Raw genomic sequence first — 144,179 nt, 5'->3', positions numbered from 1 at the left:
CATTTATGGGCAATACTATTAACCATACCTGTTCCAGTGCCCACTATACCAAATAGCAGTTACCTGTATTTAGTAGTTACTCCAGCAGCCGATTTTTTGCACCTGTGCACTTTAAATTTGCACTGATTTTTTGCACTATGGTCACATATATCTATGTTTTCGGCATTCTATGCTGGTACAAATAGAGTCACATTAACATTTATCAGTCCGTTATTTAATGATATATATGTATTTATTTATTTATTTATTTATATCATGTTAGCATTGTAAGATTTTGGACTATGTTTTGTATGCTGCTGTGTCTCCTTTGTGTGCCCCATTTTTTGGTTTCTTTCTTCCCCCCTACCAATTTATGTAGTATTATCTTTACAATAAATTCTATCTATTGATTATATGGGCATTAGTTCGGTTTTTTGTTCTCAGTTTTTTCTTTTGGTTTAGATTTTGAACGTACCTTAATGTCACCAGCAGACGTTCCTCGGGTGGAATCGCTCTACGGAGCTGGGTGTCCTGTCGCCGTATGGCTCCTTGGACACGAGACAGCAAATCCCGGAACGATTCTTGCGACATTCTCGTGTACTCCTGGAATTTCTCCGGGCTGGCATTCAGCTCGGCATAGAGCGTGTGATAGGCTCCACGCCTCTCACGCACTTCAATAATGGGGTGCCTCCAAAAACGCCTACGTTGTCTCCTTCTCCATCTTTCGCGGTTTCGGTCTTGCTCCCAAGCAAAAGCACAGGCCAGAAACATCTTGAAGCTGAAATTCAGGTTGAAATAAAAGCTCTCCATGCAAAGATCCATCATGACACAGGATACAGTAGCAAGCTGTTAAAATTTAAGTAGCCGTAGGGTATATATATAGAGAGCCCATCATATACGCCCTCTGTAGTCCCATTGGTGGTGTCTGGTTATCTTGTTTTTGCTATTGTGAAATTTCTCTTCTTGCGCAAAAAAAATGCAAACGCATGAAAAAAAGCATGTAAACGCGGTCAAACGCTGCGTTTTTTTAAACGCATGTGTTAACGCATGCGTCTAAAAAACGCTGCATTTGTACACGTTTACATGCGTTTTTTCATGAGTTTGCAGATGCGTTTAAAACGCTGCAGATCAAAACGCAAGTGTGAAACCAGCCTTACTATGCTTTGCTTATATAACAATATCTTATTCCGCAGCGCTTTATATACACTATCATCACTGTCAATGGGGCTCACAATTGAAATTCCCTATCAGTATGACTTTGGAGTATGGGAGGAAACCGGAGCACCCAGAGGAAACCCACGTAAACATGGGGAGAACATACAAACCCCTTGCAGATGTTGTCCATGATGGGATTTGAACCCAGGACCCCAGGACTAAAACAGTTGAGACTCTTTAGTTTAAAGACTCAGTGCATCATTAATCATTTAAAGATTAATTTTAGATTCTATAATGGATCTAGAATCGCAAAATTGCGATGTGAGGTGATCACGATGGCTTCAGAACAACACCAAACATGATAACAGATGATCCAGAGAAAACAGACAGACTATCATTCTAACCTCCCCCATATTTACTTATCCATGGGGCCCATGACTTTAGGAATATAGGATGGAAATGCATTACCCAACTGGAGAGTTCCTCTAATCTATAGATCAAACGGACTTTATCAATCCATTCCTCAATAGTTGGCGGAGTGGATTGCTTTCAGTGAACTGCTATCAGGTGTTTAGCTGCTCCAACTAACAAAGGAAGTAGGTCATGTTTACTTGTTTTATAGTTAGCAGACGGACAGGATATATATAAAAATGTATTGAGCACTCATCCTACAACTTTATTGGAAATTCTTGCTCTTTTCTTTACTCTTCAAAGCTTCTCTTGATACCTTTTCTCTTATAAAAGGGCTGCAATCTTCTCTGTGAAGCATCCAGCAGTGTTCTCCCATCATGTTCACATTCCATTTACCTTAGTATCTTCATTCCATCTCCTTGATATCCTGACTAGTGTTGAGCGATACCATCCGATACTTGAAAGTATCGGTATCGGAAAGTATCGGCCGATACCGGCAAAGTATCGGATCTAATCCGATACCGATACCCGATACCAATACAAGTCAATGGGACTCAAGTATTGGACGGTATCCCTGATGGTTCCCAGGGTCTGAAGGAGAGGAAACTCTCCTTCAGGTCCTGGGATCCATATTAATGTGTAAAATAAAGAATTAAAATAAAAAATATTGCTATACTCACCTCTCCGACGCAGCCTGGACCTCACCGAGGGAACCGGCAGCGTTCTTTGCTTAAAATGCCCGCGTTTACTTCCTTCCGTGACGTCACGGCTTGTGATTGGTCGCGTGCCGCCCATGTGGCCGCGACGCGACCAATCACAGCAAGCCGTGACGTAATTTTCAGGTCCTGAATGCCTAATTCTAGGCATTCAGGATTTTAAAATTATGTTCCGGCTTGGTGATTGGTCGCGTCGCGGTCACATGGGCGACGCGACCAATCACAAGCCGTGACGTCACGGGAGGCAGGAAACGCGCGCATTTTAAAATTACGTCACGGCTTGTGATTGGTTGCGTGCCACCCATGTGACCGCGACGCGACCAATCACAGCAAGCCGTGACGTAATTTCAGGTCCTGAATGCAGAATTAGGCATACAGGACCTGAAATTACGTCACGGCTTGCTGTGATTGGTCGCGTCGCGGTCACATGGGCGGCACGCAACCAATCACAAGCCGTGACATAATTTTAAAATGCGCGCGTTTCCTGCCTCCCGTGACATCACGGCTTGTGATTGGTTGCGTCGCCCATGTGACCGCGACGCGACCAATCACCAAGCCGGAACGTAATTTTAAAATCCTGAATGCCTAGAATTAGGCATTCAGGACCTGAAAATTACGTCACGGCTTGCTGTGATTGGTCGCGTCGCGGCCACATGGGCGGCACGCGACCAATCACAAGCCGTGACGTCACGGGAATCAGGAAACGTGCGCATTTTAAGCACAGAACGCTGCCGGTTCCCTCGGTGAGGTCCAGGCTGCGTCGGAGAGGTGAGTATAGCAATATTTTTTATTTTAATTCTTTATATTACACATTAATGTTGTTTCGATACCGATACCCGATACCACAAAAGTATCGGATCTCGGTATCGGAATTCCGATACCCGCAAGTATCGGCCGATACCCGATACTTGCGGTATCGGAATGCTCAACACTAATGCTGACAAAATCTTTGTCCAAGCGCCTCGCTAACAGCACCAGTGTATTCAAGAACGTAGTCCAAATGGGAATGTAAAAAATCGAACTTCAAATTTGTTAGACAACCCAAGGCTTTAAAACGTTTCAGCATGTTCTTCCGTGAGGAACTTTGGATCTTTGTTATTAACTAGAAGTTTCTTCACGATTTCTTTAAAAGAATCACAAGCCCTTTTTTCAACAGCTTTCATTTGTGTTTCGAACATGTCTTCCTTCATGAGTTTCCGAATATCCGGACCCATAAAAATGCCTTCCTTTCAGTAGCGTAGCTACCGAAGGGGCAGAGGGGGCTGTAGCCCACCCGGAGCTACGCTACTGCAACTGTATCAGCATGCACAGCATGCCTGTACAGTTATGTTCTGTGGCAGAGCAGGGAGACTCGATCTCCCTGCATTGCCCCTCTGCCTGAGCAGGAGAGGGCCCCGGTGCCAGCAGTGGCCCCCTGCCCGTCATCGCAAGTTCAACTGTATTGTCTGGATGCTGGTACAGTTAACTGCAATATACTGTATTAAGAAATGGGTTATGTAAACTTTTTGATCAGGGTCATTTGGATGTTTTGGGTTGTCATTATGATTTAAAAAGAGAAAACACAGTAGTTTGGCAATAAATGACTTCACCTAACCACTAACCTTGAGTGGAGAAAAATTTTGGTGTTATCATTCATATTCTCTGAAAAAAAGGCCAAGAAAGTAAAAATTCTGCCAGGGTATGTAAACTTTTGAGCACGACATTTCATTTTTTGTATTGAAGAACTGAAATAAATTAACTTTTTGATGATATTCTAATTTAGTGATTAGCACTTGTATGTGTGGAGATAAAAGGGAACAACATTTCAGGAAAAGAACATCTTGCCAACCATTAAGCATGGAAGTGGATCAATCATGCTTTGGGGTTGTGTTGCAGCCAATGACATGAGGAACATTTCATGGGTAGAGGAAAGAATAGATTTAATGAAATTTCCACAAATTCTTGATGCAAACATAACACCATCTCTAAAAAAAAAACCAAAAGTTGAAAAGAGGATGGCTTCTACAAATGGATAATGATCCTAAACATATGTTAAAATCCACAATAGACTTCCTCAAAAGGCGCAAACTGAAGATTTTGCAAAAGCCCTCACAGTGCCCTGATCTGAACATCATTGAAAATCAGTGGCTATATCTCAAAGTACCAGTGCATGCAAGACAGCCCAAGAATCTCACAGAACTGGAAACATTTTCCAAGAAAGAATGGATAAAAATCCCTCAAACAAGAATTGAAAGACTCTTGGCTGGCTACAAAAAGTGTTTACAAGCCATGATACTTTCAAAAGGGAGTGCTATTAGGTAATAGCCATGCAGGGCGCTCAAACTTTTGCATTGGCACATTTTCCATTTTGTAATTTTTAATATGTAAAACATAAAAATTTATATACACTGCTCAAAAAATAAAGGGAACACTTAAACAACAGAATCTAACTCCAAGTAAATCAAACTTCTGTGAAATCAAACTGTCCACTTAGGAAGCAACACTGATTGACAATCAATTTCAGATGCTGTTGTGCAAATGGAATAGACAACAGATGGAAATTATGGGCAATTATCAAGACACACTCAATAAAGAAGTGCTTCTGCAGGTGGGGACCACAGACCACATCACAGTACCAATGCTTTCTGGCTGATGTTTTGATCACGTTTGAATGTTGGCTGTGCTTTGACACTCGTGGTAGCATAAGACGGACTCTACAACCCACACAAGTGGCTCAAGTAGTGCAGCTCATCCAGGATGGCACATCAATGCGAGCTGTGGCAAGAAGGTTTGCTGTGTCTGTCAGCGTAATGTCCAGAGGCTGGAGGCGCTGCCAGGAGACAGGCCAGAACACCAGGAGACGTGGAGGGGGGCCATAGGAGTGCAACAAACCAGCAGCAGGACCACTACCTCTGCCTTTGTGCAAGGAGGAACAGGAGGAGCACTGCCAGAGCCTTACAAAATGACCTCCAGCAGGCCACAATTGTGAATGTGTCTGCACAAATGGTTAGAAACCGACTCCATGAGGATGGTCTGAGTGCCCGATGTCCACAGATGTGTGTTGTGCTCACAGCCCAACACTGTGCAGGACGCTTGGCATTTGCCACAGAACACCAGATTTGGCAAATTCGCCACTGGCGCCCTGTGCTCTTCACAGATGAAAACAGGTTCACACTGAGCACATGTGACAGACGTGACAGAGTCTGTAGATGCCGTGGAGAGCGATCTGCTGCCTGCAACATCCTTCAGCATGACCGGTTTGGCAGGGGGTCAGTAATGGTGTGGAGTGGCATTTCTTTGGAGGGCCGCACAGCCCTCCATGTGCTCGCCAGAGGTAGCCTGACTGCCATTAGGTACCGAGATGAGATCCTCAGACCCCTTGTGAGACCATATGCTGGTGCGGTTGGCCCTGAGTTTCTCCTAATGCAGGACAATGCCAGAACTCATGTGGCTGGAGTGTGTCAGCAGTTCCTGCAAGATGAAGGCATTGAAGCTATGGACTGGCCCGCCCGTTCCCCAGACCTGAATCCGATTGAGCACATCTGGGACATCATATCAAGCTCCATCCACCAACATCACGTTGCACCACAGACTGTCCAGGAGTTGGGGGATGCTTTAGTCCAGGTCTGGGAGGAGATCCCTCAGGAGACCATCCGCTGCCTCATCAGCATGCCCAGGCGTTGTACAGTAGGGAGGTCATACAGGCACGTGGAGGCCACACACAATACTCCTTGTCATGAGGCATTTCCACTGAAGTTGGATCAGCCTGTAATTTGATTTTCCACTTTGATTTTGAGTATCATTCCAAATCCAGACCTCCATGGGATATTCATTTTGATTGACATTGATAATTGTTATGTTTTATTGTTCTGAACACATTCCACTGTGCAATGAATAAAAATTTGCAACTGGAATATTTCATTCGGAGATATCTAGGATGTGGTATTTTAGTGTTCAGTTTATTTTTTTCCCCTAAAAGGCAAAGGAAATGTGTCATCTTTAACTTTAGGCCTTTTGGAGATCATTTCATCTTCAACTTTCTTAACAGTTCATAATAACAATAATTTTGACCAAGGGTGCCCAGATTTTTACATGCTATTGTATAGTAGCGCTTTTTTACAGTACAGTAATACATCATCTTCTGTACTGTCCTTTACTTGGGTCAGGATGAACTGATTCTTTGGACATCAGATGAAAGCAGTTATATTTATTTTTCAGAATACCGAATGCACTGTTCAGGACCCTGAAAATGCTCCTGTCCTAAAGAAAGAAAGTGATTTACAGCTCCCAGTATCTCTGTCTGACTGAGTTGATTTATCCATATGAGTCTTTTTTATTATTTTTGGAGACATTTTGAGGCTTAGGAACAAAATACTAGTTTTCCACAGAGTTATGGTCTCTGGTCACTATATGATATTTTCAGCTTACAATGAATGTTCCTCGAAATAATGTAAGTTATCAGTGTGGTATGAGCACAGGTGAGACTGTTAGTGGCTAGTGTTGAGCGATACCTTCCGATATTTGAAAGTATCGGATCGGATCGGCCGATATCCCAAAAATATCGGATATCGCCGATACCTATACCCGATACCAATACAAGTCAATGGGACACAAATATCGGAACGTAATAGGGAGCGATCCTGGATGGTTCCCAGGGTGTGAAGGAGAGGAAACTCCTTCAGGCCCTGGGATCCATATTCATGTAAAAAATAAAGAATAAAAATAAAAAATATGGATATACGCACCCTCGGACGGCCCCTGGCTGTCACCGCTGCAAGCGTCTGCCTCCATTCCTAAGAATGCAGAGTGAAGGACCTTCGATGACATCGCGGTCACGTGAGCGGTCACATGAGCGGTCACGCGACCAATCACAAGACCGCGACGTCATCGCAGGTCCTACACTCACTGCATTCTTAGGAACGGAGGCTGCCGGTTGCACCGTTGAGAGCCAGGGGCCGTCGGTGGGTGAGTATATCCATATTTTTTTTTTTATTGTTTATTTTTTACATGAATATGGATCCGGATTCCGATTTCCGATAACGCAAAAATATCGGAACTCGGTATCGGAATTCCGATACAGCGAATATCGGCCGATATCCGATATTTGCAGTATCGGAATGCTCAACACTATTAGTGGCCCATACTCAGTAACAAATATGGTGAGAAGGAATTTAATTTAATCTTTTAGTAAATGCATCATGTAGACAATCTCTGCATAATTAGCAAAATTCCTACTTTTATGTTATGTACAGTGATTTGATAAAGTATTCATTCCCTGTGAACTTTTCCACGTTTTTTTCACATTCACCCACAAACAAATGTTTTTTGTTGGGATTTTATCTAATATACCAATTCAAGGTAAGTATTTGTCCACCCGTATCCAGCTAACTTGTGGAAAAACACTACATAGGATAAAGTAGAGGAGGTTTTTTGGGCCTTGCAGTGCCATTTACGGCTGTCTGCACGGTCTCCGTGTGACTGCAGCTCTCTCTGTTGTCAGTTCAGCCCCCCAAAAATAAATAAATAATAGAGTTCACCAAACACACCACTTTACATTTGTGTAGGCCACATTAGCTCATATTAAAGTCTAGTCCACACTTTAGAAAATTAGTGTTTCCTATACCTGTTAGGACTCGGAGCTGTTCAGGAATAAGCACACAAAGCCGTTAGTACTTTTCTGCTTATCTTTATCAGTCAACCAAGATGAAGAAGGCAGGGAGTAAGGCACGTGGGCGTGGGCGCGGAGCAGGGAGAGGACGTGTGGTTTCTGTGCCTGCTGCGGGCACCGGTGACTCCTCAGCACCCAGTTTCACCAGGGAACAGTCCTTCATGCGCAGCTTTGTCGCAGAGCGCCGTACACCGCTGCTGCGTGAAGACCAAATTGAAGCCGTTGTCGGATTGATGGCAGCTAACGCATCGACTTCAATTAGTGCCACATCCTCTCAGACACAGAGCACTGGAGAGCAGCCATCTGTCTCTTCACCACCTGCCAAATTGGCCAGGCAGACAGAGAGCCCAGGACAGGAGCCTTCTCTACTTCTGTTCTCTGAATCTCTTGGCTTGGAAACAGGGGGCCAGCCAAGCAGCATTGGAGAAATGGAAGAAGAGGCAGGGTGCAGTGATGCCCAACAGCTTTTTCTCTCTAAGTCTGAAGAGACGGGTGGGCCAGTGCCTCCGGTCACCACATCGCAGGCCGCATCCGCTGATGATGACACTCAGGTGCCACTTTCTGGTGCGTGCTCTGCAGCTGAGACTACCCAGGAGGAGCAGTTGGTGGCAGAGGGTAGTGTAGATGATGAGGTCCTTGACCCATCGTGGCGTAAGGGACAGGAAGGTGGTGGGAGCAGCTCCGAGGAAGATATTCCTAGAACGGGCCAAAGAGGTAGAGGGAGGGGGAAGACTGCGCAGCCTGTAGCCTCCACTTTGGCACCCGTTAGGAGCATGTCTGTTCCAAAAGCCAAAAAGGGCGCTCCCAAGACTTGCAGTGTCTGGCCCTTTTTTGACACAGTTGCAGATGACATTTGCTATGTCAAATGCAAGGTGTGTCATCACAAAGTCAAAAGAGGTCGAAATGTCAGCAACCTCAATACCTCCAACATGTGGAAACATGTGCGCAACAGGCACGCGGCGGAGTTAGAAAAACACACCGAAGAGCTAGGCCAACCAACAGCGGCAACTACCACCTCTTCAGCTCGTGTTGCCTCTTCCTCCAGCTCACACGCAGCTGGTTCGGCTTCCTCCCAGGATCGCCGTGGAAGAACCTCTGGCCCTGTTGTCCAGAGACCCACTGTAATTCCACCCGCAGCACCACTTTCCCAGTCATCCACACACTCCCAGCCCAGTCTACAGCCATCGGTAGTACAGGCATGGGAGAAAAGGCGGCTTTTCTCGTCAAACCACCCACGAGCACAGGCTCTGACTGCAGGCATTGCCAAACTTCTGTCACTGGAAATGCTGTCATTCAGGCTGGTGGAGACTGACAGCTTCCGTGACTTGATGTCATTGGCAGTCCCACAGTACAATGTGCCCAGCCGCTTTTACTTCAGCAGGCAAGCTGTCCCTGCCCTGCACAAGCATGTGGAGGGACACATAAAACACGCGCTACTGAACGCCGTCAGTATCAAGGTCCACCTCACCACCGATGCGTGGACCAGTCAACATGGACAGGGGCGATACCTTTCCCTCACTGCCCATTGGGTTAATGTCGTTGAGCCGGGTACAGATCGTACGAGTGGCGCAGGACGTGTCCTGCCCACTCCAAGGATTGCAGGAATCCATTCTGTACGCATTGACTCCTCCTCTTACACCAGTTCCTCAGAATCATCGCTGCAGGAGCCGTCACAGTCCACCTCCACATGGACCCGTGATGAACGTTTACCTGTTACGACCGACATGAGCACAGCCGTGGCCAAACGTCAACAGGCCGTCTTGAAATTAATTTCTATGGGGGAATCGAAGCCACACAGCGCAGGAGCTCTGGAATGCCATCAAGCAGGAGAGCGATGTGTGGTTTGTGCCAGCGAATCTCCAGCCAGGCATGGTAGTGTTTGATAATGGCCGAAATCTGGTGGCAGCTCTGGGCCTCGGCAACCTCACTCACATCCCATGTCTGGCACATGTGCTCAATTTGGTCGTGCAGAGTTTTTTGAGGGACTATCCAGATCTTGAAGCACTGCTGCACTAGGTCCGCCTAGAGTGTGCTCACTTGCGGCGTTCCAGCACGGCAAAAGCGCGCATTGCGGCTCTGCAGCGCCGACACCGCCTGCCGGAACATCGCATCATAAGTGACCTACCTACCAGGTGGAATTCCACGTTACATATGTTGGAGTGGTTGTGTGAGCAGCAGCAAGCTGTAATGGAGTACCAGCTGCATCAGGCGCAAAGAAGTCGCACTCCGCGCCGTTCAGACTTCACAACCACAGAGTGGGCCACTATGAAGGACGTCTGCCAGGTTTTGCGTCCCTTCGATTATTCCACGCGGATGGCAAGTGCAGATGATGCACTAGTCAGCATGACTGTCCCCCTTATCTGCCTGCTTGAAAAATCACTGCAAGCGCTAAGGGATGATGTTGTGGAAGAGGTGGAGGATGAGGATTCACCATTTCCATCATCTTCTGGACAGTCAGCGCCACGTGGTTCCTCACAAACGCGTAGGCAGGGGACACTTTGTGAGGAGGAGGAGGAGGAGTCAATGGAGGAGGAAGACATCCGTCCAGAGGAGGGAGTTACACAATTGTCCAGTACTCAGTGTGTACAGCGAGGGTGGGGTGATGACGAGCGGGCAGAGATCACGCCTCCAGCAGGGGACAGCATTTCTTGGGCAGTTGGCAGTCTGCAGCACATGGTGGATTACATGCTGCAGTGCCTGAGAAACGACCGCCGCATCGCCCACATTCTCAACATGTCTGATTATTGGGTGTTCACCCTCCTCGATCCTCGCTACCGGGACAACGTAGAAAGCCTCATCACACCGTTGAACCGGGAGCGAAAAATGCGGGAGTACCAAGACACACTGGTGAATTCCATCATCTTCTCTATTCCAACTGAGAGAAGTGCTGCTAGTGCATTACAAAGCAGCTCAGTGCATCCAGGCAGTGGAGGAGGCTCTGCACAAAGAGGGAGCAGAAGCAGTGCCTCTGCCCAAGGCAAGACCAGTATGGCCCAACTGTGGCACAGTTTTGTGTGCCCGCCACAAAAGTCTACACCATAACAGACGGCTTGAGTCAGCAGGAGGCAACGGTTCCGTCAGATGGTGACAGACTACATGTCTTGCCCTCTTGCTGTACTCCCAGACGGCTCTTCCCCTTTCAAGTTTTGGGTCTCAAAGCTGGATACATGGCCAGAGCTAAGCCAGTATGCATTGGAGGTGCTGGCTTGCCCTGCGGCTAGTGTATTATCGGAACGCGTCTTTAGTGCTGCAGGTGGTGTACTAACTGACCGTCGCATGCGACTATCCTCCGATAACGTTGACCGGCTTACTTTCCTGAAAATGAACAAGGCCTGGATCTCGCAGGAATTTGCCACTCCTCTTCCTGATTAAATAATTAGGTGACTGTCTACAGTATCCAGGTCTTCTGTTGTGTTCATCTTTCTACCACCTGAACTTTAATTCCTGGGCTCCAACACCGCCAGTGGAGGCTCAGAAGTGCCGTCTGCACAGTCAAAACATACCACCCAGTGTTATTGGGTTTCAGTAACGTCAGCTGATCCCCAGCTGTGTAGCCGGCAATGTGTCCTGCGACCGCCACGCTGACACAACAACTGAAATGTAAGGGAACCTGTCACCCCCCCCCCCCAAGGCGTTTGTTACTGAAAGAGCCACCTTGTGCAGCAGTAATGCTGCACAAGGAAAAGGTAGCTATTTTTGTTTAGCTCCTTGCACACGCAGAACTTAACACTTATAAAATGTGTCCACTGATACCGTAAAACCGTCCCGGAGGTGGGACTTTCCTTCATAATATGACGCAGCACAGCTGTCATTCCTACCCCCTTGGCGCCGTGCCCCGGCTCCTCAGCGTTGTTTGATTCCGTCCCGGAGCCTGCGCTGTTATGTTATCCCTTGGCCAGGCACACTTAGCGCTGCCCCTCTTCTGACATCATTTGGTGTCAGGCTGACTGCGCCTGTGCGGCCGCGCTGGCCGAGAGCCCGCCTCGCAGTGTCTTCTGATTTAATCCCACTGGGGGCCTGAGATCCATGGACATGCGCAGTGCATATCTGAACCTCCGCCTCACACTCATCTCCCTACGCCTTCTTCAGACTGTGCGCCGTCAGCTGATCCCTAATAGCATGCCACGGCCGTGACGCCGCACAGTCTAAAGAAGCCGTAGGGAGGGGAGTGAGAGGCGAGGATATGCACTGCGCATGGCCACGGATCCCAGGCCCGCGGTGGGATTACATTAGACGACACTGCGAGGTGGGCTCTTGGCCAGCGCGGCCGCACAGGCGCAGCCAACCTGACACCAAATGATGTCAGAAGATGGGCAGCGCTAAGTGTGCCTGGCCAAGGGATAACATAACAGCGCAGGCTCCGGGACGGAATCAAACAACGCTGAGGAGCCGGGGCATGGCGCCAAGGGGGTAGGAATGACAGCTGTGCTGCGTCATATTACGAAGGAAAGTCCCACCTCTGGGACGGTCTCACGGTATCAGGGGACACATTTTATAAGTGTTTAGTTCTGTGTTTGCAAGGAGCATAATGAAAAGAGCCACCTTTTCCTTTTGCATCCTTTGTGCTGCACAAGCTGGCTCTTTCAGCTACAAACGCCTTGGGGGGGGGGTTAAAGGTTCCCTTTTGACTTTCTCCAATCAGGCTTCGGCCTACACTGTGTTCCTCTGCTCCTCCTGCTGTCCCTGGGCTCCAACACCGCTAGTTGTTGCCTGGTAGTGCTGTCCGCAGAGTCAACAGTCGCTCCTCTGTTATTGGGGTTCAGTAACGTCAGCTGTTCCCCAGCTGTGTGTGCTGCAATCCCTCCTCTCTCCTCCACCTCCTCCTCCTCCTTCTGTCCCTGGGCTCCAACACCGCTAGTTGTTGTCCGGAAGTGCTGTCCGCACAGTCAACAGTCGCTCCTCTGTTATTGGGGTTCAGTAACATCAGCTGTTCCCCTGCTGTGTGTGTGGCAATCCCTCCTCTCTCCTCCACCTCCTCCTTCTGTCCCTGGGCTCCAACACCGCTAGTTGTTGTCCAGAAGTGCTGTCCGCACAGTCAACAGTCGCTCCTCTGTTATTGGGGTTCAGTAACGTCAGCTGTTCCCCAGCTGTGTGTGTGGCAATCCCTCCTCTCTCCTCCACCTCCTCCTCCTCCTCCTTCTGTCCCTGGGCTCCAACACCGCTAGTTGTTGTCCGGAAGTGCTGTCTGCACAGTCCACAGTCGCTCCTCTGTTATTGGGGTTCAGTAACGTCAGCTGTTCCCCAGCTGTGTGTGTGGCAATCCCTCCTCTCTCCTCCACCTCCTCCTCCTCCTTCTGTCCCTGGGCTCCAACACCGCTAGTTGTTGTCCGGAAGTGCTGTCCGCACAGTCAACAGTCGCTCCTCTGTTATTGGGGTTCAGTAACGTCAGCTGTTCCCCAGCTGTGTGTGTGGCAATCCCTCCTCTCTCCTCCACCTCCTCCTCCTCCTTCTGTCCCTGGGCTCCAACACCGCTAGTTGTTGCCTGGTAGTGCTGTCCGCACAGTCAACAGTCGCTCTTCTGTTATTGGGGTTCAGTAACGTCAGCTGTTCCCCAGCTGTGTGTGTGGCAATCCCTCCTATCTCCTCCACCTCCTCCTCATTCTGCTGTCCCTGGGCTCCAACACCGCTAGTTGTTGCCTGGTAGTGCTGTACGCACAGTCAACAGTCGCTCCTCTGTTATTGGGGTTCAGTAACGTCAGCTGTTCCCCAGCTGTGTGTGTGGCAATCCATCCTCTCTCCTCCACCTCCTCCTCCTCCTTCTGTCCCTGGGCTCCAACACCACTAGTTGTTGTCCGGAAGTGCTGTCCGCACAGTCCACAGTCGCTCCTCTGTTATTGGGGTTCAGTAACGTCAGCTGTTCCCCAGCTGTGTGTGTGGCAATCCCTCCTATCTCCTCCACCTCCTCCTCATTCTGCTGTCCCTGGGCTCCAACACCGCTAGTTGTTGCCTGGTAGTGCTGTCCGCACAGTCAACAGTCGCTCCTCTGTTATTTGGGTTCAGTAACGTCAGCTGTTCCCCAGCTGTGTGTGTGGCAATCCCTCCTCTCTCCTCCACCTCCTCCTCCTCCTTCTGTCCCTGGGCTCCAACACCGCTAGTTGTTGCCTGGTAGTGCTGTACGCACAGTCAACAGTTGCTCCTCTGTTATTGGGGATCAGTAACGTCAGCTGTTCCCCAGCTGTGTGTGTGGCAATCCCTCCTATCTCCTCCACCTCCTCCTCCTGCTGTCCCTGGGCTCCAACACCGCTAGTTGCCATCCAGAAGTGCTGTCCGCACAGTCCCAACAGTCCCTCCTCTGTTATTGGGGTTCAGTAACGTCAGCTGTTCCCCAGCTGTGTGTGTGGCAATCCCTCCTATCTCCTCCACCTCCTCCTCCTGCTGTCCCTGGGCTACAACACCGCTAGTAGTTGTCCAGAAGTGCTGTCCGCACAGAGCCAAACACCTCGCCAATGTGTTAGTGGGGTTCAGTAATGCCTGCTGTTCCCCTGCTGTGTATACGGCAAAGTGTCATGTGACCGCCACGCAGGCACAGCAACTTAAATTTAAGGGAACCTGTCCCCCCCCCCCCAAGGCGTTTGTTACTCAAAGAGCCACCTTGTTCAGCAGTAATAATGATGCAAAAGGAAAAAGTGGCTCTTTTTGTGGTGCTCCTTGCACACGCTGAACTTGACACTTATGAAATGTGTCCCCTCACACCGTTAAACCGTCCGGTCGGAGGGACTTTCCTTTGTCATGTGACACAGCACAGCTGTCATTCTTACCCCCTTGGCGCCGTGCGCCGCCTCCTCAGTGTTGTTTGAATCTGTCCCGGAGCCTGCGCTGTTATGTTAGCCCTTGTCCATGCACACATTTTGCGCTGCCTATCTTCTGACATCATTTGGTGTCAGGCTGGCTGCGCCTGTGCGGCCGCGCTGGACGAGATCCCGCCTCGTAGTGTCTTCTGATTTAATCCCACTGCGGGCCTGTGATCCATGGACATGCGCAGTGCATATCTTAACCTCCGCCTCTCTCTCATCTCCCTCAGCCTTCTTCAGACGTCGTCAGCTGATCCCTAATAGCATGCCACGGCCATGACGCCGCACAGTCTGAAGAAGCTGGAAGGAGGGGAGTGAGAGGCAAGGATATGCACTGCGCATGCCCATGGATCACAGGTCCGCAGAGTGATTACATTAGATGACACAGCGAGGCGGGATCTTGGCCAGCGCAGCCGCACAGGCGCAGCCAGCCTGACACCAAATGATGTCAGAAGATGGGCAGCGCAAAATGTGTGCATGGACAAGGGCTAACATAACAGCGCAGGCTCCGGGACAGATTCAAACAACGCTGAGGAGGCAGCGCACGGCGCCAAGGGGGTAAAAATGACAGCTGTGCTGCGTCACATGACAAAGGAAAGTCCCTCCGACAGGACAGTTTAACGGTGTGAGGGGACACATTTCATAAGTGTCAAGTTCAGCGTTTGCAAGGACCATAATTAAAAGAGCTAAGTTTACCTTTTCCAGCATTAGTGCTGGACAATATGGCTCTTTCAGCTACAAACCCCTGGGGGGGGGGGGGGGGTTAAAGGTCCCCTTTCAACTTGCTCCAGTGCAGGCTTCAGCCTACACTATGCTCCCCCTGCTGACCCTGGGCTCTAACACCGCCAGTTGGCGCCCAGATGTGCCTCGCTGCACAGAGAAAAACACCAGCCAATGTGTCAGTGAGGTTCAGCAACACCAGCTGTACCCCTGCTGTGTAGCCGGCAACGTGTCCTGCAACAGCCACGCAGACACAACAGACCTAAAGCTGCCGCCAGTGCAGGCTTCGGCCTACACTCCGCTCCCTCTACTCCTCCTGCTGACCCTGGGCTCTAACACCGCCAGTTGGGGCCCAGAAGTGCTGGCTGCACAGAGCCAAACACCTCGCCAATGTGTCAGTGGGGTTCAGCACCGCCAGCTGTTCCCCTGCTGTGTAGCCGGCATCAGGTCCTGCAACAGCCACGCAGACACAAGAACTGAAATTGAAGGGAACTTGTCCCCCCTCCCCCAGGCGTTTGTATGTTTCACCGCCACCTTGTACATCAGTAATGCTGCATGTGTGCAAGGTGGCTCAGAAACTTATTCCCCTTGCACACGTGGAACTGAACACGTCTACAATGTGTCCTCTGTGACCATTAAACCGTCCCTGAGGTGTGACTTTCCTTTGTAATGAGACGCTGCAACCCCCTTGGTAGCGCTGCCCGTCTTCTGGCATCATTGTTTGGCTGGCTGCGCCTCTTGGTCATTGGTTCAATTAGGCTTCGGCCTACACTCTGCTCCCTCTCCTCCTGCTGACCCTGGGCTCTAACACCGCCAGTTGGGGCCCGGTACTGCTAGCTGCACAGAGAAAAACACCAGCCAATGTGTCAGTGGGGTTCAGCACCGCCAGCTGTTCCCCTGCTGTGTAGCCGGCATCATGTCCTGCAAAAGCCACGCAGACACAAGAACTGAAATTGAAGGGAACCTGTCCCCCCTCCCCCAGGTGTTTGTATGTTTTACAGCCACCTTGTACAGCAGTAATGCTGCATGTGTGCAAGGTGGCTCATAAACTTATTCTCCTTGCACACGTGGAACGGAACACGTCTACAATGTGTCCCCTGAGACCATTAAAACGTCCCTGAGGTGTGACTTTCCTTTGTAATGACACGCAACAACCCCCTTGGTAGCGCAGCCCTTCTTCTGACATCATTGTTTGGCTGGCTGCGCCTCTGCGGCCGCCCTGCCCGACACAACGCCCCTCGGTGTCTTATTTATTTTGACTGCGAGGGTGTGATTGACGGGCATGAGCAGTGCATATCTTCGCCAGGCTGTCACTCAGCTCCTTCCGCCTTCTTCAGACTGTGCGGCTTCATGGTCGTGGCATGCGATAAGGGATCAGCTGACGCCGCACAGTCTGTAGCAGGTGTAAGGACACGAGCGAGAGGCGAACATATGTACTGCGCCAGGCCATGAATCCCAGCCTCGCAGTGTGAAACACTGTAAAGACACTGCGGGGCTGGGATTCATGGGCATCACGAACCGCACCAGCCGACATGAAATGATGTCAGAAGACGGGCAGCGCATGGCCAAGGGATAACGCAACAACGCAGACTCCTGTACATCAAAATGCGATGCTCAGGAGGCCGCACCAAGCACCAAGGTGGTATTTTTGCCAGCTGTGCTGCGTCTCATTACGAAGGGAACTCCCGCCTCCAAGACAGATTGACTGTATAAGGGCCAAAATGTTGTACGTGTTTCATTCAGCTTGTGCAAGGAACAAAATTAAAAGAGCAACCTTTGACTTGTGCAGCACTACTGCTGCATAAGACGTGGCTCTTCTAGTTTGTAACACCTGAGGGGGGGGGTTAAAGGTTACCTTTAAAATTGGTTCAATTAGGCTTCGGCCTACACTCTGCTCCCCCTGCAGATCCTGGGCTCTAACACCGCCAGTTGGTGCCCCGAAGTGCTGGCTGCACAGAGAAATACACACGCCAATGTGTCAGTGGGGTTCAGCACCGCCAGCTGTTCCCCTGCTGTGTAGCCGGCAACGTGTTCTGCAACAGCCACGCAGACACAAAGCTGCCGCCAGTGCAGGCTTCGGCCTACACTCTGCTCCCTCTCCCCCTGCAGATCCTGGGCTCTAACACCGCCAGTTGGTGCCCCGAAGTGCTAGCTGCACAGAGAAAAACACCCGCCAATGTGTCAGTGGGGTTCAGCACCACCAGCTGTTCCCCTGCTGTGTAGCCGGCATCGTGTCCTGCAAAAGCCACGCAGACACAAGAACTGAAATTGAAGGGAACCTGTCCCCCCTCCCCCAGGTGTTTGTATGTTTTACAGCCACCTTGTACAGCAGTAATGCTGCATGTGTGCAAGGTGGCTCATAAACTTATTCTCCTTGCACACGTGGAACGGAACACGTCTACAATGTGTCCCCTGAGACCATTAAAACGTCCCTGAGGTGTGACTTTCCTTTGTAATGACACGCAACAACCCCCTTGGTAGCGCAGCCCTTCTTCTGACATCATTGTTTGGCTGGCTGCGCCTCTGCGGCCGCCCTGCCCGACACAACGACCCTCGGTGTCTTATTTATTTTTACTGCGAGGGTGTGATTGACGGGCATGAGCAGTGCATATCTTCGCCAGGCTGTCACTCAGCTCCTTCCGCCTTCTTCAGACTGTGCGGCTTCATGGTCGTGGCATGCGATAAGGGATCAGCTGACGCCGCACAGTCTGTAGCAGGTGTAAGGACACGAGCGAGAGGCGAACATATGTACTGCGCCAGGCCATGAATCCCAGCCCCGCAGTGTGAAACACTGTAAAGACACTGCGGGGCTGGGATTCATGGGCATCACGAACCGCACCAGCCGACATGAAATGATGTCAGAAGACGGGCAGCGCATGGCCAAGGGATAACGCAACAACGCAGACTCCTGTACATCAAAATGCGATGCTCAGGAGGCCGCACCAAGCACCAAGGTGGTATTTTTGCCAGCTGTGCTGCGTCTTATTACGAAGGGAACTCCCGCCTCCAAGACAGATTGACTGTATAAGGGCCAAAATGTTGTACGTGTTTCATTCAGCTTGTGCAAGGAACAAAATTAAAAGAGCAACCTTTGACTTGTGCAGCACTACTGCTGCATAAGACGTGGCTCTTCTAGTTTGTAACACCTGAGGGGGGGGTTAAAGGTTACCTTTAAAATTGGTTCAATTAGGCTTCGGCCTACACTCTGCTCCCCCTGCAGATCCTGGGCTCTAACACCGCCAGTTGGTGCCCCGAAGTGCTGGCTGCACAGAGAAAAACACCCGCCAATGTGTCAGTGGGGTTCAGCACCGCCAGCTGTTCCCCTGCTGTGTAGCCGGCAACGTGTCCTGCAACAGCCACGCAGACACAACAGACCTACAAATGCCTCCAGTGCAGGCTTCGGCCTACACTCTGCTCCCCCTGCTGACCCTTTGCTCCAACACCGCTAGTTGGGGCTCTAGGAAGACAAGCTTGAATAGGTCCCCATCCTGGTTCCAGCACCGTCAGCTGGTTCCGGGCAGAGCCTTTGGCTTAGGTGCCTCCTTCTGGGTATCCGAGTTCCACCAATGTCAGGTGGTCCTTGGTAGTGCTTTCAGGCACGGGTACCTCCTGCTTAGTAACCGGGTTCCAGTAACGTCAGCTGGTCCTCGGTAGTTCCATTGGCTTTTGGACCTTCGGCTACCCATCCGGGTTCCAGTACCGTCAGCTGGTTCTCGGCAGTGTCTTTTGCTCTTGTACCTTCTGCTCCCCATCCTGGTTCCAGTACCGTCAGCTGGTTCCGGGCAGAGCCTTTGGCTTAGGTGCCTCCCTCTGGGTATCTGAGTTCCACCAACGTCAGGTGGTCCTTGGTAGTGCTTTCAGCACGGGTACCTCCTGCTTAGTAACCGGGTTCCAGTAACGTCAGCTGGTCCTCGGTAGTTCCATTGGCTCTTGGACCTTCGGCTACCCATCCGGGTTCCAGTACCGTCAGCTGGTTCTCGGCAGTGTCTTTTGCTCTTGTACCTTCTGCTCCCCATCCTGGTTCCAGTACCGTCAGCTGGTTCCGGGCAGAGCCTTTGGCTTAGGTGCCTCCCTCTGGGTATCCGAGTTCCACCAACGTCAGGTGGTCCTTGATAGTGATTTCAGGCACGGGTACCTCCTGCTTAGTAACCGGGTTCCAGTAACGTCAGCTGGTCCTCGGTAGTTCCATTGGCTCTTGGACCTTCGGGTAGCCATCCGAGTTCCAGTTCCATCAGCTGTTTCTCGGCATTTTCTCAACCTTCTTGTACCTTCTGCTACATTTCCAAGTTCAAGACCCTAAAGACAACGACCCGGAAGACCACCCCTAAGATGACGACGATACCAGAGACGACAACCACTGAGATGACGACGACACTGGAGACGATGACCCTGAAGACCACCCCGATGACGACGACCCCGGAGACGATGACCCTGGAGACGACGACGACCTGGAAGACCGAGAAGCAGAAGAACAAGAGGCTGCAGAACAAAGAGCAGAAGAACATTAAGCATGAGACTAAATATCAGAGCAAAAGATATTATCTAAATTATAAGCAGAAGAAGACTAAGCAGTGTATGGGGGTGAGTCCGTTCCTCCTCGTGGTGCCCCTGGATAAAGCCTGATGCTGCAGGCCAAACTGAACGTGGACAAATGTAACTGTTTTGTGACAGGCAGAACGGAAGGTGTAATCTTCAAACTTTTATAGATAACAACTACGGGAATGCCTGTCACAAATAAGAATATGATGAAGAAGTTGAATATGAAGAAGATAATAGTAAAATAAAAAGAATATGAACAATGTAACAAAAAAAATAATAGGTAGAAGATGAAGAAGAAGATGAATAAGGTGAAGAAGTTGATGTCAAAGAAGCTGATGATGAGGATAATGAAGAAGAAAGTGTGGGAGAAGTAAAAAAGAAGGTGAAGGGCGTGGAAGTAGTGAAAAAAATTAACATAGTCAAAATCTTTCTAACGCCGAACGTCATAAAAAAACAAAACAAAATCCTGCTATTCTATTAGATTGGGCTAAACCTCTGTGCCTTTAATGTCTCCGCCACCTCCCCCAATACATCCTACATTATTCTTAGTTGTTTTCCTTCATGTAGAATGAACCTACAAGTTAAGAAAGGGTTTATTTTAATTCCGATATTTTCGTCCCATTGACTTGCATTGGGATCGGGTATCGGTATCGGATTAGATCCGATACTTTGACGGTATCGGCCGATACTTTCCGATACCGATACTTTCCGATATCGGAAGGTATCGCTCAACACTAATAATTTGTTTTTTAATGTTGTATGTCAGCCATCTTCGATTTGTTCCATCTTTGCGCAAAAAGACTTTTTGGAAATTAGGATCTTGGGTATCTTGTTTTTGGTGATTTTTTGAAAAATATAGACAATTGGGCTGATGAAGGGCGTGCAAAATAGTTGATGCTTTCTCTATAGGTGGTTTTCACACTGAAAGAACCACTAACCGATGGTGAATACTCAATACGTGGTGGAACAGATTGAGAAGTTGAAGCCACGGGTACAATACTGCAAAACTATGTGACTGGCTCCGACACAGTATGCGATGAACACGGATCTCCAGGTGCAACAGTAGTTAATGTAACAAGTTCAGGTTCAGTATCACTTGAAGGAGGATCAAATGTAGGTACCAATTCAGATGTTATTTCGGCTTCTGTCACTGTCAGAGGAATATTAGCTGTTGTAGGTGTTGTGGTTTGAACAGTTGTGCGGTAGAACAAGTCTGATAACTTTGCACATTTTGCTGCATCAACTGCCAGACTTATTAAGAAAATTATTTTGTGTAACCTAAGTTGTACCTCTACAAAACAAAGTCTACGCAATTTTTTTGTTAGGTTATTTTGCAGAATGATGCCGCTTAATAATAACTCATTGAAGAATATTTGATGTATTTAAACATTGATGCGGTGTCCATTTGGAAATCATGGAACCAATTGTATAAGAATCCTCGCCTTAACATTTAGTGCAGTGCTTTTATCTATCCTGGAGCTTTTCTGCTGTTTGGCCCATCGTAATTTAGTGTACACATGTATTATCTACAGTAAAAAAAAATGCAATGACTTTAATTGAGGCCCCCTTCACCACCACCACAAATTAACGACAGGTCATTACTACTAAAATGGATAAGGTACAGTTCATTATACATTCACTGCAAGCATTACAGCTGTCATTGTTAAAGTAATTTGGCCAACTTAACGGGAAGGTGCCATAAAAAAAATTTTTTTCCAGCGATTGAAAAAATGTAAAGAATTAATGTTTAAATTTTCTTAAACAATATTATCATTTGTTTATAAATTAGTAAACTATGACAAATAATTTTAAAAGGTTTGGCTTTTCCACTTTTAAACACTAGGGGGAGCAGCTAATGAAATTTGACAAAAACCTAGTGTACAACTAGCTCACAGCACTGCAGTAATTATGGGCGGAGTCTGCTGACCTGTGTGATGTCTCCTCTCCTTCCCTTCTGGGTGTTTGCTAAGGGATAAGAGAGGATGATATTCAGGAACACAGTGAGCAGCCATTTTGTTGGTGACTGCAGAGTAAGGCTGCCGTCACACTGTCAGTATTTGGTCAGTATTTTACATCAGTATCTGTAAGCAAAAACCAGGAGTGGAACAAATAGAGGAAAAGTATAATAGAAACATATGCACCACTTCTGCATTTATCATCCACTCCTGGTTTTGGCTTACAAATACTGAGGTAAAATACTGACCAAATACTGAATGTGTGACGGCAGCCTTGTACTGACAAGTAGACAGTCACCGAGGATGGCAGGCAGCAAGGATTCTGAGAGATATGTGGTGGAGGGAGCAGGGTGACAGCAGCACAGAGTATTTCAGAAAAGCAGTGTGCAGGTCTATTGGTGCGCGGAGCAGCCAGGGATTGTACATAGAGCGCTGTCTTTTATACACATGGACGGACCGACTCCTCAGAAATCCAGGAAACATTTCTGCTGATTGATGGCCTTTTCTGATCCAGACATTGCATGCTAATATCCCATTCCCCTCCTCAGATCCTGTCCTGGAGATGTGTGAAAGCGAGGCGACAGGCGCAGTCGGGTGACGCTGGGGGAAAATGTAGCCATATAGTAGTGTTAAACATGAGACCCCTCTCTTCAGCTGCCTCACCAGCCTTCCCCTGACTGCACCTAACTGGAGGTCATGCTGCCCCCTCTATAACACCAGACCCGTGTGCAGCTGCTCAGCCAGGACCACCCTAGATTGGGTTCCGTTTCTGAAGATAATACTGCCATAGTGTTCTCACATAATACCGCCATATAGATCACACATAATACTGTCCTATAGTTCTCACATAATACCATCATATAGAACGCAAATAACGATGCCATAGTGTTCTCACATAATTCCGACATATAGATCTCACATAATACCGCCATATAGAGCACACATAATACCGCCATATACTTCACACATAATACCGCCATATACTTCACACATAATACCGCCATATACTTCACACATAATACCGCCATATATTTCACACATATTACCGCCTTATACTTCACACATAATACCCCATATACTTCACACATAATACCGCCATATACTTCTCACATAATGACGCCATATAGATCTCACATAATACCGCCAGTGTTCTCACATAATATCGCCATATAGAGCACACATAATACCGCCATATTGATCACACATAACGGGGGAGAGGAGTGCATAGGAGAGGATTAGATACACAGCTCAGTCAGTATCATACAGGATAGGATTAGATACACAGCTCAGCAGTCAGTATCACAAAGGATAGCATTAGATACACAGCTCAGCAGTCAATATCACACAGGGGAGGATTAGATACACGTCTCAGCACACAGTATCACACAGGACAGGATTAGATACACATCTCAGCACAGTATCACACAGGGTAGGATTAGATATATGGCTCAGCAGACACTATCACACAGGAGAGGATTAGATACACGGCTCAGCAGACAGTATCACACAGGACAGGATTAGATACATGGCTCAGCAGACAGTATCACACAGGTAGGATTAGATACATGGCTCAGCATACAGGATCACACAGGAGAGGATTAGATACACGTCTCAGTACACAGTATCACACAGGACAGGATTAGATGCATGGCTCAGCAGACAGTATCACACAGGAGAGGAGTAGATACACAGTCAGCACAGTAACACACGGGAGGAGATACACTGCTCAGAGTCAGCATCACAAAGGATAGGATTAGATTGCCTCTCCCCCTCCCCACTGAGACTTACTTCACTGCTCCGCTGCTGAGTCCTTTCTCCCTCCTGTCCTTGGTCTCCTTCTTCTCCTCCTCCTATAACCACAGGGCTCCTGCGATTATACTGGGAAACTGGAGCTCACAGATGCACTGTGAGCTCCAGAAAGATGGCGCCGATCTCCTGCCTCTGCTGTGATGTGGACGGCTCAGGGGGCGTGGCCAGATCACAGCAGGGAGCAGCTCAATGTAAAGTATAGGGTCGGATGCCGACCGCAGATCTCTATGCCCAGGGCTGCCGTATTTGCAGAGTGTAAGTGTCTTGCAGCTACACTTACACTCCTGCAAAGCAAAATAGCGGCGCCCAGTGGTTGAAGAAAAAATTAATAATAAAAAAAGTTAAAGTTAAAAAATGTAAATTTGTATTAAAAATAATTGTTTATATAAACAATCATTTTTAATACAAAAAATAAAATGTGGCACCTTCCCTTTAATGGAGATGTCCTGTGACTATAAGTTATCTCTCCACAAGACAGGTGATAATTTGTCGATCGGTGTGGAGTCAAACCATGGGCAGCATGTATCAGACCCTGCCTGCATGATCTCAACCAAGTATGTTAGATTCTGAAACACTGCAGCTGTCACAGATCCACCCCTCAGTGTGTCTGGGATACAGTTACTGACAGCTCAGCTGTCCAATCTGGTACAGGAGTGTGCTGAAGCTGTCAGTACTTTGACACCTCAGTCATCCAGTCTGGCAATGAGACATGCTGAGCTGTCAGCGTGTTGATTGACAGCTCGGCTGTGAATAGAAAGCGCTGGCTGTCTCCAAGTGTTCATTATCCCAGGTCAGAGGCGTAGCTAGTGGTTTAGCTCTGGGGGGTGAAACATCTGAGTGGGCCCCTAACCAGGTAACCCTTATTACAACTATGGCACACCCATAGTGGCACACCCTAATTGTCGGCATAGGGGAACCTCTGTAGAATGGCCCTCATATTAGCTTTCACACTGTATAATGGCCCCACAGTAGTCCCCACACTTTATATTGGCTCCCACACTGTATGAGGGCCTCTCACAGTAGTCCCCATATTAGCCCCCAAGATTTATAATGGCCCTCTCATTAGCTTCTGAACTGAATAATGGCCCCAACAGTAGTCCTCACACTGTATAATGGCCCCACATTAGCTCCCAAACTGTATAATGGCCCCAACAGTAGTCCTCACACTGTATAATGGCCCTGCATTAGCTTCCAAACTGTATAATGGCCCAATAGTAGTCCTCAAACTGTATAATGGCTCTTTAATTAGCGGACAAACTGTATAATGGCTCCAACAGTATTCCTCACACTGTATAATGGCCCCCACATTAGCTCCCAAGCTGTGTAATGGCCCTCTCATTAGCTCGCAAACTGTATAATGGCCCCAGCAGTAGTTCTCACACTGTATAATGGTACTTACTTTAGCTCCCATGCTGTATAATTGGCCCCGCACTATATGAGGGTCCTCTGAAATTTTATTCACATTGAACTAATTTTATTGTGAACATAATGTAATTCTTGTTGCATACCTCTCTTGAGTGCTGAGTTCTACTTATCTTAACATTTAATAATGTCCCCCGAGTCCTCCCATGTACAAAAATAATGTCCCCAAGTCTCTCATTTATTTTTTATTGAAAGACGCCAATCATATCTAGTCGGCACATGCAAATAGCAAACATGCGCTTGCATGACTGCCTGATCGCACTTGATCGGACTCATGGCAGCAGGCGCACTGCACCTCGTCATGATATCATGAACTCTCTACCCCAAAACATCGGACTCTCGCCTACCATAGAAACCTTCAAAAAGAACCTGAAGACTCACCTCTTCCGACAAATCTATAGCCTGCAGTGATCCTCAACCTACTGAACCGCCGCACACCTTCTCTACCCTCTCCTAGTGTATCCTCACCCATCCCCTGCAGACTGTGAGCCCTTGCGGGCAGGGTCCTCCCTCCTTATGTACCTGGGTGCCTTGTTTTTTGCTCTTGATTAATGTATTTGTCTGTACTTGCCCCGTATTCACATGTAAAGCGCCATGGAATAAATGGCGCTATAAAAATTTATAATAATAATATCGCAGTCTGCAGTCACATAGATTGACTACAGACTTTTATCCTAATCCTGGACTACCCCTTAAAGGAAGTCTGACAGGTTATACAGACAGGCTGCTCAAACTATGTGCAGCACCGGCTGTATTATCTCACCAGGTATGTCTTTGTAAAGCTGCAGTGTTTTCAGAGAAAAACATACTAATAGCTGCTGGGGAGCGAGCGGCGCTGTGCACTAGTCCTACAGACAGGTCCCTGGGGGCTTCTTCCCGCCCGCTGACTCATACTCTAAAGCTGTCAGCCCCTCTGCCTTTGGATCGTAGACCCCGCGGCATGACACGGGGTTCTGATCGCTCCCATGGTAACCCAATATTGTCATGACGACATCCGGGTTGCCAGAACTGAGAGACTTCCTGTCATGCGCAGTGCATGTCAGGAAGTCTCTATGGTCAGTGTGCAGGGATTGCAGCGCTAACAGCTTCTATTGCATGCAGATCCCATGATTGTTTAGGCACATCAGGGGCTCTCCAAACGCGACATGACGTCCAATCTCAATTCCAGCCAATTTTGCATTGAAAAGTCAAACGGCGCTCCTTCTCATCTGAACTTTGCCATGCGCCCAAACAGTGATTTACACCCACATATGGGGTATCAGCGTACTCAAAACAAATTGCACAACAACTTTTGGGGTCCAATTTCTCCTGTTACCCTTGGTAAAATAAAACAAATTGGATCTAAAGTAAATTTTTTGTGAAAAAAAAGTTAAATGTTCATTTTTTTTTAAACATTCCAAAAAATTCATGTGAAGAACCTGAAGGGTTAATAAACTTATTGAATGGGGTTTTAAGCACCTTGAGGGGAGCAGTTTTTAGAATGGTGTCATTTTGGGGTATTTTCTATCATAAAGACCCCTCAAAGTGACTTCAAATGTGATGTGGTCCCTAAAAAAATGGTGTTGTAAAAATGAGAAATTGCTGGTCAACTTTTATCCCTTATAACTTCCTAACAAAAACATTTTTGATTTCAAAATTGTGCTGATGTAAAGTAGACATTATTATTATTATTATTATAAGTAGACTTATTAATAGTGATGAGCGAGTGTACTCGTTGCTCTGGTTTTCCCGAGCACGCTCGGGTGACCTCCGAGTATTTATGACTGCTTGGAGATTTAGTTTTCTTTGCGGCAGCTGAATGATTTACAGCTACGAGCCTTCTTGGTTACATGTGGGGATTCCCTAGCAACCAGGCAACCCCCACATGTACTCAGCCTGGCTAGTAGCTGTAAATCATTCAGCTGCCGCTATGAAAACTAAATCTCCAAGCAGTCATAAATACTCGGAGGTCACCCGAGCGTGCTCGGGAAAACCAGAGCAACGAGTACACTCGCTCATCACTACTTATTAAGTATTTTATACAGATTGGGAAAATTGTGGTAAATGTCTGTGCTGCTGAATCAATAGAATTCCAGAGTTATTAGTACATGTGGATTTATTATTCTACATGTTTCAGAGTTCAAGACTCCTTCATCAGGAAACACCACAGGAACCACCACCACTCCAGTGGTGTTTCCTGATAAAGGAGTCTTGAACTCTGAAACACGTAGAATAATAATTACTTTGGGTGACATTATACTGTGTTGGGGAACAGTAAGGGCCATCAAAAAGTGTTGAGATCACTGGAAATCTTACTGCGTGTATGTAAGGGTGGGGACTGTGGGGTCATCACTGTGTGTGGGTATTGATAGGAAATCATGCTGTATATGTGGAGGGTACTGTGGAGGAATTTACTGTGAGAGTATCATGTGTTTGCGGAAAAAATGTGTTGGTATCATAGATTATGGTAGCCATTAATGGATTATCATAGTGGGTGAGAATACTAGGGGGTTCAATAGACAAAAATGACTTAGTAAGAGCTACAATACATGTCCATCTCCCTACCTTTAAGACCTGGGAGATACAGCCTTCTGTGACTGCACCTATGTGGAAGGGAAAACCCCCAAATAGGATGTCTGCTATGGAGCACCATGAATTCAATGTATGCCCCTAGCTGCAGGAGGACCTAAGGTCGGGTCATATTATGATAATTATAGTTTATAGACTCAACTGATCCTCCCACCTTATTAAAGGAGTTTTCCACCCAGTGAAAATGTTTAGACACCAGTCCTGAATACTAACAGAGTGCAATGTTAGAACTGGGAATGGCGGTCAGTCGGTCACGTGACCAGGAATAGGCGATATGCATACACCCGGCCACATTCGCACTCGCAATATACTGTACTTACTAGTGACACATCGTGTGAATGCAGACTTGTAGATTTAGACTGGATAACCCCTTAACCCTAGAATGCGTGACCATAGAAATCTACACTATTACGTACCTGGGGCCTTTGAGGCCTGTTTTCAAATAACATGGAATAACTCAAAAAATTTTTTTTTTCAAAGTTATTTGAAAGTAAGCATGCATTCCCACTAGCTCTGGGGTCCGCCTGGATGGGATTTCGTAATGGATCTGACCTCCTGGTGACCCCGGCTAAGGCTGGTAGAACGCGTACCTGGGGCCTCACAGGCCTGTCAGGTTACTTTTTTATTATTTTCTGTAAAACTACTTTAGTTACAATTTTGAAACTCTAGGTATTACTCAGCTATATAGTTGTTAGTAATTTCCAGTTGTTTGTATATTTTTATGTTATAGGCATTTCGTATAGCAACGCTTTTTTTGTGACTACCCCATATTCACGTACCTGGGGCCTTTTAGGCCTGTGTGCAAATAACATGGAATAACTCAAATAAAAATACTTTTCAAAGTTTATTTTAAATTTGCAAAGTAAGGATGCATTCCCACTAGCGCTGGGGTCCACCAGGAGGGGATCCGTAATGGATCTGACCTCCTGGTGACCTCAGCTAAGGCTGGTGGAATGCCGGCATTTCATCAGCCTTAGCTGGAGTTACCAGGAGGTCAGATCCATTATGGATCACATTCTGGTGAACCCCAGCGCTACTTGGAACATAGCCTAAGATGTGTATAATTCCCCAAAAAAATTATGTACATAAAACAACAAAAATGTAACTAAACGGGCACGCCCAATATGTTCACTCAGTACAATTTTTTATGATGGATACATTTTTTCTTATAAGAAGTTTTTACATAAAGTCTGTAGCAAACTTTGTGCAGGAATATTTATTTTCCACTTTACATATTTCCCCGACAATTCTTGCATATTATTTTTTCTTCAGAATGTTCCCTGCATACATTTTGTCCGCAAGTAGAACAGAAACGCTCCGATTTTCTTTCTTTCTTTGCTGGACAAATATAGCAGCGCTTTCTTTTTTTTCTCTTTGCTCTGGCTGTTCCTGAAAGCATATTCCACATCGGATCATTGCCTCTGTAATTTGCCTTTATAAGCATTTTGTGCTGCTTCTCTCTAGCATAGTAGGCATCAAAAGTTCATAACAAAGTTCTGTCAAAAATATACGTCTATTGTCCTTCCTGTTGGCATGGAATTCTGGATTAGTTTGACAATAAACAATATAGCTATCTGCAATATCATCTGAAACAAATTTACTGAAAACATCTTTTTTGGACATGAATTGGGAAATTCCGACAGCTCCTTGAGGAACTCTAATAATGTTATGTGATGGGGTGCGTGCATGAGCCACAGCAGTACTGTTCCAAAAAACATTAGTTTTAGATGTTCTACTTGCACATTCTGCTGGATCCATTACTTCTTCATCATCTGAGGAATCGCTGGACGATGAAGTTGATACATTAGCTGGTGGAATATACTCTTCATCCGACAAAGAAATGTCACTGTCTTCATCACTATTGAAAATAATCGCCTCAATTTCTTGGACAGTCAATCCCCTTGATGTAGACTGTGCCATTGTAATCTTAGATGTGAGTAAACTAAAATGAAAAGTAAAAAATAAAGATTACAATCAGGCTTGTGCACTATACACTGTGTGTGCTAAGACTTTGTTAGTGTTTGTGTGCTTAGGGTAAAGTACAGCCCCCCTACTCTTACCTTCAACAGATCACTTTCTTGTAAGTGCAGTAGAAGCCTCTGGTTTTGGAGCTCAGAAAGGTTCTTTGTTACAGACCAAAGAAAGCTGACTTCTTCCTCCAAAGTCTCTCCAGCAACTAGGATTTAGGACTAAAGGACCTGTACTGACATCATAATCACGTTACTTTGTGAGGGGAAACTCCCTTCCAGGATCACATTACCATGTCAGGCAGAATCCACACTCTTCCCAGCAACAGCCATCGACCAATAGTCATAAAGACTGAGTCATAAGTTCTTCCCCAACAACAGTACAGACAAAAAGACTGAGGAGTACATGTAAACCAAAGCAGGCCTCAAAGGCCCCAGGTACGTGAATCTGGGGTAGTCACAAAAAAAGCGTTGCTATACGAGATGCCTATAACATAAAAATATATGAACAACTGGATATTACTAACAACTATATACCTGAGGATTACCTTGAGTTTCAAAATTCTAACTAATGTAGTTTTACAGATAATAGAAAACAAGTAACCTAGCAGGCCTGCGAGGCCCCAGGTACGCGTTCTAGGGTTAAAGAGAAACGGATGAGAATCGGTTTGGTAAAAAGCATATTTTCAGTAACGTGTCAACTGCTTGAGCTCCTAGTAAAGCCAAATCCAAACATTACACTCTGTTCGTATTCAGCACTGGTGACTAAACATTTGCACTGGGTGGAAAATTTCTTTAATGTTATAACCACATAAAGAAAAATATAAAGTGGTTGTCCAGTCAGGAGATACTACTCTTGAAGCAATGACTCCAGCAGCAGTCCACTCCTTGTGAATCTCCCTCAAATTTTTAAATGGCCTTTTCTTAACAATCATTTCAAGGCTGTGGTTATCCCGGTTGCTTGTGCACCTTTTTCTAACACACTTTTTCCTTCCACTGGACTTTCCATTAATATGCTTCTTGGATACAGCACTCTGTGAACAGCCAGCTTTAGCAATGACCTTTTGTGGCTTACTCTCCTTGTGGAGTGTGTCAATGACTGCCTTCTGGACATCTGTCAAGTCAGTAGTCTTCCCCATGATTGTGGAGCCTACTCAAACAGACTAAGGGACCTTTTTAAACGCTTAGGAAGCCTTTGCAGGTGTTTTTTGTTAATTATTCTAATTTACTGAGATAATGACTTTTTGGTTTTCATTGGCTGTAAGCCATAATCATCAACATTAATAGAAATAAACACTTGAAATAGATCACTCTGTTTGTAATGACTCAATATAATATGTGAGTTCCACTTTTTGTATTGAAGAACTGAAATAAATTAACTGTTTGATATTCTAATTTTGTGAGAAGTACCTGTATGTATTTTTATTTTTGTTTTACTTTTACCGCTGTTATCAGTGTACCTCCTGCTGTAGACGCTGGGGGCACCCAAGCGATTGAAGACCATGGGCATTTGCCCCTTCCCCTAACGCTGGCCCAGATTACGGTATACATTGGGAGATTCCCATGAAGTACATCTCAATTATGTCAATTATGGGGCTTAAAATGAGATGTGAACACCGGAGGACACGTGGTTCTCTGATAGATATCAGCATGTGGAGCGGCCCCCAAACGCAGGGCAGCGGGGTACTCGGTACCGGGTCTCTCGGTTCTGGGGATGTCACGGTGGCCTGACCCGGTCCGTGGCCCTGCTAAGGGGCGCCCAATAAAAGGGTGTTTGTGATGGTGTAGGTCGCAGTAAATAACGAGGACACAGGGTTGTAGTCTCTTTACCTTTTTACTGAAGGCTTCGGCATCTGCAATCCAGAGCACTGCTAACAGGGCTGGATGAGACTGGCCGGTCCGAAGGCACATCCAGAGTTCCCTTTGCAGGTGGAAATCAGTAGCCTTCCTACTTGCGCCTGTGTGTTGTAGTACCTCCCTGCTGAGCACCACGGGATAGTCCTCACAACTGTCGTGTTTGTTCCTTTTCTTTCTCTCCGTCCCCCAGATGATATGGATAGGGCGCACCCGTATGACGGGGTAGGCCTGGAGTTATTTTATAGGGACCCTAGAGATGCCCCTCTCCCACAATTGCCTCCGTTGTCTTCATTAGGTGTAAAAGGTGAGACAGCCAACCTAAAGTTAACTGCCCTCCTGTAGTTCAAAGTAATGCGTAGAGCCTATTACTTCCTCGGTGCTCCGGCCACCGGCTACGCGCCTCAGAAGGATGTTGCCGATCTTGGGGCACGACTCCTTCTGGTTCTATCGCCTTTGTATGTGATCTCATTTCTCACTTCTCCACAATATACTTCGCTTCGTGTCCTTTCTTAGTAGACTGCCGCTATAAGATACAGGCACGGCTCCGTGACGATCTGTCTGTGCTAGGCTGCTGTCAGGATCCCACCCCTGACAGGTCCTCTCCCAAACTCTCCCGGGCTGCTTTCTCCCTAACTTCCTATCCAACCCCAAGTTTTACCCATGTGTGAGGAGTGGCCTAGTAAATAGGACCTTTTGCTCCCCCTGGCGGCCGGAGTGTGAAGTGTAATGTGTGACTGTGATACCTGGCAAGGTGAACTCTTTTAGTGCAATCAGACGTACCATCACTCCCCCTGGTGGAAGACCGACGTTACTGCAACGACCAGACTCTGAGGCGCTGCACATGTCCACGTGCTTAAAGCAACCAAACTCCTAAAGCAGTTTCTTGCTTATTTCTGAGGATATTTTGGCCTGCTTTGTCTTAAACTTTGCTTACGGTATTTTGGAAAATATTGTTTAAAGGGTAGCAACTTATAGGGATTTATTTAAACCCTAAAAAAATTGTGTTTGTTTACACGGCTGCAGCAATGATGTTCCCTTTACTCTTATGACTGGGTAAGGCTAGGTTCACATTGCGTTAATGTGTGCACGCTAACAGACAGCGTTGCACGGGGAAAATGTCGCAATTAACGCCGTGCAACGGGTCTGTTAGCGCACCCATTGACAGCAATGTAAATTTCGCCTGCAGCGCATCGCTAGCGCGTGCCTTTTTCGGCTCGCGCTAGTGATGTGCCGTTCTTCTGTGGCGCGCCTCGGACGCTCTTGCAGCGTCCGCGGCGCGCCCGAGGTCAGTTCCCCGCTCTCGCAGATCGGGGATCTGCGAGAGCGGGGACGTTAACGTGACCCCTAACGCGGCCCCTAAATAAACATTGCGTTAGCGCAATCCGCTAGCGCTAGCGCTAAACGGATTGCCCTAACGCAATGTGAACCTAGCCTAAGAACATGGACCGGACCGGGGGTACCGCTCTTGCCCTGGTTCCGGTACTGTCGGGGCTGTCACCATTGTTGTCTGGGGGAAAGTTTTCCAACCCAGACCGACCTTTACACTTGACAACAGGGGGCGTGACGATGATAAAAGGTCCTGTGCAGACTTATCGGGAAGACAGCGCACAGCAGAGGAAAGTTGGTGCTCCGGCCTCTGAGCATCGTGATAGCCCAGGCCTGCGCTGTAGATTTCCTTTGTCCAGGTACACTGACTGTGGACAGAGATCTGCTGGGTGCCCATTGTCTCCCATGACGAAAGTTACAGACGCTCTGGGCTGGTGGTTGCTGCGTGCGTGCTGCCTAAGACAGACCAGGTGACTCATCTACAACTGTGTCATTCCTCACCCGCATACTAATGCTGAGCTGAGTCACGCTCTGGCGGTGTTACAGACTGTGCTGCTACCATACGACAAACCTTGGATCCAAGACCCCGCTTGGTACAACGAGGACGCACCGCCATTGCAGGGAACTGGACCTCCAGCTTCTTCAGGACAACACCGGAGTCATCACGTGCCAGTTGCCTGGGCGCCACCGTTGGAACTTAAGGCTCTGCAGCCAGGAAGCCTGCGGACTGATAAGTTAACCCTTTCAAGAACAGTTGTTTTATCTTTTACCTCACCCCTCACTCATACTGTGCTAATATCAATTCCCATACAGCCTGCTTAACCCATTACCTCCCTGTGTGGAGTATACCTCTGTTAATAAATCTGTTAACTCTTGCTCTACCTCCAGGCCGTTACTGCATCCAGTAACTTGCTCACAACTGCTGCAGCCAATCAGTGGCATCAGTTGTTTCTTTATCCAAATGAATAAAAACCTGTACGAACTTTATTTACTGTACATCTGAGAAGATGTGTCTCAACTTCTTAGTCTCTTGTGTAACGGGTGCCACAGGATTGGAGGATGGTTCACGTGGTACCGATTTTTAAGAATAGGAGGCACTGTACTGTGTAAGGAGAGTGCCTCTGACTGCGGCACCCCCCTCATTCCCTTGAGGTTGCTAGATCATGCTGCTTCCCACCTGCCAACTAGCTAATGGGGTGAGGGGGCAGGGTTTAAATTTGTAGGGCCAATGAAAGGGGCGAAAAGTACATGACAGCCTCTTCAGGATGTATATAGAGTGGCTCTTTGCCGCCCTCTCTTTTCAGCTTTCCCCTCTGTACTGGGCCCCGGAGGTGCTTGTAGCAGAGCCTATCAAGTTGTGGCAGCTGCTAGCCTCCCATGGATGCTATTGAAGCATACCAAACGTAAAGAAAAAAAGGTTTTTAAAATTCTGAAAAGAATAAAAAAAATATAAAAGTTCAAATCACCCCCCTTTCGCCCCATTCAAAATAAAACAATAAAAATCAAACACATACATATTTGGCATCGCCGAGTTCAGAATAGCCCGATCTATCAATATGAAAAAGGATAAACCTGATTGCTAAATGGTGTAGTGATAAAAACGTCAAAATGCCACAATTACGTTTTTTTGGTCGCCGCAATATTGCATTAAAATGCAATAATGTGCGATCAAAAGAATGTATCTGCACCAAAATGGTATCATTAAAAACGTCAGCTTGGCATGCAAAAAATAAGCCCTCACCCAACCCCAGATCATGAAAAATAGAGACGCTACGGGTATCGGAAAATTGCGCAATTTATTTTTTTTAGCAAAGTTTGGAATTTTTTTTCACCATTTAGATGAAAAAGAACCTAGTCATGTTAGGTGTCTATGAACTTGTAATGACCTGGAGAATCATAATGGCAGGTCAGTTTTAGCATTTAGTGAACCTAGCAACAAAGCCAAACAAAAAAGAGTGTGGGATTGCACTTTTTTGCAATTTCACTGCACATGTAATTTTTTTTCCGTTTTCTAGTACGCGACATAGTAAAACCAATGGTGTCGTTCAAGAGTAAAACTCATCCCACAAAAAATAAGCTATCACATGGCCATATTGACGGAAAAATTAAAAAGTTATGGCTCTGGGAAGGAGAGGAGCGAAAAACTCCGGGGGTTAAGGGGTTAATGTATATAAATGTAGAGTAATGCACCTAGGATGGAGTAATCCTATAGCTAAATATATATATATATATATATATATATATATATATATATATATATATATATATATATATATATATATATATATATATATATATATATACAATAAATGGGAGTATACTTGGAACTACAGAATGGAAGGACTTGGGTATTCTGGTTACCAGTAAGCTGAGCAGCAGTACTCAATGGCAAGCAGCAGCCGCAATGCAAACAAGATTTTAGGATATGTAAAAAGAGAGAGAAAATCCTGCCATTCCAACATATTGTTACTCCTTTATAAATCACTGGTGAGGTAACATCTAGAATATGGGATCCAGTTTTGGGCTCCACATTTTAAAAAGGATATTCAGAAGTTAGAGTCAGTTCAAAGGCGGCAACTAGAATATTACAAGAGGTGGAAGGCCTTTCATATGATTGGAGTTGGAAAAGTTGGCCTTGTTCAGCTTAGGGGATCTCATTTATATGTATAAATATATGTGTGGTCAGTACAAAACACTGGCAAATGACTTATTCCTTCTAAAGACCATATAAAGGACTAGGGGGCACTCACCATGGGTGGAAGAAAGGCGATTCCGGCAGCTAAATAGGAAAGGGGTTTTTTTACAGTTAAAGTAGTGAGAATGTGGAATGCCCTGCCACAGGAAGTAGTAATGGCAGACACTATAACAGCTTTTAAAAAAAGTGAGGATTAGTGTTGAGCGATACCTTCCGATATGCAAAGGTATCGGTATCGGATTGGATCGGCCGATACTGGCAAAATATCGGATCTCGCCCATACCGATACCCGATACCAATGCATATCTATGGGACACAAAATATCGGAATGGTTCCCAGGGTCTGAAGGAGAGGAAACTCTCCTTCAGGCCCTGGGATCCATATTCATGTATAAAATAAAGAATTAAAAAAAAAATATATTAATATACTCACCCCTCCGGCGGCCCCTGCTCTTAGCGGTGTCTCCGTTCCTAAGAATGCCGAGTTAAGGACCTTCGATGACGTCGCGGCTTGTGATTGGTCGCGTGACCGCTCATGTGACCGCTCACGCGACCAATCACAAGCCACGACGTCATCGCAGGTCCTTCACTCGCTCATTCTTAGGAACGGAGGCTGCCGGTTTCAGCGATTACAACCAGGGCGCGTCAGAGGGTGAGTATATCCCTATTTTTTATTTTTATTCTTTATTTTACACATGAATATGGATTCCAGGGCCTGAAGGAGAGTTTCCTCTCCTCCAGACCCTGGGAACCATACACTGGGAACTTCCGATTCCGATTTCCGATATCACAAAAATATCAGAACTCGGTATCGGAATTCCGATACCGCAAATATCGGCCGATACCCGATACTTGCGGTATCGGAATGCTCAACACTAGTGAGGATGCTTTTCTTCAGCACAAATGACATTGTGAGTCATAGATTTTTTAGTGATAAAGATTTCACCCTTGGTGGAGAAAGGTTAAACTTGATGGACATTGGTCTTTTTTCACCCTATGTAACTACCAGAGAACATGTGTTGTAGAGGAGGGTTAATTAACAGTTAATTATATGTTCTTTAAGTATGCAATACCATTTTCTTTTTTAACAGAAATTTTTTAGGTAGTAGGAAAACCCCTTAAAGACAATGGCCTAATTTCATCAAATCTCTTATGCTAGAATACTGGCGTAATACGCTTTGAAAAGTCACAACATGAGGGTGTGAAAATGTCATTTCCATGCCAGGTTCGGCCAGCTTCGGGATGCAGCATGGTGTCACCCGTTCGTCTAAATCATGACAAGCCTTCCGTACTTTATGTCACAAATCTTACTCTAGTCTTTGACTGGAGTAAGAATTGTTGCTAGGTGCAAGGGGTTGCATGCCTCTTTGAAGACGTGCCTTATTTATTAAGAGAGTGAGAATAAATCTCTATGCAAAGACCAACACTGATATCACCGGTATATGTCAACCATATAGTGGTAGATATCAGTCTTGCCGAACATATAAAATATTGCAATACAGTTACAGAGACTCACAGGCAACGTTCTTTCTGATGGAATTGTTCACTTTTCTCGTCGTTTCCATCTGGCCCAGACCGACCTGGCAACTTCTTCTAACCACGACTCGTCTGCAGAGTTTACAACAAAAATATGTTTGACTTCTCACATTTCCAGCATCGTCTCCATCTATTCCCAACTTGCACAAGCTCCCTATCCTACTGTCATCCCAATGCTGAGCCTTCTGCTGCCATATTTGTTGCTGTTACTGAACCTACTGTGTGGTACAGATACAGCGCTCCTTAGTGGCCCACATGATAATGCCTACCACTGTGCCCCTTACAAAGAAAATGCCCTCTTGATCGTAAACTTGATCCCTAGAAAATATTAATGTGCTCTGCAAGTGCCTTAGAAAACAATACCCACATTTTGTCCCCTAGAAAGTAATAATGCCCCAGTGTTCTCTTTTGACGATCACACCCATAACTATAGTTCTTCTTAAGTGGCAACTTAACATTTAATAATGTCCTCTGAGTCCCCTTCACATACAGTAATAATGTTCACTAATTCTTCCATACAGCAATATAGTCCCGTGTCCTCCACAGTACAGCATTAATTAGATTAATTAGTAAGATTCTACCCACAGCTCCGCTATATACAGTGTGATGCCTCAACTGCTTCCCTATAAATATGCGCACCGCTCCCCTTATACACAGAATGATGCAGTCACAGTCCTCAATACACAGTATGATGGACCCATAGCTCCCCTATATACAGTATGATGTCCCAGACACAGTATGATGTTCCCATTGATCCCCTATACACATTATGATGTACTCCACAGTCCCTTATACATAGTTTGATGGGCCCCAGCTCCCTTTATACAATAGGGTGGCCTCCACAGTTCCCTGAAAACAGTAGTATGATGCCCTTATAGCTCCCCTATACGCAGTATAATGCCTCTACAGCTCCCTGTAAACAGTATGATAGCCCTCAAATCCCCATGTATACAGTATAATGCTCTGCTACGCACAGTATAATGCACCAATTCCCCCTGTAAACAGCATAATGCACCACACACTGTATGAGACAGTTTAATGCCCCCTAGAGCCCCTCTATAATCAGTATAATGCCCACCTATACCCACTATGATGGCCTCACAGTAGTCCTAACAGTATAATGCCCCCCATGCCCCATGATACACAGTAAAATGCCTCTACACTGGATGATGCCCCATGGCCCCCCTATACAAAGTGTAATGCCACCCACACTGTATGTTTGCTACCACAGTAGTCCCCACACTGTATGATGTTCCACTGTAACCTTCACACTGTATGATGGCCTCACAGTCCCCATACAAGTATTATTAAAATAACAAATAAACATCATATATGCATTTAGCCCTGGTTCCTTGCGAGTCTGATGGCAGAGAGCTGCAGGGTGCAGGTGGACCAACACAATGCAATCATCACAATGCAGTCTATAGCGACCTGCGGTCTCCAGAACAGAGAGCAGTAGTGCAGGGATACAATGCTTCCCTACTCTGCTATAGAGTTTAATTGTCACTGCCCCCTCCCCCGGTTGCTACACTATTGATCTAGACATCTAGATACATTCTTTGTGGGTAGGAATGCCTCTCTGTTAAAGGGGTTTGGGGTGACTCTTACCCTGAATACCTATTCTTAGGATCGGTCATGAATACCTAATTAAGAGAAGTCCAGCTGTTTGTACCGATATTCGGTTAGCTTTTTAAAGGGTCCACGGTATACAATATGTAGTGGCTTTGCCAGGTATTACAGCCACTGCTGTTCAGTCTCCTGAGTGGGACTTAGGGTACTGTCACACAGTGCAATTTTGATCGCTACGAAGGTACGATTCGTGACGTTCTAGCGATATCGTTACGATATCGCAGTGTCTGACACGCAGCAGCGATCAGGGACCCTGCTGAGAATCGTACGTCGTAGCAGATCGTTTGAAACTTTCTTTCGTCGCTGGATCTCCCGCTGTCATCGCTGGATCGCTGTGTGTGACAGCGATCCAGCGATGCGTTCGCTGGTAACCAGGGTAAACATTGGGTTACTAAGCGCAGGGCCGCGCTTAGTAACCCGATGTTTACCGTGGTTACCAGCGTAAAAGTAAAAAAAAAAAAACCGTACATACTCACCATCTGATGTCTGTCAGGTCCCTTGCAGTCTGCTTCCCGCTCTGACTGTGAGCGCCGGCCGGAAAGTGAGAGCAGATCACAGCGGTGACGTCACCGCTGCGCTCTGCTCTCACTGTACGGCTGCACTCAGTCAGAGCGGGAAGCAGACTGCAAGGGACCTGACAGACATCAGATGGTGAGTATGTACGGTTTGGTTTTTTTTTACTTTTACGCTGGTAACCACGGTAAACATCGGGTTACTAAGCGCGGCCCTGCGCTTAGTAACCCGATGTTTACCCTGGTTACCAGCGAACCTCGGCATCGCTCCAGCGCCGTGATTGCAAAGTGTGACCGCAGTCTACGACGCTGGAGCGATACTCATACGACGCTGCGACGTCACGGATCGTGCCGTCGTAGCGACGAAAATTGCACGGTGTGACAGTACCCTTAGCTGCAATACCAAGTCACTGCCACTAAAAAATGTATGGCACTGTGCCAGGTAAGCAATAAAGACAAAGACCTCTTCAATCAAACAAACGAGGTGTAGGGAGTCGGAACCCCATCGATTTGATATTGATAACCTGTCTAAGGTTTTTTCACACATCAGTATTTTTGATCAGTATTTCATCAGTAATTGTATGGCGCAAAATCAGGAGTATCTCATGTGTCAATCTTTCAGTTATAGTTTTTCTTTGTAAGTTCCGCTTGGCATTCAAACACTGATGCAAAATACCGACCAAGACAAGCTCTTAAGGACATAATAAAAAACTGGGAAAATAAAACGTGTATGAAATAAGTATAAATCTTAAAAACTGCACACAAACAGAGCAGTAAATACTCGAGTTCATGTACATTCAGTAAATCTTGATTCACATTTTAAGAGAATTTTTATTATTTTCAACTATTTTTTTTCCTTGTTCCAAATACATATTATATAATCTATGTGTCAATTCTCATGCATTAATGAAAAGAAAACACTTTTTCAATGCATGTTTTAATGTCGAAAACAATGTTTTATGACAAAAATGTAGAACAGTGAATGTCTCTTCTTGTCACAAAGTTTAAGGCCATTTATTATTATATTCCACTTTGGAAACCTCTTCAGTTCATATACGTTTAGCTGATGCAGCCAGAATTCATTTTCCTCAGCTTTGCTGGTAGATTACTATCCAGCATTGTCCCCAAGGTTAGCATGCCCTGTGTCTTCTTCTGAAGCTGGAGGTTTCCAGTAGACTGTGTCATACACTCGGGTTTCACCTTGAAATATTTCAGTGGTGTATTCTCCTCGCTGTCTTCACATGTGGAAACTGTGATCCGTTGTATTTTTAATGGGAGGTCCCCGGTGCTGCATGCTCTTTCCACACTATTACTACACATTCTTAGTAGTTTTCTCTGGGCATTGTCACTGCCCCGACTGAGTTTTTGAAGCTTGGATGGAAGTAAACTGCTGCCTACTTCAAACACATTGAGGTAGTCCAAAGAGCAAACCCTATCCCGGTGATATTTATCATTGCAAAGAGATGTTAGAGGAGAACTTGGGGCTTGTTTCTTCTCTAATTCCTTTACGCTGTAGTAAGGAGTTGGGACTTCAAAGGTGGCGTGAAACTGGGAGTAGTCCACCCTGAAGAAGCCCTCTTCTAGGGACATGACTGGAAGAAATCTATGTCCCCAAAGAACTTCATCCTCAGTATAGGATGTTCTTGCTTGGCAAGTCATTCCTGCAAGACAATCAAGATGTTATTAGATTTTTTAAATTCAATAATATACATATGATATATTGTATGTATTAGAGGGAACCTGTCAGGAGCTTTAGGGTCGCCAAAGTAACCACATTTCTGTTAAACCAAACGAGTCCCAAATAAGAATAAGGGCATACAAGTCAATAGAGATATTATCCTACAAAAATTTTATCCTAAATACCGATCTTTTTAATGTAATGATCTAATTACTTTTCTTCCTCTTTGATGATGTTTTGTTTGAGAATCTCCAGTGCATGTTGCGATAGTAAAACAAGACGTAATCAAGGGGGATAAACTGCAGTCACTGACATCTATTCCAGGGGCAGAGCTACCCACTGCTCTATTGAGTATATGTTGGTTGTCAATTCCGAAGTGTGCTCTGTAGGACCTTGTCACTGTGCAATATTCTTTTTAATACACACTGACAGTGAGATCCCTCGCCAGCTCTGGTGAGAAGTGACGAGCTGGGAAGAGAGCATATTAACAGTGCACATTATAAGGAGATAACCCGGCAAGCAGAAAAAGCAGAAACCAGCCCTAACCCCAAAGTTGACATTACGTTCAGTGGCGTTCCTCTCTACAAAGACTTGTTTTAGGAAATTGCTCCTAAAGGACAGGAAACAAGATTATTACAGAAAAAAATGATCGAAACCAGAGTGATGCATAGCAAAATGTTAAACACTAAAGAGTAAAAAAAAAGTTAGCGATTTGTTATTGGTGCATACTTGCAAACAGTCCTGTATTTTGTGGGAATGTTCTGCATTCTGGAACTCAAATGTGTACCTAATCCCTGTTTTCACCTTCCTGACCAGGCCAATTTTTTCAGTTCTGACCACTGTCAACTTATGAGGTCATAACTCTGGAATGCTTCAATGGATTCCACTGATTCTGAGGTTTTTTTTGGGACGTTTTGTACTTCATGATAGTGGTAAAATTTATTTGATATGACTTGCTTTTATTTGTGAAGAAATTGGAAATTTGGCGAAAATTTTACAATTGTTATATTTTAATTTTTATGCCTTAAATCAGAATGGAAATAGTTAATTTAATAGCTAACATTTCCCACATGTCTACTTTACATCAGCACAATGTTTGAAATATAATTTTTCTTTATTAGGAAGTTATAAGGGTTAAAATTTGATCAGCGATTTCTTATTTTTACAACAAAATTTACAAAACCATTTTTTTTAGAAACCACATCACATTTGAAGTGACTTTGGGGGCCTATATGATAGAAAATGCCAAAAAGTGACAGCATTCTAAAAACTGCACCCCTCAAGGTATTCAAAGCAACATTCAAGAAGTTTATTAACCCTTCAGGTGCTTCACAGGAATTTATGGAATGTGGAAGGAAAAATTAAACATATAACTTTTTTTCACAAAAAATTTCCTATAGACCCAAATTTTCATTTTCATAAGATTAACTGGAGATATTGCACCATACAATTTGTTGTGCAATTTCTCTTTAGCATGCCCTATATGTTGTGGAAAACCATTGTTTAAGCACACAACAGAGCTCAGAAGGGAAGGAGTGCCATTTACTTTTTGAATGTAAAATTTGCTAGAATAATTAGTAGACACATGTTGCGTTTGGAGAGCCCCTGATGTTTCTAAACAGTGGAAAAAAAACACAAGTGACTCCACTTTGGAAACTATACCTCTCAGGGAACTTATTTAGATGTGTGGTGAACCCCCCAGGTGCTTCATAGAAGTTTATAACGTTGAGCCGTGAAAACAAAAAAAATAAAATTTTTCCCACAAAAATGTTTTCTAGCTCAAAATATTGTAATTTCAGAAGGGTAACTGGATAAATTGCAACATACAATTTGTTGTGCAATGTCTCCTGAGTTTACAGAGTCCCCATAGGTGGGGGAAAACCACTGTTTGGGCACACAACAGAGCTCGTAAGGGAAGAAGCAATATTTGAATGTAAAATTTTCTGGAATAATTAGGAGATGCCATGTCACATTTTGAGAGCCCCTGATGTGCCTAAGGCCGGCATCACACTAGGCGTAAGTAAATACGGTCCGTTTTTTACGGCCATAATACACAGTAATTGTCCCAAAACACTGTTCCGTATTCAATGCGAGGATGTGATTTTTACGCACAAATTTATCTGTGTGTCATCCATATGGCATCCATATGGCTTCCGTACAGCGTTTTTTTCTCGCAGGCTTGCAAAATGGACATATCATGGATCCATCGGCTCAAATATTCTTAAAAACATATATACAGTCTATATATATATATATAATATTTAATTCAGTGCTAGATAGCAGAAAAGCCGGTAATTCAATTGCCGGCTTTTCCTATCTCCTTCACAAACCCGACAGGATATGAGACATGGTTTACATACAGTAAACCATCTCATATCCCTTTTTTATCACATATTCCTCTTTACTCATGTAAGAAGTGTCTTTGTGTCAAATTTGGGGGCTCTAGCTATTAAATTAAAGGGTTAAATCCCGGAAAAAATTGGCGTGGGCTCCCGTGCAATTTTCTCCGCCAGAGTGGGAAAGCCAGTGACTGAGGGCAGATATTAATAGCCTAGAGAGGGACCATGGTTATTGGCCCCCCTGGCTAAAAACATCTGCCCCCAGCCACCCCAGAAAAGGCACATCTGTAAGATGTGCCTATTCTGGCATTTAGCCTCTCTCCTCCCACTCCCAAGTAGTGGTGGGGTATGGGGTAATGAAGGGTTAATGTCACCTTGCTACTGTAAGGTGACATTAAGCCAGGTTAATAATGGAGAGGCATCAATTATGACACCTATCCATTATTAATCCAATAGTATGAAATGGTTAATAAAACACACACACATTATTAAAAAGTATTTTAATGAAATAAAGACACTTGGTGTTTTAATATTTTATTAGACTCTTAATCCACCTGAAGACCCTTGTCACCTGAAATAAAGTTGAAAAAACAAACAACAATATTCCATACCTTCCATTGTTACAGTCTTGTCCCACGCTGTAAATCCATCTGAAGGGGTTATATCATTTTACACCCAGGAGCTCTACTAATGCAGCTGTGCTCCTGACTGTAAAACTTGGTGAATGAATGGAATGCAGGGAAATTTACTGTAGTTACTTCGAGTCGCGGTGATGCGCCCTCTGCTGGATGAACTGATATGAACTCCAGCGTGGGAACTTTTCAGAATATTTTCCCATGCTCGAGTTGGGGTTTCTGGAAGGGTTAAAAAAGCCCTTCTGATGTACGAGACTCCTGCTTCTCTAGATTCCGCTATGAGTCTGGTTGTCCGCATTGATCGCCGTTTGCGTCAGGGGGAGCATGAGACACTGCCTATGGGAGAGGGTTTAGGTTCACGTGAGGTTGCTGCAGGTGAGCCCACAGAGCCTATGCAAATCGCAGGGGTGTCACATGTGAAGCGTCGAGCCCCTGAGCTCAGGAAGCAGGGAGACTGTTTTTACTGTGGTAAATCTGGTCATTTTATTAACATCTGTCCTCTGCTGTCTAAGAAAAACGCAACGGCGGAAAACTTCTAAGCTCAGAGGGTGTGGAGGAGACCAATCTGAGCTTATGTATATCCTCCATGGTGGTTTCTCAATGCATGCTCCCTGCTAAGGTTTTTATCGCTGGCAGTGAGCTGCCATTTACTGTTTTTGTGGATAGTGGTTCAGCCACAAATCATATTGATGAGGAGTTTGCGCGCACAGCAGGTTTTAGGATTGAAAAACTGTCTCATCCTATCCGCGTGGTCACCATCAATGCTGCTCCTCTCTCTCAAGGGGAGAATACTGAATTTGTGGCTGAGGTGAAACTCCACATTGGGGTTCTACATTCCGAGCGGGTTACATGTAAGGTGCTCAGGAATCTTCCTGCTCAGGTGGTTTTGGGTTTTCCTTGGTTGTCCATGCACAACCCGGTAATTGACTGGAAAACTCAGGACATAATTCAGTGGAGCGAGTTCTGCCAGGAGAATTGCCTGGCCACATGTGTGGCTGCGGTGACTTCAAGCGTTCCGGAGTCACTTCTGGATTTTGTGGATGTGTTCTCTGAAAAGGGTTGTTCAGAGTTGCCGCCACATCGTCCCTATGACTGTTCTATCAGGTTTAAACCAGGGGCCAAGTTGCCTAAAGCAAGGATGTTTAACATCTCCGGTCCGGAGAGACAAGCGTTAAAAGATTATATTGCTGAAAGCTTCAGCAAAGGGCACATCAGGCCATCATCCTCGCCGGTGGCAGCAGGGTTCTTCTTCGTGAAGAAGAAAAATGGCGGATTACGCCCGTGTTTGGATTTCAGGGAGTTGAACCAGATTACGGTTCGTGATCCATACCTGATGCCACTGATACCAGATTTGTTCAACCAGGTGGCGGGTGCTAAGTGGTTTACCAAGCTTGACCTCAGGGGGGCATACAACCTCATAAGAGTCCGTCAAGGTGATGAGTGGAAGACGGCTTTTAATACCCCTGAGGGTCATTTTGAAAATTTGGTGATGCCTTTTGGGTTGACTAACGCACCTGCAGTGTTCCAACATTTCATCAATGAAGTGTTCTCGCATGTTTTGGGGAAATTCGTTATCGTGTACCTAGATGACATCCTCATATATTCTTGCGACCGTGATGCTCATTTAAATCATGTCAGGCAGGTGTTACAGCTTCTCAGAGAGAATAAGCTGTATGCTAAACTTGAGAAATGTGTATTTTCTGTTCAAGAGTTGCCTTTCTTGGGTTATATTGTGTCTGCTTCTGGTTTTAAAATGGACGCCGCTAAGGTGCAAGCGGTGCTGCATTGGGAACGTCCTGATAACCTGAAAGCACTTCAGCGGTTCCTTGGATTTTCTAACTACTATAGGAAATTTATCAAGGATTTTTCCATCATTGCTAAACCGCTAACTGACATGACTAAAAAGGGTACCAATTTCTCCGTTTGGCCTGAGGCTGCTGTGCGCGCATTTGAGTTTCTTAAGAACAGTTTTGTTTCAGCCCCCATTCTTGTGCAGCCAGACGTATCAAAACCCTTTGTTGTGGAAGTCGATGCGTCTGAGGTTGGTGTGGAGGCGGTACTATCTCAAGGCTCATCTTTGAGTGGTTTGCGTCCGTGCACCTATTTCTCCAAGAAACTGTCGTCCGCCGAACGTAACTACGATATCGGCAACAGGGAGTTGTTGGCAATCAAATTGGCCTTTGAGGAATGGCGACAATTCTTGGAGGGGTCGGGCCATCAGGTTACTGTTATTACCGATCATAACAATCTGCTGTATTTGGAGTCAGCCAAGCGTCTGTCCCCCAGGCAGGCTCGCTGGGCATTGTTTTTCACGCGGTTCAATTTTGTTGTCACTAACAGACCGGGGTCTAAAAACACTAAGGCGGATGCTCTGTCCAGGTGTTTTCCGGGGGGTGAACCTCGGGAAGATCCAGTACCCATCCTCCAAAAGGGTGTTGTGGTTTCGGCTCTCACTACCGAGGTTGAGGCTGAGATTGCCGAGGCTCAGGAGGAGGTACCATCTGAGCTTCCCATCAACAAATCTTTTGGACTGCTTCATCTCCGCTTAAAGGTTTTGGCGGAGCATCATGATGCTGTCCTGGCTGGCCACCCAGGGGTTAGAGGTACCTTGGAGTTGGTGTCACGTTGGTTTTGGTGGCCCAAGATCCGACAGGACGTGGTCTCATACGTGTCAGCTTGTACCACGTGCGCTAGGGCTAAGACGCCCCGCTCCCATCCTGTTGGCACACTACTTCCTCTTGAAGTACCTAGTAAGCCATGGACGGAAATCTCCATGGATTTCATCACTGATTTGCCCTCATCAGCTGGGAACACTGTCATCTTGGTGATTGTTGATCGGTTTTCTAAAATGTCGCACTTTGTGTCTTTGCCTTCGTTGCCTAAGACCCTGTCTCAGGTATTTGTGCAGGAGGTGGTCAGACTTCATGGGGTTCCGTCTGACATCGTGTCTGATAGGGGGTCTCAGTTTGTGGCAAAATTTTGGAAAGCATTTTGCTCACGGCTGGGGATCAAGTTGTCTCATTCTTCGGCGTTCCATCCTCAGTCAAATGGTCAGACTGAGCGTATGAACCAAAATTTGGAACAGTGCCTACACTGCTTTTTCTCTGATAACCAGGAGGAGTGGTCTACCTTTCTTCCTTTGGCTGAGTTTGCCATCAATAATCACCGCCAGGAGTCGTCTGGGGAGTCTCCGTTTTTTTGTGTTTACGGGCTACATCCTCAATTTTGTACCTTGAGTCAGAGGGGCTCTTCCGGCGTTCCGGAGGAGGATCAGTTAGGAGCACAATTGTCATCAGTCTGGAGGAGAGTTAAACAGCGCCTGTTGAATGTGGGTGCTAGGTACAAACGTGTGGCTGACAGTAGGCGTGTGCCAGGTCCGGACCTGAGTGTGGATGACTGGGTGTGGTTATCCACAAAAAACATAAGACTCAAAGTACCGTCCCTTAAATTGGGTCCACGGTTTATTGGTCCATTTAGGGTCACCGCCGTCATTAACCCAGTAGCGTACCGATTGGAGCTCCCTACGGTGTATAAGATACACAACGTGTTCCACACGTCTCTTCTAAAGAAGGTGGTGGGTTCTGTGGACGTGGCGCCTATGCCACCTCCAGTCTTGGTGGATGGTAATTTGGAGTTTGAAGTCTCCAAGGTGGTTGACTCTCGTGTAGTGCGTCGCACTTTACAGTACTTGGTACACTGGCGTGGTTATGGGCCTGAGGAGAGGTCCTGGGTACCAGCCTCAGATATTCATGCGGATCGGCTGGTCAGGTTTTTTCATCGTCGCCATCCAGACAAGCCGGGTCCTATAAGCCGTGAGGGCCCTGGGGTCCCTCGTAGAAGGCGGGGTACTGTCATGTCAGACGCTGTTCAAACCAGGTCGTTCGACAGACAGCGGTAATTCCGCTTTTGACCACTATTTGTTCATTGGCGTCGGCTAGATTTTATCTAGCTGTTCCGGGGTTAATTTAACTGATCCTCGGATTGGAAGCTGGGCCATGCCCATTGCCTTTAAATAGTTCTCCTGATCATTGGGCGTCGCCGATTATAGCTTCTGTCTTGTGCGTTGTTATCTCGGTCTGGAGTGGAGAGCTGGTTGTTGGAGATTCGTTGCTGGTGGTGTATTTTCCTTAGTCTTATTTACTCCTTCCTATATTTGTATTTATTTTGCCCTGCACATTTATAGTGTATTCCTGAGTGACTGCGGCGTGGTGTATATTTTCCTTTATCCTTGTCTGTGCTAACTGTGGGTATTGGTGCATTACCTCTTCACTGGGTGGTGTGCGGAGGTTTCAGCCTAGGGTTGAAACAGGAGACAGGGTGAGGTTCGAGGCCTGGACATGCACACCATCAGTGTAAACTCCAGGTAGAGGGTCAGTCAGGATTTCCCTAGTCTGAGGGAAATTGCAGGGGCCCGGGTTATTAGCTCTCGCTCACCTAGTCTCCCCGTGACAGCTTCTACATCTTCCCCATTTTTCACCACTTGTCTGGTCCAGGATCTTGTGACAGTAGCTTCTGACTGGCTGGAAACCAGAAGCAGGAATGATGCTCTAATAGACTATTGAAAAGTGACCTCCACGCAGCTCCATGAAACACTGGAGCTGTCTGGTGTTTACTTTTTGCCGGAGACCAATGGGAGCGGCAGCGAAAACAGATGAAAATACCTGAATCTGAGTATCAGACAGGGGGCAGGAGACTTACATTTAAAGCACCACTCCAGCAGTGCAATTAAAAAAAAAAATGCTGGAGTGGTGCTTTAAAGTAAATTTATCTAGAAGATCTCCGCCCCTTCCTCAAACTATTTATATGGTCATTTTGTGAATCCGCAGCAAATCTGCAACAATAAAAACTCATCAAATCTGCACCTGCGTTTTCTGCCAGGAGATGCAGCTTTTGTGCAGAAAATTCTGCACCCAAATCTGCACCGTGTGCACATAGCCTTAAGAGCTCAGGGCATGTCATAGCACTTCCCAAGCTTCTAGTTAACTGACGTCTCACTGGCTTGTCACAATCAAGTAGTAGAAGATTGGATGGGCAAAGGTTTGGGAAGTGCTTTGACACTCTCAGAGCACTTGAGCTCAATTTGCATATCAATTAAAATAGAGATTTTTTTCAGTCAGGGAGCAAAAAATTGCATAAATAAAAGTATGAATAACATTATTTTTGAAAGAGCATCATGACCATGACAATTGGCTGTCTAAGACTAAGGAAAAACAAGTAGAAGTTTTTTTTGTTGTGTTTTAAGAATGCCACTCTTGGCTATTTCTGTTATTTAAACTGTTTTCCATTGAATGTGGATGAACTGCAATACAAAGAAAAGTCCAGTAAGAATAATGGCGCTCTGCAGTTACTGGAAAATTGTAATCCCAGACAACCCCTTTAATAATTTGACGGCATTGAAATGAATGAATGTTTTTCACATTTCAATTGTATAGGGATGAATGGTTTGGAGTACGGTATTCATAATGTCTCCCTGCAATTGTCCATTCCACTGTATGAACTTCAAAATCGAATGGTAAATTAAGTCTTTTCTGCCAAACTATTTTGGTAGAATGAACTTTGATTACTGCCTATTACACACATTACGGGGAAGAAATGCTGATGAATTATGTGGTGAAATTACAAAGAAATAGTTAAAGCCTTCCATTCTGCCAGAGACCCGGCGATGTGATGCGGATCCCGATCGTTGCCATGGTGACCGGATGTCATCATGACGATATCCGGGTCAGTAGACCTAGGAAAGTTGCTAATCATGCGCAGTGCATGATTAGCAACTTTCTCTGTCAGTGCAGAGCTGACAGATTGAACAGCATGGGGATGCTGTACAAAATAAATATTTCTATGAAAAAAATAATAATTAAAAGTGCACAAATTTAGTATCACCAGTGTCACAACGACCTGACCTATAAAACTGTCCCACTAGTTAACCCCTTTAGTAAACACCATAAAAGTAAATAAAAAACAAGGCAAAAAAAAAGAATGCTTTATCATCATATCGCCGAACAAAAAGTGTAAAAAAGCGTGATCAAACAGATGGATATAAATAATCATGGTACCGGTGAAAACGTCATCTTGTCCTGCAAAAAACAAGATGCCAAACAGCTCCATCAGCAGAAAAATAAAAAAGTTATAGCTCGCAGAATAAAGCGATGCAAAAATATTTATTTCTTATATAAAATACTTTTTATTGTGTAATAAGAGATATAAATGAGGTATTGCTGTAATCGTACTGCCCAAAGGAATAAAACTGTCTTACCACACACGGAACGGCATAAACCCCCTCCTCAAAAAAATTCCTGAATTGCTGTTTTTTGTTCATTCTGTTTCCCAAAAATCGGAATAGAAAGCAATCAAAAAATGTGATGTGCCCGAAAATGGTACCAATAAAAATGTTGACTCGAGTCACAAAAAACAAGTCCTCACATGATTCTGTGGGCCAAAATATGGAAAAATTATAGCTCTCAAAATATAGTGATGTAAACTATTTTTTGCAATAAAAAGCGTAGTGTGTGACACCAGCCAAACATAAAAACTCAATATACAGTAATTTGTTTGTGAAAAAAAGTTAAATGTTCCTTTTTTTCCACATTCCAAAAATTCCTGTGAAGCACCTGAAGGGTTAATAAACTTCTTGAATGTGGTTTTGAGCATTTTCAGAGGTGCAGTTTTTAGAATGGTGTAACATTTGGGTATTTTCTGTCATATAGACCCCTCAAAGTGACTTCAAATGTGGTGTGGTCCCTAAAAAAATGGTTTTGTAAATTTTGGTGGAAAAATGAAAAATTGCTGGTCAACTTTTAACCCTTATTATAACTTCCTAACAAAAAAAAATTGGTTCCAAAATTGTGCTGATGTAAAGTAGACATGTAGGAAATGTTTTTTATTAACTATTTTGTGTGACATATCTCTGTGATTTAAGGGTGTTAAGATTCAAAGTTGGAAAATGGCAAAAAATTTCTAATTTTTCGCTATATTTCCATTTTTTTTTCCGCAAATAAATGCAAGTCATAAAGAAGAAATTTTACCACTAACATGCTGTCACAAAAAAAATTCTCAGAATCACCGGGATCCGTTGAAGCGTTCCAGAGTTATTACCTCACAAACTGACAGTGGTCAGAATGGTAAAAATTGGCCTGGTCAGTATCGTGAAAACCATCTTCGGGGGTAAAGGGGTAAAAATGATACCTTGATGAAATCCGTCTTGTTGGGGGGTCTTCATGTGGTGCTCTGAGTGATTACCTATTCATAATGAAGACTGCTGACAAACTCAGTGACCTGCCTCCTAGTTTACATAAAGAATATTAAATATACATATTGAAAAAAAAAAAACCCACTCCGCCAGCATATGTACTGTGTGTATAATTAGGCCGGTTTCACACGTCAGTGATTCCGGTACGTGAGGTGACAGTTTCCTCACGTACCGGAGACACTGACACACGTAGACCCATAAAAATCAATGCATCTGTGCAGATGTCATTGATTTTTTGCGGACCGTGTCTCCGTGTGCCAAACACGGAGACATGTCAGTGTTCGTGGGAGCGCACGTTTTACACGGACCCAATAGAGTCAATGGGTCCGCGTAAAACACAGACCTCACACGGACATTCTCCGTCTGGGGTCCGTGTGCGTGCAGGAGACAGCGCTACAGTAAGCGCTGTCCCCCCCACATGGTGCTGAAGCCGGTATTCATATCTTCTCTCCAGCAGCGTTTGCTGTAGAGAAAATATGAAGAATAGTGTTAAAAATAAAGACCCATGTGTCCGCCGCCCCCCCACCCCCTGTGCGCCCCCCCGCTGGTCAGAAAATACTTACCCGCTCCCTCGCTCCTTCCTGGTCTGGCCACGGCTTACTGTATGCGGTCACGTGGGGCCGATCATTTACAATCATGAATAGTCGGCTCCGCCCCTATGGGAGGTGGAGCCACATATTCATGACTGTAAATGATCGGCCCCACGTGACCGCATGCAGGAGAAGCCGCGGCCAGACCAGGAAGGAGTGAGGGAGCGGGTAAGTATTTTCTGACCAGCGGGGGGGCGCACAGGGGGTGGGGGGGCGGCGGACACCTAAATCTTTATTTTTAACACTATTCTTCATATTTTCTCTGCAGCAAACGCTACTGCAGAGAGGATATGAATCGCAGCTTCAGCAGCTTCAGCAGCTTCAGCACCATGCAGAGTGGGTACCACACGCTCCGTGTGGTACCCACTCGCCATACGGGCGGCACACGTGTGCCGCACGTATGGCCTCCGTGAGTTCCCAGGCACACGGACACGGATAACTCCGGTACCGATTTATTCCGGTACCGGAATTATCTGGACGTGTGGGACAGCCCTTAATGTGTTTGAGGTTATCCTGATTTGGGTGCCATTTTCAAACGGATTTTTTTTTTTAGGAATATCAGGATAACCTCAAACAAAGTGACATACAGTGGGTATGGAAAGTATTCATACCCCTCTAAATTTTTCACTCTTTGTTTCATTGCAGCCATTTGGAAAATTCAAAAAAATTCATTTTTTTCTCATTAATATACACTCTGCACACCATCTTGACTGAAAAAAACCTGCAATGTAGTGATTTTTGCAAATTTATTAAAAAAGAAAAACTGAAATATCACATGTCATAAGTACTCAGACCGTTTGATCAGTATAGAGTAGAAGCATCCTTTTGAGCTAGTACAGCCATGAGTATTCTTGGAATAATGCAACAAGTTTTTCACACCTGGATTTGGGGATCCTCTGCCATTCTTCCTTGCAGTATTTTCAGAATCGATAGATACCACCTATGGATTCAACTTATTTGGACCCACAGGCCCATTGTTATACATAGAAGATGGAAGGTCCTATGACAAACAATCAAAAGGGTTTGCTTATAGGTGGTGCTTGCCACCACTGTACGCCTAACCACATACAACTGTTGGCCCCTGCCCTTTTTTATGACCTTTGTACATTTTCCTATGTTATTCTTGCCACCTATTATAATGCTGTTGCCACTGGCCCCAATGCTGCCCCGTTTGCTAGCTCTGCATAGGTATGAATGTGTGTAGGCTACACAGCAATATTAGTTTTCTGAAGATAGCACTTTTGTGTTGCAGTTGATCAGTGAAGTTGGCTTATGCCTTCTCCCTTTATTTCCTTTGTTTTTCTCTTTTCTCCCTCCTTCAGCCTGACCTGTTTTCTCTGTCTCCCTCCCCCTATCACTTATTTTCTCATCTGATCTCATTCCTGCTCCCTCTCCCCGTATCCTCCTTATCACATTTATCATACTCTTGATGTAAATCATTACATTATTGATCTGCTATAATAAATTATGTTGTACTTCATTCTTGGTTCCTGCTGTAGTGGTCATGGAATCATTATTATGCTCTAATCCTCACCTGTAGTTTCCACAATGCCTTCTAGAATGACCACTATCTCAAACTGCTCACTCCGCAGTGACTTGTGCGAGAGATCAAAGAATGGACTCCGACGGTTGATCTCATGGCAGATTGTTAGTGGAGAAACAAGGAACAGTTGATCAGCTCCGGTGCCAAATCCAACATCCAGCTCACGTTGGTCTAGTGGCAGGAATTCACCTTCTGGGGTCTGTCTGGACTGAGAAACAATGCAAATATTAAATGATTAATCATACCAGAAATTATGCCTGCAATGTGGATGAAAGTAATAAGCGATGTGAGTGTTGTGATGATCAGTTACATTTCAGTACAATTAGGGAGTAAAGAGAAACCATCATTTTAATTTTTATTTCATAAATTAATAGAACATGTGAAAATAAGTAACTTCATAATATACACTGCTCAAAAAAATAAAGGGAACACTAAAATACCACATCCTAGATATCACTGAATGAAATATTATAGTTGCAAATCTTTATTCATTACATAGTGGAATATGCTGAGAACAATAAAACATAAAAATGATCAATGTAAATAAAAATTAATATCCCATGGAGGTCTGGATTTGCAATGATACTCAAAATCAAAGTGGAAAATGAAGTTACAGGCTGATCCAACTTCAGTGGAAATGCCTCAAGACAAGGATATGATGTTCAGTTGTGTGTGTGTTGCCTCTATGTGCCTGTATGACCTCCCTACAACACCTGGGCATGCTCCTGATGAGGCGGTGGATGGTCTCCTGAGGGATCTCTTCCCGACCTGGACTAAAGCATCCGCCAACTCCTGGACAGTCTGTGGTGCAATGTGGCGTTGGTGGATGGTGCGACATGATGTCACAGATGTGTTCAATCAAATTCAGGTCTGGGGAACGGGCGGGCCAGTCCATAGCTTCAATGCCTTCATCTTGCAGGAACTGCTGACACACTCCAGCCACATAAGGTCTGGCATTGTCCTGCATTAGGAGGAACCCAGGGCCAACCATACCAGCATATGGTCTCACAAGGGGTCTGAGGATCTAATCTCAGTACCTAATGGCAGTCAGGCTACCTCTGGTAAGCACATGGAGGGCTGTGCGGTCCTCCAAAGAAATGCCACCCCACACCATTACTGACCCACTGCCAAACCGGTCATGCTGAAGGATGTTGCAGGCAGCAGATCACCCTCCATGGCATGTCCAGACTCTGTCATGTCTGTCACATGTGCTCAGTGTGAACCTGCTTTCATCTGTGAAGAGTACAGGGCACCAGTGGCGAATTTGCCAATCCTGTTGTTCTGTGGCAAATGCCAATCATCCTGCATTGTGTTGGGCTGTGAGCACAGCCCCCATCTGTGGACGTCGGGCACTCAGACCATCCTCATGGAGTCGGTTTCTAACCGTTTGTGCAGACACATGCACATTTGTGTCCTGCTGGAGGTCATTTTACAGGGCTATGACAGTGCTCCTCCTGTTCCTCTTTGCACAAAGGTTGAGGTAGCGGTCCTGCTGCTGGGTTGTTGCCCTCCTACGGCCCCCTTCACATCTCCTGGTAGCTCTTCCTGCCTCTTGACACTACACTGACAGACACAGCCATCCTGGATGAGCTGCACTATCTGAGCCACTTGTGTAGGTTGTAGAGTCCGTTTCATGCTACCACGAGTGTGAAAGCACAACCAACATTCAAAAGTGACCAAAACGTCTGCCAGAAAACATTGATACTGAGATGTGGTCTGTGGTCCCCATCTGCAGAACCACTCCTTTATTAAGCGTGTCTTGATAATTGCCAATAATTTCCATGTGTTGTCTATTCCATTTGCACAACAGCATGTGAAATTCATTGTCAAACAGTGTTGCTTCCTAAGTGGACAGTTTAATTTTACAGAAGTTTGATTTACTTGGAATTATATTCCTTTGTTTAAGTGTTCCCTTTATTTTCTTGAGCAGTGTATATTTTCAGAACAATCAGCTTGTTTCTCTTCCTCTTGGATTGATAATTAATTACATGTCTGTAAAGCAAAATAAAAAATATATATATATACAGTATCTCCCCTTTATCATATGCTCACACGGAGCGTTTTGGCTTTAGTTTTTCCTTTAACATGTGTGAGGGCTCTCACTCCTACATTTGGAGATCCCTCCCACATTTCAAATTGTTAGCAAGAAAGTGGAATACATATTCCCCAAGACCATGTCCACTGCCATGTCATTATGCGGCCCTCGTTTCACATTTTCGGAGGGCCAGCAGGTGCCATGAAGCCATGAAACCTAAGTTTTGTGAGCTCCACAGTTCATTTTGGCTACTGGATTCCAATGGAGCCACTGTCATAGCAGGTGAAGCCGCTGTAAGGTGAATATAATACAGGAATTGGGGGAGCTGTATGTTCAATGTCAGGAAAATGGATTCTACCAGACACCAAAAGCATTAGAATTAAATTCTGAATACAGTGTATGCAAGCAAGGGCCTGTATTGTCAGTCTGTCAGGCCTGAAACCCATGTCAGGAACATGTTCAAGCCTCATTTTACTTGAAAGCAGCCTCCTCAAAAGGAAAGAGACAGGAGTACCATTGACTAATCTGCACACGCCTACACACTTCTTCTGGAAACTACCCAACCAGGCAGAATGTATCTTTTGCAAGGTTTTGAGCAACAATGGGGTAATTAGAGGATATGTCCCAGAGAGTGTCAATGTCTGTCTAGTGTATTACTCAGGTGACAGGCAGTGCTACAGAGCTCAGGTAAAGGCCTTAGCGTGGCAATGACCATGTTCCAATGAGTGTAAGGCTGCGGCCTGAATAGGTCTGTGCATATTAACAAAGTCTCTTAGACGTACTTAAAATGTACAGAAACTGACCAATACCCCAATAATTTCAGTTTTTCAATACAAAAAGTGAGGCTCCTATATTATATAGAGTCATTACAAACAGAGCGATCTATTTCAAGTATTTAGTTTTGTTAATGTTGATGATTATCGCTTACAGCCAATGAAAACCCCAAAAGTCATTATCTCAGTAAGTTAGAATAATTAACAAAAAAGGCCCCTTAATCTGTTTCACTAGGCTCCACAATCATGGGGAAGACTACTGACTTGACAGATGTCCAGAAGGCAGTCACTGACACACTCCACAAGGAGAGTAAGCTACAAAAGGTCATTGCTAAAGAAGCTTGCTGTTCACAGAGTGCTGTATCCAAGCATATTAATGGAAGGTTGAGTGGAAGAAAAAAGTGTGGTAGAAAAAGGTGCAACCAGGATAACTGCAGCCTTAAAAGCATAGTTAAGAAAAGGCCATTGAAAAATATGGGGGAGAGTCAAAAGGAATGGACTGCTGCTGGAGTCATTGCTTCAAGAGCCACCACACACAGACGTATCCTGGACATGGGCTACAAGTGTTGCATTCCTTGTGTCAAGCCACTCGTGACCAATTGACAACGCCAGAAGCGAAGCCAAGGAGAAAAAGAACAGGACTGTTGCTCAGTGGTCCAAGGTTTTGTTTTCAGATGAAAGTACATCTTACATTTCATTTGGAAATCAAGGTCCCAGAGTCTGGAGGAAGAGTGGAAAGGCACATAATCCATGCTGTTTGAGGTCTAGTGTGAAGTTTTCACAATCAGTGATGGTTTTGGGGAGCTTTGTCATCTGACGGTGTTGACGGTCCACTGTGAATTATCAAGACCAAAGTCAGAGCAGCTGCCTACCAGTAAATTTTAGGGCATTTCATGCTTCCCTCTGCCGATAAGCTTTTTGGAGATGAAAATTTCATTCTCCAGCAGGACTTGGCACATGTCCACACTGCTAAAAGTACCAATACTTGGTTTAAAAACAACAGTATCACTGTGCTTAATTGGCCAGAAAGCTTTCCTTACCTTAATCCCATAGAGAATCTATGGGATTTTGTCAAGAGGAAGATGAGAGACACCTGTCACGGGAAGACTAGGTGGGCAAGAGCTAATAACCCGGGCCCCTGCAATTTCCCTCAGACTAGGGAAATCCTGACTGACCCTCTACCTAGAGTTTACACTGATGGTGTGCATGTCTATGCCTCGACCCTCGCCCTGTCTCCTGTTTCAACCCTAGGCTGAAACCACAGCCCACCACCCAGTGAAAAGATAATACACCAATACCCACAGTTAGCACAGACAAGGATAACGGAAAATATACACCACGCCGCAGTCACTCAGGAATACACTATAAATGCGCAGGGCAAAATAAATACAAATATAGGAAGGAGTAAATAAGACAAAGGGAAATACTCCACCAGCAACGATACTCCAACTACTAGCTCACCACTCCAGACCGAGATAACAATGCACAAGACAGAAGCTATAATCGGCGACGCCCAATGTTCAGGAGAACTATTTAAAGGCAGTGGGCATGGCCCAGCTTCCAATCCGATCACCAGGGAAATTAACCCGGACCAGCTAGATAAAATCTAGCCGACGCCAATGAGCGCATAGTGGACAAAAGCAGAATTACTGCTGTCTGTCGGACGACCTGGTCTGAACAGCGTCCGACATGACAGTACCCCACCTTCTACGAGGGACCCCAGGGCCCTCACGGCTTATAGGACCCGGTTTGTCCGGATGGCGGAGGTGAAGCAATCTGACCAGCCGATCCGCATGAACGTCTGAGGCTGGTACCCAGGACCTCTCCTCAGGCCCATAACCACGCCAGTGTACCAAGTATTGCAAAGTGCAGCGCACTACACGAGAGTCAACCACCTCGGAGACTTCAAATTCCAGGTTACCATCCACCAAGACTGGAGAAGGCATTGGTGTCGCGTCCACAAGACCCACCACCTTCTTTAACAACGATCTGTGGAACATGTTGTGTATTTTATACACCGTAGGAAGTTCCAACCGGTACGCTACTGGGTTAATGACAGCGGCGACTGTTGTGAATTCCGTTCTCGGGCTCCCTCCTGAGGTCATGAATGGTACTTTGGTGAGTTCTGTCCTTGGACACCCTCTGGTGGCTTTAAGTGGAACTGCTGATCTTTGAGGTTGGCTTTCTCAGCTGCACTCGTTTATTGCTGCTGCTGGCTTCCCTATTTAACTCTGCCCAGGTCGTTAATTCATGCCAGCTGTCAATGTTTCAGTACTGGTTCAGATCTCTCTTGGAATTGTCAGATGACCTGACTACTCCAGCCGAAGCTAAGTCCTTGCTAGTCATTTGCTGTTCATTGGTTTTTGAATATATTTTTCAGTACATGCTATGTTTCAGTCCAGCCTGCTATTATGATATTTCCTTGCTAGCTGGAAGCTCTGGGGGTGCAGAGCTGCACCTCCACACCGTGAGTCGGTGTGGAGGTCTTTTTGCACACTCTGCGTGGTTTTTGTAGTTTTTTATACTGACCGCATAGTTCCCTTTCCTGTCCTCTGTCTTTCTAGAGAGGATTCGGCCTCCTTTGCTAAAATCTGTTTCATTCCTGTGTTTGTCACTTCCCTCTTAACTCACAGTTAATATTTGTGGGGGGCTACCTTTACTTTGGGGAATTTCTCTGAGGAAAGGTAGGCTACTATTTCTATCTTTAGGGGTAGTTAGCTCTTAGGTTGTGAAGAGGCGTCTAGGGAGAGTTAGGTACGCTCCACAGCTATTTCTAGTGTGTGTGATAGGATTAGGGATTGCGGTCAGTAGAGTTACCACTTCCTCAGAGCTTGTCCCAGGTTTTCTGTTTTAACCATCAGGTCACTTCGGGTGCTCCTAACCACCAGGTCATAACAGGCGACCCTAAATGGACCAATAAACCGTGGACCCAATTTAAGGGATGGTATTTTGAGTCTTATGTTTTTTGTGGATAACCACACCCAGTCATCCACACTCAGGTCCGGACCTGGCACACGCCTACTGTCAGCCACACGTTTGTACCTAGCACCCACACTCAACAGGCGCTGTTTAACTCTCCTCCAGACAGATGATAATTGTGCTCCTAACTGGTCTTCCTCCGGGACGCCGGAAAAGCCCCCCTGACTCAAAGTACAAAATTGAGGATGAAGCCCGTAAACACAAAAAAACGGAGACTCCCCAGACGACTCCTGGCGGTGATTATTGATGGCAAACTCAGCCAAAGGAAGGAACTTCGACCACTCCTCCTGGTTATCCGAAATAAAGCAGCGTAAGTACTGTTCCAAATTTTGGTTCATACGCTCGGTCTGACCATTTGACTGAGGATGAAACGCCAAAGAATGAGACAACTTGATCCCCAGCCGTGAACAAAATGCTTTCCAAAATTTTGCCACAAACTGAGACCCCCTATCAGAAACGATGTCAGACGGAACCCCATGAAGTCTGACCACCTCCTGCACAAATACCTGAGCCAGAGTCTTAGCGTTAGGCAACGAAGGCAAAGACACAAAATGCAACATTTTTGAGAATCGATCAATAATCACCAAGATGACCGTGTTCCCAGCTGAGGAGGGCAAGTCAGTGATAAAATCCATGGAGATTTCCGTCCATGGCTTACTAGGTACCTCGAGAGGAAGTAGTGTGCCAACAGGACGGGAGCGGGGCGTCTTAGTCCTAGCGCACGTGGTGCAAGCCGACATGTATGAGACCACGTCCTGTGAGATCTTGGGCCACCAAAACCGACGTGACACCAACTCCAAAGTACCCCTAACCCCTGGATGGCCAGCCAGGATGGTATCATGATGCTCCGCCAAAACCTTTAAGCGGAGATGAAGCGGTACAAACGTTTTGTTGATGGGAAGCTCAGACGGTACCTCCTCCTGGGCCTCGGCAATCTCAGCCTCAACCTCGGTAGTGAGAGCCGAAACCACAACACCCTTTTGGAGGATGGGTACTGGATCTTCCCGAGGCTCTCCCCCCGGAAAACACCTGGACAGGGCATCCGCCTTAGTGTTTTTAGAACCAGGTCTGTAAGTGACAACAAAGTTGAACCGCGTGAAAAACAATGCCCAGCGAGCCTGCCTGGGAGACAGACGCTTGGCAGACTCCAAATAAAGCAAATTCTTATGGTCGGTAATACCAGTAATCTGATGAATCGACCCCTCCAAGAAGTGTCTCCATTCCTCAAAGGCCAATTTGATTGCCAACCACTCACTGTTGCCGATATCGTAGTTACCTTCAGCGGGCAACAGTTTCTTGGAAAAGTAGGCGCATGGATGCAAAGCGCTCAAGGATGAGCCTTGTGACAGCACCGCCCCCACACCAACCTCAGACGCATCGACTTCCACCACAAAAGGTTTCGATACATCTGGCTGCACAAGAATGGGGGCTGAAACAAACCTGTTCTTAAGAGATTCAAATGCGCACACAGCAGCCTCAGGCCAAACGGAGAAATTGGTACCCTTTTTAGTCATGTCAGTTAGCGGTTTAGCAATGATGGAAAAATCCTTGATAAATTTCCTATAATAGTTAGAAAACCCAAGGAACCGTTGAAGTGCTTTCAGGTTATCAGGCCGTTCCCAATGCAACACCGCTTGCACCTTAGCGGCGTCCATTTTAAAACCAGAAGCAGACACAATATAGCCCAAGAAAGGCAACTCCTGTACCGAAAACACACATTTCTCCAGTTTTGCATATAGCTTATTCTCTCTGAGAAGCTGTAACACCTGCCTGACATGATCTAAATGAGTATCACGGTCGCAAGAATATATGAGGATGTCATCTAGGTACACAATAACGAATTTCCCCAAAACATGCGAGAACACATCATTTATGAAATGCTGAAACACTGCAGGTGCGTTTGTCAACCCAATGACATCTCCAAATTTTCAAAATGACCCTCAGGGGTATTAAAAGCCGTCTTCCACTCATCACCTTGACGGACTCTTATGAAGTTGTACGCCTCCCTGAGGTCAAGCTTGGTAAACCACTTAGCACCTGCCACCTGGTTAAACAAATCCGGTATCAATGGCATAGGGTATGGATCACGAATCGTAATCTGGTTTAACTCCCTGAAATCCAGACACGTCCACCATCTTTCTTCTTAACAAAGAAGAACCCTGCTGTTGTGAATTCCGTTCTCGGGCTCCTGTTATGACCCCAATGGCAGAGGGTCTCAGGAAATAATACCAAGTCTGCAAACACAAAAAACCAGCTCATAGGGCAGTGGTAACTGGGCTGACCATATATCTAATCCTAGCACCACAAATAGAAGCAGCCGGGGAACGTGCCTACGTTGGTTCTAGACGTCTCGCGCCAGCCGGAGAACTAACTAACCCTAGAAGGGAAAAGAAAGACCTTTCTTGCCTCCAGAGAAAAGACCCCAAAAGTTGGATACAAGCCCCCAACAAATAATAACGGTGAGGTAAGAGGAAAAGACAAACATAAGCATGAGCTAGGTATTTAGCAAAGAGAGGCCCACTAGCTAATAGCAGAATATAGTAAGATGACTTATATGGTCAGCAAAAACCCTATTAAAATATCCACGCTGGATATTCAAGAACCCCCAAACCGACTAACGGCCGGGGGGAGAACACCAGCCCCCTAGAGCTTCCAGCAAGGTCAGAAATCACATTTAGTACAAGCTGGACAAAAATAGGAGCAAAGCAAATAACTCAAAAAACAAAAAAGCAAGACTTAGCTTAATATTGCAAGAGCCAGGACCAGCAGACAGGAGCAACAGAAGGATCTGATTACAACGATGCCAGGCACTGGACTAAGGATCCAGGAAGTTAATATAGCGACACCCCTGGACTAACGACCCAGGTGAGTTCCAAACTGAAGAAAGACAATCCCAGAGTCATACCACTAGTGACCACAAGAGGGAGCCAAAAAGTCAATTCACAACAGTACCCCCCCCTTAAGGAGGGGTCACCGAACCCTCACCAAGACCACCAGGGCGATCAGGATGAGCAGCGTGAAAGGCACGAACTAAATCGGCCGCATGCACATCAGAGGCAACCACCCAGGAATTATCCTCCTGACCATAGCCCTTCCACTTGACCAGATACTGAAGCCTCCGCCTGGAGAGACGAGAATCCAAGATCTTCTCCACCACGTACTCCAACTCGCCCTCAACCAACACCGGAGCAGGAGGCTCAACAGAAGGAACCACAGGCACAACGTACCGCCGCAACAAAGACCTATGGAACACGTTGTGAATGGCAAACGACACCGGAAGATCCAAGCGAAAGGACACAGGATTAAGGATTTCCAATATCTTGTAAGGACCGATGAAGCGAGGCTTAAATTTAGGAGAGGAGACCTTCATAGGAACAAATCGAGAAGACAGCCATACCAAATCCCCAACACGAAGTCGGGGACCCACACCGCGGCGGCGGTTGGCAAAACGCTGAGCCTTCTCTTGTGACAACTTTAAGTTGTCCACCACATGATTCCAGATCTGCTGCAACCTATCCACCACAGAATCTACCCCAGGACAGTCAGAAGGCTCCACATGTCCCGAGGAAAAACGAGGATGGAAACCAGAGTTGCAGAAAAATGGCGAAACCAATGTAGCGAAACTAGCCCGATTATTAAGGGCAAACTCAGCCAATGGCAAGAAGGTCACCCAATCATCCTGATCCGCAGAAACAAAACACCTCAAATAAGCCTCCAGAGTCTGATTAGTTCGCTCCGTTTGTCCATTAGTCTGAGGATGAAAGGCAGACGAAAACGACAACTCAATGCCCATCCTAGCACAAAAGGATCGCCAGAACCTGGAAACAAACTGGGATCCTCTGTCAGACACAATATTCTCAGGAATGCCGTGTAAACTAACCACATTCTGAAAGAACACAGGAACCAGATCGGAAGAGGAAGGCAGCTTAGGCAAAGGTACCAAGTGGACCATCTTAGAAAAGCGATCACATACCACCCAGATGACAGACATGCCCTGAGAAACCGGGAGATCTGAAATGAAATCCATGGAAATGTGTGTCCAAAGCCTCTTCGGGACAGGCAAGGGCAAGAGCAACCCGCTGGCACGCGAACAGCAAGGCTTAGCTCGAGCACAAGTCCCACAGGACTGCACAAACGACCGCACATCCCGTGACAAGGAAGGCCACCAAAAGGACCTAGCCACCAGATCTCTGGTGCCAAAAATTCCCGGATGCCCTGCCAACACCGAGGAATGAACCTCGGAAATGACTCTGCTGGTCCACTTATCAGGAACAAACAGTCTGTCAGGTGGACAAGAGTCAGGTCTACCAGCCTGAAATCTCTGCAACACACGTCGCAAATCTGGAGAAATGGCTGACAAGATAACTCCCTCTTTAAGAATACCAACAGGTTCTGCGACTCCCGGAGAGTCAGGCACAAAGCTCCTTGAAAGAGCATCAGCCTTTCCATTCTTTGAACCTGGTAAATACGAGACCACAAAGTCAAAACGGGAGAAAAATAATGACCAGCGGGCCTGTCTAGGATTCAGGCGTTTAGCAGACTCGAGATACATCAAATTTTTGTGATCAGTCAAGACCACCACACGATGCTTCATCCTGGCCCTGAGAAATAGCCAGCAAGGCTTTTTCTGCCTGAACCTCAAGATTGGTTTCCTCGTAAAGCCATCCGAGCGCCAGAAAAAACGCAACAATATTTGCCAATGCCGGATCTCCTGGCGCTAGCGAGAAAGCCCAGTCCTGAGGGTCACCCCGTAAAAAAGAGATAACAATTTTAACTTGCTGAGCTGAGTCTCCAGACGAACGGGGTCTCAGAGATAGAAACAATTTACAATTATCCCTGAAATTCCTAAACTTAAATCGGTCTCCAGAAAACAGTTCAGGAATAGGTATTTTAGGTTCAGACATAGGACTACTGGTAACAAAATCTTGTATGCCTTGCACACGAGCAGCAAGCTGGTCCTCACTTGTAATCAAGGTCTGGATATTCATGTCTGCAGCAAGCTCAAGCCACTCAGAGGTAAAGGGGAGGAAGAGAGGGAAAAAAAAAAAAACCTCAGAATTTCCTTTCTTATTATCCCACTTCTGCAATGCATTAAACATTCAATGTTGGCCTGGCATACTGTTATGACCCCAATGGCAGAGGGTCTCAGGAAATAATACCAAGTCTGCAAACACAAAAAACCAGCTCATAGGGCAGTGGTAACTGGGCTGACCATATATCTAATCCTAGCACCACAAATAGAAGCAGCCAGGGAACGTGCCTACGTTGGTTCTAGACGTCTCGCGCCAGCCGGAGAACTAACTAACCCTAGAAGGGAAAATAAAGACCTTTCTTGCCTCCAGAGGAAAGACCCCAAAAGTTGGATACAAGCCCCCAACAAATAATAACGGTGAGGTAAGAGGAAAAGACAAACATAAGCATGAGCTAGGTATTTAGCAAAGAGAGGCCCACTAGCTAATAGCAGAATATAGTAAGATGACTTATATGGTCAGCAAAAACCCTATTAAAATATCCACGCTGGATATTCAAGAACCCCCGAACCGACTAACGGCCGGGGGGAGAACACCAGCCCCCTAGAGCTTCCAGCAAGGTCAGAAATCACATTTAGTTCAAGCTGGACAAAAATAGGAGCAAAGCAAATAACTCAAAAAACAAAAAAGCAAGACTTAGCTTAATATTGCAAGAGCCAGGACCAGCAGACAGGAGCAACAGAAGGATCTGATTACAACGATGCCAGGCACTGGACTAAGGATCCAGGAAGTTAATATAGCGACACCCCTGGACTAACGACCCAGGTGAGTTCCAAACTGAAGAAAGACAATCCCAGAGTCATACCACTAGTGACCACAAGAGGGAGCCAAAAAGTCAATTCACAACAGGCTCCCTCCTGTGGTCATGAGTGGTACTTTGTGAGTTCTGTTCTTGGACTCCCTCTGGTGGCTTTTAGTGTTACGGCTGGTCTGTAGCTGGACTCCAGCTGCCTCATTTCCTGCTAGGCTTGCTGCCTATTTAACTCCACCTGGACCTTTACTTGTTGCCTGCTGTCGTTGTATTCAGTGCTGGTTCAGATCTCTCTGGGACTTCTCTTGTGACCTGTCTCCTCGTGGAGAAGCTAAGTTCATGCTAGTCTATTTTTGCTCATAGCTATTTGAAAATGTTTCTCAGTATATTATGAGTTCAGTCCAGCTTGCTTATATGCAATTTGATTGCTAGCTGGAAGCTCTGGGGTGCGGAGTTGCGCCCCTCACACCGTGTGTCGGTGTGGGGGTCTTTTTGTATTCTCTGCCTGGATAATTTTTGTAGTATTTTATACTGACCGCACAGATTCCTTGCTATCCTCTGACTATTTAGTTATTAACGGGCCTCATTTGCTAAAACCTATTTTCATTTCTATGTTTGTGTTTTCCTCTTAACTCACCATCATTATTTGTGGGGGCTGCTCTCACTTTGGGGAAAATTTCTCTGAGGCAAGTGAGGCTTTGTTTCTCTCTAGGGGTAGCTAGTTTCTCAGGCTGCGCAGAGACGTCTAGGTCGAGTTAGGAACGCTCCACGGCTGCCTATAGTGTGTGTTGATAGGATCAGGATTGCGGTCAGTAAAGTTCCCACATCCCCAGAGCTTGACCTATGTTTGGGTTTACCTACCAGGTCAGTTCATGTGTTCTTACCACCAGAACCATAACAGTACAGCAGGCCCGTAAAGTGTTAATGCATCGCAAAAGAGGGATAAGAGAAGCTCTGAGGTGTTTTTTTTTCCTCTGCAGTGTGTTTAGCCTCTCTCCTCCCCTTAATCTCTGGGTGGTTCAGGACTCAGCTGCATATATGGACATTCAAGGTCTGTCCTCTTGTGTGGATCAGCTCGCTACAAGGATACAAAGCATTCAGGATTATGTAATTCACAGTCCTATGTCAGAACCTAAAATACCAATTCCTGAGCTGTTCTCTGGAGATAGGTCTAGGTTTTTGAATTTCAAAAATAATTGCAAATTGTTTCTTTCTCTGAGACCTCGTTCCTCTGGTGACCCTGCTCAGCAAGTTAAAATTATTATTTCTTTGTTACGTGGTGACCCTCAAGATTGGGCATTCTCCCTGGCGCCAGGAGATCCTGCATTGCTAAATGTGGATGCGTTTTTTCTGGCGCTTGGATTGCTTTATGAGGAACCTAATCTAGTGGACCAGGCAGAAAAGATTTTGCTGGCTCTGTCTCAGGGTCAGGATGAAGCAGAGGTTTACTGTCAGAAGTTTAGGAAGTCGTCAGTGCTCACTCAGTGGAATGAGTGTGCCCTGGCAGCGATTTTCAGAAAGGGTCTTTCTGAAGCCCTTAAGGATGTTATGGTGGGGTTCCCCACGCCTGCGGGTCTGAATGAGTCAATGTCTTTGGCCATTCAGATTGATCGGCGTTTGTGGGAGCGCAAACCTGTGCACCATCTGGCGTTTTTTTTTTAACAGAAGCCTGAGTCTATGCAATGTGACAGGATTCTGACCAGAATTGAACGGCAAAATCACAGACGTCAGAATGGGTTGTGCTTTTACTGTGGTGACTCCACTCATGTTATCTCTGACTGTTCTAAGCGCACAAAAGGGTTCGCTAAGTCTGTCACCATTGGTACTGTACAGCCTAAATTCATTTTGTCTGTTACTTTGATTTGCTCTCTGTCATCCTACTCTGTTATGGCTTTTGTGGATTTAGGCGCTGCCCTGAATTTGATGGATTTGTCATTTGCCAGGCACTGTGGTTTTATCTTGGAGCCATTGCAATTCCCTATTCCACTAAAGGGAATTGATGCTACGCCATTGGCCAAGAATAAGCCTCAGTACTGGACTCAAGTGACTATGTGCATGACTCCTGCACATCAGGAGGTTATTCGCTTTCTGGTGTTACATAATTTGCATGATGTTGTCGTGTTGGGTCTGCCATGGCTGCAGGTTCATAATCCAGTCCTGGATTGGAAAGCAATGTCTGTGTCAAGTTGGGGTTGTCAAGGGGTACATGGCGATGTTCCTTTGGTGTCAATTGCTTCTTCTACTCCTTCTGAAGTCCCTGAATTTTTGTCGGATTACCAGGATGTATTTGATGAGCCCAAATCCAGTGCCCTACCTCCTCATAGGGATTGTGATTGTGCTATAAATTTGATTCCTGGTAGTAAGTTCCCTAAGGGTCGACTTTTTAATTTATCTGTACCAGAACATACTGCTATGCGGACTTATATAAAGGAGTCTTCGGAGAAAGGGCATATTCATCCGTCCTCGTCACCTTTGGGTGCAGGGTTCTTTTTTGTGGCCAAGAAGGATGGTTCTCTGAGACCCTGTATAGATTATCGCCTTCTAAATAAAATCACGGTCAAATTTCAGTACCCTTTGCCTCTGCTGTCCGATCTTTTTGCTTGGATTAGGGGGGCTAGTTGGTTCACCAAGATAGATCTTCGAGGAGCTTATAATCTTGTGCGTATAAAGCAGGGCGATGAATGGAAAACAGCATTTAATACGCCCGAAGGTCATTTTGAGTACTTGGTGATGCCTTTTGGGCTTTCTAATGCCCCTTCCGTGTTTCAGTCCTTCATGAACGACATCTTCCGAGAGTATCTGGATAGATGTATGATTGTGTACCTGGATGATATTTTGGTCTTTTCTGATGATTGGGAGTCTCATGTGAAGCAGGTCAGGATGGTGTTTCAGGTCCTGCGTGCCAATGCCTTGTTTGTGAAGGGCTCTAAATGTCTCTTTGGAGTCCAGAAGGTTTCCTTTTTGGGATTTATTTTTACCCCTTCTACTATCGAGATGGATCCAGTTAAAGTCCAGGCCATCTATGACTGGACTCAACCTACATCGGTGAAGAGTCTTCAGAAGTTCTTGGGCTTTGCTAATTTTTACCGTCGCTTCATCACTAATTTTTCTAGTGTGGTTAAACCTTTGACGGATTTGACTAGAAAGGGTGCTGATGTGACGAATTGGTCTTCTGCGGCCGTTGAGGCCTTACAGGAGCTGAAATGTCGGTTTTCTTCGGCTCCTGTCTTGCGTCAGCCTGATGTCTCTCTTCCCTTTCAGGTCAAGGTTGATGCTTCTGAGATTGGAGCAGGGGCTGTCTTGTCACAGAGAAGCTCTGATGGCTCGGTGATGAGACCATGTGCTTTCTTTTCTAGAAAGTTTTCGCCTGCCGAGCGGAATTATGATGTTGGTAATCGGGAGTTGTTGGCAATGAAGTGGGCATTCGAGGAGTGGCGACATTGGCTTGAGGGAGCCAAGCATCACGTGGTGGTCTTGACGGATCACAAGAATTTGATTTATCTCGAGTCTGCCAAGCGGTTAAATCCTAGACAAGCTCGTTGGTCGCTGTTATTCTCCCGTTTTGATTTCGTGGTTTCGTACCTTCCGGGCTCAAAGAATGTGAAGGCTGATGCCCTTTCTAGGAGTTTTGTGCCTGACTCTCTGGGAGTTTCTGAGCTGGCTGGTATCCTCAGAGAGGGGGTGATTTTGTCTGCCATCTCCCCTGATTTGCGGCGGGTGCTGCAGGAATTTCAGGCCAATAGACCTGACCATTGTCCACCGGAGAGACTGTTAGTCCCGGATAGATGGACCAGTAGAGTTATTTCCGAGGTTCATTCTTCGGTGTTGACGGGTCATCCTGGGATTTTTGGTACCAGGGATCTGGTGGCCAGGTCCTTTTGGTGGCCTTCCTTGTCGCGGGATGTGCGTTCCTTTGTGCAGTCCTGTGGGATTTGTGCTCGGGCCAAGCCTTGCTGTTCTCATACCAGTGGATTGCTTTTGCCTTTGCCTGTCCCGAAGAGGCCTTGGACGCATATTTCCATGGATTTCATTTCGGATCTTCCAGCCTTTCAGAGGATGTCTGTCATCTGGGTGGTTTGTGATCGTTTTTCTAAAATGGTCCATTTGGTGCCCTTTCCTAAGTTGCCCTCCTCCTCTGATTTGGTTCTGCTGTTTTTTCAGAATGTGGTTCGTTTGCATGGTATTCCGGAGAACATTGTGTCTGACAGAGGTTCCCAGTTTGTGTCCAAATTTTGGCGGTCCTTTTGTGCTAAGATGGGCATTGATTTGTCTTTTTCTTCGGCCTTCCATCCTCAGACAAATGGCCAAACCGAACGAACTAATCAGACCTTGGAAGCTTATCTGAGATGTTTTGTTTCTGCTGATCAGGATGATTGGGTGACTTTTTTGCCATTGGCTGAGTTCGCCCTCAATAATCGGGCTAGTTCTGCCACTTTGGTTTCGCCTTTTTTTTGTAATTCTGGTTTTCATCCTCGTTTTTCCTCAGGTCAGGTTGAGCCTTCTGACTGTCCTGGGGTGGATTCTGTGGTGGATAGGTTGCAGCAGATTTGGAACCACGTAGTGGACAATTTGACGTTGTCACAGGAGAAGGCTCAGCGCTTTGCTAATCGCCATCGCTGTGTGGGTCCCCAACTTCGTGTGGGGGATTTGGTATGGTTGTCATCTCGTTACGTTCCTATGAAGGTTTCCTCTCCTAAGTTTAAACCTTGTTTCATCGGTCCTTATAAAATTTCAGAAATCCTCAATCCTGTGTCATTCCGTTTGGACCTCCCAGCATCTTTTGCCATTCATAATGTGTTCCATAGGTCTTTGTTGCTGAGGTATGTGGTGCCTATGGTTCCTTCTGTTGATCCTCCTGCTCCGGTGTTGGTCGAGGGAGAATTGGAGTATGTGGTGGAGAAGATCTTGGATTCTCGTATTTCGAGACGGAAGCTTCAGTACTTGGCTATGGTCAGGAGGATAATTCCTGGGTTGTTGCCTCTGATGTCCATGCTGCCGATTTGGTTCGTGCCTTTCATTTGGCTCATCCTGATCGGCCTGGGGGCTCTGGTGAGGGTTCGGTGACCCCTCTTCAAGGGGGGGTACTGTTGTGAATTCCGTTCTCGGGCTCCCTCCTGTGGTCATGAGTGGTACTTTGTGAGTTCTGTTCTTGGGCTCCCTCTGGTGGCTTTTAGTGTTACGGCTGGTCTGTAGCTGGACTCCAGCTGCCTCGTTTCCTGCTAGGCTTGCTGCCTATTTAACTCCACCTGGACCTTTACTTGTTGCCTGCTGTCGTTGTATTCAGTGCTGGTTCAGATCTCTCTGGGACTTCTCTTGTGACCTGTCTCCTCGTGGAGAAGCTAAGTTCATGCTAGTCTATTTTTGCTCATAGCTATTTGAAAATGTTTCTCAGTATATTATGAGTTCAGTCCAGCTTGCTTATATGCTATTTGATTGCTAGCTGGAAGCTCTGGGGTGCGGAATTGCGCCCCTCACATCGTGAGTCGGTGTGGGGGTCTTTTTGTATTCTCTGCCTGGATAATTTTGTAGTATTTTATACTGACCGCACAGATTCCTTGCTATCCTCTGACTAGTTATTAGCGGGCCTCATTTGCTAAAACCTATTTTCATTTCTATGTTTGTGTTTTCCTCTTAACTCACCATCATTATTTGTGGGGGCTGCTCTCACTTTGGGGAAAATTTCTCTGAGGCAAGTGAGGCTTTGTTTCTCTCTAGGGGTAGCTAGTTTCTCAGGCTGTGCAGAGGCGTCTAGGTCGAGTTAGGAACGCTCCACGGCTGCCTATAGTGTGTGTTGATAGGATCAGGATTGCGGTCAGTAAAGTTCCCACATCCCCAGAGCTTGTCCTATGTTTGGGTTTACCTATTAGGTCAGTTCATGTGTTCTTACCACCAGAACCATAACACCCTGCTGCCACAGGTGAGGATGAAGGCCTGATGTGCCCTTTACTCAAACTTTCAGTAATGTAATAATGTAATCCTTTAGCGCTTGTCTCTCCGGACTGGAGATGTTAAACATCCTTGCTTTAGGCAATTTAGCCCCTGGTTTAAACCTGATAGTAGAGTCATAGGAGCGATGTGGTGGCAACTCTGAACAACCCTTCTCAGAGAACACATCCACAAAATCCAGAAGTGACTCAGGAATGCTTGAAGTCACAGCAGCAACACATGTGGCCAAGCAATTCTCCTGACAGAAATCACTCCACTGAATTATATCCTGAGTTTTCCAGTCAATCACCGGGTTGTTTGTAGACAACCATGGAAAACCCAGAACCAATTGTGCCGGAAGACTCTTGAGCACCTTACATGTAACCTGCTTGAAATGAAGAACCCCAATGTGGAGTTTAATCTCAGCCACAAACTCCATAATCTCCCCCTGTGGGAGAGGAGCAGAATTGATGGTGACCACGCGGATAGGATGAGGCAGTTTTTCGATCTTAAAACCAGCAGTGCGCGCAAACTCCTCATCAATGAGATTTGTGGCAGAACCACTATCCACAAAAGCCGTGATTGGCAGCTCTCTGCCAGTGACAACAACTTTGGCAGGGAGCATGCACTGAGAAACCATCATGGAGGATATACATAAGCTCAGATTGGACTCCTCCACACCCTCTGAGCTTAGAAGTTTTTCCGCCGTTGCATTTTTCTTTGACAACAGAGGACAGATATTGATAAAATGACCAGTTTTACCGCAGAAAAAACAGGCTCCCTGCTTTCTGAGTACAGGAGCACGATGCTTAACATGTGATACCCCTGCGATTTGCATAGGTTCCGTGGGCTCACCTGCAGCAACCTCACGTGAACCTAAACCTCCTCCCACAGGCGGCGTCTCATGCTCCCCCAGACGCAAACAGCGATCAATGCGGACAACAAGACTCATAGCGGAATCTAATGAAGTAGGAGTCTCGTACATCAGGAGGGCTTTTTTAACCCTATTATAAACTCCATGAATAAAGTGACTCCGCAGCGGGGAATCATTCCACTGAGTGTCGACCGCCCAGCGGCGAAATTCAGAACAGTAATCATCTGCAACTCGCTCCCCCTGGCGAATAGTGCTTATCTTCGATTCTGCTAGAGCCATTCTGTCAGGTTCATCGTAAATATTTCCAAGAAAGGAAAAAAACTCTCCACTGAGTCAAATGCAGCAGAATCAGATGGCAAAGAAAACGCCCATGCTTGGGGATCCCCGCTTAATAATGACAACACCAGGCCCACACGCTGAGCCTCATTACCGGAGGAGATCGGACGTATCCGAAAATACAGTTTGCAAGCTTCACAAAAAGAAACAAATTTACTGCGTTCCCCAGCAAATTTTTCAGGCAAAGGAAACTTAGGCTTCGCAACTCTACCTGTCGCTCCAGCTTGCACATTAGATACTGCTAGTCCCTGTTGCTCCACTGCCCCCCTCAACTCAGTGACCTGTAGGGACAGCGCCTCCAACTGGCGGGTTATGGAAGTCATGGGATCCATGACAAAACAAAAAAAGGAAAGCCTTTTTTTTTTTTTTTTTAAGGCCGATTATAATGTCACGGGAAGACTAGGTGGGCAAGAGCTAATAACCCGGGCCCCTGCAATTTCCCTCAGACTAGGGAAATCCTGACTGACCCTCTACCTAGAGTTTACACTGATGGTGTGCATGTCTAGGCCTCGACTCTCGCCCTGTCTCTTGTTTCAACCCTAGGCTGAAACCACCGCCCACCACCCAGTGAAAAGATAATACACCAATACCCACAGTTAGCACAGACAGGGATAACGGAAAATATACACCACGCCGCAGTCACTCAGGAATATACTATAAATGCGCAGGGCAAAATAAATACAAATATAGGAAGGAGTAAATAAGACAAAGGGAAATACTCCACCAGCAACGATACTCCAACTACTAGCTCACCACTCCAGACCGAGATAACAACGCACAAGACAGAAGCTATAATCGGCGACGCCCAATGTTCAGGAGAACTATTTAAAGGCAGTGGGCATGGCCCAGCTTCCAATCCGATCACCAGGTAAATTAACCCCGGACCAGCTAGATAAAATCTAGCCGATGCCAATGAGCTCATAGTGGACAAAAGCGGAATTACCGCTGTCTGTCGGACTACCTGGTCTGAACAGCGTCCGACATGACAACACCGGACTCAAGATTGTAGATGAGCTGAAGGCTGCTATCGAACCAACCTGGGCTTCCATAACACCTCAGCAGTGCCACAGGCTGATTGCCTCCATGCCGTGCCGCATTGATGCATTAATTGATGCAAAAGGAGCCCCAACCAAGTATTGAGTGCATTTACTGAACATACATTTCAGTAGGCCAACATTTGGGATTTTAAAATCATTTTTCAAGCTGGTGTTATAAAGTATTCTAATATACTGAGATAATGACTTTTGGGTTTTCATTGGCTGTAAGCCATAATCACCAACAATAACAGAAATAAACACTTGAAATAGATCACTCTGTTTGTAATGACTCTATATAATATATGAGTTTCACTTTTCGTACTAAAGAACTGAAATAAATTAACTTTTTGATGATATTCTAATTTTGTGAGAAGCACCTGTATATGCTGACAAGGGACAACTGAATGCTGCGCTGGGACAACAAACTGGACGTGGTTGCTGACTGTCATGTCTCTGCAACTGCAGGTTGTGGGCAAGAGGCATCAGCGCCTCCTTCCTGGACAGCAGATTGGGAAAAATGTAGTACAGGAGAAGGGCCAGCGGTTTCACCCTCAAACACAGATTTAGTAGAGAGGTGTTCCGCCCACCTACTGGAGTGTTGCGTAGGTGAGCAGTATATGGCATATGCTAACAGAGATATTATATATAATTTCCCTCTATAAAAGGATGTGTGGGTAACATTTTTGAACTGGAGCATATATATATAGAACATATTTCATTACTCATATTATTATTGTGTGTAAGGCTGAAACCTGAAGAAGTGTGTTTAACATATTAATGGATTGATGTTCCACAATGTCCAAGTGCAGATCCAAAACTCAACATCAGGCTCCCAGATTCACACTTAAAGAGAATGTGAGAAGGGCAAAACAATAAAAAAAATTAAAATAAAATAATATATAGAGATTGAGAGTAGAAATTTGACCATTGCACAATGTAGAAAAGTTTCCAAAAATTACCCAAGGGGTCTGTTTCATACACACTGAAAGAGACTGTGATGGGGACCTCACAATACATTCTTCAATTATTAGGTTGCTGTCACACTATCAGTATTTGGTCAGTATTTTACATCAGTATTTGTAAGCCAAAACCAGGAGTGGAACAAATAGAGGAAGAGTATAATAGAAACATATGCACCACTTCTGCATTTATCACCCATTCCTGGTTTTGGCTTACAAATACTGATGTAAAATACTGACCAAATACTGCTAGTGTGACGGCAGCCTTAGAATAGTTAGAGATAAGGAGTACAAGTTTCACCATTGCACTATGTGCAAAGTTTTCCAAAAATTACTCACTGTATCATACATGCTGAAAGAGACCATAATGGGGACCTCACACTACATTTTTCAGTTATTACTTGCATATTATTAAATAGGGAGTACAAGTTTCACAAAGGTTTCACAAAGGTTTCCAAAGGTTTTCCAAATATTTTCCAAATATTTTAAAACATTACCAACGTGGGGTATATATAAATATGACCACTAAGTACTTGTTGCAGAAGCAGGAGGAGTAGGACGTAATTTCCTGATCAAAATGGGTTTGGATGGTAAGGCATGGAGGTTAAAACAACTTCCATAAAAGAACATTTGGGCTGCATTCAGGTTAGGTTGCTGTCATCAGTAGGGCTTATAAAGTCAGAGGAAATCCAGCCCTTGTTCAGTTTTTGAAGAGTCAGCCTGTCTGCATTTTCTGTGTGTGCCTATCCGTCATGATTGCACCGGCCAATCTAAAACCACGCTCAGACAACACACTTGAGGCAGGGCATGGCAGCATCTCCAAGGTGTACAAGGAGAGGTTGGGCCATGTGTGCAGTGTGGACAACCAATAGTTAAATGGCACTGAAGAATCAGGAAGGACGCTGGTATGGTCATTTAAGTACTACTTCATCATCTTGATCAACTTCTCACTCCTCGTCATAGTTACACCCTCATGTCAACAGCAGAGTAAGGAAAATTATTGCCACTGGTAAATTGTGACATTTGCGTATCCCTGCACTGTTTGCACCAGTCGCACAACTGCTAGATAAAGATACGCTATTTATTTAACCAATATAATTTTTATTTTATTTTTTATATCGCCTTTTTGAGACACGCCAACAGCAGACTCAGGAAACTTTCAGGTAAATAGTGACGTTTCCATTAGCTCAGAAAGTTTTGCGACAGTCGCACAACTGCTAGATAAATGTTAGCTATTTCAGCAATAGGCAAGGAATATTATTAAACAATTAGCTTTTAAAAAGGATGTTTACTATATGCTGGCACTAACGAATATTATTTAGCTGTAAAAAAATTGTTTTTATATGCTGGTATGCAGGAATATTATGTGGCTTCAAAAAATTTGTTTAGTATATGCTGGTACTAACTAATATTATTTGGCTCTAAAAAGAGCTGCTTTGTATATTATGGTAGCGGCTGAAACCCTGCCGATCTCTCCCTAATCCCAGTCTGTTCCTAAACTTTACAACACAATACAAACTAGTAGAGATCTGTAGCATGTTCTTGCAATGATGATAACACCCAGGTGCCTGCCTTTCACTCTCCCTTGTGTTAAATCTCTCTCTTTGCTATCTCCACCTAACAAAGAACTAATATTCACAATCTTAAGCCCTTAAAAATGCTTTTTGTAATCACAAACTCTCCCTACACGCTGCTTTCACTCTCACTACTCTTACACTATGCTCTCCCTATGCTGTTTCCGACTGCAATGTGCGCTAGATGGCGCCAGCAGACATTTCCCCTAATGACACTGTAAGGCCAGCCAATAATAGTAATGCGACACCAAAGATGGTGCCGACATTACTGTGATTGGCAAGCAAGCTGAGCATGTTCATTGGCTGCAAATAAAGCGCCAAACATGCTGGGTGGGTCACTCGAATGTACTGAGGCAAATAACAAATTACTCGCCGAGTAACGAATAGCCCGAATAGCGTACTATTCGTGCGAGTAACAAATAGTGCCGAATGTATTTGCTCATCACTATTGGACCCAACTCTCATTTTGTTGATTGCGAGAGAAGCTTTTTAACATACTGTATAAGATACTTTTAGAAGATGGTTTGTTGGGGATATTGGATTTTAGATGACCTCAAAGGTCCCTATATACATTAGATTAATTAAATTCAGCAGTACTAGCTGACAATCAGATTCTCTTGCGACAGGTGATGTCGGTGCAGAAAATTATTAGGCAATTGGAATTTCATGTTTGCAGGGACATTAAGGAGCTGCCAGAGGTCTGAAGCATCTTTGTAGACTGAAAACAGATGAACATTTGGCTGAGTGGAGCGCTTGTGTATATAGGGGAGTTTGGAGGGATCGCTGTCTGCTAAACAAACTTTCATCCAACTGCTACAGTAATTTATGTGTATGGCAAGTTTAACAGGTATCAATTTCTGTCCATCACTTCTAGATTCTTAGGAGTTTTATCGGCCGGAATGGGTAAAATTGTAATCTTTGCATCGTCTCCATGCTGCTCTTTTATGATTATGACTTAACAATTTCCATACTTGTAAAGAGTAGGCAAAACCAGAATTTAAACTAGGAGATATTAGTTATATATTTAACGATGATCTTTTACACAAAAAATCATCTCATTTGATGAATGAGCGTTTTGCAATGAAAGATTATCGTGAAACGAACTTTAGTAAAAACGATAATCTTTCAATGTAAATACAGCTATAGTCGTGGACTTTAACCCCGTTATGACCTATGACGTATAGGTGCATCATAGGTCGCCTCCCCCTGTTTGATGCGGGCTCCGGCGATGAGCCCTCAAGATTTCCAACACTTGTAACCCTAACAGCCGAGGATGGAATCATGATTCACCCTCTGCTGCTAACATGTTAAATGCCATTCAGCTCCTCCCATCGGCGCTCTGCTATGTGTAGCACAGGCTTGGATGATCGCAGATTCTAGTCTCCCATGGAAACTATTGAAGCAAGTAAATAGTAAAAAAAAAGTTTTAAAAAATATTAGTGTATGCAGCGCTGGCAAAAATTAAGAGACCACTGCAAAATGTTCAGTTTGTCTGATTTTTCTCTTTCTAGGTATATTTTTTAGTAAAATGTAAATTGCTCTTTTATTCTTTAAACTTCTGACATCATGTCTCTGAATTTCCAAGCAATAAATTTTGTATTTTTTCTGAAAAGGAGTAATGGTCAAAGTTCCAAAAAAAAACCCCAGTGCTTTCAGACCTCAAATAATGCAAAGAAAACAAGTTCATAATCATTTAGAAACAACAATACTAATGTTTTAACTCAGGAAGAGTTTAGAAATCAATATTTTGTGGAATAACCATGATTTTTAATCACAGCTTTCATGAGTCTTCGGGTGGTTTATTCAACGCGTTTCGAAGCTCATGGCTTCTTCTTCAGGAAGTTTCCACACAAAGATATGTGTGGTATCTTTGTGTGTAAACTTCCTGAAAAAGAAGCCATGAGCTTCGAAACGCATTGAATAAACCACCCGAACACCTTACAACTATATCTGGATCCATTATTTGTCACAGCAGTGCGGATTTTATCCACATTCATCTATTATAACGTCTCTAAGAGGTCGCAGCGCCGACCTGTGGATCTGCAGCAGCTGACAAACTACACGCCTTAAGGCCAGTCTCACACGTCCAGATAATTCCGGTACCGGAAACAATCGGTACTGGAATTATCCATGTCCGTGTGCCCCTACGTTTCTGGTGTACATCAGTGTGGCACACGTGTGCCGCCCGTGTGCCCACTGGGTACCACACGCACCGTGCTGGGTACCACACGTACCAGCATCTGGTGCTGAATCCGCGATTCATATCTTCCCTGCAGCAGCGTTTGCTGCATAGAAGATATAAATAATAGTGTTTAAAAGAAAGATCTATCTGTCCCCCACCCCCCCACCCCCTGTGCGCCCCCCCCGCTGTTCTGAAAATACTCACACGCCTCCCTCGTTGGCTGTCGCTGCTTCCTGTCCTGGCCGCACCTTCTACTGTATGCGGTCACGTGGGGCCGCTCATTTACAGTCATGAATAGGCGGCTCCACCCCTATGGGAGGTGGAGCCACCTATTCATGACTCTAATCGGCGGCCTTACGTGACCGCATACAGTAGAAGGTGCGGCCAGGACAGGACAATGTGAGGGAGGCGGGTGAGTATTTTCAGAACAGCGGGGGGGGCGCACAGGGGGTGGGAGGGCGGGGGACAGATAGATCTTTCTTTTAAACACTATTATTCATATCTTCTATGCAGCAAACGCTGCTGCAGGGAAGATATGAATGGCGGCTTCAGCACCATGTGGGGGGACAGCGCTTACTGTAGCGCTGTCTCCTGCACGGCACAGGGACTGCACACGGAGAACGTCCGTGTGCGGTCCGTGTTTTACACGGACCCATTGACTTTAATGGGTCCGTGTAATACGTGCGCTCCCACGAACACTGACATGTCTCCGTGTTTGGCACACGGAGACACGGTCCGCAAAAAATCAATGACATCTGCACAGATGCATTGATTTTAATGGGTCTACGTGTGTCAGTGTCTCCGGTACGTGAGGAAACTGTCACCTCACGTACCGGAGCCACTGACGTGTGAAACCGGCCTTACTATGTACCACCAGGTGAGCAGTTCTCTCATAATTGATTAGAAGCAATCCTGGGGATAAGACCCTATTTGCGCTTTTTTTGTCTCCTACTTTTCTATACTTTCATGCGTCTTGGCATGCTTTCCACCAGTCTTTCACACTGCTTCTGGTGCAAACATTTAAGTAGTTCTTCTCTGTTTGGCGGCTTGTGACTATCCGTCATCCTCTTGATTACATTCCAGAGGTTTTCAATGGGGTTCAGGTCTGGAGATTGGGCTGCCCATGACAGGGTTTTGATGTGGTGGTCTCTTAATTTTTGCCAGAGCTGTATATATTTATATATGCACGATCTATCAATATATAAAAAGAATGAATCCAATCGGTAAACTGCTTAATGAGAAAAAGAAATCAAAACGCCAGAATTGCGTTTTTTTAGTCACCGCAACATTGCATTAAAATACAATAACAGGCGATCAAAACATTGTGTCTACCACAAAATGGTATCAATAAAAACGTCAGCTCAACACACGAATACCACGCCCACTCAGCCCAATACCATGAAAAATGGAAATGCTACAGGTCTCCGAAAATGGTGTCATTTATTTATTTTTTTACAAACTTTGGAATTTTTTTTCACCACTTAAATAAAAAAGAACTTTTACATGTTTTGGTGTCTTTGAACTCATAACGGTCTGGAGAATCATAATGGCAGGTGAATTTTCACATTTAGTGAATAGGTAAAAAAAAAACCAAAGCATAAAAAAGTTGTGGAATTGTAATTTTATTTTGCAATTTCATCACACTTTGAATTTTTTTCCAAAATGTCAAAAGTAAAACTCTTTCCGCAAAAAACAAGCCCTCACATGGCCATATTGATGGAAAAATAAAAAAGTTATGGCTCTGGGAAGAAGTGGGGCAAAATACGACAACTCAAAAACGGTAAAACCCAAGGTGGCAAAGGGGTTAAATTCCTAAGGAAACTACTTGCTAGTCAATGTGGTTAGATCTGCAGCCCCATGTAAGGGATAATTTATAAGAAAAATAAGCCACACATGCCCTTTACCCAATGTAATAAGCCTCATATCATCGGGCGACGCATGAACGGTATGTGATATTTCCATGTGAGCTTTAGCTGTTTGCATGTAACATTTGATACAGGGGTTGCAGACTGCCATATCACCATACAAGGCATAGGAACAATATATTTGCTGAACTTAACTGGAGGCAAAGCTGTAGTGGATGTGGCTACCACCCGCGGGGAATAAATAGGGTTGTGCCCAGACAGTGTGCATGGCTAGCTTTATTCCATTCTGAAGTGTTTGCATCGGAGCAGATAACTTGACTAGAGCTGTGCTGGAATTGAGCTTGAAAATCATGTGTTTTGCCTAGGCAGTAAAAGATTAATGGAGCATGACAAATTCATATCCACCAAATGTGTGCGTAATAAAAAAAACCTGTATGAGCAAAGAAATTAACTATTTTCCTTCAAGTTATGAATCTGAACTAGGCCCTTCTGAGACTGAGAAACCTTCAACTTTCAAGGAACAGTCAGAATATTTAAAGACTTGGAGCAATATGTTATTCTCTGCTGCTTGTGATATGCTTCCAGCGAGGTGTAGATACTTTACAGTAGCTTTACCTTTGAGTAACCCAAGCACACATGCTTGGGAATGGTGTAAACCAAAATTTCCTACCATAAATTTGTAATTGGAAGGGCTTCCGTAATAAGTTGGAGCGATCCATTAAACCCTTCATGACTGTAGGTATTTTAGTTTTTTTCTGCTCCCCTCCTTTCCAGAGCCTTAACTTTTTACTTTTCCATCAATATGGCCATGTGAGGGCTTGTTTTTTGCGGGATGAGTTGTACTTTTGAAAGACACCATTGGTTTTAACATATCGTGTACTGGTAAAAGGGAAAAAGAATTCAAGTGCGGTGAAATAGCAAAAAAAATGCAATCCCACAGTTTTTTTTTGTTTTGCTTTTTTACCATGTTCCCTATATGCTAAAACTGACCTTCTATTATGATTCTCCAGGTCATTACGAGTTCATAGACACCAAACATGTCTAGGTTGCTTTTTTTTATCTTAGGCTACTTTCACACTAGCGTCGTGCGCTGCACGCCGCTATGTGACGTGGCGGCGCACCGACTCTAGCTGTGGAAGCGCCGCACAACGGGGGCAGCGGATGCTGTTTTTCAACGCATCCGCTGCCCCATTGTGAGGTGCGGGGAGGCGGGGGCGGAGTTCCGATGGGAACAACGTACCAAAAAACGTTACAAGCAACGTTTTTTGGTGGCGACGGTCCAACGCAACACGACGCAACCGTCGCACGATGGTTGCAACGTGTGGCAATGCGTCGCACTGCGTCGTTAATAAAAGTCTATGGAGAAAAAACGCATCCTGCAAGCACTTTTGCAGAATGCGTTTTTAGTGCAAAATGACGCATAGCGACGTGCAGTGCACGACCCTAGTGTGATAGTAGCCTAAGATAGTGGTGAAAAAAAATTACAAATTTGTTAAAAAAAACAAATGCACCATTTTCTGATTTCCCGTAGCGTCTCCATTTTTTGTGATCTCGGGTTGGCTGAGGGCTTATTTTTTGTTTGCCGAGCTGGCGTTTTTAATGATACCATATTGGTACAGACAAGATATTTTGATCACCCGTTATTGCATTTTAATGCAAAGTATCGGGGAACAAAAAAACGTCATTTTGGCATTTTGACTTTTTTCCTTGCTACACCGTTTAGTGATCAGGTTAATCCTTTTTTTAATTGATACATCAGGCGATTTTGAACGTGGTGATTAGTGTTGAGCATTCCGATACCGCAAGTATCGGGTATCGGCCGATACTTGCGGGTATCGGAATTCCGATACCGAGATCCGATACTTTTGTGGTATCGGGTATCGGTATCGAAACAACATTAATGTGTAAAATAAAGAATTAAAATAAAAAAATAGGGATATACTCACCCTCTGACGCGCCCTGGACTTTACCGCCGTAACCGGGAGCCTTCTTTGCTTCAAATGCGCGCGTTTTCTTCATTCCGTGACGTCACGGCTTGTGATTGGTTGCGTGCCGCCCATGTGACCGCGACGTGACCAATCACAGCAAGCCGTGACGTAATTTTAGGTCCTGAATGCCTATTTCTGCATTCAGGACCTGAAATTACGTCACGGCTTGCTGTGATTGGTCGCGTCGCGGTCACATGGGCGGCACGCAACCAATCACAAGCCGCGACGTAATTTTAAAAATGCGCGCGTTTCCTGCCTCCCGTGACATCACGGCTTGTGATTGGTCGCGTCGCCCATGTGACCGCGACGCGACCAATCACAAAGCCGGAATGTAATTTTAAACTACTGAATGCCTAGAAGGACCTGAAAATTACGTCACGGCTTGCTGTGATTGGTCGCGTCTCGGCCACATGGGTGGCACGCGACCAATCACAAGCCGTGACGTCACGGAATGAAGAAAACGCGCGCATTTGAAGCAAAGAAGGCTTCCGGTTACGGCGGTAAAGTCCAGGGCGCGTCAGAGGGTGAGTATATCCCTATTTTTTTATTTTAATTCTTTATTTTAAACATTTATATGGATCCCAGGGCCTGAAGGAGAGTTTCCTCTCCTTCAGACCCTGGGAACCATCAGGGATACCGTCCGATACATGAGTCCCATTGACTTGTATTGGTATCGGGTATCGGTATCGAATTGGATCCGATACTTTCCCGGTATCGGCCGATACTTTCCGATACCGATACTTTCAAGTATCGGACGGTATCGCTCAACACTAGTGGTGATACCAAATATGTGTAGGTTTGATTTTTGTTTTGTATTGTTTTATTTTGAATGGGGCAAAAGGGGCGTGATTTGAACTTTTATATATATATATATTTTTTTATATATAACATATATAACATTTTTTTTTAACTTTTGGCATGCTTCAATAGTCTCCATGGGAAACTAGAAGCTGCCATAATCCGATCACCTGTATATAGCAAAATTACTCACTTGCTATGAGTGCCGACCAACGGGAGGCGCTCATAGCAATCAGGCAGTGACAACCATAGAGGTCTGCAGGAGACCTCTGGTTGTCATGCCAACCCATCGGTGACCCACGATCACGTGACGGGGTCACCGATGGCCGGACGCTTGTGTTAAATGCTGCTGTCAGAGTTTGACAGCAGCATTTAACTAGTTAATAGCCACTGGTGTATCACGATTCCGCCTGCGGCTGTTCCGGGCTCATGTCAGCTGTTCAAAACAGCTGACATGTGCAGGGAAAGATGTGGGCTCCGGGGCTGAGCGAGGATGTCTGACATCGGTGTATTATTATGCGCGATGTCGGAAAGGGGTTAATAATGCCTCAACATAGTTGAGAAAACAGCATGAAATGCTTTACAAAAAACCCATTGCTCACCCAAATAAATCCCTTGTCGCTCCAGCACAACTGCTCCATACTAGTCCTGCAACGATTATGTTAGCCCTAAGGCCAGTGATTGGGTACAGCAGTCACATGAATGATGTACATAACATCATTGTTGCAGAACCAGTGCAGACTACCAAACATTTACTGGTTACTGTTTATACACCATGTTCCAAATTATTATGCAAATTACATTTTTCTCAGATTTTCCTAAATGGTCGGTGCAATTGACAGTCAGTCTAATAAAAGTCATCACCCGTTAGAGTATACATCGAATTTTATTGAAGAAACCTCCCAATGATAACAGTATAAGCTCCAAAATGAATAAAAACTCAAAATGCACTGTTCCAAATTATTAGGCACAGTAGAATTTCTAAACATTTGATATATTGTAAAGAACTGAAAATGCTCATTTGTGGAATTTGCAGCATTAGGAGGTCACATTCACAGAACAAAAAAGGTATTTAACTCCAAAACATCCTAACAGGCCAAGTTACATGTTAATATAGGAACCCTTCTTTGATATCACCTTCACAATTCTTGCATCCATTGAACTTGTGAGTTTTTGGAGAGTTTCTGCTTGTATTTCTTTGCATGAAGTCAGAATAGCCTCCCAGAGCTGCTGTATTGTTGTAAACTGCCTCCTACCCCAAGGCCGGACTGGGACTAAAATTCAGCCCTGGGATTTGAAGTTACACAGGCCCACTTGTCACATGGTGACTGTATAATATCTTTGTACACTTGTAGGCAGGGCCGGTTTTAGGCAAAGTGGGGCCCTAGGCAAAGTTTATAATGGGGCCCCAAATGCTAACATATTGCACATCACACAAAAGTATTTCGGTTGTATTTACAAGCGCTGAGTTCAGGCCGCTAAATGAGTTTGATCGACAATACTCAAGTCGTTGGACGCTTGTTTCCCGGCCTCTTTCCACCAACTGAGAAAGAATGATGGGACAGAATGATAACTAACAGATCACCATACAGGATCATGTTATCAGCAGCACATCTACAGTTTACACCGGTGATGTGTTGCTGAGAACAATGATTTTTGTTCCAGCAAAAACAATCTGAATATGCAGCATTTTAGTTGTTTAGTAAAATACACCCCATAGTCCTCCATATATTATAATGTGCACCACAGTCCTCCATATAGTATAATACACTCCCTATAGTCCTCCATATATTATAATACACTGCTCAGTCCTCCATATAGTATAATACACTCCTCATAGTGCTCCGTATAGTATAATGCACCGCCATAGTCATCCATGTAGAACAATTCACTTCCCATAGTATACTGCACCCCATAGTTTTTCATATAGCATAATGTATTCCCCATATTCCTGGATACAGTATAATGCAGCCCACATATAGTATAATGCAGCCACTACCCTACAGAATATAATGCAGCCACCGCATAGAATATAATGCAGCCCCCCTCATAGTTTAATGCAGCCCCCTCATAGAGTATGATGCAATCACCCCTCAAAGAATATAAATATAATACAGCCCACCACAGAATATAATGTAGCCCCAAACAGAATATAATACAGCCCACCTCCCCACAGAATATAATGCAGCCCCATGAAAGAGTATGATGCAATCATCCCTCATAAAATCTAATACAGCCCCCCATAGAATATAATACAGCCAACCTCCCCATAATATATAATGTAGCCCCCATAGAATATAATGCAGCCCCCATAGTATATAACACAGCCTCCCCCATAGAATATAATATACCCCCCATAGTATATAACACAGCCTCCCCCATAGAATATAATATACCCCCATAGTATGTAGCAAAGCCTGCATAGTATATAGCACAACCCGCATAGTATATAGCACAACCCGCATAGCAGATAACACAGCCCACGTAGTAGTATACAACACAGTCCATGTAGTAGTATACAGCACAGCCCACACAGTAGTATACAGCACAGCCCACACAGTAGTATACAGCACAGCCCATGTAGCAGTATACAGCACAGCCCACGTAACAGTATACAGCACAGCCCACGTAGCAGTATACAGCACAGCCCACGTAGCAGTATACAGCACAGCCCACATAGCAGTATACAGCACAGCCCACATAGTAGTATATAGAACAGCCCACATAGTAGTATACAGCACTGCCCACGTAGTAGTATACAGTACAGCCCACTTAGCAGTATACAGAACAGCCCACATAGTAGTATACAGCACAGCCTGCATTTCTCCTCCCCCCAAGAATGGCCCCACAGTCCAGTAAAAAAAAAAAAGCACACTCCTCACCTCACCTCGTGCCCGCGTTGCTTCCTGCTCCTGTCTGCCACTGCACTGCCTGGCACACAGTGAGTGCACGTGCACCTGCAGTGTCAGGCAGGGCAGGGAATGATGGGAGAGGGGGCGTCAGCAGATGCTCTCTCCTCCATCATTGCATTTAACTGTACCAGCGTCTATGACGCCGGTATAGTTGAATGCGGTGGTGGCGGTGGGAGCAGCAGTGGCGGCGCTCGTTGAAGGGGGGTGAGTCGACGTGCAGAGGCCCACTACTGGCACAGGCCCTTCTGGCATTTGCCAGAAGTGCCTGATGGCCAGTCCGGCCCTGTCCCACCCTCATAGATCTTTTGCTTGATGATACTCCAAAGGTTCTCTATAAGGTTGAGGTCAGGGCAAGATGGTGGCCACACCATCAGTTTATCTCCTTTTATGTCCATAGCAGCCAATGACTCAGAGGTATTCTTTGCAGCATAAGATGGTGCATTGTCATGCATGAAGATGATTTTGCTCCTGAAGGCACTTTCTTGTTATGATCCCAATGGCAGGGGACCTCAAAGATTACAGCAAAGTCTGCAAAACATAAATACCAGCTCATAGGGAAGTGGTAACTAGGCTGACCATATACCTGATCCTAGCGCAAACACTAACAGCAGCCGGGGAACGTGCCTACGTTGATTCTAGACGTCTCGCGCCAGCCGGAGAACTAACTACCCCTATCAGGGAAAATAAGACCTCTCTTGCCTCCAGAGAAAAGACCCCAAAGTAATACAAGCCCCCAACAAATAATAATGGTGAGGTAAGAAGAAAAGACAAACGTAAGAATGAACTAGATTTAGCAAAGAGAGGCCCACTGACTAATAGCAGAATATAGTAAGAAGACTTATATGGTCAGCAAAAAAACCCTGCAAAATATCCACGCTGAATATCCAAGAACCCCCAAACCGACTGACGGTGTGGGGGGAGAATATCAGCCCCCCTAGAGCTTCCAGCAATAACAGGAATCACATATTGTACAAGCTGGACAAAAAATATGAACAATGCAAATGATCAAGAGTACGAAAGCAGAACTTAGCTTATCTTGCAAAGAACCAGGACCTGAAGACAGGAGCAAACAGAAGTGAACTGATTACAACGATGCCAGGCACTGGACTGAGAATCCAGGAAGTTTAAATAGCAACACCCCAGGCCTAACGAAGCAGGTGAGCACCAACCTGGTAAAAGACAATCCAAGTGCCAAATCACTAGTGACCACAAGAGGGAGCCAAAAAGTATAGTTCACAACACTTTCTGCTTTTTATACCATGGAAGAAAGTTGTCAGTCAGAAACTCTATATAGTTTGCAGAGGTCATTTTCACACCTTCAGGAACCTTAAAAGGCCCTACCAGCTGTTTCCCCATGATTCTGGCCCAAAACATCACTCCTCCACCACCTTGCTAATGTCGCAGCCGTGTTGGGACATGGTGGCCATCCACCAACCATCCACTACTCCTTCCATCTGGACTATCCAGGGTTGCTTGACACTCATCAGTAAACAAGACTGTTTGAAAATTAGTCTTCATGTATGTCTGGGCCCACTGCAACCGTTTCTGCTTGTGAACACTGTTTAGAGGTGGCCAAATAGTAGGTATATGCACCACAGCAAGCCTTTGAAGGATCCTACACCTTGAGGTTTGAGGGACTCCAGAGGCACTAGCAGCTCAGCAGCTTCAAATAATTGTTTGCTGCTTTGTAATGGTATTTTTGCAGCTGCTCTCTTAATCCAATGAATTTGTCTGGCAGAAACCTTCCTCATTGTGCCTTTATCTGCATGAACTCTGTCTGTGCTCTGTTTCAGTCACAAATCTCTTCACAGTATGATGATCACTATTAAGTTTTTGTGAAATATCTAATGTTTTCATACCTTGTCCAAGGCATTGCGCTATTTAACGCTTTTCAGCAGCAGAGAGATCCTTTTTATTTCCCATAATGCTTGAAACCTATGGCCTGCTTAATAATGTGGAACATCATTTTTAAGTAGTTTTCCTTTAATTAGAATCACCTGGAAAACTAATTATTACATGTGTTTAAGATTGATTTCAGTGATCCATTGAGCCCTGAGACACAATACCATCCACGAGTTTATTTGAAAAACAAAACAATTAAATCTTTATGACACTTAAATCCAATATGCATAATAATTTGGAGCATGGTGTAGTTGAAGTAGACTCTCCACTCTACTCTCAAGATCGCATCTCACCACCTGTGCACTTGATCCGATCCCATCCCACTTCATCCCAAACCTCGCCACAGTCTTCATCCCAACCCTAACCCATCTCTTCAACCTATCACTAACAACTGGTGTTTTCCCCTCAAGCTTTAAACATGCCTCAAACACACCTATCCTCAAAAAGCCCTCTCTTGACCCATCCTCTGTATCTAGCTATCGCCCTATATCACTTCTCCCCTATGCCTCAAAACTACTGGAACAACACGTCCATCTTGAACTGTCCTCCCATCTATCTTCCTGCTCCCTCTTCGACCGCTTTCAATATGGCTTCCGGTCACACCACTCCACTGAAACTGCCCTAACTAAGGTCACAAATGACCTATTAACCGCCAAGAGCAAGCGGCACTACTCTATCCTCCTCCTCCTGGACCTGTCCTCTGCCTTTGACACTGTGGACCATTCCCTGTTGCTGCAGACCCTCTCATCCCTTGGCATCACAGACTTGGCCCTATCCTGGATCTCATCATACCGGACATTCAGCGTCTCCCACTCACACACCACCTCCTCACCTTGCCCCCTATCTGTCGGAGTCCCGCAAGGTTCAGTTCTAGGGCCCCTGCTCTTCTCCATTTACACCTTTGGCCTGGGACAGCTCATAGAATCTCACGGTTTTCAGTATCATCTCTATGCTGATGACACACAGATCTACATCTCTGGACCAGATATCACCACCCTTCTAGCCAGAATCCCTCAATGTCTATCCTCTATTTCATCTTTCTTCTCTGCTAGATTTCTAAAACTTAACATGGACAAAACAGAATTCATCGTCTTTCCCCCATCTCACACGACCTCCCCAACGAACCAGTAAACGGCTGCCCACTCTCCCCAGTCCCACAAGCCCGCTGTCTTGGGGTAATCCTTGACACTGATCTCTCCTTCAAACCACATATCCAAACCCTTTCCACTTCCTGCCGCCTCCAACTCAAAAATATTTCACGGATCCGTACATTCCTAAACCAAGAATCTGCAAAAACCCTAGTCCATGCCCTCATCATCTCCCGCCTCGACTACTGTAACCTCCTGCTCTGTGGCCTCCCCTCTAACACTCTCGCACCCCTCCAATCTATTCTAAACTCGGCTGCCCGACTAATCCACCTGTCCCCCCGCTATTCCCCGGCCTCTCCCCTCTGTCAATCCCTTCACTGGCTCCCCATTTCCCAGAGACTCCAGTACAAAAGCCTAACCATGACATACAAAGCCATCCACACCCTGTCTCCTCCATACATCTGTGACCTCGTCTCCCGGTACTTTCCTGCACGCGACCTCCGATCCTCACAAGATCTCCTTCTCTACTCCCCTCTTATCTCCTCTTCACACAATCGCATACAAGATTTCTCTCGTGCATCCCCCCTACTCTGGAACTCTCTACCACAACACATCAGACTCTCGCCTACCATCGAAACCTTCAAAAAGAACCTGAAGACCCACCTCTTCCAACAAGCCTACAACCTGCAGTAACCACCAATCGACCAAACCGCTGCACGACCAGCTCTATCCTCACCTACTGTATCCTCAACCATCCCTTGTAGATTGTGAGCCCTCGCGGGCAGGGTCCTCTCTCCTCCTGTTCCATTTGTGACTTGTATTGTCAAGATTATTGTACTTGTTTTTATTATGTACACCCCTCCTCACATGTAAAGCGCCATGGAAAAAATGGCGCTATAATAATAAATAATAATAATTCACATGATGCCTTTCTGACATGTTTTATATGATTTTCCAAAACTTAGTAAAATCACTGTTTTTACTGCATTTTCTGAAAACTGTGTGAAAAAATGCAATTTGAAGATAGGTCACCGTGGTCAAGGATCTGTCGCCTATTAGGCCGTGTGCTGTTGTTTCAGTACAATGAATGTTTTATCTTCAGGACATTACCACTGGCTGGGCTATAGTTCCAATGAGCCCTGATCCAACCACTTCCCCTCCTCTGATAAGCAGCTTACTGTCAATAGACAATGTACGCAGAGAACCTGGTGTTGGTGGGTTTAGCTTTCTGAGATCTGCTACATCTAAAAACTCTGATTGTGTCACAACTGCTGCACTCAGTAAATTGAGTGAAACATTGCTGGAATGAGGGTCTCTTTTTCGACATTATGCTGCTCTCAGATGAGGTAGCAAAAACTGGAGACAAATTCCCTCTTATTTAGAAAGGTACCCTAATAACTTACAGCTGGGACTCTAGGAATTAGTAGTAATCTTCAGGGGAACCTGGCATCAAAAGTTTGATTTTCCTACAGCACCTCCGGAGGAAAAATGAAGTATTGCAGGGTGCCAATTATAATCTGCCTCTATTATGCATGGATTGTATGGGCCCTCAAGAAAGAGAGATGAACTCTTTGTAGAAACTAACTACTCCATCAAAATGATGTAGGTCCTGAAAGATGGACTTCTTCTATTAAAGAGGTTTTAGGCATCAAAAAATATTGAACCTATGGATGGTGGTCCACTGTTGAGGTCCTTATTTCTTAGCCAGAGATAAAAGCTGCTGTAGAGAGCCTCTATTAATTTGCAGGACCCAACAAATCTATGTGGACTGCTCAATTATCAGCAGGACATAAAATGATGACCCGTCACACTGGACTCCGACAAGACAATATGACAAGACAATATTAATATCATGAACTTTGAATCAGAAGAAAATAAGAAATTATATTTTAATAGTGACGTTCGCATACACAACATTCCCGTAATGATGGGTTTAACATACAATATATTGTAGCCCTCCAGGAAATTAAAGTCTTTTCTTGGCCGCACATGATTGATATCAGAATCTAATAAAAGTAAACCTTGTCTGATTTTAATATTAAAGTTTGTAGTAAAATATAAGAGTTTGATATTACTTTACTGTTATCCCAATGAAAAACTAATTAAAGAGCAAAAATCATATTGTAATAGCCAAAACCCCCAGCGAGTTATTGCTGTGGCTTCAGTAAGCCCCTCTCGCCTATGTCTGGGTCTTGTATCATCAGGATTGCAGATTCATTGGATTCCCTGAGGTGTAGGTAGTTATTATTGCCATGAATAGACATGGATTACATAGTTTATTGAAAGTAAATATGTGGCAGGAAATTTTAGGCTGCACTATTTTGTATTGATGAGTAAAAAAGGCAAAGATTTGTACCTCAATTTGATTCAAGCTGAATGAAAGGGTGCATGAACATGCTGTAGTACTGATCTGCAGGGACCCTGTAAGCTGCCATACAGTGCCCGCATAAAGCCCCATATTACAGTTATTCTCCCCTAAAAGTAATCTTTCTAATGAAGAATACCACTGTAATAAGGCATCTGAGAGAGCATGCAATGATTCTTTTTGTGTCAGACACATAATGGAATCTGTCTGGAAACAGCCCCGCATGATTATTAGTAAGGCATATGGAAATGCAGAATGGCCCAAAGGGTTTTATGAGAGAATTTCATAACTTTCCTCACAATTTGGAGGTTGTACAGTTCCATCATATACCCATGTATGAAGCACTCAAAAGTACTTAAAGGTGTTTCCCCCACTAAATACAGTTATCTTCTATCTACAGGATAGGTGATTAGTGTTGAGCATTCCGATGCTGCAAATATCGGGTATCGGCCGATATTTGCTGTATCGGAATTCCGATACCGAGTTCCGATATTTTTGCGATATTGGAAATCGGAATCGGAAGTGTGCGGTGCATATGGTTCCCAGGGTCTGGAGGAGAGGAGACTCTCCTTCAGGCCCTGGGATCCATATTCATGTCAAAAATAAATAATAAAAATAAAAAATATTGATATACTCACCCCTCCGGCGGCCCCTGCTCTTAGCGGTACCTCCGTTCCTAAGAATGCAGGGAGTGAAGGACCTTCGATGACGTCGCGGCTTGTGATTGGTCGCGGGAGTGGTCACATGAGCGGTCACGCGACCAATCACAAGCCGCAACGTCATCGAAGGTCCTTAACTCTGCATTCTTAGAAACGGAGGCACCGCTAAGAGCAGGGGCCGCCGGAGGGGTGAGTATATCAATATTTTTATTTTTATTATTTATTTTATACATGACTATGGATCCCATGGCCTGAAGGAGAGTTTCCTCTCCTTCAGATCCTGGGAACCATTCCGATATTTTGTGTCCCATTGATATGCATTGGTATCGGGTATTGGTATAGGCGATATCCGATATTTTTTGGATATCGGCCGATCCAATCCGATACCGATACCTTTGCATATCGGAAGGTATCGCTCAACACTATAGGTGATAAATAAATTATTGCAAAAGATCTGACCATTGGGACCCCAACAATCCCAAGAATAAAGATCTCAAAAACTCTTGTGTGAATGGAGCACACGTGTCACCACCGCTTCAGTCGCACAGAACTTTAGACTCACTGTGGGTGGTCATACATTTAACACATTTGCTGTAGATTAATGGTGGGGAACCTCCGGCCAGCAAGCCCTTTATTGCCTGTAATGTCATTTCATCCGACCTCTGGGCAGATTGCATGATCACAGTTCTTGGTGGTCTTGTTTTGCCGGCTGGCGGCCCTTTAATTCCTCCTTAGACTGTGAGTGACCTCAGTCAACTTTCACTACTGAACGCTACAGCACATGAACTAAAGGATTACTTCCTAATGATGGCCAGTTCCTGTTTCATGGGTGTAGAGTCAGTATGCTCTGCGATCACGTCCCGCTCCTATTAAGAAGGCAGCAGTCACTGTGATGTATATACTTCAGCCCCAGTGTCTCCTATGTAATGTATATGCTCCAGCCCCAGTGTCTCCTATGTGATACAGTATATTTGCTCTAGTCCCCGTCTCTGCTTTGTGATTTATACAGCAGTCTCAGTGTCTACTATGTGATATATTATATGTGAGTCCCAGTGTATCCTATATGATCTACAGTCATGGATGAAAGTGTTGACATGCTTGAAATAATTGCAATTACACATTCTTTGTTACAGTATATATACGTTTATTTCCTTTGTGTGTATTGAAATAAAACAAAACAACTGAGAAAAAAGTCAAATTGGACATAATTTCACACTAAACCGCAAGAATGGGCTGGTCAAAGTTGTTGGCATCCTCAACTTAATATTTGGTTGCACACCCTTAGAAATAAATAACTGCGATCAATCGCTTCCTATAACTGTCAACAAGCTTCTTACACCTCTCAACTGGAATTTTGGACCTCTCTTTTGCAAGTTGCACCAGGTCTCCCATAATTAAAGGGTACCTTCTCCCAACCGCAATTTTAAGATCTTTCTACACATGTTCAATGGGATTTAGATCCAAACTCACTGTAGGTAACTTCAGAACTCTACAGCACTTTTCCATCCATTTCTTGGGTGCTTCTTGGAAAATGTTTAAGGTCATTTTCCTGCTGGAACGCAAACCCAGCTTTCTGACATTGGGCACTACATTGCAACCTAAATCCTTTGGTAATCTTCAGATTTCATGATGCCTCGCACACAGTCAAGCACCCACTGCCAGAGGCAGCAAAACAACCGCAAAACATCTTTGAACCTTCACTATATTTGACTGTAGATACTATGTTCTTTTTTATAGGCCTCATTCCATTTTTGGTAAACAGTAGAATAATGTGCTTTAATAAAAAGCTCTACCTTGGTCTCATCTGACCAAAAGACGCTTTCCCAAAACAATTTTGGCTTACTCAAATACATTTTGGCAAACTGCAGTCTAGCTTTTTTATGTCTCTGTGTCAGCAGTGGGGTCCTACTGGGTCTCATGTCATAGTGTTTCATTAAATTTAAATGTTGTCAGATCTTTAAGCTGACACTGATGCATCCTGAGCATAGAAGACAACTTGAACTTATTTTGAACTTGATTGGGGCTGCTTATCCACCATCCAGACTATCCTGCTTTGCAACCTTTCATCAAGTGTTTTCTGCCGTCCTCATCCAGGGAGATTAGCTACAGTGCCATGGGTTGTAAACTTTTTGATTATGCTATGAACTGTGGACAAGGGAACATCAAGATATCTGGAGATGGATTTGTAACTTTGAAATTGTTGATGTTTTTCAACAATTTTGATTCTCTAGTCATCAGACAGTTCTCTTGTCCTTTTTGTTCTCCATGCTTAGTGTGATACACACACAGACAAATTGAGTCAACTTCTTCCCTTTTTATTTCAGGTGTGATTTTCATATTGCCCACACCTGTTACTTGCCATAGGTGAATTTGAATGAGCATCACATTTTTTAATCAAAATTTATCCACAATCCCAACAACTTTGTCCGTCCCATTTTTGGAGCTTTGTCGAGATTCTATTGTCATATAACCTGGGGCCAAGGGCTAGCCCTGCTCCCAAGCTTACTTCTGATGGTGAAGATGATGGGGCCACATATCTTGCAGTACTCCTGAATCAGTTCTTATCTAGCCCTTCCCCCTCCCAGGGAAATGGGGAGGACTAATATATGTATACACACAAATCAAACAAATAAGGAAGGACATACAGGGATAAATGAATATAGCTATCATTCAAATATGCACTCACAGACAACAGTGGGGAACAACGGGTAGAAAAGTAGGGAAAATAAATAGGAGAGGACAGGGGATGGCACACAGCCGAACCACCTAGCAAAAGTCACAGAACAATTCTCCAAAAATGAAACTACCGAACAACGAATCCTCCACTCCTTCACCAGGCAGTACAAGACTTAACACTGACAATCCAGATTGCCAGAGGCAGAAATATATAGGAAAGGGGAGTGGTGGATACTGCACAGCAGAGATCCTCCACAGAGAAAGCTACTGAGACTCCAAGCTGAACAGTTTAACCCATGCAGTTCTGAAAGAAACCTTCACCATTTTATACGAGGAAGATGTGGTTCTGTTCAGTGCAAGAGTATGAGAACTCAGACGCTGTGGTCTTTTGGCTGCTCTCTGTCACGGTAAACCGGTGACAGTACTCCTCCTTCTAAGAGGTCCTCCGGAACCTCAGGGCCGGGTTTATCAGGATGTACCATGTGAAAGGATTGGAACAACCTAACAGCATGGACATCAGATGATGGTACCCAGAACCTCTCTTCAGGACTGTAACCCTTCCAGTGTACCAGACACTGAAGAGATCAACGAACCAATGTGAAACTCCAAATTCCCATCAACCATGACAGTAGATGGAGGTAGTTGTCATAATTCAGAGGACGCAACATATTTTTTGAGCAAAGACCAATAAAACACATTTTAAATCATAAAAGTAGGTGGCAAAGCAAGGTGAAATGCTACAGGATTGATGACTGCCACAATCATATAAGGACTGACAAACCTGGGACCAAGTTTCCAAGAGGGAGCCTTCAATTTAATGTTCCTTGAGGACAACCACACCAAGTCACCAACACACGGGTCCTGACCCACCACACGTTTTAGATTAGTCACACTCTTATATTTGGTCTCCATCTTCTCCAAATTGTTAAGAACCTCGTACCACACAGATGTAATAGATGATGAAAAACATTCCTTTTGAATATGTGCATATGTATGCCCCTTTTTGCATGTCATTAATCAGCATATACAGAGTACATTTCTATGATCTTTCACCTGACATGATTATTCTGAATCAATTTGTGTGCTGTCTGATTTCTTTCTTCTTTCTCACTTTAGGGCCTATTAGGGCTAAATAGGGTGAATCTACGTTGAGCGGGGGTGCCACTGCGCAGGTCCTAGGGTGCTAACCTCCGCAGTAAGGTAGGGAATCTCAGTTTGGACATTAGGGTCACCTTGCACTTTTCTATTTTCAGCCTACAACAGAAAAGTCGTTCTTTAGGCTATGTGGTAGTGTATTTTGTTGTGTTGTGTTTTTATACTATATTAACTAATAAAGGTTAAGGGTATGTGCACACTTTGCGGATTCTTCTGCAGGTTTTTCCGCTGCGGATTTGGAAAATCCGCAGTGCAAAACCGCAGCGGTTTTCACTGCGGATTTTCCTGTGGTTTCTTCTGCGGATTCCTCTGCGGGTTTTCAACAGCACTTTCCTATTGGTGCATGTTGAAAACCGCTGTGGAATCCGCAGAAAGAAGTGACATGCTCCTTTTCTCCCGCAGCGGTTCCGCAATGAATTTTCCGCATCGTGGGCACAGCGGTTTTTGTTTTCCATAGGGTAACATTGTACTGTACCCTGCATGGAAAACTGCTGCGGATCCGCAGCGTCAAATCCGCTGCGGATCCGCAGCAAAAACCGCAAAGTGTGCACGAGCCCTAAGTTTTATCTGTGCTAATATTGACATAATTGCTTACGTCGGTGAATATATATCCTTTGTAAACTTTATATTTCTTTTTCTGTGAAGAATTTTTTTCTTCACTGCCCAACGGTATAAAATTATGTGACACACCTGTGGTGTCAATATGATCACTGCACCTTTAGATGAATTTGTTTGGAGGTGTAGTTTGTAAAATTGGGTCACTTATGGGGGGATTATGCTGTTCTGTCAGCTCAGGGGCTCTTCCATTGGGCCATGGGAACTGCAAACCATAGCAATAAAATCTGCACAGTAATATGGAGCTCCTTCCCTTCTCAGATTTGTATTGTGCCTCAAAAGTATTTTAAGATTACATGTAGGGTGTTGGTGCAATCAAAATAAATTTCACAACAAACTGTGAGGTCAATTTTTTCCAATAGCCCTTATAAAATTTTATCATTTGGGGGTAAAACAACATTTTGGCGGTAACAATGTAATTATTTTTTCTTCACTGCACAATGGTATAAAATTCGGTCATGCTCACTGCACCCCTAGATGAATTAATTGAAAGATGTAGCTTGCAAATTGACTTCACATATGGGCGATTTCTCTCAATGTGACATGACACACTCAAACCACTCCAGCAAATTCTGATCTCCAATATGGCACTCCTTCCCTTTTGCGCTTTGCACTGTGCCTCAAAAGTAGTTTTTCCCCACAGATGGAGTATTTTAAGGTGCATTTTCTCCTGTTACCCTTGTGAAAATAAAAAATTTAGGGCTAAACAGACATTTTTGTGGGAAAAATTAGATTTTTTTTATTTTCACGGCTCAACGTTATAAACCTGAGGTTTCAAGGTTTCAAGACACATCAAGATACATGCCTTCAGGAGTCTAGTTTACAATATGGGGACACTTGTGGGGGTTTCCACATTTTCACATGAGGAAATGGGTAAAAATGGCATCAAGATTTGTCACACAATTTCTGTTGAACATGGAAACACCCCATATGTCGCTGTATAGTACTGCTTACCCACCTGGCGAGACTTGGGAGGAACTGAAAATTGCAAATACAGATTTAACAACAATTACAAGACAGATTTCTTTAGTCCAGTTATTATTTTAATCAGTGTAATGGCGCCATTCTGACAGTGTGTGTAGTTTACTGAGCCTTATAACAACCTTACACTGAAGCTACACAAACAGTGACTGGCAGAAACTATATGCAGATGAGTAAGGAAGTGGCTAAAAAATAGGAAACAAAGAGTCATTGTAAATGATACATTCTGTAAATGGGATATAGCCAGCAGCAGGGACCGCAGAGATCTGTGCTAGGACAGATTATTTTTAATCTCCTTATTTATGACCTTGTGGATGTGATTGAAATCAAACTTTGTAGGATATTAAAATCTGAGCTTGACAGTACAATATTACAAAACGATCAGGATAAGATGTCTATATGGGCAAACATATGGCAGATTATATTTAACCCCTTTACAACCTGGGATTTGTGTTTTTGTGTTTCCTGTTTTGCTCCCCTTCTTCCCAGACTCATAACTTTTTCCATCAGTATAGCCATATGAGGGCTTGTTTACTGCAGGAAGAGTTCAACTTTTAAACATCACCATTACTTTTACCATATAGTGTACTGGAAAACGGGAGAACAGGCCGGTTCAGCAATGACAAGCACGGGGGTCTTCTGCAGACAACCGGTTGTCATACCAACCCTTTGGCGCACCACGATCATGTGACAGGGGCGCTGATGGGCGGAGTTTGTGATGCGCTTCCGGCACGATCATTCCACTGTCATAGATTGACAGCGATATTTAACATGTTAACAGCCATGGGTGGATCGCCATTCCACCTGCAGCTGTTAGGGGAACATGACAGGTGATCAAATCAGCTGTTATTTTCCAGAAAAGAAGCGAGCTCAGCGCTGGAGCCTGCATCAAAGGGGGATACACAACCTATTATGTACCTATACATCAAAGGTCGTGAAGTGGATAATGTTGATAAATGTAGAATAATGTACCTTGGAAAGAGTAATCTCATTGATACGTATACATTGAATGCAAATTTACTCGGAACTACACAACAGGAGAAAGATTTGGGTATTCTGGTTACAAGTAACCTGAGCAGCAATACTCAGTGGCAAGCAGTAGCCGCAAAAGCAAACAGGATTTTAAGTTGTATAAAAGGAGAGATAAAAATCATGCGATCCAAACATATTGTTATCTCTCACTTGTAAGGCCACATCTAGAATATGGGATCCAGTTTTAGGCCCCATGTTTTGAAAAGGATATTCAGAAGTTAGAATCAGTTCAAAGGCGGGCAACTAGATTATTATAAGGAATAAAAGTTCTCTCATGTGATGAGAGGTTGGAAAAGTTGGGTTTGTTTTGTTAAGATAAAAAGACGCCTCAGAGGAGATCTCATTTACATGTATAAATACATGTGTTCAGCATGACTTATTCCTTCCAAAGACCTTACAAAGGCTCTCCGTCTCTAGGGTTCCATAGTGGCCACATGGCCTGTCTTTATGGACAGTGCAACCCCGTCTCTAAATTTTCACAGAAATATGTGTTGCTGACAGTGAATTTTAGGCTGCATCAGATGTGACTGGTGAACTAGCATTTGCGTCTTTGCTGGTTGGTGTCTGCCATGTTAACATGAGCCTAGAAGTAGGGGTCTTCTTCTTGGTCTGTGCAGCATAGAGCCTCTATGGGTAAGCACTTTATATAGGTATTGATTATATTACTTTATGTGTCTTGGAACAAGGGTATGGTGGATGGCTGTATGGTACCAATATGGCTTAATGTTTAACCCACTAACATAGTAAACCTTTCATGGCTACAGATATTACTGCCCTTTGGACCAATTATAAGAAGTTGTCTTCACAGATGAATACTTACTCTGTATTTACCTATGTATATTGAGTTCATATATTGGTCTGCACATGACTTGGGATGTTTTTATGGTTGTCTAAAATAATCTCTTTTCACTTTATTATTGCTGTACAATTTTTTTTGCTATATGTTAATTTTTTATTGCAATAAATTTAGATTTTTACATTGAATTTAGTGCTCCAAGTTTTCTTTGTTTGGTTGGGTATGACTCAGGGATTCATTCAGTACCATATTTAAATATAACAATTCCACTGGAAAGAATAGTAAATGGGGGGCCATATGTAATTTTAAAATTATGTTCCTGGCTTATTTTTTGTGTTTTTGGCCTGTGAATTTGATATGACTAATTACAGGAGTAAAATGGCTTTCCAAGGTAGCAGGATAGCTTTGAGGGACATTTTTAAGATAAAAGCTTGAACACCAAAATGGACTGTGGTTCAATCAAAACAAGCAGGCTCATTAGGATTGGTGATTGACAAGCAGATACAGTATACCCACGCTTAATTTTGGGCCACAGAATTTAAATATCAGGTGACAATGGTTACAGTGTGGTGGGCTTCAAGAGTAGTGGTCTGGTGGTCGTAGTACTGATCCATTACCCCTTATATTTCATAGATGATATTCTTTATGCAGTGTAAAGCCAAATCATAAAAACCATAGAGAACACATAGCGTCTATGAATTTGGTATTAGCACCCACTGGATCTCAATGTCTGTTACACCCCAGCTGCTATCTCTATGATGGATGGAAATAAATAGGATATGCGTTCAGACAAGTATAAAAAGAAAGACAAGGATGAAAGTAAATGATGTATATTGAGAAACACTGTGATATTTCAGGCGCAATATATGGCTTTAAATAGGATGAAACATTTACAGAGCTGTCAGTGGCCTTATCATTGTATTGTATGATATTTGGGCTGTCAGTACAAGCAGCGATCCTGTTGCCGCCGCTGAGAAACGACGTACAGTGAATGTAAAGTAGGACATTATTTTTAAAAAAATGAATTGGAGCTGACAACCCAGGAAGAGAATAGATAACACGCTATACTATATCCCAGTACTAATACATTCTTCGCAATGGTTACATTACCACTGTGTAACGTACTGACAAATTCACTGAAAAATCTTCTCAGCTTCATATATAAGAATATGCTTCTAAAAGTGGGGCAACATAGAAATATTGGTGAAATAGAAGTGTGGGTGGTCAGGGCTGGTCCTATGGTGAAAAAAGCGCTCAAGCCATAAAGTGCACTGTCATGTAAATATCCATGTCATTCTGCAAGCTAGGGATTGCAGATAACCATTTTCTGTGTGACTAGTTGGTTATTGATGGCCCGTGAAGTTTGTCATCTTGGTTACAGTGCCATATATTAAAAGGCCAGTTCTGGCAAAACAACCAATCAATCTCTGGTGTGATCTCTGCTCGAGTCTAAGCATACAATCACGAGAGCTGTCATTTGGTGGAAACGACTTTTCAATGACATCACTAGAAGAAGACTGAAAAATTCCAAAGTGGCAGATCAGCTTTTTGACAGATTTATAATAGCTGACCAAAATATTCAGCCTAAAATGATCAAAATCTGCATGTACAGTGAAGCACTTAAGTAACACCAGCATATAGTGATCAAATAAATACTCTAATGACTAAATGTTGCCACAAAACAGTTAATTCTAAGATTTTTGCCTCAGGTACAGGGAATCTGTGGTGCTCTCTTCAACAGGACTTGATGCTCACCATTTGTTAGGGCTAGCGAAACGCTCCGAGTAAATATAGATGTTTATTATTGGGGCGTTCGCAGCCCGGGGTCCACCGTGCAGGAGGAACCTGCTGCTCGTGAATGGTGGCACTATTTGACGGTATAGACTAGCTCTGTTACTTCACAGAGTAGCCGTGAAAGGAAAGCACTGCGCCCTGTTAGACAAGCAGGAGCGCAAGCTAACTGCCGAGCTGGTAGCAGTCAGTGGTCATGCAAACACACAATCTCCTCACCGGAGGTGCCGGTATTCTAGGGGCTTATTTCAGCTGGGTCCCTGAATACATACACACATAACCACACTGGCGCAAAGCACATAATTTAGATTGATACTAGTGCATGGCCGTGCGGTCATGCAAACCTTTTATAGCTACAGCAAGTACAGGACCTTCACAGAAGGACCAATGGGAGGCTGCCACAGAAGTTGAGCACCTTCAGGACCTTCCTGGAGGACCAATGGGATTTGCTGCAGTATCTAAGCATGTGACCCTTGATCTCCAAATAGAGATCTTACCCTGGGCATGCTCAGAAAGGGAAAAGTAGTCCCAAAAACGTCTGCTCGCCGCTGTCCAGTACTGGCTACAATGGCAGAAGCTGGAAAGGCAGCAGTAACCCTTTGCACAGAGTCAGACTGAGCGAGACGCTGGGACCAATGTCTTTGCTGAGCAGGCTCCACTGCGGCAGGAGAAGAATGGGAGACCGCAGCAGAGATGGCCCGAGATTCCTCCTGTGCACTCGACCCCTAACACCATTGACACGATTGCTAATATATACAGTACAGACCAAAAGTTTGGTCACATCTTCTCATTTAAAGATTTTTCTGTATTTTCATGACTATGAAAATTGTACATTCACACTGAAGGTATCAAAACTATGAATTAACACATAGCAAAAAAGTGTGAAACAACTGAAATTATGTTTTATATTCTAGGTTCTTCAAAGTAGCCACCTTTTGCTTTGATGACTGCTTTGCATACTCTTGGCATTCTCTTGATGAGCTTCAAGAGGTAGTCACTGGGAATGGTCTTCCAACAATCTTGAAGGAGCTCCCAGAGATGCTTAGCACTTGTTGGCCCTTTTGCCTTCACTCTGTGGTCCAGCTCATTTTTTGTCCCATCAATTTACACTCTGCACCCCATCTTGACAGAAAAAAACTGAAATGTAGTAATTTTTGCACATTTATTAAAAAGGAAAACTGAAATATCACATAGCCATAAGTATTCAGACCCTTTGCTCAATATTGAGTAGAAGCACCCTTTTGAGCTAGTACAGCCATGAGTCTTCTTGGGAAAGTTTTTCACACCTGGATTTGGGGATCCTCTGCCATTCTTCCTTGCAGATCCTCTCCAGTTCCATCTGGTTGGATGGTGAACCTTGGTGGACAGCCATTTTCAAGTCTCTCCAGAGATTCTCAATTGGGTTTAGGTCAGGGCTCTGGCTGGGCCAGTCAAGAACGGTCACAGAGTTGTTCTGAAGCCACTCCTTTGTTATTTTAGCAGTGTGCATAGGGTCATTGTCTTGTTGGAAGGTGAACCTTCAGCCAAGTCTGAGGTCCAGAGCACTGTGGAAGAGGTTTTCATCCAGGATATCTCTGTACTTGGCTGCATTCATGTTTTCTTCAATGGCAACCAGTCATCCTGTTCCTTCAACTGAAAAACACCCCCATAGCATGATGCTGCCACCACCATATTTCACTGCTGGGATTGTATTGGGCAGGTGATGAGCAATGCCTGGTTTTCGCCACACATACCGCTTAGAATTATCACCAAAAATGTCTATCTTCGTCTCATCAGACCAGAGAATTTTATTTCTCATAGTCTGGGAATCCTTTATGTGTTTTTTAGCCAACACTATGCGGTCTTTCATATGTCTTTCTCTTAGGAGAGGCTTCTGTTCTGCTACTTTGCCAGAAAGGCCTGACTGGTGGAGGGCTGCAGTGATAGTTGACTTTGTGGAACTTTCTCCCATCTCCCTACTGCATCTCTGGAGCTCAGCCACAGTGATCTTAGGGTTCTTCTTTACCTCTCTCACCAAGGCTCTTCTTCCACGATTGCTCAATTTGGCTGGACAGCCAGGTCTAGGAGGACTTCTGGTGGTCCCAAACTTCTTCCATTTAAGGATTATGGACATTATAGACAATAATTAAACCCAGCTGGACTCCAGTAAAGGCGTAGAACCATCTCAAGGAGGTTCACAAGGAAATGGACAGCATGTGACTTAAATACGAGTATCTGAGCAACGGGTCTGAATACTTATGACCATGTGATATTTCAGTTTTTCTTCTTTATTAAATTTGCAAAAATTTCTACATTTCTGTTTTTTTTCAGTCAAGATGGGGTGCAGAGTGTACAGTAATGTGAAAATAAATGAACTTTTTTGAATTTACCAAATGGCTGCAATTAAACAAAGAGTGAAAAATGTAAAGGGGTCTGAACACTTTTCGTATATATATATATATATATATATATATATATATATTCAAAAAAAGCAGGCAGCACTCAGTTTTCAGAAAAATATGCAGGACTTTAATGAACCCACATGTCTCAGCGACGTTTCGGCTCGACTGAGCCTTTCTCAAGCAGTGAGTGTTACATCTTAGTGCATATATATAGAGACATTTTCATCATCCAATTAAGGTGCCATATTACAATTATGTTAATATATATTATTTCATAAAGTGCTACTGTGCTAAAAGTGTCCAGTGTTCATATCATTATTAGGTAATTTATTGTTCTTTACCATAGTTATTTCTGCTTACCCACGAGGAGACATGCTGGTAATGGGGGATATCAGCGTTCTAACTTGCTTACTGCGCATATCCCAGTGTTTCCTCATACATCACGGTCATGTGAGCGGCTAGAGGCCAATTAAATGCAAAGGGCGGTATTTTGTATCCGGCGCATGCGCTGTAGCGCCTAATAACGCCATATTGTGTGTGGCAACTACACATAACTTCATTATCACCATCTTAGTTGTGGAACATCCTATCTTCAGATATTCCCACATTATGAGGCTACAGACAGCGAAACTTACACATATGTGTGCGCTTATATATAGCGCTTGTTTAGTTAAATAATCAGCCTGTTGTTGTATTATTTTAGAAGGGATAACTCATTCAGACTCCACATATGCCGCACGGACTTTCTTGTGCTTCATCTCGCCTTGGCCACCAGAGCTGACCTTATTACAGACCATCCTCCAGTGGCCACACAGTGTCAAGAGGGTGCATTAAGCCTTTTTTGGCAAAATTGCCTCACCTTATGACCCCTGTATAGCGTTAGCCATATAGTCCCGGCTACCATTTACACCACACCTATACACTCAGGCATGTCGTTATTCCCTTTAAAAAAGGATGATGAATTAACATAGTAATGCCAGAAAAAATTGTTGATATATATTATTATTTTATTACATTGGCCTTGCTTCACTTCGCAAATATGGCTCTTAGAATTTAATCTCATGAGAAATACATTTTTTAAACATTTTTTAGCAGAACGCCTAAATATCTCCCCATCCTCGCATATCTCCTATGGCAAGATCTTGTAGCCATTCATAGGCAGCAGAACGACCTAGGTAAAAACACATACATAAAATTAGGACCACAGCCTAACAAATCAATTCTAAAATATAAAAACAACATATCAAAGCCTTCAACATTACTATGTTTGAGTGAAAAACTATTTTTTATACAATTGCATGCATTTTAAAATCTACATTTAATCCTAAGGGTCTGAGTGTATTCAGTTTGTAGATCCACATTAATTCCCTTTTCTTCAACGTTTGTTCTCTATCACCACCTCTCCTATTTAATGGCACCCTATCTATAATTTTAAATCTTAGATCTCTTTCGGAGTGGTTACAATCAATAAAGTGCTTTGGTACAGGGAGATCAGTTCTCTTTTTTCTAATGGTGTATCGGTGCTGGTTCATCCTAACTTTAAATTCGCAGGTCGTTTCCCCGATATACCATAGATTGCAAGGACAACTCAAAAGATAAATGACATAGTCCGAATTGCATGTCAGATAATGTTTAATTGTATAAACCTTCTTCGTTATGGGGTGCTCAAAGGTATCCCCCTTGTCCATATGTGTACAATTCACACAACTAAGGCAAGGGAAACAGACGTTTTTGCGGTTTTCACCACAATGTCGCCGTCATGGACAAGTTCCTGCAGTGCTTCAAATTCCTCCTTCAGTATGTTTGGATGTGCATATTCTTTAACTGCCTTGTTTTTTATTTGCTCAATATCTGTTTTCACTGCCACCTCAAAGGCCTCAATTACTGCTGAATATGATGGTGGAACAAATCTACTATTTTTCTTTAATTGTGCAAACATACTGTAGGAGGAATTTGAAGCACTGCAGGAACGTGTCCATGACGGCGACATTGTGGTGAAACCCGCTGATAAGGGGGGAGCAGTCGTCGTCATGGACAAGGAAATGTAAGTTGCTGAAATTTTAAGGCAATTAAATGATGACAGTGTGTACCAGAGACTAGGGGGTGACCCAAAGTTTGAGATCAATAAGGTGATTAGAAATTGTTTGAAAGAAGCCTTGGAGGGTGGTGTGATAGACGAGGATTTGCATGATTATTTATTTGAAAATAATCCACGCACTCCGGTGCTTTACATAAATCCGAAAATTCATAAAACACTGGTCAACCCACCAGGACGACCTATAGTGTCGGGGGTGGGTTCCATCTTGAACAAAATGGGCATCTTTCTTGACAGAATCCTCAACCCTATGGCTAGACAATGTAAGTCATTTATTAGAGATACGACAGACTTTTTGAACAAACTGGAGGCACTACATTTGGAAGGAGAGGTGATACTCGCATCCTTCGATGTGGTGTCTCTTTATACATCTATTGACCACAAACAGGGTTTGAAAGCAGTAGGTAATAAGCTAAATTTGTCAAAGTGCACACTGGAAGGAAAAACTTTTTTGCTTAAAATTCTTGAAATTATTTTAAAACAGAATTACTTTATGTTTGGTGACGCGTTTTATACGCAAAAACGTGGAACCGCTATGGGGGCCAATATGGCCCCCGCGTACGCAAATTTGGTCATGGATGTCCTGGAGGAGGACCTCATCTATGTATCCCACCACTTCCGACATGTTTTGGTGTGGTGGAGATACATAGATGATGTCTTCCTCCTGTGGACAGGGTCTCAGAGTGAATTGGAGAACTTTCATGAGTATCTGAATACTATTAATGATACCATTAAATTCACACTGGTTATGTCTGAGGAAGATATTCAGTTTCTCGACGTCCTTGTCAGTCTAGATAAGGGAGAATTGAGTACTACACTTTTTGTAAAAAATACGGATAAAAATAATTTATTATTATTTGACAGTCAACACCCACGGTCTATGATGAGATCAATTCCGTTAAGCCAGATGTTGAGAGTAAGGCGTATTGTTAAAAAGGAGGAAAATTTAGATATGGCGGTAGACTTGATGGTTGAGAAATTCATGAACAGGGGTTACCCTAGAAATCTGCTGGAAATAACTAAGAGAAAGGTATTACAAAAAAGTAGAACTGAACTTATACAAAAGGATATAAGAGAGAAGGGTAAGAACACAAAAGGACGTATTCCATTCGTCACCACATATGGAGAGGAGAGTAAATTGGTGGCGAATGTAATAACTAAACATTGGGGGATGTTGGGGAAATGCTTGCCGGATATGAAAGAGTTGAGACTGCCACCTCTATTTTCATACAAAAGGAACAAAAATATAAAAGACTATTTGATCAAATCAGATATAGGTCCCAGTAAGATGAGTAGACAAATGTTCCTAACAGGTTCCCGTAAAAATGGCTGTTTCCCTTGCCTTAGTTGTATGAATTGTACACATATGGACAAGGGGGATACCTTTGAGCACCCCATAACGAAGAAGGTTTATACAATTAAACATTATCTGACATGCAATTCGGACTATGTCATTTATCTTTTGAGTTGTCCTTGCAATCTATGGTATATCGGGGAAACGACCTGCGAATTTAAAGTTAGGATGAACCAGCACCGATACACCATTAGAAAAAAGAGAACTGATCTCCCTGTACCAAAGCACTTTATTGATTGTAACCACTCCGAAAGAGATCTAAGATTTAAAATTATAGATAGGGTGCCATTAAATAGGAGAGGTGGTGATAGAGAACAAACGTTGAAGAAAAGGGAATTAATGTGGATCTACAAACTGAATACACTCAGACCCTTAGGATTAAATGTAGATTTTAAAATGCATGCAATTGTATAAAAAATAGTTTTTCACTCAAACATAGTAATGTTGAAGGCTTTGATATGTTGTTTTTATATTTTAGAATTGATTTGTTAGGCTGTGGTCCTAATTTTATGTATGTGTTTTTACCTAGGTCGTTCTGCTGCCTATGAATGGCTACAAGATCTTGCCATAGGAGATATGCGAGGATGGGGAGATATTTAGGCGTTCTGCTAAAAAATGTTTAAAAAATGTATTTCTCATGAGATTAAATTCTAAGAGCCATATTTGCGAAGTGAAGCAAGGCCAATGTAATAAAATAATAATATATATCAACAATTTTTTCTGGCATTACTATGTTAATTCATCATCCTTTTTTAAAGGGAATAACGACATGCCTGAGTGTATAGGTGTGGTGTAAATGGTAGCCGGGACTATATGGCTAACGCTATACAGGGGTCATAAGGTGAGGCAATTTTTCCAAAAAAGGCTTAATGCACCCTCTTGACACTGTGTGGCCACTGGAGGATGGTCTGTAATAAGGTCAGCTCTGGTGGCCAAGGCGAGATGAAGCACAAGAAAGTCCGTGCGGCATATGTGGAGTCTGAATGAGTTATCCCTTCTAAAATAATACAACAACAGGCTGATTATTTAACTAAACAAGCGCTATATATAAGCGCACACATATGTGTAAGTTTCGCTGTCTGTAGCCTCATAATGTGGGAATATCTGAAGATAGGATGTTCCACAACTAAGATGGTGATAATGAAGTTATGTGTAGTTGCCACACACAATATGGCGTTATTAGGCGCTACAGCAAAATACCGCCCTTTGCATTTAATTGGCCTCTAGCCGCTCACATGACCGTGATGTATGAGGAAACACTGGGATATGCGCAGTAAGCAAGTTAGAACGCTGATATCCCCCATTACCAGCATGTCTCCTCGTGGGTAAGCAGAAATAACTATGGTAAAGAACAATAATTCACCTAATAATGATATGAACACTGGTCACTTTTAGCACAGTAGCACTTTATGAAATAATATATATTAACATAATTGTAATATGGCACCTTAATTGGATGATGAAAATGTCTCTATATATATGCACTAAGATGTAACACTCACTGCTTGAGAAAGGCTCAGTCGAGCCGAAACGTCGCTGAGACATGTGGGTTCATTAAAGTCCTGCATATTTTTCTGAAAACTGAGTGCTGCCTGCTTTTTTTGAATATATATATAAAGTCCTGCATATTTTTCTGAAAACGGAAAACGGAGTGCTGCCTGCTTTTTTTGAATATTGATTGGAGACGACCGGTGGACGGGTGGTCTATGGGCATTGCACCCGAAGCTAAGTATAAGGATTTGTGCTGTTCCGCTTTTTGGGTAATATATATATATATATATATATATATACTGTATATATATATATATATATATATATATATATATATATACATTTATTCCATGCATTGGAATCAGAGGTGTATATACAGTACCGTATGCTTACTGTGAGTTCCCCAATAACTGGCCTAGTGGTGGAAATATGTGGCCTTGTTGATTACTCATCAGTCAGTTGCATAATTGTCCTGTTTATTGGAGGCAGTGGAGTTGTGTCTCACTGACAAATTGATGGCAGCTGTGGGATCTGTGTGTTCTTTTCCGTGTTCTCCTGACAATGAGTAAAACTAGGGCACTATCTCAAGAGCTTCTCATCTTTATTGTTGCAAAGCAAATTGATGGCATTGGTTACTGAAGAATTTTTAAACTACTGAAAGTTCCAGTGAGCAGTGTTGGGGCCATATTTTTGAAGTGGAAAGAACATCATTTCACTATAAACCTGACACGATCAGGAGCGCACCGCAATATTTCAGACAGAACAGTGAAAATAATTATCAGAAGAGTTATTCAACAGCCATTGGTCAGCTGTGGAGAGCTACAGAAAGACCTGGAATCAGCAAGTGCTCACCCGCAAAACTCCACTGGTGAACAAAAAAACATGTTCGAGCGCGTTTAACCCCTTAGTGACAGAACCAATTTTGTACTTTTGTACTTAATGACCAAGCCAATTTTTACAATTCTGACTACTGTCACTTTATAAGGTTTAGCTCTGGAACGCTTCAAAGTATTCCACTGATTCTGAGACATATTGTATTCCTTGTTAGTGGTAACATTTATTTGATATGACTTGCGTTTATTTATGAAAAAAACTGAAATTTGGCAAAAAGTTTGTGTCCTTAAATCAAAGAGTCATATCGCACAAAATAGTTAATAAATAACATTTCCCGTATGTCTACTTTACATTAGCACATTTTTAGAAACATTTTTTTTGTTAGGATTTTATAAGGGTTACAATTTGACCAGCAATTTTTCATTTTTCCAACAAAATTTGCAAAACCAATTTTTTTAGGGACCACCTCACATTTGAAGTGAGTTTGTGGTGGTTAATATAACAGAAAATACCCAAAAGTGACACAATTCTAAAAACTGCACTCCTCAAGGTGCGCAAAACCACATATAAGAAGCTTATTAACCCTTCAGGGGCTTCACGAGGACTAAAGCAACGTGGAAGGAAAAAATTAATATTTTACTTTTTTCACAAAAAAATTTACTTTGGAAGCAAACTTTTTTATTTTCACAAGGGTATCAGCAGAAAATGGACCACAAAATTTATTGTGCAATTTCTCCTGAGTACGCCCATACCCCGTGGGGGAAAGCCACTGTTTGGGAGCATGGTAGGGCTCAGAAGGGAGGGAGCACCATTTGACTTTTTGAACGCAAAATTGGCTGGAATCCATGGCAGGTGTAATGTCGCGTTTTGGAGACCCCCTGATGTACCTAAACAGTGGAAATCCCCCAATTCTAACTCCAACCCTAACATGGCCCTAAGCCTAACCCTAATCCCAACACACCCCTAACACTAATCCCAACCTTAACTAAAAACCTATTCCTAACACGACCCTAACCCCAAAACCACAACCTTAACCCCAACCCGAGCCCCAACCCTAACCCTAGGTCTACCCGTAGCCCCAAACCTAACCCTAGCTCTAGCCCCAATCCTAGCCCTAATTCTAACCCTAGCCCCAACCCTAACCCTATCCTCAACCCTAGCCCAACTCTAACCCTAGCCCCAACCCTAACCCTAGCCCAACCCTAACACTACCTATAACCCCAACCCTAACCCTAGCCCCAACCCTAGCCCTAGCTACAACCCTAACCCTAAGGGAAAAATGGAAAACAATAAATTATTTTATTTTACTATTTTTACCTAACTAAAGGTGTGATAAAGGGGATTGGATTTACTATTTTTTTTATTTTAATCATGGTGATAGGGTCTATCACAGTGATCAAAATGAACCAATAGGAAAAATCTCCTATTGTTGCCGGGTGCCGGCTGGGAGATCTCGGCGGGCGCAGTGCGCATACGCTCGCCATTTTCTTCCCAGAAGAGGATGCCAAACAGGTACTGGGGATGCAGAAGGTGCCGGAGGTATCAGGTGGGCTTGGGGGACCCCATTTCTCTCTCCTCTGATGTGCTAGATCATATCAGAGGAGAGAGAAATAAATGGGAAAACTGACTATTTTTTTGCGGTTGCGTTATTTGGTGAATAACGGGGATCGCCACACTGGGGACAGTAAAAACTGACCTGAACCATGTTCTCTTGGGTCTCAGCTACCCCGAGTAGCTGAGTCCCCAGAGATTTTCCAAAGCTGGGGGGCACTTATTTCTCAGTGCCATTAAAAAGCGGCGCTGAGGAATAAGTACCCTTAACTGGTGCCGTTAAACAGCGTATCGGCTGTCGATAAGGGGTTAAACAACCCTGTGAAATACTGGGAAAATATAGTGTGGTCAAATGAGACTGAAATTGAACTTTTTGGGTACCATAATACACACCATATTTGGAGGCCAAAATGCACTGCATACCAATACAAAAAAACACTCCAACAATAAAGTTTGGAAGTGGAAACATCATGGTATGGGACTGTTTTTCAGGATACAGCACTGGCAAATTTCATATAATAGAAAGAACTCAGAATTTGAAGAGTGTTTGTGTGAAAGAATGGGACAAAATCACACCTGAACAGTGCATGGGACTAGTTTCTACATATGAGAGGTATCTTGAAGCTGCTATCACCAAAAAAGCCTTTTGTACAAAGTATTAATTAAATGTCAGTAAGCGTGTTCAATAGTTTTTTCCTGTGTCATTTCTCATTATTAAGCATAACTTTATTTATGAACATCCATGGTTTGATTTTATTTGCCTGTGTGGATTGGATGGGCTGTTACTGACATGTGGTAAGAATTTCATGTCTATAGCATCTTTAGAAATATAGTTATATAGAAAATTGGTGATGTGTTCAATACTTATTTCACTCGCTGTATACAGTTGAAACTAAAAGTTTACATACACTATATATAAAGACACATGCATGTTTTTCTCAATATCTGACATGAATTCAGAATAAACCTTTCCCATTTTAGGTTAATTAGGATTACTATAATTATTAATATTTGCCAAATGCCAGAATAATCAGAGAGAAAATGTTTTAAGGCATTTTTATTACTTACTGCAAAGTAAAGAGTTTATATACACTAAGATTACTATGCCTTTAAACAATTCTGGACTGCCCAAAATTTTATATAGTGTATGTAAACTTCTGGTTTCAACTGTATGTACATATTTAGTGTATATCAAAACAAATATAATTGCAATAATTTTCTGGGAGAAATATTTCATTTTCTGGAATAATTTCAAGGGTCTCAACACTTTCGGCCATGATTGTATATAAATATATTTATTGTATATGATACACATATTTTTATATACACACAAGAATAAAGCAGCATTCTGTGAGTGCTAAGATGTATGCAAACATTGAATATAAATATTGAATATATAAAATTTGCCCTGCATTACTGCTATATAGAATGTACTTACAAGTGGGTAAAGGGTCAGGTTGGATCTGGGATGTGAAACACCCAAGAATTATAACATTTTTTTTACTTCTTTATTATTACAACAAATAAAACAGAAAAACAGATAAAACAAGAGAGCCATTTCACAAAAAAAGAACAGATGTGGCATCCTAGTTACATATAAGATAAAATTACAAATAATTGGATAAACTGTCCCCAATTCCACTAAAGAGCTCAATGTATTGTTTTACAAGTGCTTCTCACAAAATTAGAATATCACCAAAATTTATCAAGTTAATTTATCGCAGTTCTTCAATACAAAAAGTGAAACTCATATATTATATAGAGTCATTACAAACAGAGTGATCTCTTTCAAGTGTTTATTTCTGTTAATGTTGATGATTATGGCTTACAGCCAATGAAAACCCAAAAAGTCATTAATTAGAATACTTTATACCATCAGCTTGAAAAATTATTTTAAAATCCGAAATTTTGGCCTACTAAAATTTATGTACAGTAAGTGCACTCAATACTTAGTTGGGGCCCCTTTTGCATCAATTACTGCATCAATGCGGCATGGCACAGAGGTGATCAGCCTGTGGCACTGCTGAGGTGTTATGGAAGCCCAGGTTGCTTTGATAGCAGCCTTCAGCTCATCTCTTTTGTTGGGTCTGGTGTCTCTCATCTTCCTCTTGACAATGTCCCATAGATTCTCTATGGGATTAAGGTCAGGTGAGTTTGCTGGCCAATCAAGCACAGTGATACTGGGATGTCGGCGCCGCCGTGCAGTGTGGGACAGGTGAGTATGAGGGACGGGGACAGGGGAGGGGGGATGAAGGAGGATGGTAAGCCACACCATGCAAGATGGGAGCGGGGGGGTAGAGAGATGAGCCATGCATACAGGGGGGAAATATGAGCCATGCATACTGGAGGGGTAATATGAGCCATGCATACAGGGGGGAAATATGAGCCATGCATACAGGGGGGGAATATGAGCCATGCATACAGGAGGGGAATATGAGCCATGCATACAGGGGGGATATGAGGTATGCATACAGGAGGGAAATATGAGCCATGCATACAGGGGGGAGAATATGAGCCATGCATACAGGGGGGGAATATGAGCCATGCATACAGGAGGGGAATATGAGCCATGCATACAGGGGGGGGATATGAGCCATGCATACAGGAGGGGAATATGAGCCATGCATACAGGGGGGAATATGAGCCATGCATACAGGGGGAATATGAGCCATGCATACAGGAGGGGGAATATGAGCCATGCATACGGGGGGGATATGAGCCATGCATACAGGAGGGGAATATGAGCCATGCATACAGGGGGGAAATATGAGCCATGCATACAGGGGGGAAATATGAGCCATGCATACAGGAGGGGGAATATGAGCCATGCATACAGGAGGGGGAATATGAGCCATGCATACAGGGGGGGATATGAGCCATGCATACAGGAGGGGAATATGAGCCATGCATACAGGGGGGAAATATGAGCCATGCATACAGGGGGGAAATATGAGCCATGCATACAGGAGGGGGAATATGAGCCATGCATATGGGGGGGAAATATGAGCCATGCATACAGGGGGGAAATATGAGCCATGCATACAGGAGGGGGAATATGAGCCATGCATACGGGGGGAATATGAGCCATGCATACAGGAGGGGGAATATGAGCCATGCATACAGAAGGGGGATATGAGCCATGGATATGGGATGGGAGGGAGATGAGCCATGCATACAGGAGTACAGTATTGAGCATCATGTGGGATCATTATACAGTATGGAGAACTGTGTGTGGCCATTATACAGTATTGAGCATCATGTGTGGCCGTTATACAGAATGGAGCATCATGTGTGGTGGTTATACAGTATGGAGCATCATGTGTGGCCAATGGCCATTATACAGTATGGAGCATCATGTGTGGCCATTATACAGTATTGAGCATCATGTGGGATCATTATACAGTATGGAGAACTGTGTGTGGCCGTTATACAGTATGGAGCACTATGTGTGGCCGTTATACAGTATGGAGCACTATGAGTGGCCATTATACAGTATGGAGCACTATGTGTGGCCATTATACAGTATGGAGCACTGTGTGGCCATTATACATTATGGAGCATCATGTGTGGCCATTATACACTATGGAGCACCATGTGTGGCCATTATACAGTATTGAGCATCATATGTGGCCATTATACAGTATGGAGCACTGTATGGCCATATTTTTTTGTTTATAATTATTGTATATAAAACAGTGTGATCAGCATTGCTAAATGGCTGTGGTTGGGACGTGGATATGGGTGTGACTAGTTGTGAAATGGGTGTGGTCAGAGGCAGTATGGAGCACTATGTGTGGCCATTATACAGTATGGAGCACTATGTATGGCCATTATACAGTATGGAGCACTATGTGTGGCCATTATACAGTATTGAGCATCATGTGGGATCATTATACAGTATGGAGAACTGTGTGTGGCCGTTATACAGTATGGAGCACTATGTGTGGCCATTATACAGTATTAAGCATCATGTGTGGCCATTATACAGTATGGAGCACTGTGTGGCCATATTTTTTTGTTTATAATTATTGTATATAAAACAGTGTGATCAGCATTGCTAAATGGCTGTGGTTGGGACGTGGATATGGGTGTGACTAGTTGTGAAATGGGTGTGGTCAGAGGCATGGCCTAAAATTTGCTGCAGCGCACTACGCGCGCCGCAAACTTTATATCTCCTTCCCTTCTTCAAAAGTTGGGAGGTATGGTACCGCATTTGCCAGATCACAGCAAGTGCCATAAATCCCATAGGGAATGAGTGAGGCCTAACGCAGTGCTGCTGTAAGTGATCCGTTACGCGGCACATGCAGAAAAACTGCCGGATCTGCTGCAAAAGGCGACTTTCACATCAGCGATTCTTGCCAAAGTCACTGCCAATAGTGTCATACTCACCAAAGGGGGAGGCAGCACTAAAAGTGCCTAGGGCAGCAGAAACTCTAAATACGGCCCTGATATGAGCTTCACTTTTTGTATTGAAGAACTGAAATAAATTAACTTTTTGATGATATTCTAATTTTGTGAGAAGCACCTGTATATGTTTTTCATGCAGTATAACAACTTTGCGTCTTGTTGCTGTACTCATGGTGCCATGACATGTGACATGTCTTCCACAATTTCACCTTTGTAGCACAATTTGGCTGTTCCTCACCCATTTTTAAACCTTCTGCAGAAAGGTACCTGTTTCAGTTATTGACTGTGTTTCAACCTACATATGAAATTACTGACCATTATCACCAGTTTGGAATAATTGGCTACTCCTTTGTGCCAGTATAACTTAGAAGAATTGTTGCTGTTTTGAAGGCAAAGGGTGGTCACATGAAATATTGGTTTGATTTAGATTTCTCTTTTGTGTACTCACTTACATTTGATAATTGACTAAAATAAACTATTAACACTTCTATTTTTTTAATCGTTCTTACTTTGCAGCATTTTTGTACACCTATTTTAAACTTTTGCACAGTACTGTATCTCTCTCTCGCTATATATATTTCTATCGGCTCTTTTGTACTGGATATACTATATGTACACTATACTATATAGACATGACAATTGGGACACAGTTCTTAAACATTGAGATTTTTCATTTGGTCCCATTCACACAAATGCCAAAAATACGGCCCCTCGCCATGCAGCCTGCCATTACTAACATTTGTATAAGAATGTCTTGTTCCAAAGAACCTACAGTAATAGCATGCCAACACTGTAATAAGACAGTTCATAAATTTCTTTTGTCAAAATATTCTTCTTTAATCATAAGTATAATTATTGAAAAGTGGAAGCATTTAGGACCCACAATAACTCAGCTACAAAGTGAAGACTACGTAAAGATGTAGAGTGGGGTCAATGCATAGTGCATAACAGTGTCCAATTCTGCTGACATAATAGCTCCAGTGAAAGTTCCAAATCTCCTCAGGCAATTGTTGGCAGATGTGCAACAGATGCAGACTTATTTACACTTTTCTGACAGTAGATGGCGATGTTGTTACTGTTAAATGCTTAGTTGAATGTCATGCATATACTTGTTGTACTTTGTTTTCACTTTCTCTCTGGTAAAAGATCCTTTAGACTTCCTATTATGCTGCATTAAGAAGCTGATGCATGTACCTCATGTTCTGTGTAGATAAAAGTTGAATTTACCCATATAATCTACTCTGACAAGTTTCTTCTGTGATCAAACTATGCAACAGCAATAACATCGGCACACGCGGTGTGCCGGAAACTTTATAGCATGTATTTCCATGTCCGAGCAGCTGCATATAACATCACCAAATCACAAAAGCTTTAAAACCAGGCTTTCTTGTCCAATATCTTATCAACCTCACAAATGCTTTTCGATACGAAAGGGAAAACTACATCTCCACAGATAATACTCCAAAATCTTGCAGAAATCTTTCCCAGAAGAGTGGAAAGTATTATAGGTAGGAAGGAGGGCATACGTGGGGGAGGAAGGGGGTTTGCAACTTTTATGGTTGAATTATTGCTAATGTATTTAGAATGGGATGTCATAAAATATCCTCTGTGTATAGGTATTCAAGTATTATGGTCCATCTAGTGTAACTTATTTGTATTTTTAATACATTTAGGGCTATCAAATCTTTCCCGGTATGAAAATGTCAGTATGTGTGTCACATCTGCATTCGTACATCTATATCCACATTCCTGCAATAATTATTTTTGCATCAAAATGGGAATAGATCTCAGCAAAAGAGAGAAGGAAATGACCATATCCCAATAGTTTGAATCCAGCCAAAAAAATATATTGTATTTACAGTCACCCGGTGACAGCAATTGTGTATGACCTACACATAGAATTGCTGCTCAATCAATGTTACACAATTCAATTTTCTATGCCTGGATAAGAAAATTATAAAGTGACTTATGCAAGGTCAGAAGGAGGTAGCAACTGGGGATTCACAGTCCCCAGCAAATCCCTGCCCAGAAGTACAGGTATAGTTAAGATATACAGTTTTGATTACACAGAGCTAAATGTCTTACAATATTTGGTTTCTCTTCTATTAGGTTGTACTTGGTCAGGGGTGGCTGTATAATGTTATACTCTATTACTAAGCTTTCCTTTGATAATAAGCTTGTGGGATAGTTTATAAAAGACTCTATAATTTTACATTACATCTATGAGTATAAGCAATATTGACTGTGGATATCAATCAGCCAAAGACATGCACCCACTGTGTAATGACCACCGTATGGTCATTGTCCAGTAGATTGCATGCACGGGCTGGCAATCCAATGGGCTATGTTGGCAAGCATCCATTGGGTAAGCTATCACATACTGGTTCCTCTAAAAAAGAGAAGACATCTTAGAATATTTCAGCTGCCTAGGTATGAGCCTAACAAATAGGCACTTAGTAGCTCAGCATCTAGTATGACATAATTTTGTTGGCAAATCGCATGGCCATGCATTTAATATTGTCTCATCTTTATATAATTTCGATCCCAGGCATTCTGCCTTTGCTTGCATACGCTGCCATATATCCAGTATACAAATCAGATCCAATACAGTAAGTGACCAACTAACAATTACCATAAAGTTTGATTTGTGACGCCTTCACGACCAGAGGTATTTTAATTTTTGCATTTTCATTTTTTGCTCCCTTTCTTCCCAGAGCCATAACTATTTTTCAGTCAATATAACCATGTGAGGGTTTGTTTTTTGCAGGACAGGTTGTACTTTTGAACGACGCCATTGGTTTTAACATATTGTTTCCTGTAAAACAGGAAAAACATTCCAAGTGCGCTAAAATTGCAAAAAAAGTGCAATTTCACAGTTTTTTTTTCTTTTCACCATGTTCACTAAAAGCTGTAACTGATCTGACATTATGATTCTCCATGTCATGTCTAGGTTCTTTTTCATTTAAGTGGTGAAAAAAAAAATTCAAAGTTTGATAAAAAAAAAATAAATGGCACCATTTTTCAAGACCTGTAACGTCTCCATTTTTCATGATCTAAGGCTGGGTCAGAGCTTTTTTTTGTGCACCGAACTAACATTTTTATTGATACCATTTTGGTGTACAAACAATCTTTTGATCGCCTGTTATTGCATTTTATTGCAATGTAGTGGCGACCAAAAATATGTAATTCTGATATTTAGAATTTTTCTCGTTATGCCGTTTAGCGATCGGGTTAATACTTTTTTTATATTGATAGATCGGGCGATTCTGAATGTGGCGATGCCAAATGTGTATATTTGATTTTTTTTATTGTTTTATTTTGAATGGGGTGAAAGGGGGGTGATTTGAATATTTAGATTTTTTATATTTTTAAAAACTTGTTTTACTTTTTGCATGATTCAAAAGTCTCCATGAAAGACTAGAAGCTGCAGTACTCTGATCGCCTCTGCTACACACATAGAGGTCTGCTGGAGACCTCTGGTTGTCATGCCAACCCATCGGTGATCCGCGATCATGTGACGGGGTCACCGATGGGCAGGATTAGTGATGCGCTTCCGGTAAGGCAAGTTAAATGCCGCTGTCAGAAATTGACAGTGGCATTTAACTAGTTAACAGCCGTGGACGGATTGCGATTCCACCCGCGGCTGTTGCGCGCACATGTTAGCTGTATATATCAGCTGACATGTGCCCGGAAAGGGGCAGGCTCAGCGCTGGAGCCCGCAACAAATAAGGTGAGTCTGACATCAGCGTACTATTACACCCGATGGCGGAAAGGGGATAAAGTACATATTTTTAATACCATTAAATACCTCAATGGGAAAACTCAGTGAAAGTGTGTAACGGTGGAGAGGAGACATTGTCCAAACACCTTCTTATCTAAATATATACTTACCTTGTAATGTCTTCACATCCTGTTTCATCCAGATGTGTCCGGATCTCAGAATTCCAAGCGGCGGAAGTTCACCAGACTCCATATTGGGACACTCAAGTGATGGGTGTCTCAATATGGAAACTGCTGGTGGTGCCAGCCTCTTGTGAAGTACCAGCAGCGGAACATCGTCACACCACACACACACACACACTGTATATGCCGTATGCACCACACACACACTGAATATGCTGTACACACCACACACACACTGTATGTGCCACACACAGCCTCTTGCGCGGTACCACCAGAGGAACACCGTCACGAACATGCCACAGCCGGCATCAGCAGAATGATTCAATGGGGGAGAGAGAAAGCACACAGGGGTGAGAGAGACAGAGCACAAGGGGGAGACAGCTCAAACGGGACAGCATATGAGGGGAGATCACAGCACAGGAAGGAAATAGACAGTAGACAAGGGGGATAGCACATGGGGTAGACAGGTCAAAGAAGAGAGCACAGACAGGAGAAGTCAGCACATGGGGAAAGAGACAGTGGATAGGTGGGTGAGCACATGGGGGGAGAGATTCTCAACACTGCAAAGCCTGCCCCCATCGTGACATTACCGCCCTCCCGATGCGATAGCATCGGGCCTCCATCTTGTGTTATTATATGAATCTAACTGTTTTATGTGACATATTTTTTAGATTTTATGTGTATTGTGCAAGGTCATTATCCCGAAACAAAACAGTGAACACAGTCGAATACAGTATGGCATTTGAAAGGACATGAGGTTGATTGGGTCTGTTGAGTTGTTATTCTATTAGGTTAAAGAAGCTCTCCTTTTCCCATCAAAGTTTTTATCTTCTTTATATATTGCAATCATCATATTATATAGCACTGCGTACTTACAATTGCTCATTTTGCCTTTTTACTCAGCTATCTCTTCTCTTTTCTCCGCTCTATTTAGAAACATGAAGTCCTTTTCCTGCATGAGCCATCTCCCTCTTAGGCTATGTGCACACTGTTGGCAGATATGCAACAGATACAGACTTATTTGTGTGCAGCAGGAGTTTACACTTTTCTGACAGTAGATGGCGATGTTGTTACTGTTATATGCTTAGTTGAATATACTGCATATACTTGTACTTTGGTTTCACTTTCTCTCTAGTAAAAGGTCCTTCAGACTTCCTGTTATGCTGTATTAAGAAGCTGATGCATGTACCTCATGTTCTGTGTAGATAAAAGTTGAATTACCCCAAATAATCTACTCTCAGTCACAAGTTTCATCTACAACCAAACTATGCAACACACACGATGTGGATTTGTAGCGTTTCTGCAGGGATTTTTACTCCAAAAATGCAATGGATTACTTAAGCAATGTTAATCAATGACATTCCTGAAGTGTTGTGCACGTGATCCCAAAATTCATGTCCTTATTTGCAGCATTTTATTTTCCGCAGCATGTCAAATCTTTTTGCGGATCTGCAGTGTTTCTGCACCCATTGACTTCCATTGAGTCAGTGAAATCCGCAGCAGAAACGCAGGTGTAAATGCAGCTCCCCAGAGTCCTGGTCGTTGCATTGCTGATGCTCCGCCGCTAAGGGGAGTGTTGGTACGTCTGATGGCACTGAAGGAGTTCACCTGACCAGGTATCACAGACACCAATACACTTCACAGTCTGGCCTCCAGGGGGAGCTAAGGGTGCTATGTATTAGGCCACTCCTCACAATCTGGTAAAACTGGGGGTTAGATAGGAAGTTGGACAGAAAGCTGACTGGGTTGGAACCAGGCAACATCCTGTGGCAGAGGGTGTTGCAGGGGAAGATTCAGGGGGGTCCCTGTCAGGGGTGGGATCCTGACAGGGGCCTAGCAAACAGAAAGAACGTTACGGGACCGCGCCTGCACTTCATTGCGGCGGTACCCCAAGAAAGGACAAGAAGCGAGTTTTATTGTGAAGAGTGAGAAACGAGATCAACGCAACAAGGAGATAACACCAGTAGGAGTCGTGCTGAAAGACCGAGGCAACATCCTACTGAGGCACGGTGGCCAGAAACGCCGAGGAAGTATTGAGCTCCAGGCCTTACTTCAAACCTACGGCAGGACAGTCAGTTATAGGTGGGCTGTCTCACCCAAATCACCTAAGCAGACATAGGGGGCAACAGTTGGAGAGGGGCGACTCTAGGGTCCCGGAAGAACTCCAGGCCTACCCGTCATACGGGTGCGTCCTAGCCATATCATCTGGGGGACGGAGAAGAACATCAGAATCAGTTGTGAGGGAACTTCAGAAACAGACACAACAGTTGTGAGTACTATCCCGTGGCGCTAAGCAGGGAAGGACTACAACACACAAGCGCTAGAAGGTAGGCTCAGATTTCCACCTGCAAAGGGAACTCTGGAGGTGCCAGCGGGCCGGCTGGTCTCAGACAGCCCTGTTAACCATACTCCGGATTGAGGATCCTGAAGCCTTCAGTAAACAGGTGAAGAGACTGCAACCTCGTGTCCTCGTTATTAACCGCGACCTGCACCACACCACTTCATTCTCAACTTTCACTGGATGCCCCTCAGCAGGGTCACAGGCCGGGTCTAGCCACCGTGACAATCCCAGATCCGAGACAGAGAGCCCCGGTACCGGGTACCCCTCAGCCCTGCGACAGTGGGGGCGCTCCAACTTGGCGTCACGAACAGGATCTACTTAAGCCTGAAGAATCAGGTCATGTGTGCCTTGGAACTGTGATTTATTGTGCTTGGACTGTGACTTATTGCAAAGACTGTTTATTGCCACTTGCCGCCAAAACCACCGCCATTACAGCGCTAAGGAGAGTGCAGGAGAAGAAGAAGGGCGTGGAGTGGGCGCAGCTAAGCTGAAGGGCGCGAAAGGCAATGGCCGCCCAGTCTAAATATCTCTGTATCCTGAGGACGTGCCCGTCAGCAGCTGAGGTCCGCCTTCTCATCCTCTTTGGAGGGTGGAGACCATGGAGATGGGGCCGCCCATGAAAGAGCGCGGGAAGAAGATACCGAGGAAGAGGCAAAGATGGTGACGTCGAAAGCACCGCATGGGGATGACCCGATCCAGCATGAGGCTGCACTGCCCGTCACAGCCCCAGACTCGCCATCGTTGCCGGGACTGGCCCTTACGGAGCTACCGCCAGGCAGAGCCAACTGGCCGCCGTCTGAGGAGTGTGTGGCTGCAGCTGAGGCCCGGCAGATAGCACGCCGCCTCGAGGCCGACGCTCGTGCGACCGCTCGGCTGGGTCAGCCTACGGAGGTCCGCCTAACTCCGTTGTCCCCTGCTTCCTCCATCCCGGCCGCAGCAGAGTGTGAGCTGCAGGCACAGGGCCTGAGGATCCTGCCGGAGGCAGAACACCTGCGGCGCCTGATGGCGGCGTGGCGGAGCAGACCCCAACCTGCGGCCCAGGTCGACCTGACGGGGGTTGAGGAGGCCCCGCCATCACACTGGGGTGTGGTGGTGTTCTTCAACTCCCGGGAAGGAAGGGGAGTCATCCACGAAATTGGAGAGCCACTGCAGGTCCGTGTTGACCGGAAAGAAGTGGAGCCCTGCGGAGGAAGGTATGACCACGACCTGGAGCCCGGAGATGCAGTAACCTACACACGGTGGAGGAGGGAGGTCGGCTGGGTGGCTCGGGGTGTCCAACGGTGCGTCGCACTCCAGGCCACTGCCGGAACGTCGGAGGACAAATCTCCTGCGGAGAAGGTGACGGAACCTGCCCCCGCGGAACCCCAGGAAATTCAGACCCACCGCGTATCTATGAGTCGTGGTCGCTCCCGATTGAGGAGGGTGTCCCAACGAGGAATCCTGTCATTGCTGAGGCCAGGACCGGTCCTTGTTACGCCACTACGACCCGTCTGCCAGGTGAGGCCCGGAAGGAGGCCACCTCCGGCTCAGCCAGAACCTGAGTAAGCATAAGTGCTTTATATGCTGTAAATAGTTAACTGTTCATCTCCCTATGTGTCTTTCTGTTGCTACAACCCGACTAGGGTTAACTCTTAAAGGGATCCCTTAGTTTACCCGGGATCCCTATTTTTCCCTTTTTGTTTTGGTTCCTGTTTATCACTGTTGAAAAGAACTGCTGGATCATGAACACTGCATGATTACAAACTTATTGTAAATAGTTTGCACCTTCTTAAAGGTGCTCCCTACTGGTTTTACAAGGAAAAGGACTCTTTGCGAAGAAACTGTTCCTGGAAACAGTACAGGAGTCCCTGCCTTAAATGAACTTGCAGCTTGAGAAGTTGCACTACCTCCAAGAGACTTGGTCCCCTCTTAAAGGGAACGTTCACCAATAGCACTTAATGCATAATGTTGCCACGAAAGAAGTAATGATGGTATTTATATGAAAAAGTTATATGTAGTTAGTTAGTTGCTTGTAGGAAATGTTTAACAATGTGTTAAAGAATGAGGACAGGAAGTGAACCCGTATGGGGTTAATTGGTGAGTCCTCCTAGGAGCCATACAGAGATGGCTCAGTGATCTTGTGCTGAGAGAAGGTTGATAAGTCCTATACTGTGTATAGAAAGAGAAAGGCAGTAGGCCCAGATGAGAATGGGGTGGTCCTGCAGAAGAGCGAGAGGCAGTAGGCCTGGGGCAGATAGACAGGCGGTCCTGCGAATGTAAAGTTGGAAAAATGAAGAAAAGTTGATTAGCCTTGTAGTGTTTTATAGTAAGCCTTTAGTGGATTCAGCTTATACGTCCTTAGAGGCAAAGTTAAATTATTGTTCAGAAATTGCACTAAGTAGAATACCCGGTTGGGTAATAGAAGTTATTTATGGTATGTTATTTAAAGTATTTAACCATGTTTGTAACATTCAAGTGTTCTCACCTCCCATAAAGGGAAGCTCTGTTCAAATTTACTTGTTTTTGCATTTCTGAAAATTGTATGTCTTTTTGCTGACATGTATTGTTGTTTTCTTCCCAGTCCAGGAGTACTGGATTTAACCGGGGGGGAGTGCAGCGCCCCAGAGTCCTGGTCATTGCAGTGCTGATGCTCCGCCGCTAAGGGGAGTGTTGGTACGTCTGATGGCACTGAAGGAGTTCACCTGACCAGGTATCACAGACACCAATACACTTCACAGTCTGGCCTCCAGGGGGAGCTAAGGGTGCTATGTATTAGGCCACTCCTCACAATCTGGTAAAACTGGGGGTTAGATAGGAAGTTAGGGAGAAGCTGACTGGGTTGGAACCAGGCAACATCCTGTGGCAGAGGGTGTTGCAGGGGAAGATTCAGGGGGGTCCCTGTCAGGGGTGGGATCCTGACAGAGGCCTAGCGAACAGAAAGAACGTTATGGGACCGCGCCTGCACTTCATTGCGGCGGTACCCCAAGAAAGGACAAGAAGCGAGGTTTATTGTGAAGAGTGAGAAACGAGATCAACGCAACAAGGAGATAACACCAGTAGGAGTCGTGCTGAAAGACCGAGGCAACATCCTACTGAGGCGCGTAGCCGGTGGCCGGAAACGCCGAGGAAGTATTGAGCTCCAGGCCTTACTTCAAACCTACAGCAGGACAGTCAGTTATAGGCGGGGGGTCTCACCCAAATCACCTAAGCAGACATAGGGGGCAACAGTTGGAGAGGGGCGACTCTAGGGTCCCGGAAGAACTCCAGGCCTACCCGTCATACGGGTGCGTCCTAGCCATATCATCTGGGGGACGGAGAAGAACATTAGAATCAGTTGTGAGGGAACTTCAGAAACAGACACAACAGTTGTGAGGACTATCCCGTGGTGCTAAGCAGGGAAGGACTACAACACACAAGCGCTAGAAGGTAGACACAGATTTCCACCTGCAAAGGGAACTCTGGAGGTGCCATCGGGCCGGCCGGTCTCAGACAGCCCTGTTAACCGTACTCCGGATTGAGGATCCTGAAGCCTTCAGTAAAGAGGTAAAGAGACTGCAACCTGGTGTCCTCGTTATTAACTGCGACCTGCACCACACCACTTCATTCTCAACTTTCACTGGATGCCCCTCAGCAGGGTCACGGACCGGGTCTAGCCACCGTGACAATCCCAGAACCGAGACAGAGAGCCCCGGTACCGGGTACCCCTCGGCCCTGCGACAGTGGGGCCGCTCCATAAAAAGGTTTGTGGATTTGCTGTGGATTTGCTTCCAAAAACGCTACAGAATTGTCAAAGGTAATGATGTATGATGGAGGAAGAGTGTGTGGGCGGAGCTTACAAAACCGCATGAAAATCTGCAACAAAACACAACAAAAAGCTACAAAAACGTGACAAAAACACACGGACATTCCACTGCATTTTTCTGCCAAGATATGCAGAAACCTTTTCAGAAATTTCTGCAAGCAAATCCGCATCATGTACATAGCCTTAAACTCCTGACCCAACTACTTCCCTTGACAAAGACCTTTGCAGCGACTCATGACTCACACAGGGAAAATTGACTTCCTGTTTTTACATAGAGCTTAGAAATATTCAGTTTTTTAATCACGTGATGTCATAGACGTAAAGGAAACCAGAAGAATTAGCTGGGTAGAGGAGCAAAATGAAGAATTGTCAGTACACAGTGCAATAAAATATGATGATTGCAATATTTTAAGGCAATACAACATTTTGATGGGAGTGCTGCTTTAAGTTCTCACAGTAGTTATTTGGTGAGCTTTTAACACTGCATATTTAGTGATGAGCGAGCGTGCTCAGCACTGCTCGTTACTTGTTCGAGCATTAGTATGCTCTGCACGCTCGTTACTCGGCCGAGTATCAGGGGTGCTCAAACACAATGCTTGAGTTCCTGTTCCGTATGTTTTGTGGCTGTTAGACAGCCAATCAACATACGGGAATAGCCTGCCATACATGTTATTGCAGTAGCTTTCTTGGCTACTGGTATTACTATGATTGGCCTTCCACATTGCATCATCGGGTCTTTCTAAGATTTGGGGACCTGATGCTTGGCACACTGACCTCTGAAATCAGAGGAGAAAATGAGTTTTCACTGCTTCCTCTGCCCATCTCTTGGCACCAAGAGATGGGCGTGGGGATATTTATTAAGCAGTTACATGTGCTTAACTGGCAGATGAGTTATTTAAAAACAATTAAACACACATGAAAGTTCTGTATTTAATAAAACACCCCCTGACTAGTGTTGAGCGATACCGTCCGATACTTGAAAGTATCGGTATCGGAAAGTATCGGCCGATACCGGCAAAGTATCGAATCCAATCCGATACCGATACCCGATACCAATACAAGTCAATGGGACTCAGGTATCGGACGGTATTCCTGATGGTTCCCAGGGTCTGAAGGAGAGGAAACTCTCCTTCAGGCCCTGGGAACCATATTAATGTGTAAAAGAAAGAATTAAAGTAAAAAATATTGCTATACTCACCTGTCCGACGCAGCCGGGACCTCAGCGAGGGAACCGGCAGCGTTGTTTGTTTAAAATTCGCGCTTTTACTTGGTTACGTGAGGTCCCGGCTTGTGATTGGTCAGGGCGGCCATGTTGCCGGGACGCGGACCAATCACAGCAAGCCGTGACGAAATTACGTCACGGCTTGCTGTGATTGGTCCGCGTCCCGGCAACATGGCCGCCATTAACCAATCACAAGCCGTGACGTCACGGGAGGCTGGACATGCGCGTATTTTGAAAAGCGCGCGTGTCCAGCCTCCAGTGACGTCCCGGCTTATGATTGGTCACGGCGCCATGTTGCCGGGACGCGGACCAATCACAGCAAGCCGTGACGAAATTACGTCACGGCTTGCTGTGATTGGTCCGCGTCCCGGCAACATGGCCGCCATTAACCAATCACAAGCCGTGACGTCACGGGAGGCTGGACACGCGCGCTTTTCAAAATACGCACATGTCCAGCCTCCCGTGACGTCCCGGCTTGTGATTGGTTAATGGCGGCCATGTTGCCGGGACGTCACTGGAGGCTGGACACGCGCGCTTTTCAAAATACGCGCATGTCCAGCCTCCCGTGACGTCACGGCTTGTGATTGGTTAATGGCGGCCATGTTGCCGGGACGCGGACCAATCACAGCAAGCCGTGACGTAATTTCGTCACGGCTTGCTGTGATTGGTCCGCGTCCCGGCAACATGGCCGCCCTGACCAATCACAAGCCGGGACTTCACGTAACCAAGTAAAAGTGCGAAATTTAAACAAACAACGCTGCCGGTTCCCTCGCTGAGGTCCCGGCTGCGTCGGACAGGTGAGTATAGCAATATTTTTTATTTTAATTCTCTTTTTTACACATTATTACATTAATGTTGTTGCGATACCCGATACCCGATACCACAAAAGTATCGGATCTCGGTATCGGAAATTCCGATACAGCAAGTATCGGCCGATACCCGATACTTGCAGTATCGGAATGCTCAACACTACCCCTGACACTTTCCCTCATTTACCCATTTATTAGAAAGTAAAGGTCCCTCATCTGACATAATCCATGGCACCACAATCACCGCTCTGACGTCCGCAGCATTTGAGCCTCATTCACAGAACAAAGCTTTATATGCTGTAGCAGCCGCTGACGGTTCTCACACTAAAGGTAGCATGAGAGACGGCTGCTGTGACGAGCAGTGACGTGAGGAAGGTTACTGCCAGTTACAGACACTACGTGACAGCATGGGAAACAGCGACTGTGACCGGCGGTAACCTTACGGACTTCACCACCAGACACAGACACTGCCGGATATCATGGAGCACTGCGAGATCTGTCAGTGTGTGCTGGTGTGACAGTCTATGCTGAAATTTGGGACTGGGCTTGTCGTGGTACATCGATGTGGAATACAGTGGATTCATTGGACTATGATGGACCAATGTGGGATTTTTTTGGGGGAAATATATTGGTGAAAGGGGTGTCTGGAATTTTTTAAAATTAAAATAAATGGCTTTTGTGTGTGTGTTTGTGTGTATTTATTGATTTTTTAGAAAAAGCTGAGACAGGGCGCCAGAATTGTTGAATCTCTTGTGATGTACAAGTTTTGGGGCAGCTGAGGGCTTGTATTTTAAGGGTGGGAATGGGACAATAAACAAGGCCTTTCCTAGCCTGATGATATCAGGGCGCAGCTGTCTACTTTGCCTTAGCTGGTCACTAAAAATAAGGGGAACCGCACTCCATTTTTTTCTATTTATTTATTTATTCCTAGAAAGCTGCCGGATATCTGCTGGCTATTTATCTATCTATTTTTAAGAAAATTTGATGCAGCATAGGAAATTTAAAGTTATATATTGACTTTTGAATGTATATGTTTCTTTCTTGTTGGTCAAGAGTCTGAAATGTTGACTCTTCTTGGAAGTGAAATTGATCATTCCAAATGGATCAATGGCTAATGCTTGCATTTTATATCAGTTACTTCAACCTATTGTCTGCTATCTTTGCAATACCGTGATACAGGGTCAATGAACTATGATGTTTGTTGATATGTTGATTACACATTGTCGAGGCCAGCCAGTTTGTTGACTTGCAAAATAGAGAAAAAACTATGCAAATAAATTAAATAATTAATGTGAGTTGATCTCGTCACCATTCTTCCCCTTTACCTGTGAATGATGGCTTGAATAGCAGTTGTGATCTATAAAAAAGGGCATATATGACTCTGTGAGATTTAACCATACATATAGAAAGATAGAAATCTAGACAGCCAAGGAAACACAGACTCTTTACAAGATAGCAGCTAAGACATCATCTCTCTATTTTGAGGGACACAGATTTGGTATTCTGTGGGATGCCAGCCTGGGGGATCTCAATAGACTGTCATCTTTGTAAGCTTGTCACTTTTTACCTCCTCTCTGTGCGTGCTACAGGTGGGGTAGTCGGCACTGGAAGCTCTGAATTCACAGCTGCTCTTATCCTGGCAAGTCAGCGGAAGGGTAAGACTCTGTAATTTACATCATCTTGGGTATTCTGGTAAGTCTGTTCTATGTGTTATTTGCCTGTTTTGTGGTTTAATAAAGTATTGCCACACTGTCTTACCCTCACCCTGTGTTGTATGAGTAGTATTAAGCCTACGGTAAAAGGAGAGTTGGCATTCGGTGGGATGATCTCTGGTCCATGCAGTTTTGGCTAGTGGACTAGGGAACTTGTTGTTTCCCCATGTCTCCACAACTCCCTTAAAGTTTCCGGATCTCAAAGTTGCTGCAAGATTTAGTGGCTGTGAATGCTGATAACCTTTACAGGAGTTCACAGCCACAGGGTCTCCCGACAGCTGCGAGGCCTGGAAACCTTAAGGCAGTCTTTAAGGGAGACTTAAGGCTACTGGAGTTCCCACCTGATGAGACACCTGGAGGCTTTGAAGTAAGGTTGCTAGAATTCACAACTTCCAGGTGTTCCAGCAGCTGGGAACTCTAGTAACCTGAAAGTCTCCCTTCAGGTTACCAAGCTTCATAGTCGCTTGGTTATGCAGAGCGCAGTCCAGCAGTCTGCATGACCCGGCGGAATTGCTGTGGTATGTCGGATTGTGTTCTGTGTATCATGTCTGTAGCGCAGTCCAGCAGTCCAACTTATTACAGCAATTCCACCAGGTGATGCGGATTGCTGAACTACTTTTCTCAGTGCTCCGTGAGACCCAGGCAGTTGTGAACTGATGTAACCTCACTGACATCATTGAGGTTACATCAGTTCATAGCTAGCTGGTCTCGCGGAGCAGTGTGCCCGGCAGTGGTGGCTGTGAAAGCTTATGGACAGTTGTTATGGCGCTTCATACATTTCAGACAACGTGGGACATTGTGGGAATGTTGAGGAACTGCACGGGATTTGTTTTTTTTTATTATAAGGGAGAACAGGGGCATTTGTCTTGGAGTATTTTTGCGAATAAAGGATTTTTGTGTGTGTTTTTTTCCTTTTTGTTACTGAGTTAGTAATGGGGTGTCTGACAGACACTTCTCCATTACTGACCCCCGGGGTTGATGCCAGCTGTGAATTTTAATAAATGACAGCTGTCATCAAACCTAAATCACATTACCCAGATTGCCACTGCATCAAGGTAATCGAAAAAGAGCTGAGACAGGGCACCATAACTGGTGTATTTAATGTGATGTGCCAGTTCTGGGGTGGCTACAGGCTGTTTCTTTTAGGCTGTGAAGAGGCCAATAACATGAGTTCATACCAGCCTGATATCAGCCCAAAGCATTTGCCTTAAATGGTAATTAAAAATAGGGAGGATCCCACAGTCATTTTTTAAAATGATTTTTCATTTATTTATGGATAAAAATGACGGAAATACAATGATAGATGGTGTTTTTTTCCTTCTCTTTTTTTATTTTGCCAAAAATATATAAAAAAATACATTATACAGGAAAGAATGTTTGCTAACATTTTTTTTTGTAAAATCCATTTTATCTTTGTTTTTTTTATTTTTTATCAGTTCGTAAAAGTGGCATAATACTCTGACAACTTTGGTGCCAGCAGAGACCTTGGAGTCAAAGATGTGTTCAAGGGTCTTCCTCATGCTGTTCCCATTCCATTTCAGTGGTATTTCCAACCATTTCAGCAATTTCCCATCACCTCCAAACCTCCTGATAGGGTCTGCTGGAAAAACGCTCAAGTTTCCCATTGACTTCCATCATGCTCAATTCGAGTAACAAGCACCCGAGCATTTTAGTGTTCTCTCATCACTGTGCATATTTTCTCTGTGTAAAAAACTCTGCGTCTTATAGTTCCAGCAAGAAGGATGGGATTTATAGAGATCTGATGCCTGCTGTGCTTTTTTTCACATAGTGTAAACTAAGCTGTGGTGTGTTTCAGATCTGCAATTTGCCAGTTTCTCTTGTATTAAATATGAGTTTTATTTGGAAATTTACCTAGTAGACTTGAATGAGAGGAAAATCTGCACATAAAAAAAAAGTTTTACTAAAGCTAAGTAATAGGAAGTATCCAAAACAAAACAACTTTAGATATGAAATTCCTCCTCACCTGTCACCTATGTCCAGCAACATGTGCACCTCTCCAGAAACCTTGCACACCTAGACACCCACACGCTCTCTGACTCTGTTCTACCACTGGCATCCATATCCTCATTCCACGACACAGACAGTGCTACTGCTTTCTACAATGCCACTCTCACTTCAGCTATTGACGCGGTTGCCACTCTCGTTTATGGCAGAGTGCAACGTATCAATAGACAACCCTGGCACAATAACACCACTAAAAAGCTCCGGCAAGTGTCCAGGGTTGCAGAGCGGCGTTGGAAGAAAACACATTCACAAGATGACTTCACTGCATTCAAGCAGGCAACACTCGCTTTCAAATCTGCTTTCACCTCTGCTAAACAGGCCTACTTCACAACCCTCGTATCTTCCCTATCCTACAACCCCACACTACCTCCTCATCCCACCCTCTCTCTATTGGAGTCCCCCATGGCTCTGTTCTAGGGCCCTTACTCTTCTCAATCTGTACACTTGGCATGGGCAACTCATAAAGTCCCATGATGGATTCCAGTACCACCTTTATGTTGATGACACTCAGATCTACCTATCTGGCCCAGATGTCCCCTCTCTGCTGTCCAGAATCCCGGAGTGTCTATCAGCAATATCCTCCTTGTTCTCCTCTCGCTTCCTTAAACTCAATGTTGACAAATCTGAAGTCATCATCTTTCCTTCATCTCATAGATCTTTCTTACCTGGCCTATCTATTGCAATTAAGGACATCACGCTTCCCACGTACCAGAAGTCCGCTGCCTTGGAGTAACCCTTGACTCTGCCCTGCCCTTCAAACCGCACATCCAAGCTGTTTCCACCTCCTGTCGCCTCCAGCTCAAAAATATCTCCAGAATCCATCCTTTCCTCAACCTTCAGTCTACTAATATGCTTGTGCATGCCCTCATCATCTCTTGCCTCGACTACTGCAACATTCTTTTCTGTGGCCTCCTGCTAACACCCTTGCACCTCTCCAGTCCATCCTTAACTCTGCTGCCCGACTAATTCATCTGTCTCCTTGCTACTCCTCCACTTCCCCCTCTGCAAATCTCTTCAATGGCTCCCATTCCCTCAGCGTATCCAGTTCAAATTACTAATGCTGACTTACAAAGCCATCCATAACCTGTCTCCTCCTTATATCTTTGAACTAATCTCCCAATATCTTCCCTCACGTAATCTCTGTGTTAGAATCTATTTCGTTTTGACCATCCACCATCTTGTGGGTTTTCAGGCTGCTGGTCTTTTTCCTCTGGTGCTGGGTTTGTACTAGGTCAGGTGATTGCATCACCCTTTATTACCCAGCACCTGCCTACCAGTCCTTGCTGGACAACAGTTTTAATCCGTTAGTGTTCTGCCTTGGTGCCTTGTTAGCTTTCTGTGTTTGATATTGTGCAGTTCTGGGATCTCTAGTTCTGCCAGTTTTGTTTTTGGTTTTCCATTAGTTTATGCAGCTTCCTCTATTTTCCTTCTAGGCGGTTACCTGTTTTTGTTCCCAGACCCTAGATCATTCAGGGACACCCTTCCCCACTATGTGTAGGTCTTCGTTTGAGTTTAGCCTAGGAAACGTCAGTGGGTCTATTCACAAGGAATAGGTCGCCCACTCCATCGTAGGGTTTCAGCCTAGTCCTAGTACAGGGTCAGCTGTTCCCCCTTCTACTCTAGTCCTGAGCTGCAGATCCATAACACTCCGGTCCTCCCAAGACCTCCTTGTCTCCTCCACACTTATTCGCTCTTCACCCTACCACCTCCAAGACTTCTCCCGAATATCCCCCATTCTCTGGAATTCTTTGCCCCAACACATCTGACTATCAACCACATTCGGATCCTTCAGATGGAACCTGAAAACCCTCCTCTTCAGGAAAGCCTACAGCCTGCAATGACCTCGCTGCCTCCTCACCACTACTGGAGCTACCGCCTCACCAACAAGGAGCTGCTGCAACTCTCAACCTATTGTCTTCTTCCCCACCATCCTGTAGAATGTAAGCTCTCAAGGGCAGGATCCTCGCCCCTCTGTATCAGTCTGTAATTGTTAGTTTGCTTAATGTAAGTGATATCTGTAATTTGAATGTAACCCCTTCTCATGTACAGCACCATAGAATCAATGGTACTATATAAATAATAATAATAATAATAATAATAATAAAAATACCAAAAAGAGACAAAAACCGCAATTAAAAAAATGCATGTGAAAAAACACAATCACGAATGCAATGCAAAGATGCAAGTAACCTAATTTAGCAAATTGGTGCAGAAAATCCGCAACATTGAAAACTCACCATATACTCATCATGGGAACGCAGTCTTAATTGAAAGTGGAATTACATGCTGCTCTATACTTGCCAAAAAAAGTGCCAGAAATCTTGACATGACCCCACCGGGGATATAGCTTAGCACCGGATGACATTTAACAAGACATTTTATGGGCCAGTTGCTAAATAACAGCGTTTGGATGAAACCCATATTAACCCCTTTCCGACCTTAGACATATAGTTACATCTAAGGTGGACTCCCCCTGTTTGCTGTGGGTTTTGCAATGAGCCCGCAACTTTTCCGCCATATGACAGCTGACCTAATCAGCTGACATGTGCCCCTAACAGCTCTAGGTGGAATCGCGATCCACCAGCGGCTGATAACATGTTAAATGCTACTGTCAATCTCTGACAGGGACATTTAACATGCTTGCGCCGTAAGCGCATCACTAATCCTGCCCATCGGTGCCCGTGTCACATGACTGCGGGTTGCCGATGGTTTGGCATGACAACACAGGGTCTACAGGAGACCCCTACAGGAGTTGTGATTGCCGGATTGCTATGAGCGCTGCCCAGTGAGAATTTTAGCTAGAGGAGGGCTGAAACCCTGCAATGTGTAGCACAGGCGATGGGATGATCGCATCTTTTAGTCTCCCTTTGAGACTATTGAAGCAAGTAAAAAGTAAAAAAAAATGTTTTTAAAAATATAAGAAAGTAAAAAAATGTAAAAGTTCACATCACGCCCTATTCAAATTAAAATAATACTTTAAAAAAACACATATTTCGCCCGATTTATCAATATATAAAGAAATTAATCTGGTAAACGGCGTGATGAGAAAAAAAGTAAATACACCAGAATTACATTTTTGGTCGCCGCAACATTGCGTTACAATTCAGTAACAGATGATCAAAAGATTGTATCTACACCAAAATGGAAGCAATAAAAACATCAGCTGGGTGCGCAAAAAATAAGCCCTCACCCAGCCACATATTCTGAAAAACAGAGACGCTACAGGTCTCCAAAAATGGCAACTTTCTTTTTTCTTTTTCTTTTTTTTTTTTAACCACGTAAATAAAAACAAACCTATACATGTTTGGAATCTATGAACTCGTAATAACATGGAGAATCGTAATGGCAAGTCAGTTTTAGCATTTAGGGAACATGGTAAAAAAAAAATCTATTGTGGAATTGCACTTTTGTTGCAATTTCACCGCATTTTGAATTTTCTATTGGCTCGTATATGGCTCTGGGAAGAAGGGGGGCAAAAATTGAAAACTCAAGGTCGCGAAGGGGTTAATACACATTGGGGTTTTTGACCCTGATATTAGTTAGGGCTCATGAAACATCTGTGGATCTTGGTGCAGTAATGGACTGGCTGCAGGTGTCCCAACCATTTTCATATACAGGTGTTTCCCACAAAATTAGAATATCATCAAAAAGTTAATTTATTTCAGTTCTTCAACACAAAAAGTGAAGCTCACATATTATATAGTCATTACAAACAGAGTGATCTATTCCAAGTGTTTATCATTGTTTATGTCGATGATTATGGCTAACAGCCAAAAAAAACCCAAGTGTCATTATCTCAGTAAATTAGAATAATTATTAAAAAACACCTGCAAAGGCTCCTAAGCATTTAAAAAGGTCCCTTAGTCTGTTTCAGTAGGCTCCACAATCATGGGGAAGACTGCTGACTTGACAGATGTCCAGAAGGCAGTCATTGATAAACTCCACAAGGAGGGTAAGCCACAAAAGATCATTGCTAAAGAAACTGGCTGTTCACAGAGTGCTGTATCCAAGCATATTAATGGAAAGCTGAGTGGAAGGAAAATATATGGTAGAAAAAGGTGCACAAGCAACCAGGATAACCACTGCCTTGAATGGATTGTTAAGAAAAGGCCATTCAAACATTTGGGGGAGATTCACAAGGAGTGAACTGCTGCTGGAGTCTTTGCTTCAAGAGCAACCACACACAGACATTTCCTGGACATGGGCTACAAGTTTCTCATTCCTTGTGTCAAGCCACTCATGACCAATAGACAATGCCATAAGCGTCTTACCTGGGCCAAGGAGAAAAAGAACTGGACTGTTGCTCAGTGGTCCAAGCTTTTGTTTTTAGATGAAAGTGAATTTTGCATTTAATTTGGAAATCAAGGTCCCAGATTCTGGAGGAAGAGTGGAGAGGCACACAATCCAAGCTGCTTGTGGTCTGTTGTGAAGTTTCTACAATCAGTGATGGTTTGGGGAGCCATGACATCTGCTGGTGTAGGTCCACTGTGTTTTATCAAGACCAAAGTCATTGCAGCCATCTATCAGGAAATTTTAGAGCACTTCATGCTTCCCTCTGCTGACAAGCTTTTTGGGGATGGAAATTGCATTCTCCATCAGGACTTGCACCTGTCCACACTGTCAACAGTATCACTGTTTTTGATTGGCCAGCAAACTCGCCTGACCTTAACCCCATAGAGAATCTATGGGTTATTGTCAAAAGGAAGATGAGAGACACCAGACCCAACAATGCAGACGAGCTGATGGCTGCTATCAAAGCAACCTGGGCGTCCATAACACCTCAGCAGTGCCACAGGCTGATCGCGTCCATGCCACGCCGCATTGATGCAGTAACTGATGCCAAAGGAGCCCCGACCAAGTATTGAGTGCATTTACTCGACACACATTTCATTAGGCCAATATTTTGGATTTTAAAATCATTTTTCAAGCTGTTGTTATGAAGTATTCTAATTTTCTGAGATAATGACTTTTGGGCTTTCATTGGCTGTAAGCCATAATCATCAACATTAACAAAAATAAACACTTGAAATAGATCATTCTGTTTGTAATCACTCTATATAATATACGAGTTTCACATGTTGTATTGGAGAACTGAAATAAATTAACTTTTTGATGATATTCTAATTTTGTGAGAAGCACCTGTATTTTTATGAGGCTGTCACACCTAGGAAACCCACGGCCGATCTGTGCATTGCAGTCCCTGATCGGACCGAGATCCATGTCTGCATGAGCCCTTATAATCTGTAATCATCTTCCACATTGGGAGGTTGTCTTGGAGTGTCTCCAGCTACGCACATGCATCCACCGGAGACAGGAAATGACTAGGGGAGTGAACATCAGAAAAGATTGACAGATATACACATTCCTAACTCCAGCTGATCTGATGGGGAGCGATTTGCACAGCTCCCAAGTCTGCAGCACTGGATTAACAAAAACACCACTTGTGCTTTATTATATAAAGACCTAAACCCTAGCCGTATTTGTCTGCACATATCCTTACATAATGCTGTGCTCTCATTTTATCCCAGATTGCACACAATCTGGGCAACTCATGCAATGCACTCTGCTTGTTACAAGCAAATGTGACTGAGAATATATTACATATTTAATCTGCTGTTACATTAAAATCTGTGACAAATTCTCAAAGTGTTAGTTGTAAAACATTACACTTGCTGGATCACTTCTTCCCCTCTCGCTATATTTTCAGCTTTATGTAAAAGTTGAGTGTAAATGATTGCCGAGCATGCAGTGTCAGCCCCGTTGTGCTAGGTTTATCACTGAATCTTGGCAGTTTCCTATACTAACAGAGAGAATATATATATATATATATATATATATATATATATATATATATATATATATATATATGCATATACTTTATTCACATATATATTTACATATATGTAAGGAGGAAGACCGGGCATGCGCCATGCCCGGTCCGGAACTGTCGCGACTGCTTCCAGTGTTGCTAGAATGGGGAGCCGGAAAGGATCCATGACCATGGGGTCGTGGTGAGACAGGAGAGAGAGCAGGAAGCGTGGGAAAAAGCAGAGTTTCCCACCGGCAGGGACAGGAAACAGGACTGCGCCGCGCCCTGCGAGGAGAGAGAGGGTGCGGAGCTGTAGCCTGGCCGATGTTATGTGAGGGCCCGGTGGAACCAGTGAGTGTGCAGAGCTTTGGGAGCTCAGACAGACAGTGTGCGGTGCTCGCACTGAGAAGTGAGAGCCAGGTGCAGGATTGTGAGGTATATTCCCCCTTGCTGACAGGCATGCGGCGGAGCACGCCCAGGGTAGAGTCTTCCACAGCGTTACCCACTTAGGCTCTACAGATTAATGGGTTAGGGCAAAACCGGTGACCGCCCATTGCCACCAGAAGCTGTATTGCGTGTTGGCGGGTAACGCCTGAGGACGCCGTACCGGCCATTGCCAGTATTACAACTCTCATCGGACTGCATGCGATTGAGGAACAGAGAAGTCACGATAAGTGAAGTTTATTAACAAGACTGTTGTATTATACCATAATTCTATTGTTAATTATGTGTTGCCTCCCTGTCACAGTACATTAATAGTGTATACAGCGATATCACAGTACACGAATAATGTGCATAGCAATTCCTCAGTACATGGGTAATGCAATGTCACAGTACATGAATAATGCACAATCATGTCACAGTGTATTGCTAATATAAACAGTACTTAGACAATGTATACCGCACTGTCACAGTGCAGAAAAAAATTACAGCGTAATTTAACATTATATGAAAAATATACACAGTGGTGTCACAGTACACGGTTAATGTACAGAGCAATTCCTCAGTACTTGGATAATGAAATGTCACCATACATCGTAAATGCATACATCAATGTCACAGTGTATTGATAATGTACACAGAACATGGATAATGTACACAACAATGCCACAATATATCAGTAATGCATGCAGCAATGTTACAATACAGAAATAATTTAGACAGTGATGTTGCCGTATATGGATAAAGCACATTGTAATGTCACAGTATAGAGATTTAGTAATGTCACAGTTAGGTCGGAGTCACACTACCGTACAATACGGCCAAGTGCTATGCGATGAAAACATAAAATAGAACTTGGCCCAGTGTTACTCTATGGGGCAGCTCCCATCTGCGATTATTTTCTCCTGCCGAATCGGCATGCGAAAACAATCACATCATGCTGCGATTGGCACCCAGACTCGGCCAAGTCTCGGCTCACTCACACTCATAAGTCTATGGGCGCGAGGAACACAACGCACAGCACTCAGATATCATCCGAGTGATGTGTGATATACGCCGACAGCGAAGGAGATGGAGAAATTAATTTCTCTGCCTCCTCCACATCAGTGCTCCAATCATCTCTGTGCGAGAGGATCGGAGCACAGACACGTGACACTCGGCTCCTGCTCACAGCATCGGATGTGATCTGCTAGTGTGACTGCAGGCTACAAGGGAATCTGTCAGTAAGACCATTCCCCATCAACATTATGTCTGCTATCTATTGCTGCATTCTTCAGTAATTAAATGTTTTAATTCATATTTAAACAAGCTAACTGCTCTGGTTTGACACAGCACTTCTCCAGCCTCTGTCAGCTGAGGTTGTTTCTGCACTCAGCACAAGCCTCCTTGGCTTAATGATGCCAGGTGCGAAAGAAATCAGATAGCGAACTATCACTCAAGATATATAGGCTGGTTCTGCTGAAGGAAACAACCTGGAGAGGGAGTGGCTTGTTAAGTGCTGTGCCACACCCACAGAATTTACTTGACACCTTTTTTGCATGTGAATGAAAAATTTCTCAAGAATGCAGCAACAGATAGAAGATAGAAAGGTGTATATGGATTTCAAAGACCTGCATGCTCATATATGTTGTTTGGGGTAGTTCATCTACTGACAGATTCCCTTTAAGGAATGTTAAGTCAGTAGCATTCCATTATTGGAATTAATGGCATAGTCATAGTCACTAATTGAGACAATTGACCCAGTGATGTCATAGTTCGCATTAACGCTTACAGCATTAAGTTACAACTTTGTAGTTTAAAAATCAGAAACCCCATTGTGCAGGGACAATGTATACAGTGCTATATCATAAAAACATGGCATGCAGTGAAGTAGAACAGAGATGATGTTCTGAGCACTTCAATAAGGTGTATAAAATGTTACTATGCAATCAGTGACATCAGAGCAAAGGAGAAACCAGAATATATAATGCAAACAAGAGGGCATTTTTATACTGAGCTACTGCCCAGCATTTTGTTACTATTATGTCATACAGAAAATCTTTTTAGTTCTCTATATTTTTACATTGGTGAGTGCAGACAGAGCAGCGGGCAGTGGATGGATGGAGGGATGTCTGCTCGATGTCCATACCCACTATACAGTATAATTTTAGGGCTTTTTGCTTGAGATCGCCACGGTTGTTTGCATATTTGTTTAATGTATGCTCTGTCTATATGAAGCTATTACACTATACCTACTATTGTTTCACAACTGTACCTGATTCGACCCTACACATCCATCCAACATTGTAAGGCTGCACTCACACATCCCTGAGAAATGTCTGAGTGCTGTTTTTACCGGATAGCACAGGTGCATCTGGTCAAATATCGATCCAAGAGTGAGATCCTTGAGACTCGGAGCAGGTCCTATCCTGATTCTTGTTTGCGGATCAGACTCGGACATACAAGTAAACGGGGATCGGCGAAATACAAATGTAAATTGGAAACCTTTCAATTTGCATCCGTTTTGCTTCTGTATTTATTTATAAATTTGGATAAAAATATGACTTTTCAGGGATTTTTTGGGGCTTGGAAGCAAGCACACCCTTTCAGTGGAACAAAAAACAGATAAGAACATACAAATGCAATAATGATACAAATCGTTTTGTTTCTTTCAGATGGTAAACTCATGTGTAAATGTAGCATAATAGGAGATACTTTGGGGTGAGTGGTCCATTTAAACAGCAGATTTCTCCATGTAACCAGGATATTAAGTTTAGTGTTTGGACTTGTAGAGCTGATAGAGCGGGGGTCTCTTGACCGGAATTTCCTCTACTAGTAAAAGGTTAATTTATTCTATAAAACATGAAGGTACAGAACAGTTGTGCCAGGTTGAATACCAGGTGCTAATGGACATCTGGGTTGAGGAATGTTTGACATTTATCATACTTCTAAAAGATGACTTCCATATGTGAGAGGTAGTGTCTGTCTGTCATCTCCAATGGTTGATCCAACCGACTACAGTTGATGCTTGGTACCATGTCATGATCATTTCAATCTGAACTTTCAGAATTATGCTAAAGATACCATGGCTTCACAACAAATATCTCCATTTCAACAAGTATATGAGCCTACATACCAAAAATTGGGTTCAAAAGGATGGGAAATAGTTCATATTTTGGAAAGGCTTGGGAACCTTCAAGAGGAGATAGGTGGCAACATAAAATGTTAAATTGCAGGAAGTGATGCATGTTCATAACTAGATTAGGGACCCTTGTAATCTACCCCTGACAGATATTGCTGTAGACAACTCATACTACCATGGTTAACCATTTTTCAGACCTGCTAACCATGAGTTGATCCACAGCCCATCATGAAGGACATGAAAATGTTACTGTTCTTCCAAAAGTTTAGGACAAATAATACCTGAATAGTTAAACTAGACTGAAAAATCATGATCTAATTCATTATTAGCTATAATATTTATCTGCAGTGTGATGGATGGCACATATTCAACAACAAATTATAGTTACAAGTGCCAGCCTATTGTCCCTATATGAATGCAGTAAGTCAATATATGAATGATCAGCTCTATACAGTGCTGCTACATAAAGTAGTTTGTGTTTCTTTACCTGGAAAAAGACACTACTGTAGTCTGGCACCGAAACGCGTTGATGTTATAAAAACCTTATACCAACAAGGATTCTTAATTTCCGCAAGCACAGCCCAGGTACCGTGATATCTCCACTGAAGTGAATTGCCATCTGGAAGACTTTTTCCTCCAGTCACGGGGCCGCAGCCATGGATTCTAAGGCTCTTTTGGGTGTTGTCCCCATACACAACCACCCCAGGTGAGCACTACATCACTCTCACCCTCTCTCATTTCTCTAGCGATATTGCCCTATTTTGAGCTTCTGTCCCAACTAGACCTCAGCACTACATAAAGTTATGTATACGGAATATAATGGTATATCTTGACCAGTTGTACAGAATATATTCTTTACTACAGGAAGAAGATATTATCTATGTGTGTAATATTAATCCCTAAGTATAAAAAATACATGGAATCTTCCTTTCTAGACTATATAGAAAGCAATGGTTATGATTTTTCTAGACTGGAGGAGGCAGATCTGAATGCAGTAAATAAATTGTATTGATTTTCCTATGTGCTGATCGCAGAATTAATCTTTTGTGGGGAGGAAGGTTGAATAATACTCTACACATGGGCATCACAGGAGCTCCATGGTCCTGGGGTCAGATCCTACAAATGACAACATCTGTAAGGAGTTTGTATGTTCTCCCCGTGTTTGTGTTTCCTGCCGCACTCCAATAACATACTGATAGGGAATTTAGATTGTGACCCCCAATGGGGACAGCAAGTTATGGTAATATCCGTAAAGCGGTACAGAATATGTTGGCGCTATATAAGCATTGAAAATAAGTAATGAAAAATTATCACAAGTGATCTATCATAAGAAATAAAACAAGAATGTTTTCTAGTCATAAACTGAGGTTTGCCAGAGAAAAGATTCAAGATAAATGATGAGTAAATAAATTATGAGGGAAATGCTTTACCACCAATATCCTATTCTTTGGTGGACATCAAAGAAGTGATCGAAGCAGAGAGCAGTGCAGTGACATGGGATTTAACAGCACAAAATCGCCTCCTGGCAAGCAGCATCTCTGCAGATCCAAAGCCTTTAGTACACGCCGAGCGACGCTCCAATAACAGGCGATGTTGAGCCACACTGAATATTAAGCTAGGAACAAAGCCAATTCGAGATATGACTTAAATCTATTCCAGCAATGGAGTTTTGACTCTAGTAATGCTGTGACATAGCTGTCACTGTTACTGCAGAATTGTATCTGCAGCTGCCAACAACAGGGCACTAAGCAAAGCCGCCATGGAGCCACATGTGTCTCCTGAGAGCCATGTGTGGCTCCCAAACCAACGTTTAAGGAGCACTGCTGTAAAGTCTATGCCTAGGATATGGCTTATAAATGCTCTAAGGCCACACATGTTGAGTATTTGGTGAGTTTTTTACCTCAGTATTGTAAGCCAAAACCAAGCGAGGAACAATCAGAGGAAAAGTTTAATAGAAACACGTCACCACTTCTGTATTTATCACCCACTCCAGGTTTGGGCTAAAAATACTGAGGTAAAACACTGACCAAATTCTGAATGTGTGAACGTGGCCTAATAGTGCAGTCCGCTTCTACATTATGCTATTTGGCTGAATAACTGGGAAATTGCTTGTAATGTAATTACCTATACTTTTAATCAGAGTTTGTCACAAATGAGGCAACGAAAATGACTAAGCTATGTAACTTTATATGCAACGTGGACATGCTATCAGCTCCGTACAATGGTGCAGTTTTTTTTTAACCAAATACTTACTGAGTAGGCTAGCACTCAGAGGCACTGTGGGCTCACTGGTTAGCACTGTTGCCTTGTTGCGCTGGGGTCCTAGGTTCAAATCCCACCAAGAACAACATCTTTAAAGAGTTTGAATGTTCTCCTTGTGTTTGTGTAGGACTCCTCCAGGTTCTCTGATTTCCTCCCTCACTCCAAAGACATACTGATAGGGAATCTAGATTGTGAGCCCCAATGGGGACAGTAATGATGATGTCTGTATAGTGCTATGCATATGATGGCACTATATAAGCAATACATAATAAATAAATCGAACGAGATGGGATGCTACTTCTACTACTTTATCTCTACTATCCCATAAATTCTAATCAATGGAACAAAGGCAAGGTAGAATAGGTCACTTCTTACCTTTATAAGCTTGCATCTTATCTGAGCAGACACCATATGGCTATTTCTTAAGTTGCCTACTCTGAACATCAGACACAGTTTTCCATCACGCTGGGAAATGACAGCATTGTGGCTGAACATGAGTGTCTCTGCTCTCTTTTTCGGCTGTGACATCTTTATAAACATACAGCCTATAAGGAAAGCATCCACGATAGATCCCAGCAAAGACTGAAACAAAAAGAGTATGATCCCTTCAGGGCATTTCTCAGTAATGTACCTAAAACCGTACCCAATGGTAGCTTCTGTCTCTATAAAGAAGAGGAACGCAGAGGGGAAGTTGTAGACATTGGCTACACAGGGAGTGTAGTTGTCATCATGAGGTCTGTTAATGTCGCCTCGGATGTAGGCTATAATCCACCACATTGAAGCCATTACCAACCAAGCCACCGTGTACGTCAAGATGAATATTAGCAGGTTCCATCTCCATTTCAGGTCCACTAAGGTGGTGAACAGGTCTGACAGGTATCTACTCGTCTCGCCCCCCAGATTCCCATGTTGTACATTGCATCGTCCATTCTTGTCCACAAACCTCTGTCTTTTTTTCCTCTTAACAGAAGGGAAGAATCCCCCTCCCACTGTGGTGGTTACGACGTGGTATTCTTCACCAAATTTCCTCCTCAATGCCGACATCTTTTTCCCTGTAGATCAATCGGGTAGTAATGTCCACTGAAAAGTTTGTTTTTTCCCCCTCTGTCAATGTAGGATGCAATTCTTACTTGTCTTCATCTCTAGAACTGGTTGTGCAATATTGGGTTACTGGGCATAGAATTATGTGCAATCTGTATGTGAATCGCCCCGTTTAGTCTGGCTGGTTGCTTATCCCTTTAGCTGGATGCACTGACTGTGTGCATGGAATAGGAAGATACTGTTCACAGCCTGTTCAAGGGAGCGCAATGTGGACGTGTTCTGTGTGCTCGCCTGAAGCCAATCATTGGAATCCTATTACAAAAGTAATCATCCACTGTGTACGCAGCTAGGCACTAGGTGGTGCTAGACGTAAAGCTATCGTCAAGGGAAGGTGTTCATGAAGAATGCAACAGCCAAAGCTTTAAAACATCAGAAAAAAAGCAATTTATACAATAAACACATCCGTTCGTTCTTTGCACAATTTTGATTTCTTCTAATAGTGATGTAAATTCAGAACTGCAATTTATGAATAATATATATATATATATATACATATATATATATATATATATACACATACATACTGTATATACACTGTGTGTGTTTGAGTATATGTTAATACCATCAGACACAGATTCCTTTTCTGTTTATTAGATAAATGTTGGTTGACCTCGCCAGTTTCTGTGGGATTAGCTGATTAACTGATAGTCTATATACAGGGAGCAGCTTAAGTGTCCCCTGTCCCCCGACATCAGCTGTCAGAGAAGCCATGGATCAAGCATGTTGCATTTCAGCCTACCTGATCCTGTGCTCTCCCAGGAGATAAGAGATAACAGAAGTGTCTGGCAACAGCTTATCCCTCTTCTCCTATTGGAATAAGTATGCATGCTCAGCCTAAGAAGCATGCATGTTTGTGATGGAGTCGGGGCAGCTGGCTGACAGCTATTTTATGTAAATGGCCAACATCTAAATTTCATTTGTAGGTATAATATGTGAAGGTAAAAAGTTTAAAAATCCAGTGGCGCTAACAACACCAATGTTCCTGCAGCAGATAGTAAAGCAGTACCAGGTTCTAGCTGTGTGCAAATCCTCTCCTTCTCCTACTTTGATTTTTCCCCCATACTTCACTCCTCTGGGTGAATTCAGGAGCTCAGCAAGGTACGTGACCACAACGTCTTAACCATTAGAAGTAATCCATGGAACAGGACTAACTTTGGCACCCCTAGTATTAGGAACAGGGTAAAATAACCTACAACA

At 44.1% G+C, this 144,179-nt stretch overlaps 1 protein-coding gene across 2 annotated transcripts; it reads right to left on the bottom strand.

Annotated features, from left to right (window-relative positions):
* Window positions 1-40,050: 40,050 nt before the first annotated feature.
* On the bottom strand, window positions 40,051-143,166 carry LOC143765433 (G protein-activated inward rectifier potassium channel 1-like). Of its 2 annotated transcripts, XM_077252092.1 has the most exons (3): window positions 142,257-143,166; window positions 53,256-53,472; window positions 40,051-40,894 (listed from the first exon to the last, which is right to left on the bottom strand). In XM_077252092.1, exons 1-3 carry the CDS (start codon window positions 142,923-142,925, stop codon window positions 40,293-40,295), a joined length of 1,488 nt encoding a protein of 495 aa, XP_077108207.1. In that variant the 5' UTR covers window positions 142,926-143,166; the 3' UTR covers window positions 40,051-40,292. The 2 variants fall into 2 exon arrangements, with proteins under 2 accessions (XP_077108207.1, XP_077108208.1); XM_077252093.1 differs by lacking the exon at window positions 53,256-53,472 and having other exon boundaries at window positions 40,758-40,894; window positions 142,257-143,061.
* Window positions 143,167-144,179: the final 1,013 nt, after the last annotated feature.

Source organism: Ranitomeya variabilis, chromosome 4, assembly GCF_051348905.1.
Source record: "Ranitomeya variabilis isolate aRanVar5 chromosome 4, aRanVar5.hap1, whole genome shotgun sequence".
NCBI classification, from domain to species: Eukaryota; Metazoa; Chordata; class Amphibia; order Anura; family Dendrobatidae; genus Ranitomeya; species Ranitomeya variabilis.
This window is presented reverse-complemented; position numbering and strand designations above follow the sequence as displayed.

Excerpts from the sequence above, each read along its gene's own strand:
- LOC143765433 (XM_077252092.1), bottom strand. The coding sequence starts at position 142,925 with ATGTCGGCATTGAGGAGGAAATTTGGTGAAGAATACCACGTCGTAACC. Across the intron at positions 53,473-142,256 it reads TAAGATGCAAGCTTATAAAG|TCCAGACAGACCCCAGAAGG; the intron begins GTAAGAAGTGAC and ends ATTGTTTCTCAG. Across the intron at positions 40,895-53,255 it reads AGGCATTGTGGAAACTACAG|GAATGACTTGCCAAGCAAGA; the intron begins GTGAGGATTAGA and ends ATTGTCTTGCAG.